This window comes from Lates calcarifer, linkage group LG16_LG22 (genome assembly GCF_001640805.2).
Source record: "Lates calcarifer isolate ASB-BC8 linkage group LG16_LG22, TLL_Latcal_v3, whole genome shotgun sequence".
Lineage (NCBI taxonomy): Eukaryota > Metazoa > Chordata > Actinopteri > Centropomidae > Lates > Lates calcarifer.
This window is the reverse complement of record NC_066848.1, coordinates 23,880,322-23,995,205: the sequence shown is the minus strand read 5'-3', so window position 1 is coordinate 23,995,205 and position 114,884 is coordinate 23,880,322. Positions and strand designations below refer to the sequence as shown.

The following is a 114,884-nucleotide window of genomic DNA, read 5'->3' as shown; positions in this document are numbered from 1 at the left end:
GGCGGATATAATACCGCTACATATACCACAAAGCGGAGAAGTGTGTGTGTGTGTGTTTGTGTGTGTGTGAACTAACTCCGTGCATGCTGTGCATTTCCGTGAGAAAAGCGCGCAAAGCTGGCCATCAGCTCACCTGGACGCCCTTGCGCGCGCGCGCGCGCGCATCTATATATGTTTGTGTCCCCAAAGCGCGTGCTCGTAAAGTATATGTTTAAGAGATACATGGAGGAAACAAAGATGCACGTGTTAAATTGTCAAGGAACGCTGCAAAGTATTCGGTGGCGGCGAACAGGAAGGACAGGTTGAACAACTAACAGAAATATAGGCACAGGCTATAACCTGGGTGGCTTCATATATGCTTTACACACACACTGTGGTCTGTACAGATAGTAATCACATCCCTGCCCCGTAAGACAAAGAGAGAATTCTACTAAATGCAACACCTGGAAATGTAATATTGCAGGTCACTTTTTCAAAAGCAATCCAAAATCAAGACAATACCCAAAATATTACATAATTATTTATATCTATGATCACTTATAATCGTATCAAAAAGCGCTAGAAATGTGTGTGCTAAGTTTACCTCAGCCGAAAAACATACTTCTTTAAAGTATCAATGAATTTATTCCAACTGAACGTAAATGTTTTTGCTTATTTTAAGAAACTAGAGGAATCTATATCTGCTCTTGACTTTTTTGTGAATAACGCGAACTCTCTGTGTACTAGTTGAGGTGTGTACAGTATGAGTGAGAGAGTGTGTATTGAGGAGGGGGGCGGGTGGCAGTTTAGATGGGGCACTATAGGGTTCAAAGCCCCCTCTCTCTGTGTCTGTGTCTGTATCTGTCTGCGTGAAATCCGAAGTGCAGACCGTGGGAGTGCGAGCGGGCCCATAAGCGCCCCGTGTTAATAACTTTCAGATGTGCCTCAGGTTCGAGCTGCATACAGTACGGGGGAGGGTGTGTTGACGGTGGTGGGGTGGGGTGGGGGGGGTGTGGAGAGGAGGAGAAGGAGGAGGAAGAAGAAGTAGAAGAGGAGGAGGAGGAGGGGGAAGAGATTGTAAATACTCTTGTAATAAAGGGGGTTTGGTAATATAAGACGCGGGGTTTAAAACGGCAACGGCGCAGCGCAGCCCGACGCGATCCGGGCTTTAGAACATAGATATCAAGTGAAGACACACGGCGCAAGACGGGAGGACGAGAGCCCACCGGTGCTGTGTGGACAAGGTGGAGGGGGGGTGGCGGGAAGGGATGATATAGGAAGAGAAGACGGAGAGATTTGCCCGAGCAGGCACCGGCAGCAGCAGCAGCAACAGTGGCGGCGGCGGCGGCGGCGGTGGTGGTGGTGGTGGTGCCGGCGGTGGCGGCTCCAGAGCGGCAGCCCGGAGAGGGAGCAGCGGCAGCGGCAGCGGCAGCGGCAGCGGCGACTCCAGTAGTGCTTCGGAGACCTGCAGCTACTCACACTGACCGAAGAGGACGCGCACTTAATACCGAGGGGGTGGGGGTGTTGTGGAGGGAGGCTAGACAGAAAAGGGAGGAGGAGGAGGAGGAGGAGGGGGTGGCGGAGTGGGAGAGAGACAGAGAGAAAGAGAAGGAGAGAGAGAGAGAGAGAGGGGAGCCGGAGGAGTGGAGAAGGAGGAGGTTCAACGTCAAGGAGGAAAAATGCATGACCAGTGAGTGAAATATTTTGCAGGTTGCAACTCGCTGCATGGCTTATGAGACGGACCCGTGTGTAGTGTGAGTGTGTTAAGGTACGCGTGTGTATGTGATTGCGCGTGCATGGCGATTATCCCGCACAGGGTGATAATCCTGTTTGTGCCCGTGTGTCAAAGTTCAGACAGGTTTAAAGCTGGCAGAGGAGACGAGTTTGATCTAATGACAATAATAATAGAAACTTATGTAAAGATCTGATGACAGAGCCGGTGACACGTTATTCATTCGTTGTATTTTTAATCATAAATCTAATTCAAAATGATCCGTGGAATGTTTCACCCAATCATTTTAAATAGTCGTCATATGTGGTAAAAGGGCCGGACATACTATTTTATTATTACCGAGCCAGAGAATTTATTTTCTTTGCACGCAGCCACAGACAAGCGAACTATCAATTCAAGGGAGGATGTAAAATAAATGTTTTAAAACCGCTTTACTGCAATATACCTGAAACCGAGGAGCACCTCAGCGTGGCTTTAAATGATCGATTTAGAGACGTGTCATATATTTTCAGTGTCAGCATCAAAAGGGCACAAACGGTGAACGTTATGTGCCAATTTAGTTTTCGCTTTTTTTCAAACTGTATTTGCCTCATATGGACACTTTTCACTATTGGAATAAGATTAACTGTGCTGATTACAAGATTTCACAAGAAAAAAACAATTCCACACAACTGCTCAAAAACTGTCAGTGATGGAGACTGTACAGTCCTTAAAAAAAAAAAAACAGTCTTGGTCATGTATCCTGAAGAGGATTAAACGCACATTAGAGATGTCTATACACACTAGACCCTGACCCACACAGAGTGTAAAAAAAAAAAAAGAAAAGCTACACTTCCTTCCTTTGAAAAAGGACGAGTCTTTTTAAGGAGCGTAATGGGGGGGGGGATAAATGGGAAGAATTTTAGCTTTCTTTCCCGGGCGTCCTGAATGGCTTGTTGCTGTCTAGATGGCAACAGGCGGCCACCGCACCCATTAAACCTGATCCAGTAACACTAGAAGCCCCTTTACAGGCTGGGTGACACGGCGGAGTGTTCAGAGGTGCACCCGGGCTTAAAAAAAAAAAAAAAAACATCCAGAAGGAAGCGGAGACTTTGTCACAGTCTTGGTATCTATGTTCAGGTTTTATGGCGGATGATCTGTTGGCAGGATGTAAAATTGGCGTCATGTGGCAAACTCCTGACACCCTTTGTCACCGGTCTCCACACCTTTACGCGCTCAGGAGCCTTTGCGCACTAGAGACTGAAGGTTTTGTGGACATAAGTGTGTTGGGAGGTGTAGAAATGACACTGCTTATATAAACAGTAACAGCAAATGAGGTGGTGGTAACGATATGTTGATTTACTTGTTTGGCAAGTCGCAAATACATTGATTCTGAGCCCATCAATAAACATTTTCACAGTTTTGTTTTCTGCCAAAATATACAATATCCACTTACAACGTTGTTAAACTTTTTTTTTTTTTTTAATAGTTCATCTGTTAAGGCGCACGCTGCTCTTCAAGCTGGAGAGAGATCGTGGTCTGGTCTTAAGAAGAAAAAGTTCACAGTGACTTCAGACAGAAGCGCTTTTGTTGCCCTAAACCACAGACGGGACTGTGGATGCAGACTCCGGTCTCTGGTGTGACAGTCGTGCGCTTTATGTTCGCTCTTAACATAATTCAGCCAGCGACAGTTTCCCCACTAAACACATTCGCTGTTGCAGTTTAGTTGGATATAAACGTGATTTCTGGAATATGAGCTCATCTGTCAGGAAAAACTTGTTCGTCTTATTTTAAGGGTGCCCGTGCCGTCACCAGTTGGTACCCACACTTAAAGGGGCCCTCGTTTTACACCCTCCACACACACACACACACACATCCGAGAGCACTAACCTTGACCTCTCCCAACACCCCGCTCCATCTGTTAACAACAAAGAATGTTTTTTTTCTCCTTTTCTCTTCTTCCCATCTCCTCCCTCCTTCCTCCTCCTCCTCCTTCTCCTCCTCCTCCTCCCACGACGTTACACACACACACACACACACCCTAACATATACACACATACTCACACACACACACACACTCCAAGTCAAGGCAGGACATTGATCAAAGCCCGTAGAGCTGCTCGGACTCGGGGAGCGCGCAGGGGGATCTCTATATGTAAATGGCAGCGCGTCGCCGGTTCCATCATAAATCAGTCAGGCTGCATGCTTAATGCCTCGGAGATACAGCAGCAGCACTCTGCATGCATGCGACAAACGGGGCCCGGGTGCATGTTTATGTGTGTGTGTGTGTGTGTGGTGTGTGTGTGTGTGTGTGTGTGTGTGTGTGGACATGTCTAATCGAGTCTCGTAGTTGATCTTTTCTTAATTATGAAAATGAGGGGAGAGGAATTAGGAGAGATCGTTAGAAATAAATTTTGGTGCCACAAGCCGCACTCAGGTGTGAAACAGTAGTAGCATATATTCGGCTCCATATGTAGGCCACACTCGGCCGTCTTTAACTTTATTCCTCCTATTCAGCACTTTTATTCGCTTGTTAAGGCGGCTACAACTTTCATCAGCCTATATACTCAGTCCTTATATGCACTGAGTGAATGGACAGCGGCGCACTTTGATAATGCTTCATAAAATGGGGGAGAATTTAGGCTTTGTAAGGAGCGTGAAAAGAGCGGAGGGACTACAGGGCATCAGACCGGCGGTGGTCACATGCGCGCCTTCCCCTGCACGCACGACAGCTCCGGGGAAATTGAGTGACTGGCGGCGCATTTCAATATATGGAAATGACCGAGGGGCTCCTGAGATAAATCAGCTCCACACACTCCCAGCCCGCACACAGTATAACACCCCTACCCCCCCTTCAACACACGCACACACACACACACACACACACACACATCTCTCCATGCTCTTCTTTAATTTTACACTCTATCTATCCAGCCGCTGCTTTGTCGTAATTCCCCCAAGCCCGCGCGCAAAAGACGTTCAGTTTAAACTGACATTATCGCCGTTATACACAACGTCAGAATTAAAATGCTACATCAAATGCGTTCAACCTGCGGTGGATGGGGCCCTAACAATCATGTTTTTGTAAATTAAAGGATCTGCTGTCCAGTCTGTAATCAACGCCAGGCAAATCATCCAGTGACTAAAATACACCCCGAAATTATTTATGCTCGGATACTTTGGCCATAGGATTCAACTCGCATCAAGTCAGGAAAAGTGTCGTTTTAAATTCTTTTAGGAGCCTTTGCGCCGTGGAACCAACCTGAGGGCAAACTTGATTTTAGTTTTATGTAATTTCAGAAATAGTCAAAGGGATTCAGCGCGGTCCCGTGTTGCCAGTAAATTTATTGTTAATTGTTCAGTCTATAAAGTCATTTGTTCTGTTACGCAGCGCCGGTTGTTACTCAAGTAGAACACTTATTTATTTATGGTTAGAATAACACAAATATAGGTAATCTTTGTCCGTTGTGGACAAATAAATCTGTTTGGTTTTTTTTTAAACAAAATATACTTTTCGATGTTTTTCATTTCCCGGTTTTTATTTCCGATGGGAATTAGCTGCAAATCACTGTTAAATCTGGTCCCCTGGCTTTTAGCAGAGGAATGTCTGGCTCAGGTAGTCCCTCCTCATTTCGCATACTGTATATATATATATATATATATACACACACACACACACACACACACACACACACTGTACACAACCACCACCACTACTATCCCTCCATCCCAAAAGCTTTAGAATAACTGGAACTGGCTGGATTTCACAACGTGCTATTATCACATCGGGGGATGTGCGCGCACGCCGTTGCGTCGGACTGGTGGTATTAGATGAAATCATGCGGGATTACACGGCTATAGACCAAATTATCAGACGAACCCCCCCCCCCCAACCAACCCCACCAAGCGCCCACCCACCCTCCTCCCTCCCGCACACCACACACACACACCACGCCCTCCGTCCCCAGTGCCAATTCCCTTTCTCTGTATGATCAGCGGCGCTGATTTGACGGGTGAGTTTCAAGTCAGCCAGAGAGCACTTCAGTCACATATGGCTACAAATACAATGAGAGCTCCATAACTTTGTGGAAGCAGATAAGCTGGGTGATCACTTTAGAACGTGGTATGAGACTTATTAATTAGTCTGCGCTGTTTGGATCTCGTTAAAACGAGAGAAAATAAACCTTTAAGTGATTGACAGAACTGTTTAAAAAAAAAAAAAAGTATTTTGCTGCACTGGGACCTGCAGTGGAGACCCATCGAAGGGCCCCTGGAGGGCCCCAGACCACAAACCTTCCGCTGCAAACAACAGCAGGATCCGGTGTCTTTATTAAAGAGTCGTGCGCCATGAACACTCCTCTCTTCAGCCCTCCACCAACACACAGTCCGCATCCATCCATCCATCTGTTTGTAAGTTAATGCACGGACATGTCTATGGTCGTTGGAGTTCAGTCGTTGTTTTTCCACTAAACGTGCTGTTCTGAAGATGAATGACAGGAGGGGAACGGTGCTCTTGGGACAGAGTCTACGTATAGCTATAGGGATCTATAAAGACAGGAGGTGTGATAGTATAGTGGTCTGGTGGGCGTATGAGCGTTGGTAATGTTGAGTTGTAGCCTCCTGCAACTCATCGTGGATTAAAGTTACTGATACTTTGATGGATTTGCCTGCCAGTGAGTTTAATTCAGAAAACTGTCGTTCTCAACATCTCTGAAAATAATCCGAAATAAATGCAAGCATAAGTGTTTTTTTTTTTTTAACGTTTGAGAAACATATTTTACCCCGAAGTGAAATGCAAAAAAAGTCAGCACTGAAAGTCAGCAACATCAAACTGACAAAGAAGACGCAAAGCTGTATGGGTGGTGATAAGATAAATGCAGGTTTTAATGATAAGGACATGTGTCATGTAGCCTGCTCCAAACAGCGAGTGATTTCACAAAAGGTTCTCTGACCTCCTGTTCTTCCTTAAGGAGACGTCAGTATCTCATCAGCAGTTTTATTTTGGAGTTAATGAATAAACTCATCTAATAGTCCTATAATCCTCCAAATAACCTTTCAAAATCGGAAGTTTGACTGGTTGTAGTTGAGGTGGCTGTCATGGCTCCACATATCCAAACACGGACTCTAGCTCCCCCTAGTGTCCAAATACACTCGGTGTGATAGCGCTGGGAGCTGGGGCCCCTGAAGCCCCGCGACCTCGGCCCAGCGGCCCCCCCCCCCCCTCGGAGCATCACACCGAGCTTTAGGCTGGAAAATAAAGGATTTGATTTTGGATTTTAAAATTTGATGAGTTCATCCAAAATAACAGCAAAGTTCATTTAAATTAACCGAATACGATGAACATCAAGTCAGAGGAGAGAGAAGAGTTCGTGTATGTTGAGAACAGGATGGATGTTAAAAGACAAATTTGAGTTAAAATGTATCACTTGACTTGAGATTTTTTTTTTTTTTTTTTTTTTTTTAGGATGGATCTGAATGGAACGTAGGATTACAACAATTTCTAAAATCAAATGGCAGGATAAATGTTGTGGGAACAGCATTTTTGCTTCGGGCAGATTTAGGTGTTTATGATTCCAAATTAAACTAAAACCCCTTGAATACTGATCATCGGATCATCGGACATCCTCCCAGTCACATGTGCTATGAATCTGGATTCTCTTTTTACTGGAATAAATGAGATGAATGAGATTATTTTAAGTGTTGTACTCAGCCTCTTCTCGCATTATTTATTATTATCCTCATAGCTTTATATAAAGACAAAATGTCTTTATGTGTGGGTACATTATTATTATTATTATTATTACTATACTCGTGACACAATGGCAATAACGAGAATATTCAGTATATAGTTGGTCTATTAGTCCGTTCTGTTAGTTTCTATAAGTCTAATATAGTGCGACTGACTGAGTCCATATGGATTATTAATCCAGCGGAATAACGCCGCAGCAGTGATGAGCGGCTCTAAAATGAAGTTGGCTCGAGTAAATCTTGTCTTAACGCCGTGTCTACCTTTGGAGGTCTGAGCGCGTCGCACCTCAGAAAGCTCAGTGATAAATTAGCCTATGTATTTTTAATGAATATCAATAGAAGACACCAACCCCTCCACACACACACACACACACACACACACACACCCGCACAAAATGTTATCTAATTAGATTAAGTGGTGGTGAGGGTCGGTGCGGGCCGGACGGGGGAATAGTGTGGTAATGACTGCAGTGAGTTTCTAATGGGCTCTGAAGCGCTGCCACACAGCCAAACCAGGGGGGCTTTCAAACCATTAACACCGAGGGGGGAACGTAACAAATCTATTCTGACATGACACCCTTCTGTTTGAGTCCGCCTGTTAAACAAGCCTCAAGTAACTGCTGAAGTCCGGCGTCTAACTCCAGCTGACTCCTAAACTTGTGTGTTCAAAGTCTGTATATCTGGAATCACCGGCTGAGGACTGACAACATGTTATCACAAGTGATCAGTTATAAACAACATCGTTACTGTCTCTTTTCAATAGTGACAGTAGCATCTTTCCTACGTACCCGGACACTAAGACACTAAAAACATGTGGCTCCTATAAAATAATCATTCTAAAATATGGAATAAGAGATTATCATGCTCATCTCTCAGTATGAAATTATTGCAGGGAAAAGTATGGAACATTTTAAGATCGGGTTTAAGACCCGAGAAAAGAACAGACCTCATTATAACCTTTACCTGCAGGCTACTCTTCAAAATAAAAGTGCAACGTGCTTTACAGATTAAGAAAGAAAGAAAGAAAGAAAGAAAGAAAGAACGTTACAGTATGCCAAAAAAACATTAAAATAAAAGAAACCATCAGGAAACTGGGCACAGACATGCAACAATAAGTTTTTGCAAATTATCATTATTATAAAGGCGGAACTGAGGTAGGGAGAAGAATTTCAGCAGGAGGATTGTTCCTGAGTTGGGCGGCCCTGGCAGTAAACGTCTCCTTTCATCTTTAATCCTCATCGGGGGAATGTTTGCAAAATCTGCTGCGGGGGCTGAGGTTGAGTGCAGGTGCGCAGTGTATGGGTCAGAACATGCAGTAAGCAAAATCTTGAAACCAAAGGTTTTTTTTTTTTTTTTTTTAATCTACTGGAGAGCAATGCAAAAGATGCTAAAATGCAGTATGTGATCTCTGTTGTGTGTTCTTGTTAAGAGTCGGTCTGCAGCACTCTGTAGAAGTTGAAGATGTCACTTGGCTTCATCACACAGTGTGTATACATACAGATATTTTAAAAAATCTGTGGGGAGACATTAGTGTACATGAAGACATAGACAGATGCTGAAACCCAAAACATGTTCAGGGACAAACATCAGTTTTGGGTGATAAAAACTCACCAAATTCTGAATTTAAGGTTCATTTGGTATTTTGTTTTGTTTAAAAAAAAATGTTCTGACATTTCAGTTTCATTAAAAATGACAAATTTTATGCAGAAAAAAGTCAACGTGTCCCCATAACTATGTTCACTGGGGACAGCAGTCATTTCTGAAACATCTCTACGGAACATTAAATCTTTCCACTGGAACTGAGAGTAATCTAATTCATTTTCATGTCAGGATTTCCAGACTGCTGTGGAAGAATCTTCATCAGAGGTGGGCAACACTGACTTTTTGATATATATTTAATTAAAAAAAAGCCTCTATGGGTATCAGTGTAAATCAATTCCTACTAGATTAGATAATAAATAAGGAATTCTGGTACAAGATACAAATCATCTCAGTCATTCTCTATTTGATCTGTAAACTGAATATGAAATCAAGAATGGAGATTCCAGTTGGTGCATTTATGCATTTCTGAAAAATCATAGTTTGGTGCAAAAAGACATAAAAGCCCTACCAATAATAATTTCAAGTGAGTGGGACTGTTAAAAGGATGGGTCCTTTTAGAGGAATATGTGTAATTATGATCATACCACTGAAAATCTCCTATGATTATCACCTGCATTCATCTCCCTGTGAAAGTTTCACGATTCCTAACTTTGACATCATTTAATACAGTCTTTGTTCAATTAGTTTTTTCCATGTTGAATCCATTGGAATTGTTGGCTCTCAGTCTATAAATATAATAATATAAGGAGTACGGTCTAGATCTGCTCTATATGAAAAGTGCCTTGAGACAACTTCTGTTGTGATTTGGTGTTATATAATTCAAATTTAATTGAATTGAACTGAATTGAAATGAATTGGTAGAACTGAGGAAAAGCCCAGTAAATACTCATTTATATCACACTGAGCTGCTTCCAGACACAGTGAAATTAAGGTAGCATACAATCTAAAAAGTCTATCAGTGATCATTTAGGTCTGATAAACCATGCTGGTAATAATTATGCTCTGAGCCCTGATTGCTTGTTGGGACTAAGCTGCCTGCTTGTATTTTGACGATTACCATAATGTGTTTATATTTTGTGTCTGGTTCGTTTTATTTTGCACATCTGGAACTTCAAAATTAATTGTCTAGTTTTTAGACTTTTGTCTGCCATTTTCATCATTCCTATAGTCATTATTTTCTCTCTAAATCATGAGTCAACTAAACAATATACTCACTTATCATGCGAATATAGTAGGACAGAATGTCATTTAAAATAATTCAGTTCACTCAACTCACCACAAGATGGCAATAAAGACCTTAACATGTTTACATTGTGTTTCTCATGGTAATGTTTAAAGCACTGATGATGGAGGCTGGATATCCAGGTTACATCTGGATTTATGTTATTCTGTCATTTGTTGGTCACAATTTATGTGATCTTATATAGTGGTTTGGAGTATGTTTTACGTTACACATAAACAATTTCCCACAAGAGATTAATAAAGGATTCTGATATATGTTTTATGTATGCTATGTTCAAGTCTGTGTGTGTTCTGTGTTTCACCCAGCTGCAGGATGATTTTCCTCTTGTGTGCATATTTTAGTATAAACATCTTATTCATTCTTAAGTCACATAAGGACAAATGTCATATATAAATATCACAGGGTATGGCACAAAACCTCGTGGCACAATCAGTTCACACCTTAAAACAAGATCTGTGATTCACTGGGTAGCTACCAACAAATCCTGGTAAGTAGGATTCATTTCTTCTGCAACGATGTGCTGTTTGCAAGTCGAATGAGGACACAATGACATTATGGAAACATTTTTTGTACATGCTGCTGTCTGCTTACAGAAGCCATTAGACCACTTGATTACATTTACATGATCTGATTTTTGGATTTGTCATTGGAAAGTTGGCCAGACATTTGCGGCAAAAAAGAAATTGAATGTCAATAAGGCTCTTAAAAGGTGCTACTTAAATTGTACTTTGTACTTATTTTTCAGGTGACTAGTTCTACTAGCAGATCACAACACCAGATAGCTTTAAATAATAATAGTGATAATTTGGAAAATACTGTTTTCAAAGTTTTCAAATCATGCTACATTTTCAGCACTTTTGAAGATTTATTAGTTTTATTTATTGCAAATTTCCTCTGACTCTGACTTGCTCATTATGCAATCAATAAGCTCCTCAACATGTTGACTAAATTTGTTATGTGTCACTTGATCAAAAGAAATCTACAGTTAGCCAGTCAAAATAAAATGTGCTTGAATTATGTTTTCCAGTTAGCCTCAAGTTCTTTTCTCTTTTGCTTCTAATAAATTTTCCATTCAAGAGCTTTAGGAGTCCTGTTATTCTGTGCAATAGGCATGTAAGTAATGCACTCTAAAGCTAATATGCATAATGCTTGCACTACATGTTTATTTGTCTGTAACATGTATCAATATCAATAAATAATGATGATTCTCTGTGATGGCTGGACATGGCTGGGGAGAGGGTATCTACACTTCAATGGGTTATACTGAATGATTGGAAATATACAGTCTGTCCGGAAAATAAAGATTTAAACATAAAAGTTAGTGTTAATTTTATTTTTTTTTTTTTGTCAAGATCAGGTTTCTTGCCTGGAAATTATGCAAAGGGAAATATACATCTGCAATACAGGTATCATAAAAATGAGTCATCCCTAATCACACCACAAGGTGGCAGTAGAAGCCAGGAATGAGGACTACAAGGATCAGTCCAAATACAAATGGGGACTAAACATGACTGAGGATGTGTGTCAGTGTTTAGGTTAATATTTTAATGAATGAAAAAGCAAGCAATACAGATTTGTGTGCCTCTATTCTATAGCTATACCATTGCTTTCTTGAGATTCCGTTGTCATAGGATTTTAACCATTTTGCCTGCACAAAACTGGTGGCTGACGACGACGACCCAGCATATTTACATGGAACTTTCTTTCATCAAGTTTGATTGGGAGGAAATGCTGCAAATATTTTCCCACTGAAGCATCTTTCTTACCTTCATTCATAACATGTGGATCCAATAAAAAGCTGGAAAATGGCAAGTTAATTTTTTATATAACTGTAAAGGGATTACTATGTATTACTATGTGCATAAGTGAAAACAATATCACAATCACAGGTTAAATGACGCTCTGAAGGCACCTGCTTCACAATAATTAGAGACCACTCTGTTTGAAAAAGCCATGATCTTCTTCCACACAGTCTTTTATTTGTAAATAATAAAAATGAACTCTTGAATATAAAACATACACATCAGTAGAGCCACATCTGTTATACAAACAAGAACTGTTGCAGTGAATACTTCGTCTTTCGTCTAGAATCGTGGTTTGGGAGTGGGGAGCCATGGGCTGTAAACAATCAGTATCCCTGGAGTAATACTGACAAAGGAAAGGGCAGTCGGCCACACCGCCAAGGGTTTCAACAGAAACATCCGCAAAATATGTCTGCAAAACCAGATTTCTCATTGGTTTTAGAAGTCCAGTCCAAACCAATAGTAATACATGGGGAAAGGGTATTCAAAGAGAAGAAAATAAACCTTGTTCTAATTGGTTCTGTTAATTTTTTCTTCAACTGGGACAAATATAAAGGCCTATTAGCGCCCCCTTGTGGCTCTGTGCCGCTCAGCAGCTCAAGCACATCAACAGGACGCATCAACTCCCCTCAACAAGACCAGGAATGTTTGTGTGTCAACGATGTTTTGTTTGTTCATAACTTAAGTTCAAACCGCTCATCCTGATTTGTATGTACAAGGTGTGCATGTGTGTGTATTGGTGACGAGTGTACAGTCAAATTTCACTCTTTTTATACTCGTATATCTATATCTTTATCATTTCTGTCAAACTCATAATGATACTTCATATACATTTAGCTGTTATACACACATTCTCTATCTCTGTCTCTAGCCCCAGCTGTCTTAAACTACAGTTTAGACACCTACATCCTCAGATACACCAGGGGCTTGAGTATGCTCAGTACTACAGAACAGCACTGTTGTTCAAAGGGTTCAAAGAAAGAGTGAAACAAAATAATTTTTTCTGGAGACTTCCTAATATGGATATTTAGACCCAGAGTGGTAGGCGTGGCCTGGGTGGAGTTGACTTGACACCCACCCACCCCCCCCTCCCCCCAATTGGTCCGCTCCTGTAAGGGGGCGGGGATGGCTTGGCTTTTCTCGGTTTGTATTCATATTCAGTACGAGCAAACTGTACAAGAACATGCAACATACAAGCTGGCCTAAAAGTATGTGGAACTAACACACATAGTCTAGTCTTTTTTTCTGTTTTTGTTTTTTGAGAGTTGTTCGTTAATTTGTCTCGTCTTCGATTTTACAAAAAAGTATAGAGAACAAAACAAAAAACGAAACAAACGGAACAAAAGAAACGTGCATGCAGCTTGGGGCCGGGGTGGGGCATCCCCGAGTCATGCTGCTCCCTCCTACAGGGGGGAGTTTGAGGGTTTAGGAAGGGAGAGAGACGGGTTGGGGGGTGAGGACTGGGTGAAGGGTGTCTGGGCGAATGTGACCTGACCTTTATCATCAGCCTTTGGCGCACCATCGCTTGAAAACCAAACACATACACAGAGGGAGTCTGCACCTTATGGTACCATTCTGAACTCTTGGCAAAATAAGGACTTAAAAAATTATTCCAAATTTTTAAAAAACTATTATTTAAGTTGGCCTCTATTTTCTTTCCTCTTTGTTTAGACAAAGAGCATTAATGTCTGTTTGTCTGAATAAACAAGTCAAGCTTTTCTTGTGCTTGCTTTTGAGTCTCACAACAAGGCTAAGAATGTGCACATGCGTGTGCAGGCTCCCTTCGCCTTAAGAGGTTACCAGACTGTGCCTAACTGCTGCCCCTCGTGTTTATCTATGACACTGTTACCATGGTAACACCAGTAGAGACGACAGCCAAACTCTACATGACAGCACAGCTGCGTGAAGCTGCGTCAATTTGCTACTTACTAACTCCCACACATTGTTTACATTATTCATCTCTGTGACCTTGCAGTAAGCTCTACTCTGACTGGCTGGGGCGTTACTGGGTGGATGACTCCACTTGGATTGAGTGCTCTGATAGAGGCTGCACAAGAAAGTAAGAACAGAAGAAAGAAAGAAACAGTAGAGAGAAATGAAAAATGCTGGACAGAAACCTCTACTGCTGCAGGTCAGAGGAGAAAACTAAGGAAGCAAAGCTTTGAAAACAAAAAGGTGTAAGGAGGAGGAAGAGGGAGGGTGTGAGACATGATTGTCAGACTCCAGCTAAGCTTTGATTGGCTAGTTCTGTCTCTCCCTCTCTCCCTTTCTCTCTCTCATTCCCTGTCTCTCCGTCTGGCTTTTCATTGGTTGAACGAGGGCTTCTTGTTGTCGTTCTTGGGGCGGGTTCTTGCCCTCTGCTCAGCTGTGGTCCAGTAGCTGTGGTCCATTATTTTGTCATTTAAGGAGTATAAGGGGTTTGTTGTTGCCATCCGGTCACTAGGACCGAATGCCTGGCGGCGGTCCTGAGCTGTCCAATGACGTCTGAGATGCCAGTCGGGTGAGTGGAGCTAATGTAGGGTCCACTAATGAGGATGGTGGAAACAGTTTGTACCAGCCAATCACCGTGCTTGAGAGGTCCAGCTCCTCCAATAGGATCTGTGCTACACCCATGAAACATTTGTGGTCCAATCGTCCGTAGTCGCCCCATACTATCACCTAGAGGAGGGAATGGTACAGATGGGTTAAGTGAGCATGGAATGAATCATCAACCTAGCTCTGGACTATCTGTACTGCTCTCAAACACCTTCAGACCAGGCAAATGGACATTCTTAAAATCAACTGGAAAAAAACTCAAAGCACCTGCCCACACATCCACAAGAACACCCACACATAGAGAATATTACCTGAAGCACCTTGCCCTGCGGACTCTCGTCAAAGAGCAGGTGCTGCTGGTAGAGAGGCTCCAGAGTCTTTCGTGCAATCTTGGTTTTCTTTTTGGCTTTACAAGTTCCATTATCCAGCAGGTACACCTTGACATAAGGAGCTGGGGGTAGAGGAGGTGAGTTAAGAGGAAGGATAGATAGAAAGTGAGAGGTCCAGAGAAGATAGGGAGAGCAGAACAAAGTAGGGAGAGAGGATAGAGGGAAATACTGTTGGGTTATGCTTGTATTTGAGTTTGATATTTCGGTCTGAGCAAAGCAAGGGAATCTCATGTCTTCAAGTTATATCAGGCTAACCTTGACTGCCACTGTTCCATCAAATGTTTTCAGATTTGTGAGTGAGAGTGTGTGTTACCTGGGAGGGATTTGGAGCCTGGTTTGGGGGTAAGGCCTCGTGCCCTGATCACCTCCACTTCCAGCTGGCCTTTCTTATCCATTAAACCAATCTGGACATCACCTATATAGGAGAAATGCATAAAAACAAATTTAAAAACATTTAGACATCAAACATTTAAATTCTACAGTAGATATGATGGAGTTGTCACCCACCCATGGCAGGTGTTGCCAGTGTTTGCCGGCCCACCAGCTGCCCAGGGCCCAAACCATCCAGGAAGTCACTGAACTGACTGTCGGCACCCAACCGCATCCCTGAGAAGATCAGACTGACACACACACACACACACACACACACACACACAGACAGACAAAAATTATTCCCTGCCTTCTCCACACTATACCTTTGCCCATCATGGCTACAACACAGCAAAATTTGTCACTGTCAAGATGCTCCTGATGATGTCATTAGAGTTACCTAGGCTTGGGCTGAGGAACTACATAGTTATAACAGAAAGTCTGTTACATACTGAGGTAAGTTTCAGCCTTTGTTCCCGACCTTGGAATATGACGAAATAATCTTATCTGATAGTATGAACTATCTGTAACAAGTTTTCAATCATAACATGTGATCCTCATCTGGAGAAGGAGGAAAGGATTCAGTGTTTTTGGAATTTGAGCTATATAGAAACTGCAAGTTAGGATAACAGGATATACAATAAAAACATCTTGTTTCCTGTCATGTGGCTCAAAAAATCATTACGTTATCAAACCTTGCTGGTGTGATTATTAAAATCATAGAGAAGACAACTGACATAACACGCATTCCGTGTTCACACACAGGTCATATGCTGTAGGTTGGCTTATTTTTAGTGTGCACATACTTCCCCTCAGAGCTGTAGCTGTTCATGCTGCCATCAGTCGACTCTCTGCTGGCTTGCCGGTTCATGGCTGACCCTCCCCGTGGATACTCCACTGCCATGCCTGTCTCCACACTCCTCTGGATGCTGCTGCTACCGGCTTTACCCACCTTCTTTCCTGCTGACGCCTCTGTGGCAAACACAGAAAAGAGGTGTTAAGCCACTAGTCTTTGTATGTAACATTTAAACCAAGGCTGTTATTAGTTACCAGGCATCTCATTTCACACTCATCCAAAATTCTAATTGAATCTGAAATGTTATACTAGGTTACATTTTTTTTCCTTTTTCAAACACACATTTTGTATAAATTCAAGGTAGCCATTTTGACAAGCCTGATAACTATGGGCTGAGATCACTAAGCAGGTCATCCCATGCAAATCAATATCCCATGGTGACCTCACCAACATATTGAAAAAATGAGTACATTTTTGAAGAAAATACATTGCTGTACACAGCAAGTATATGCACATCCTCAGGTTCTAGGATGAGGCTTTGTTGAGATGATCAAATAATTCCATGTTTTTGGATGGAAATTGGTTATTTTAGGTGGTGAGGTTACTGGAGGATGATCTAGGTAGAACTAACATGGCTTAGTCAATGTACTTGTACCTTGAATGATTAGCTGGGGTGTAAAGGTAAAACTCAGAGGAGTACAGCCAACCAACCAAGAGTTCAGCTCTTTTTAAAAGCCTGCTGTTTTTATCAGAATACATGACATCCAATCAGATTATGTTTCATTTTGTTAAAGAAATTAAAGTAGTGATAATTAAAAAGCAGATATGTTCGGTGCTGGCTGACAATCAAACTCCTGAGAAAATTATTTTGACACAGCCAGGCTTCTTCTAGAACTGAACCAACCATAGAACATAATGGTAATAGGAGAGGGTGGAGTAAGGAAGCGTGCCAGAGACAGAGTTCGGGAGGGGCTGGAGGTGATGTAGACCTTTGTCTATCTAACAAAGCTACTCTTTAACTTTTCCTTGCACTCCTCTTTCTATGGTCTCCTGTCTGCCTGAGCTTGGTCTATTTTCTCTGCATTTGTGTCTCTTAAAACGTTTTAAAATGTGTTTATTAATTAACTTATTCTTTAACATTTCTCAATACAACTAGAAAAAATCAAATAATTTACATCTCACCTTGTAAATGTTTTTCCTTATATACATTAGCATGCTCTGTTTACGATTATTATGCACCTATTCTCAATGTGTCTCACAGTGTCTGACCTTTCAAACTATCTGTCTGTCTGTCTAGCTACTGCTTTACCTTTCTGTCTGTCCACCGCCTTACCCGCCGCTTCTGAAATAACACACACAACAACAAAGCCCATAAACAACAACAACATCAGAAACAAGCACAGCACTGGATACATTGGTAAACCTATATAAATGTGTTACAGTGTTAGTGACCTAATAGTTCTTGTCGATCTGCACTTAAGTCTCCATACTTTAAAGTGTGTGTGTGTGCACGTGTGTGTGTGTGTGTGTGAGAGAGAGAGAGAGAGAGAAAATTGATTGGACAGGAAATTCTTGAGATGTCTGATATTAAAATATTATGTTATCAGTTCTGTCAGAAAAATATTACTTATTTATTTCTATTCATATTTCCGCAGTAATTGTGATTTCATTGCATGCACCTGCAGTTCAACTCTTTGAGTAATTATGCAGAAAATGTGAAGTTATTAACTCTTGTATTATTTCTGTAATTCACAACTACAAGTCAGCTGTCTGAGAAAGTGGTCCACAGCAGTGATGGCATCGTCACACTGTCAAAATGGCGAGGAAAGAGGTAGCAGTCTGAAGGTGCCAAATCAGGTGAACAGGGCGGGTGTTGGACGAGTTCAAATCCACATTTTGTGTGAACGCAGTTCACAACAGACGACAGACAGAAACAGGAAGATGCACACATCGAAACTGTGGGGCTACATTTAAATCAGTGACCTTTCTGTCTAGATCACTAGACTATTGGGACGAGACAGCTGACAGTGACAGCAAACGACACTAAACAGAAACTGATCTCTACATACAATCAGGAAAGCAGTGCACTGAAGTCAAGAGAGAGAATAACCTAATGATATGTAAAACTTCTGAATTATGGTGCTGGTGATCAGTACATTATGGTGAGTATAGAAACCCAGTGGAAGTCAAGGGATAGAATATCATTTGAACAAAGACTTTAGGAGTTTCAACAGTTAGTGCTGTATTGCTAAACTGTTGATGACTAACTTATAAACCCCGCATATTCTGATCAATCAACACCAAATTTCACATGTTATAACCCTGGATCATGATTTTTCAGTGCGCCCCTAGAGGGCAAACAACCAAAGACTGAGGAGCTAACATACATCGGAGCATGTCCACCAAATTTGAATACAATAGCATAAACCAAATTTGATATTTGAGTGATGTGAAACTGACCTTAACGACACAAGTTAAAATAAAGCTCCAATGAGGAACAGAGGATCAAAATAAAAAGTGATAATTTTTGTGTGGCTCAGTCCAGACTTTTCATATGTGAAAAGTTTGAACAAAGCTCAAAGTGGTGCAAAATCATGCCATCACAGAGGGTGGGTCCCCAAAAGTAAAAAATGTTGTTTCTAGCTCATGTAGTTTGGAAGTTATCTGCAAAAATGTAAAAGATCTTAATTATAGTGAGGTCAGTTGATATGTCTAATAATTCTTATAATTCCAAGAGGGTTCCAGCACCTGCTTTCAACCAGAGAGGGTACTGAAACTCTTAAAAGCGACTACCTATAGAAATGGAAACTGTCCAACTGTGGTGTCCCCCTGTGGTGGCATTAAAAAAGCCACAGTTGCTGACAGCCGCTACTAGCCCCTGTAATTGTCTCATCTCTCTACGAACAAAAACATATGCCATTAGAATGATTTGAAGATACTGTAATCATATAAAATTTCTACTCTGGGGCTTTAATAAAAAGTTTTGTAAGATCACCTTTCCTGTAAAACCCACTGCTTTAGCTATGCCAAAAATGATTGAATGAAGCATTTTATATATTAGACTTCTCACATTGTCCATCATCTGCCAAAGGCAAAGACTCTGGAAGGCTTACAACACAATATAAAACAGACTAGATGCTGTTGGAGGCTGCTTTTCTCCCTGGCAGCACTATTATTTATTTACAGTAATTACGCTAATGTCTTCAAATCATTATGATAGTGATTCTTAGATGAAATTATATGTACAACTTTAACTGAATGTCTGTGCTTGGTTGTGCCATGTAGTTCAGGCTAGGCAGGATATGAAGGTATTTTACTTCTATGTGCTAACTTATTCATTTCCATGTGATTTATTTTTCTACATTGCTGTATGTTACATTTTCTTGTTTTGTATGTGATAGTTCAGTGACTGGAAAAACGAGTCAGATTTCAGGGTGTGTACTGAAGATGCACATCAACCTTTTTGACAGTTGACATGGAGAGTGATAATACAAGATCAGAGATATGAAAGGTAGAACTTCATCCAGGATGTTTCTGTGTCTACTTGCTTATTTTTGCTTGTGTTTCATTATTTCTAAATGTGCGTTTGAATGATGATTTCTCAGTTAGTCAGTCTGTTCACTGACCTGTCTGGCTGAGTTGCGAGGTACTGCGGCTGCGTCTGGATGGTAGGATGGCAACAACACGTTGGCTGAGGCTTGAACGCCGCTTCTTGATCCCACTTCCCAGGCTCCCCAGTGCTGTGTCTGATTGGCTGCCATCAGCATGCTCCATGCCGTAGATCTCACCACTCACACTGGTGCTCTTCATCATGTGGCGGCCCGTTGCACGCATGGCCCGACTGATCATAATCATTTATAAGATCGATCACATGATGTCATTCAAAACTGAGTTTATTACCTTTACTGAAATGTAGACATGTGTATCACGTGTGTGTGTGTGTACCTGAAGCGTCCCCGGGGTCTCTCTGACTGGATGGACATGTAGCTGGTGCTACTGATGCGAGAGGCACTGCTGGTTCGAGAGATGGCTGACACGTCGCTGACACTGTCACTGTCTGAGGACTTATGGGAAACATTTTCACTGCTCCTCCTCTGATCCTTGTAGAGCTACAGGAAACACATATTTAATCATCAAACCCGCAGTAAGGGTGTTAAAATAACATCAAGTAGCTATATGTTTTAAAGCTGCACTAAGCAATATGTTAACACACACCAGCAAAAGATGAAATGTCAAGTGAAAAGAGTCGTTTGAAGTGACAAACTCACAGGAAATTAGGACCTAATGCTGGAGTTCTCCTCAGCTATGCTGAGCATTTTACCGTCTCTTTGCGCTTTGTTTTGGTTTTACAGCTGCAATTTTACTGTTTCACTGCTCTCAGTAACCTTGTTTCCTGGAGCAGCTGTCAATGGTTTTTTGCAGCAAAGATTTCTGATAAACCCACTATACACTACCTGCCCAGCACCAAACAGCAGGTGAACAAAGGTACTGACTAGCAGCTAGAGCAAAGTCTGTTTGTCTGCCGTCTGGTGAATACAGTGGACATTTAGCTAAATCAATTGAATGTCCATTGAGCCTTAATGATAACTCTGTTTTGGGAGTGAATGATTGATATGGACTAAAATCTTTGGAATAGTGTATCCAGCAACCACAAACAGCTGCTGCGATATAATCCAATGGGCAATTGTTCATGCCAAATTATGTATACTAAATTGCTTTTTTTGGCACTGACAGTCTTAGATTGTTATCATAAGTGTTTGACAACATTATGGATAGGATTCCTACAAAGAAGAATTCATTAGATTTGATTTGAGTAAGAAACCAGAAACACTGCTATATATCATCGCTACCAGACTTCATTTTACCTTGCAGAACATGAGACTTGCTGGAATACTGTTGCCTCAATGTGTTAGCTTGTTGGTGTAATTGTACGACTTAGTGGTGGGGGAAGTATTCAGATCTTGTCCATAAATAAAAGTAACATTCAATAAAACAAATAAACTAACTGATGGTGGCAGCAAGCCCTGTGTCCTGTTTAGTAAAATTACTGTAAAAAAAAATAACAATTTAGCCTCATGTTTTTTTCATGCTAAGTAGTTCCGTAAGGCTTAAAGGGCCAGCATGCTCACGCAGGTGTTTTCCCTGAAGTCTCAAATAATCAATTTAAAAAACTAATTTAATTCTTGTTTTAGAAGTGATCACAGGGTTCTCTTTTTCCAACATGTAGCTTGACTTTTGGTTGTAGGTGTGTATCAGAACTGATCCTTGTTAAGATAATACAGCCAATCATACAAGGGGGAAAGAGGAATGCAGAGGGTGATGCAGATCCTTGTCTTTGTGGGTTAATTTTTCATAGATCTGCCTCTGGGCTGCAGTAGGGGATATTGTATTCCTCTGCCTCACCCTCATCCTCCATTCAGCCTTGACACAACCACACAGCAAAAACACCTGTGTGGTTGTGTCAAGGCTGTACAAGGCCTTAAATATTTGTCTCAGTATGATAAGATTAGAATATGTGAAGATGGTATATGATGTTAATCTGATCTTGTCCAGTCCATACTATAGATTTCTATGTCAAGCAACATCATACAAATTGTTAAACTAGTAATTGTAATCCTGGTGCAGTGGTCCTCTATAGGACTCCTATAACTATAACTGATTCTACTGAGAAACTTTGATCAGTTATAGCGCATTATTAATATTATTATGATTAGTTTTAAAGGAGAGTTACCTTCATCCAATGACCACAAGTGTTTCAGATACATTTTCATCTTAAAATATTTTAACAAACTTAGTATTAGTTTAATATAAAAAGGCATTAATATAAAAAGGCATTAAAAGCATTAAAAGTTTACATTTAACAAACCCCATATATTACACAGACTTCAAGATTTTGTAATCAAAACATGCGATCTATTATCTAATCTCAAAATAATCAGGCCTTGATCACCTCCAATCATTAATTGTGTCTTGTAGCCTGTTAGCACTTTGTATGCATTTTTATCCATATCATGGCATTAGCTGCAACTTTTGGATGTTTTAGTCAGTTTGTGCTGATGATCTATACCCACAGATTTGAATCATTTCTTATTCAGTCAGATGGGGGACAGTGTAATGCATCACAAAGACAGCCTTGCCTCGACGCATATAAAGAAGCCTTGCTAATGGCATGTAGACATGTGTGAAAGTCAGGATGTCATTAAACTGTCAAGTTTCTGTAAGTTAGGGATAGGAAAACCAGCCAGTATGGATTATACACTTCTGTAGTCGAGGTGTTAGGTGCATTCTTGAGTGACTGCCCAGTTGGAACCCATTCATTTTCCTGAGTGGTCTTCACCATTATTGTAACATAATTTATTACATCCTTAGACAGTGCATGCAATACACTGTGATGCACTTCAGCAGCATTACGGCTCATTCTTTCTGGCCTGGGACCCTCTATTCTCCTGATGAGTTTGTATTAAAGCAAACTGTCAGGCTAAATGACGGCAAGCAGCAAAAAAAAAAAGAAAAGAAAAAAGGCCCACCTCGCGTTTGTTCTTGAGGGCTCTGTCCAGGTCCTGTTGGCTGGAGGTGGTGGCAGCTGACACTCGGTTGGAATGAACCCTCATCTGGAGCTGACGAACACGCTCCTCTGCTACCAGGGCTACACACACACACACACACAAACACAATTTACCCCGAAATTAAACAATGAATTAACATTCTTTCATTAGCTTGAAAAATACACAGCTATAACAGAAGCTAATAGCTGGACACACTAACAAAGGCTGCACTTTTCCCCACAGATTAAGCATCAGACAAAGTTTTACGTGATTTCTCCTTTTAGGATTTTTAGGCGATGAGGCATTTCCTGAACTGAAGTAGAAGTGAGTAAACCCTTTATACATTTATACAACCCTTTAGCCTTTAAGGCTACGCAATATAAAGAGCAGACACTTGATCATTATCACTGTACTAATGAGGATATTTTCTGATACTGATTATGATACAGAGAATAGATCACATACATTTGTGGTAATTACAATACAATTCTGTTGTAGACTGACTGAAATGGCAGGAGAATGGTCTGACTTTAATCCACACAGCCGTGCCTTCCAGAGTACCCTTGAGGATAAATAAGCCCTTATTAAGGCTTTACATTCCCCTGTGGATAATGTATAAAGTTTGACAATTCAGATTTAAAGGTAGTCCCATGGCATCCACTTATGACATGGTCTGCCCTGAGAGGTCATCCTCCTGCTTCTCTCACCACAACTGTAAACATTAAGAGAATGATGCAGAAAATGACTACTAACTTTCATCTGTCCTTTTTGGACCCCAGATATTGTACATATTTTTATGCTAAAGCATCTGTAGTCCAAAGATGTGGACATTGGAGTTTGACATAGTGAAGAGGATGCACTAAAAATGAAATGGCACTGCATCAGTCCAGGTAAATCAGAAAACATTCGGACTTCTGATGTCTTTATGGATGCCGAGTATCTTTGCCTCAAGACACACACACAAACACACACAATCGTCAACATATACCGTACCTTGCTCTACAGTGCTGCTTTTGGGGGGAAGCTGTGGGAGTTGCCTCACTCTGCGGGCTGAGGAGGACGTCACTGAGGAGGAAAGAGACGCACCACCTTGGAGGTGGCCCCTAGCACAAAGTAACATGAAAGTGAAGCAGACAAAGAAGAACACAACCAGTGGGAGGGAGAAACGGTGAGAGGGTTGAAGAAGAAAGTGGAAAGAAGAGGAAAAATGAACAAAAAATAAAGATGAAAAGAATGGGAATAAAATGGAGAGAAAATGACAAAGTCAATATGTTTGTGCTCCAGGGTGTAAGCTACAGCACCGGTCACTTCCTGGTCAGCTTTTACATTTGTTGAGTTCATCCTATTGATACAATACTATTTTGACATTACGAGTGGTTGAAATTCATCTGAAGGTACGCAAAAAGTGAGCAGTCAAACAGCTACTGACCAGTAGAACCTGCTGTCATTTTGTATTTCTTGCCTTAAGGTGAGCAAAAGCGTGAAAAAATAAGTGACAGAAGGTGGCTTGTAGGAAAAGCATCAGTCATGGAAATCAAAGAATAGCAACAATATTTCAGAGGAAAAATCTGTGGCAACAACATATTCACAAGTGAAGCATAGTGAAGCTTGTTTAGGTTTTTTTCAAAGTCAGAGATCCTGTAGACAAAAACAGCAGCAAATCAACATTTAAACAGTGAAAGGACACATAGAGAAGGTGACCAATCAAACCATTTCTTCAGACATTCACTCGATCTAATCCATCCTCACAAAAGACATAGGAACAGGAGTCAATCCATAGAACCTCTATTTCTATTTCCCTGTGAATGAACTTAGATGGAATATAACATAAAACTATTGCTATTTTCTTTGAATTGAATTTGTTAAATTGTTTAAAATGTTTAAAATGTGAATGATGTTTGAATATTTTTTTTTCATAATTATATCACCAGTTCTACTGTAAAAAAAAAACTTCCATTCAAAAGTGCCATTTTACTAGTCATCAACTTACTTTGCCATTATACTCAGAATAGGGCAAGAAAATTAAATGACTGGTGCCAAATCTATTAATCATGTAGTAATTAATAATCCCTTGTGTTTTACAAATTACCCCATTTAAAATGAATCAGATATTGATTGCAGAATGCTGAGACAGACCAATATATGCAAATCAGGCATTTAACACCAAAAATCTTAACACTCACACATCCAATCAGAAATTACAAATGCACTGATAAACACTGACCTCTGAATGTCTACACATGTCCACACAACACATACACTGTACAGTAAATACACAAACACAGAATAGCAGCAGCATCTGAAGGCCGTGTTGTGGCAAAGACAGGTCACAGAAACATACCCATACACAGACAAAAGTAGAAGTGAGAGAGCAGACCTGCTGTGTTCCACAGTATCTATGGTAAATGAAAGGAGAACTGCCTCTGTGTCTGTGGGTTAGAAAGGGGCACTCATTCAAAAGGAATGCCCTTACCAAGGGGCAGAAGTGAGGCCTTCTTTCCTCTGGAGCCCCTTAATATGGAGGTGGGCTTGATTCTGGTACTATATACACAAATGCACAGTCACATGAGTTCCATACAAACCCACAGCGAAGCAACAAAGTGTGTAAGCAGCAGCATGCAAAAACAAGAAAGGGAAGAAAGATGGGGTCGAGGAAAAATGGAGGAGGGAAAAAAGCAGCAGAAAATAAAATACACAAATAAAGATAATCCAAAAAGTATAAATGAAACATTAGTAGAAGAAAAAATTGCTTCGAGGCGGTGTTAGTCTGAATTTTTATAATTTTGACCATAAAGGCCGTGTAAAGAGAGTTAAAATGGCTTGAGCTACTTTTAGAAGATTATTAAAGAATCAGTATATGGACATCCTACCTTGTCTCCCTATTATGGGAGAAAAAGTTTACACGTTGTTTTAAGTATCAAACAGAATCATTTTTATGCTTAAAAGGGCTAAAAGGAACCCTTAAAAACCACACCGGGCTATGTGCTCCATATCCATGTCTTTTTTTTTTTTTCCTAATGTACTACAATGTAATGGGAGGTCAGTGGATGGTAGTTTCAGCATGCAATCAGCACACCTCCACACAAATTAATGTAGGGACAGAGGTTATATCTAAAATTGTCATGGAGCTCACCAACATTAATGAGCATAATTTGAATGATTTTATCTAGCTAAGCACTAAACCTATTAAACCTATTAAAAATCTGCACCAACTGCCAGTCACTACCATTTAATATAGTTTATGTTTACCTCGCAACTCATACATACATACTATCATACAAGGTCCATGGCTTGTTGTGCCTATGTAAAAGGCCATAGGAGGAAAATGTTGAGAATCTCTACTTTAATCTAACACCAAATCAAAAAAGAGAAGGCTTCTGAAAAGTAGATTTGAGAAGTTTCAAGTGATGGACAATTTAAAAAAAATAAATATTTATGCTGGTTGTGTAATTTCAAACTCTTCCTGTCAATGACCTGATATGATATCATTTGACATGTGCTGAGCCTACAGTACATGCCTTACCTGCCACTGTCAGAGAGCTCCCTGCCAAGAGTATGACATTCAGGTGTTTCCAGGGTCCGAGGCTGTCTGGAGAATGGTTGATGGGCAAAGGGCGCAATACAGAACAGAAAAAAAAGATGGATGTATGGATGAGAGGATGGAAGAGAACATGATGGAGGATAAATCATTTAGACTTAGAAGAATCTGACTTTGTCAGGGTGGCTGTCATTGGCCTTATAAGTTTATGATCTGGAAAACAGGAATTGGAGGCATGCTGTGATGCATGGTATGATGGTGATATGAATAAGGGCTGTCACATAATCATGCTTCATCTGTAAGTGTGCCTGTGTGTGTGTGTGTGTGTGTGTGTGTGTGTGTGCACATAAATGTGTGTGTACCTCTTTGTACTGAGGTGAATTAAAGTCTCTTGAGAGGGAAGTAGCATCCATATTCTCCATTCATGGACATGAAGATGACAAAGATGATACATGTATCACCACACACACGCATACACACACAGACACACACACACACACACAGACACAGACACACGACACACACACACGCACTTATGAAATGAAATTCTTAGTCTTATTCTGCTGAGTACTAAGCCTTGAAAAAAGAGAGACTTATCAAACACTGAGAGGAGAAGGTGAGCACATAGAAGCTGCAGATGCAAATTCCCTGAACAAACACTTGGAAAAACTGCAGGAAGCAAACTCGTCAATGCAGGATTTCACACCATAACTAGTACAAACCTCCATGAGTTCACAAGAGCACAAACTGGGCACTAAAAACCACGAAGGAAGGAGGAAGAAAAGCAACAGGACAAAACTACAACAACAACCACAACCAAAGCCTGTCACTAAAACTCTTGGCATCAAACCATAAAAACACCACCCACAAACTAAAAGCCATACAAGCAACTCTTTACACAATGTGAGTGACAAATTATGAAACAAAGTAGAACTCGTCTATGTCTGAGGGACTTTGTGATTTTTATTATGACAAGTTCTACATTGTATACTACATTCACTCTCACTGTGTCCAGCTCAATTTATTACCACACAGTTAGCAACAGGGAACTAAACTGCAGAAAATGCCATGAATAGCTTATGATTCTATCTTGTACGCATTAAAATGAAGTGAAACCCTGCAGTTGCAAATGGAACTACTAATGGTTTCAATACATTTGCAATTTCAGTTATAAGTTTAAAACAAAAGTTGAACATTTTGGGAAGTACACTTGCATGTTTTTTTTTGTTTTTTTTTTTGCTGAAAGTTAGATAAGAAGGTTGATATTACTCATACCTGTCCAATAAATATGACGCTACATCCAAGAGATGTAGCAGAGCCTAGCATAAAGACTTGAAAAAAGTGACCCTCGCTATGGTTTAAATAGGGCTGGATGATGGAACAAAAATCATATCTCTGTATTTTTACACTGACTGGTGATACATCACAGTATTTTCTACAAAGTGGGCTAAATGTTCAAAGCTACACGTGAGATGTCACAAGCACTTTTTTTTTTTTTTTTTTGAAAAACTATGTAAAATAAATAGAGTATATGAAAGGTTGAGAATTTCCTTGTGGTGGTGGGTGGCACAGGGAGAGAGTGTAACCCAGGTTATTTTCTGTAACTACAATTTACAGATGTCCCCTAAACACCTTACATGCAAATTATAGATAAATGTCTCTGCAGACAGCTACACAAAAATCTGAATAAGCTGGTGTACAGATGTTCCTGTATTCACTGTATTTAATTGACAGAAATGAGAGAGGTATGGATGGTTTTCATGGCGTATTTCCCAAAATGTTGAACTGTTTACTTAATAGGCACTTGAATAGCCAGAAACTTTTCTTCTGTACTAAGTTTAGTGAAATTGAATTAAATTGTACTTGTTTTATATGATACAAGATAAAGTCACATACTTCACTTTTATCAGAGTAGAGAGAGTTGGAAAAGTTTAGGTTGCAGACACACTACCAGCCATTCACAAACATATCAGAAATCTGTAAAGAGATTAGTGTGAGCTGCAAATAGAAGGTAGAGCTTGACATCTGCCTGAACCCAATAACACCTAACTGAACTGATATGAAATCAGTCAGGGTTGAGAGAACATGTTTCCTTAAATTACATATAAAAGGAGAAAAAATAAAAAATATATATAAAATAAATAAATAAAAACTTGGGAGTTAGTGATATATTGCCTTACACAAAAAGTCTTTGTCCTTTCATGATTATTCAACGAAAAACATCAGGGTTTTACAGTGGCATCTGATTTTAAGGCACAAGTCAAGCTCTAAGAGGAAGCAGTTGGGGGTCCACAAAAGGGTACCTGTCATCTTCAGGGGACGCATGTTGGATAAGAATCCTGGGACTTGCCGGACGTCTCCGGGGCAGGGAATGTGACAAAGATTTTCTATGTGTACACATACAAAATATATAACCCATATGTCCAAATCTGCAAACCATTACAAAATCAGAAAGCCACGATACTCCGTAATTAGGCATGCGCATAGTGAAAAGCTGTCTAAGTCCCCTTGTTGCATGCCGTGGCTACAAGTATCTTTTGACCACTTGAGGACAGTGAAACAAGCTGTTAACACAACAGTGACATATTATCACTTTATAAAGTTCATGTGGCGAAACTTGTTAGCAAACAGTTGTATATTGCCACATCAAGCAGACACAAAGCAACATTAGCTTAATTTTGGACTCCAACACTCAATCTGCTTTTAGTTCTGTTTTGGTGTGCACCAACTCCTGAGGGAAATATTTGGCTATCTAGCAATTTTCCAAAGATGTGAACTTCCATTTGTGGTTTCTTGTTTAGCCAGAAAAACTTAATAATGTCCTGGCAGTCATGTAATTGCAGATTTGTTGCCAGATCGAAACACTGACAGCAAACCCACATGTGACTTCCAGAAGAAGATACCCACTGTGGATTGTGATCCATCCTTTACAGTGTGCTCACACCATGATGACTTCACAGCTAGTCTGGACAGGATGAATGATTACAGCAACCCACAGCTCATTCAACATAAGGTACAGTAGCAAGAAAAAGTATGTCAAACCCTTTGGAATGACCTGGTTTACTTTGATTTACTTTGATATTAACTGTCATTGTCTTGCTCATTCACCCAACTCCTACTGGGCTTCAGTTGATGAAATGCTACCTTGACATTACACTGTAAGATACATTGATAAATTTTATTTAAATCCATTTTCTCCTTGATGATGACAAGAAGTCCAGGCCCAGAAACAGCATAGCAGTCATGACCTAACCTTTGGGATGATGTGTCATGTTGGTTTGCAGTTCTTTTTTTTACACCATATATAGTGCTGCATGTTCTTTCTTGACAACTTCAACCTTAGTTTCATCAGCCCACAAAACACTTTGCCTTTTGGCACATTTCTGGGAGACAGTGAGATTTATTTCGGAGTACAGCAGCTTTCTCTGTGGTGTCTTGCCATGGACTCACCAGCTCCCTGCTCTTTTTTGTATAGTTCACATCCACAGATGCGTATTTTGAATAGCAATCTCAAAAATGGTTGAGAGTTTGTTTTTTTTTTCCTTCTTCTTTTTTTTTTTTTTTTTAACGAGTGGAAGTAACCCTAACTCAAACCTCCAATGTTGTTTCACTGATTGGACTCCTGACACCAAATGACTTTAGCCACTGGGTTCACATACTTTTTCCAGCTTTCACTGACAATGTTTGAATGATGCATTCAATATTGACAAGAACAATGCAATGATTTCTGTTTCTGTTAAGAAAAATCATATAAGATAAATTCATAGATAAATGCAGGTAACTCCTAGGAGCTTACTTTTTCTTGCCACTGCTATGTGAGAATTGTATTAACACTGAAAATCTGAGCCTACCCTTCAAGGAATTTTAATAACACTGTGGATAAAGGTTGACCAAGAAAGTAGGAATGGTACCACAAGTCTCTTTGGCTTTGGATGTAGGACAGCTGATCTCATACTCTCTCAATAAACAGATTTTGGTAACACTGGAAATGGTTATGTTGATATTACTAAGAACTGAAGCTGATTAATGATAGGTTTGAAAAGTAGTTCATAGTATTCAGTGCTAAGGACTGGATTGTGTGAAGCTAAGCTGGTTAAGGATGTTGGTGATGAAGTGTTTCATCTTCAGCAATTCATCATTCTGGTCCTCATACCTTTAAAGGATCAGTAAAGGTGTCTAATGGGCATGTGCTAGTATCAAATTTTCATGTGATTTGGTTATTTTAGCCAAAACTATCACAGTAAATGATATTATCATGATAATCATCAAATAGCTACAGTTACTCTACCACTCTACTACTACTACTATAGATGTCTGTAGTCATAGGTGCCTTCTGAAAATGGCAATAATCCTGGTACTGTCATGTTTCAGAAAGGTATATAATAAAATAGTATATTAGCACATCTCTAGTTTCTAAAATTTCACATTGAATATGACACTTGCATACTCAACATGTCATTACATTTTGTAGTCTCGAAAAATTGCACTTTCATATACAGCTTGAGGATAGTGGCAAAGCACAGGAACTGCTAGGTGGAACTGCAGATTGGAAGAGCAGTGTACAGCAGGGGTGTGAGTAGAGTGAGGAGGGGAGAAGCTTAATCATCAGCTTGTGTAGGAACATTCAGAGGGGAAAAAGAACTACAAAGACCAGGAAAGGTTGAGAACAAGAAACTACAGGAGGACTACAGGAGGGGTGGTTGGTACAGAGGCTGGTACCTTTCAGTCTCTGGTGAGGGGGCATGATTGTCTGGAGTCAGACAGTTGGCGCTAGCACTCCTAACCCTGTCCAGAGAAGGCTGAAGATCACTAGAGGCACCATAGCACAATATGCCATCCAATGGAGGAAGAGGAGGACGGAAGGAAGAGGAGACAGGAAGAAAGGACAGAAACAAACACAAAGAGAAAAACAATGGACAGACAGAAAAAACATTTTAAAATAAAGTCTGGTTAGATTCCCAAATTCATAGCACTTTCTGAGAATTAAACCATGGCATAAGAATGGGAGTGTCTATAAGTTGTTATGTGATGGAGTGTAATAGAAAATGTGTTTTTTGATTGTAATGGCGTGATCTCTGCACTTTTCTCCCAACCTGGAGGGCTTATACTCATACTGTGTGATTAATCATTAATAATAATCTGTGTGTTTGTGTGTGCGTGTCTTACCTAACTGTCACCTCACCTGTGAACATTACGCGGTGTGTGATGGAATGGCACGTTGTCATGACTATTTGTGATCCCCTGACACATTCGACATGCAGGAAGCTTGGAACTAGTCACAAGATTGAAAATTTAAAAACAGCATGCATTTGCAAATTAAACAAAATAAAGGAAAGAAAGCTGAGATCAAAACTAATCTACAAAGCTCCTGTTACTGTGGAAAATACTCACTTAAAGACAAGACCACAGGTCTCGGAGGACTGCGAGGCTGTGTGACTCGATATATACTATAAATACATGCAGCTTTGCAGATATCCTAACACTAATATTGACACAATTTAACAACCAAAAAACGATTAACTTCTTTTCTATTGGTTGAGGAAAATCATACTGGCACCACAAAATTTCTAAAGGCCTCAGTATGCTTCAAACAGAGAGCTTGTTGAATTGTTGAACTGCATCTGAAATGCCCTTTTCCATAGGCATCTGCATTACTTTCTGAACCAGACAATCTGACAACCATGCCCAGATTACACAGCAATTGGTTGGGTGTGCGGAGGTTAGACAGTAGTAAGAACTTTTCTCTCAAGCATTCTTTCTTCTATCATTTCTTGTTCATTTTATTTATGACCCTTTGACTGGAATCGCTTCGTTTAGTATGTGAACATCAATGGAGTTTGTTGAAGCCTGGTAATAACATAAGTACTTAATAAATGATAAGAGGTTGTTTTTCAAAGAACTTCTGTAGTTATCTAAACACATGTAGTGAGCCACACATCATAAAAGTGATAAAGGCCCCTTGTACAGTGAAAGTGGTCAAATACAGAATAGGAAAACACTTCCAGATATAAACACTTCATTCATTTGAGGCATACTGAATCCTTATCTGTAGACTTACCTGTTTGCTTGTTTGTGGATACCATTGAACAAAAGTGGCATCTTAGGTGGCAGTGTGTTATTGTGCCTAGTAGATCTCCTGATGTTAGCATGCATGCAGCAAAAAGAGGTAGGGAAAGTAGGAAAAGGTGGAAGAGCAGAAAACAAGTGTGTGTTTGGACAACAGACAACGCTCCATAGGGCAAAAGAAGTGCCACTTAACCAGTGATTTTATATATTATGTAGCATGTTGATTAGCTTATTCGAAAATACTGTAGGATAAGCTTGTTCAAGGAGATCAAATTAGTATTGATTTTTTGAGACATTAATTGTACTATCAAAGCTAGGTAGGTTTCATGTTTCAGTTATTTCTTCGAAACAGACATGCTGTCATCTAACAGCAAAAAATCACTGGCTAAGATTCTGTGTTTTTGCAGTGTAAGCAAGTAGAACTACAGCACAGCATGACAGGCATACAAGCATCAAAAGTCACCTCATCTCAACTGACACACTTAAAAACACTGTCCTCCCTCAAACACATCTGTGTGTATACAAAGTAGAAATAGAAAGTGTAACCAGTTTATTATGTTTCTATCAGAGAGGTGTGGTTATATACAAAGAACGATTATTTGCCTTTAATGAAACATACAGATGTGCTCTCAAGAGTGTAATTTACCTCTGGTTGTGTGCTTAAATAGCAATCTAATACCCAAACAGAAATGACTACAGTATATGTGATAAACAAATGTTAGCTGGGATGATATGTCAAACTGTATCAGGATATGGGAATGGAGTGCAGCAGACAAGACCTTTCAATCATTTTAATCAAGTGGCAAAGACAAAATTGGCAGATAATCACTAATCTGATTTCATCTCCAGTGATGAGAATGAATGTTTATGAATCTTTTCATGACACAGTTGCTGACAGTAGCAGGACAAGTGTTTTGTCTTGCTTCTATCTCGCCCCAACAAGCTATATTCTTGGCCTAGTTGTAGAATAGCAGCCTGCTGAGAGTCTCAGCTTGAATGCATGCACGATTCTGTACTGTCCTCTCATGGATCTGCACTGTCCTCTTGTGGATCTGAGGAAGTAGTACAACTGAACAAACAAGATTTTCACAAATCTTTTGGCTTCTTTTTCTCAAGATGATCTGCTGGTTGACATGTTTTATCTAATATTATTTACATTATTCAGAAAGTAGAAAGTTATTATTTCTGTTTCCTGATTCCCCATTTTACCTGAAATTATTGCTAGAGCTAACTAACCTTTTCAGCTGAAACAAAAGGGCTTGGGGGTAGGGAGGTGGAAAGTACTGAGAGTCATTATAATTTACTTTCATCCATTTCTAAACAGTAATTTTAGTGACAGAACTTCTTAAAAGAAATTTTCAAAGAGAGACAATCATGATAAAAGCACATAAACCTACAACTGAACCACAACCCAAATCGTAGAACCAAAATGTCAAACAAAATGTCATGATTGGCTAGTTTACCTGGTGTGAAGGCACTCAGCACTTTTGCCTCGCATTGACTGGTGGATCATGATGATCTCACTGTTGTTACCATGGGGATGGATGACACATGAGGAAATTAACAACAGTCAAAAAACCAGAAGAGCAGAGGGAGAAGAGGGTGAATAGGAAAGAGAAGCTGTCGCTGATTGCTATACACACGACACACACACACACACACACACACACATGAAATGCCGCAGATTTTGCTGAAATGCCACAGATTTTTGCAACCAAAGCCTTTTTGTCTAAAGTCACTTTCACAATCAATGAATAGCTACTGCACCAAACTTGGATCAAAGCCTACAGAAAACTGAGTCATGAAAAAGAAAGGGCAAAAAAACAAAATCAGGGAATATTCTAAAAAAAAAAAAAAAAGGTTATGGTAAAGGGAAAAAAATACCTGATTGATAAAATAAAGTTTTAGATATGCTTATGACAAGCATTCACACTTAAATGTATAAACAAAGTCTCTCTGCAGCAGACACACAGTTTCTACTCTCGTTCCAACTGCATACACAAATAAGCGCATTATAGCAAAAAAAAAAAAAAACAGTCAGAATAACAATTTTCTGACAATCACTGGAAACAGTTGACATTTATTCTAAATAGATGTATCAAAAGTGGCGACACACACCTGTCGTCTAGGAACTCCTCCTCCTGGTGGCGACCTCTGGCAGCGTCGTGGTATCGGGTTGGAGAACGAGAACGACGAGCGTGAGGAAGCTCATCATCCAAACTCCTGAAAAAGAGAAAGAAAAGAGGAAAGAAAGACTTATGTCAGGTTAGTGGTTAGGCGATATTTCAGTCGACTCTTGGCAACGCTCATTTGGCTCAGCCAGTAAATGCAGAGCTGGCAGGACTGTGTGTTCTACATCAGACAGACATTTCATTAGTAGATGGACTGTTTGCTGCCTTCCAACAAACTCTCTCATTCCTCCTCTCTCTATGTGCCACAATGCCTTACCTCTTACAAGTGACCAGTGTCTTTTTTCCAGGCTGATATTGGTCCTTAATTAGTCTTAGAGATGGGTGGTGTTGCCTGATGATGATTACTTCCATCTAAATCCTTGCACATAACTATATCACAGAAGTGAGCAAAAAGTCTGAACCACTGCATTAACTCATATTTTGGCTAATATATGACCATGACAGGCAAAAATACAAATGTTTTACAGCCAATTTTTCAAGTTTATTTGGGGTGATGATTGAGTGTATCACTTTAAATATCCTCAAATTAATTAATGTCTCATGTTGACCCTTTGAAATAAAATCCTCTCCAAAGTCCAACCAACCCTCACCTTTGGGTGGGAACGTTGGGCGGCCGCGACCGGATGCGCCCCTGTTCCTCGCGGTGTGGGGAGACCGAGCGGGATCGTATGTGATGGGTGGGTGTCCTCTGCTGCTCTGGCACCTCCAGAGTAGACGTGGGCTCTCGCTGCCTCTCTCTGCCACGCCCATCTGCTGCTGGGTGGGAACCACCATGCATAATCACAAACACATAGATAAACAGTCTCATAAGTGCACAGACATGTTAACATTAAACGTGTGAAATGTGGAAAAAACAATTCGCAGAATCTATTTGTTTAATCATGGCAAATGAAAGAGACTTTAGCAGTGTGTAGAACTATAGACTGACACCCTAAACTGTGAGTCTGGGAGCCAGATAATGGAAACTTTAATACAAGAGTATGAATTATCTTCAGCCAGACACTCAAGCTACAAAAGAAGCACAGTAGATAATGCTGTACTGTATGTGCAGTGTGCTAAATATCTGAATGTCTCCTCCTGCCTTTTACACTTGCACACACACGGTACACACACACTACTGTGACATAATGGCATACACATAAAACTGACTGACCCTTACGAAAGGGTTTAATCTTCTAATCTTTTATTCTTATCATTATTCTTCTATTTCATTATATATTTTTTTTATCTTTAGGTAAATACTTTTTAAAAAAATCATTTATACTACACCACTTTGTACTTCAGACCTTTATAATTACTATTTAAACACTGAGACCAAAAATGTAATTACTGGTAATGATGTTTGTATTGTTATCAAGTATATGACAATAAAATTGAAGGTGGACACTTCAATCTAGTTTATATTGAGTCAAGTGGCATCAAAATGATCCATGAGCCCCCAATTACTGTAATCTAAACTGAGAAGATGTGTGAGCCTTTAACAGTAATAAAACCTTGTTAATGGCTTCATTAATAAGGCCCGGTGCAATTGAACATGGCTAATGTAGCTAGGAAGGGAAAAATGCTGGGAAAAATGTATATTTGCAGTATTTATTTACTCATCACCCACCGCATTCACTGTCCAAAGTATACATTATCTACAATTTGGCTAAATGTCCACAACTCACTGTTATAATGGTTTCAAGTTATGCTAGTAGCCTCCTATCTCACTACATGTAAGCCTAGCATGCTAAAATGTTAGCACTGAGTTTACTACCCTTTACTACCCTGAGCATATTGTATGGCAACTACAACAGAACAATCAGTCTCAAGGATACAGACTATTAAATGATTATCCTAATAATAGAACTGCAGCCAGCTATTTTTCATTCCTGGATGCTGTATTTTTAAATTTTAGTTTCTTTGCTGATGTGTAAGAGTTATCTCTGAAGATAAAAATATAAGCAGAGAGACTGATCAGCCTTGAAGGGATCTGTGTGACTGCATTGGTCTTTGTTGTGATTCCAAGGTCACTGGCTTTATTTCCTCAGAGAATTGCACCTCAATGCTCAGATTGGGCCATTAGCTTTACTTTAGAAAGTGCTACCAAGTTTTTCATTTACTCCCAGCATAAATGAAAATTAAAACAAAGTTGGTCAAAGTGATGTGATGTACTTTTCCATCCCGTTCAGGCTCTCATTTTAACCTTAGCACTCATTAACAATGAACACAGATAAACCATATGATTTGTCTGACACAGCTGATTGATATATGAGCTGATATATTTGTGTTTGACCAATTAAATGTCATAAAAGAATTCTATGCACAAAAGAGACAATTTAAATGTACACACATTCTACACTGAAATCCAGTAATCCAGTATCTGTCGTAGCTGACATATTAGAGACAAACAACCACCACACTCTGTTACACACTGAGAAAACAGACATTTATATTGACATATATGCTATACTTTGTTCACTGACAGTAAACCATACACAACCTTTTCTCTCTCTACACTGATGCGTGCATGTGCACTCACACACAGAGGATATGAAAGAGCTTATACATGAATATACACAAGTAAGTGGATTCACAGACACATATATGCGCTCAGACTTACGCTGCAGCTTCTTGCCAGGGGTGTCTGTGTGTGCGTGTCGTCGGGGCAGGTACGGGGAAGGTCGGGGCAGTGGTATGGATGAGACATCATGGGTTTGGAGTGGATACCAGTGAGGCTTGTCATCCAGTAAGGCCGTCTCCAGCTCTATGAGGATCTGTTAAAGTCATAATACATGTAGTAAAATAATCATGACTGTCAATTCAACAAGCAGCAGAGGCTGCATATGAAAATATATCAGGAAAGCTTTTACATGTACCATTCTATATATCCACCGTCTGGTATTTTAGTGCAAAAATGTTCTGGTCACAGACTGTACATTCACTGAGCACTTTATTAAGAACAGCTGTACTCCTACTTTCTCGTGAAATTATCCAGTCCACAGCAGTTTAATAAATAAAATCACGTAGATACAGGTCAGGAGCTTAAATTAAAGTTCACATCCAACATCCATAGGAGGAGGGGTGTGGGGGGGGGGGTGTTGGGGGTGGGTGGTTTGAGTATTTCCGAAACTGCTGACCTCCTGGGATTCTGTTGCACACCAGTCTCTAGAGTTTACTCAGACTGGTGCGAAAAAAAGAAACATTCAGATTCAGAGCTGACAGAAAAGCTATGGTAACTCAGATAAACACTCTTTACAACTGTGGTGAGCAGGCCACACTGGGTTCTAGTGTCAGCCAAGAACAGAAATGTGAGGCTTCAGTGGGCACAGGCTCACCAAAACTGGTTAAAGACTGGAAAAACATAGCCTGGTCTGATGAATGAGGATTTTTGCTGAGGCTCAGACAGTAGGGTCAGAATTTGACATCAACAGCACAAAACTTTTTGTCTACAGTTCGGGCAGAAATGGGGAATGTTTTCTTGGCACACTTTGGGCCCCATAATACTAATCAATCATGATTTGAATGCCATAGCCTGTCACATCTGGTCACCATGGTTATCCCTATGGTCACAATCTACCCATCTTCTTCCAACATGATAATAGATAATGATAATAACAGTCACCAGATCTGAATCCAATGAAAAACCTTTGGGACGTGGTAGAGTAAAGATTGGCAGCATGAAATAGCAGCTGACAAATCTGCAGAAATTATGTGAATCAATCTATGGCTCTGGTACAGAAGGAGTGATGTATTTTATGTGTAATGTCAAAGTAACACTTCTTTAAAGACAAGTTAAATGACAAGTTAAAGCTGCGTTTAGTGATTCTGTAGGGTGGCAGAACAAGAACGATATATAGCCGTGTTATAAAGTCAATATGGCAAATATATGTGATGTCTAGTTTAAATGCTGCTGCTCTGTCATCGTGTATATGCTTTAACTGTGATATGCCAAGGGATTGCAGATGAACATTAGCTTTAAGCTAATTCAATACAGCAAGTCACCAGTGTGATCAAGACTCACAATCACCAGCAACATGGCATCTCAAGAAAACATGCAATAGACTATAATTCAGAAAGGAGAGGAACATTGATTGCATGTGTGTGGTACCTCTCCCATAAAGATGCTGTCTTCCTCTGGTGACCTGGGTTGGTCCCATAAAGTCAGCTCCAGCATGTGGTTTCGGAAATCCCTGCGATGGACGTGAGTGTAGACGAACGTCTGGTTCCACTTAGGCTCGCAGGTCTTCTTCACTGCTTTTGTCCTTCGTTTACTCTTGTCACTGTGTTAAACAACACAGATATCCAGTGGTTAAAATAAATGACCAAAATTACTTTGAAGCTAAATCACAACCCTTCAGGTGCCTCATTCATCTACATGTACCCCACTTCGATGACGTATGCAAACTGGAATGGATTTACAAGTTATATATTTGTACCCAAGCACCAATGAAGATGCTGCAGTTCCTCAAACGACCACAAGAGTTGACTCTAATTAAACTCTGAAGGAACCTTTCCTTCTACAGCATGGTATTGCAGTGGTCAGCACTGTCCTTTCACAGTTAGCCCAGGTTTCTGTGTGGAGTTTGCATGTTCTCCCTCTGTCTGTGTGGATTTCCATTCGCTGCTCTGGCTTCCTCCCACAGTCCAAAGACATGCACGTTAATTAGTGACCCATAGTTGCCCATAGCATGAACATGAGAGTGTATGGTTGTTTGTCTCTATATGTCAGCCCTGTGATAGACTGGTGATCTGTCCAGGCTGTACCCTGCTTCTTGCCCAATGTCAGCTAGGGTTGGCAACAGCCAAGGTGGGGGGGGCTTAGAATGTCAATCAGTGTTTTAGACAAAATGTTGGGGACTCCATTGTTAAATTTTTGTGTTTTTCTTTTCAAAGTATCATTTTATCAAGTAGAAATATTGCTTAAGAAGGACTGTAAATGTATCACAGCTGTGATTGCTGCTTGATTGTCTTAACCTGGCTTCTTGCCCTTTGCTCAGATTTTATGGCTCCAATCAATTGAAAAATATGGCATTAAGCATTAAATCCAGGCTTCAGAAACCTGGTGGCCATGTGACAGATATTGCGTTTGAGTAGTTTTTATACTATGCAGACTAGAAATGTGATGAATCTGCACTTTCTTTTATTGTGTGGTTCTCATTCATCTAAACTCTTCTGTTCCCAATGTGACCACCATTCCATTTTAAAGTAATTTGAAAATGCAGTCTATTGTTATTCATGTTAATCTATTTTCATCTGTAGGACTCCCTGTGAAAGGGTGGTTGGAGTACCTGCGGTCAGGGAGAAAGTACATTTTGACGTATGGGCTCCTGGGCCGTCCGTCAGGCCGAAGCGGAAGTTCTACAGCCTGAAGCACGTTGACTATTAGCTGATGACCCACTTTGTCATACCACAGCTTCACCTGAATTGGAAACACATACAAACAAATCTAATGCTGTATCTTTTTGTAACACATCAACAGCCTAACGCACTCAAAGTGCACACACTCACCGAGAGTTGCCCTGGCATCAACTGTGGAGCATCTTGGAGCATCCCGGGACTGGAGGGAGATAGGACATTTAAGGATGGTCTCTCCGTCTTCTGTGACTCAAAAGAACTGGAACCTGCTATGAAGACAAAAAAAAAAAAAAAAAAAAAAGCTGTTTTTGAAACCCCAAGAAGAAAATGTCAGTTCTATTTCAGAAAAGTCAGGTCTACAAGAGTCAGGGAAAAAATGTGAAAAGATGAGTGAGGTTTGTAGTGAGATTGGAAAAGAGTGGAAAGATAATCTGGTGCAACTCTAAAATGAAAAGTGGGTTCATATTTATGTAATATCCATTAAGTGTTCCTTTACTAAGATAATGTCACATAAAAAGAGCACAGACTATTCCATTGCTAACCTGTCAGGATGACAAATTACCAAGCTTCTGCCCCACTTTGAGTCTAGTAAGCTTTTATTTAGAAGTACTGGGGCTACATATACCTTATAAAAAGGTTGTATGATCACATATTACCTAACCTGAGCCTAACCTTAAGCCATTAGTAATGACTTATGCAGAAACACATTTTCTCACTTTTGACATCCATCACAGACACAAGACATAAATTAATCTCATCCTAAATTATGTCAGGCTACTAAACTAAACTAACATTTTTCACTGGTATCTCACTAAAGTTAAAATTAAAGTTATGAAAAATTAATAACCAAATTCAATCACTTTCCAACCAAAAACAGGATGAGACATAATAAGTCTTAAACTGTGCGCCATCTGTAAAAGTAACTATGAAATGTTACTGTAATATCTGAAGACACTGTTACTCTCAAATTCAGATGGGAATAATAACACATTGGGCCTCATGCAAGAACCAGCTGCACAAACAGATTTGTTGTAAAGTGGCATGTGCAAGTGATTTAAGATACGTTGTGGCATTCAGTTAAAATATGTAGCTCCCCTTAAACCATAAATATGTGAATTATCTTAAGATTAAGTGTAAATACTGATGCAATTTTAGCTGTAGTGGATAACAATCCACACAAAGAAATTATTAAAATTATTAATTATTAAATTATTAAAGAAGTTATTTTTCCCAAAATGGTTAATATCAGAGAAAATATGTATAAGACACATCAGCAATCAGCAGAACTGATAAACATAGACAGAAGCACAAATACAGAGATGTTCCAACATCCCATGGGAGATACCTACTAGATTCTAATGGAGGGTGGGACGTGTCGGGGATTCTTGGGATATCACTGAAAGAGAAGCAGCAAAGACACAAATCAGTCACTCTTTTACTAACATCTGACTGGACAAAATAAAGTTAGTAATGTTCTTGATGCACAGGCATACATGCATAATAATGTAGTAGCAGTTTACTGAAAGAAAGTGGCATAGTAATTAAAGTTATTTGAGACTAAAATGTTATGTAGTCAAACAACATGGAGAAGCGAAGGGAAGATGTGAGTAGAGCCAAGCTCTTCTGACTGCAGTGTTTCCCACACTCATTCAGGTATTTTTGCCAATCATCACCTGAGATAATAATGAATGAGAACCAATAGGCTTCTGCCCACACTGTAGCTCAATCAAGGATCCCATGGGAAACACCAGAATCCATTGTAACACCTTCATATAACATATAGAAAGCATGGTATCTATGTAACTCTTATCAGTGTATTTTGTTGACTGAAATTCAAAATTTAAAAAGTGGATATGTTTAGTATTTTAACTCTGCATCCTCACCTCAGAGATTTGGAGGGTTTTTGTTAAGAGAAAGAGGCTGTGCAGAATTTGACATTCACAAAATGTATTTACAATAATAGTTCAACATTTTTCAATTTAGACTTTTTCACTTTCTTTCTGAGAGTTAGATGTTTTAAGTACAAAGCAGCAGTCGGGAGGTGGTTAGCCTAGCTTGGCATTAATACTGTAGGCAGCTAGGCTAATAGCTTCCCAGCTTAATGTACTTAATGTAAAAATCAGTTTTATCATTGCACTTGCAGAAAGAGAGCAAAATGTTGAACAATTTCAAATTTTTATATTTCCATTTCTGATTTTAAATTCAAACATTAAACTGATAAGTGTTTCATGGACCCTAAACATGTCAATGAAATAAAATAAATATTGCTTGCTTTATGGATCCTAGTGTCCCAACTTTCAAACCAAGGGATTAAGAGCAGAAAGGAGCATTTTTATTTAACGCTTCTAGATTTGACTTTGGGATCCTCAGACTTCCAGAAGTCAAAAAGAGGAACCCCACACACTGCACAAACAGCTTAAAAAGCTTGCAAAAGCAATGCTACGTTGATGGACATTTCCCATTGGCCATTTTGCATCCATTCAAGTCAACTTTAAGTCTTTCAGTCATTTAATTGGAGATGACAAATTCCAGCTATTTTCACAAAGCCAATATTTGCATCAATCGGCATCTCTACTAAACAGGATTCAGTTCAGTCCATTTAGAGATGCAAAATGGCACCAGCAAAAATAAAATTGATTCCAAATGCGTGAGAAGATTAAGGGGTCCTAATAAAATGGGCAGATTACTTACTGATATTTTCTACACACCCTTCGCGAGTGTTTGGAGAGAAATTAATACATTCAACTTTTTTTTTTCATCAAAGAGCAAATGAGGTTAAATCTTAAGAAAAGCTAACAGTGAGCAGTTTTAGTGTAAAATGTTCTATGTCGAATATCAGCTCATTAGAATGAGTTAATCTTACTCATAACAATGTACATTGTACATTTGGTACTCCAGGTGGGAGACTGAAAATATCTTGAGCAATAACATCATTTATTTGACATTATCCAATTCTGCACAGAAAGTAAAGAGCAGTTTGACAGGGCACTTAATCTCTAATTGGCAGAAAATTAGAAACATGTGAATGTGACCTCAGATTTTACATCTGATCCTAGAACACTGTCCTGTGACATGTGAGTCAGATGTGTAAAACGAGATATAATGGTATAATAGTTTTCTAGTGGCTAATAGTTTTTTGTGGTCTATTAGCACTTTTTCATATTAATTGCTTGAAAAACCTTTAGTTACTGCAAAGCAAGTATGCTGAAAATGTGAAATTCTTCTCAATCAATCAATTCAACATATAGACAATAAAGTCAGTAAGCACTTCATAATGAATAAATTATTACTTGGTTTTAAATGGAGCAGTTCTTTCAAGAATATCTTTATTTTCCATATTACTACCAGATGATATTATTCTTTCAGGGAGACTAGAGATAATATCTGGAAATTACAGACTTAATACTAATACTAACAATACTAACCTAACTGACTAAAACAACAACAACAAAAAAAAAAAAAAAAAAAAAAAGTGAGATAAGTTGAATGGATCTCAGAATTTGAATGTACAAACACGGAATTAGCTAGCTGAACCTACTTGCATAAATGAAAAATATGTAAACAAATGATCCTAATTACAAATCAGATAAAGAAAGAATCATCAATAAAGCAATAAAAATGAGGCTCTATCCACGTAAATAGATGTTTTCTATTTCCACAGGAATGATAAATACTTCAACAGCCTACTCTACCATGCACTTAATTAATATGTCTACTTTATTCAAATTGAAGCAGCTTAATAAACTAATAAGGCCATATTCATGGCGTTTCTCAATCATTAATCAATATATTGTGATAGTGAATTTTCCTTCATAAACCAGAATAATTGTAGAGAACAAAATAAGCAGTGTCTGGCTTAGATGGATAAAAACATTTATGATTTAAGAGTAGTCCATCAGCCCTCATACATCTGACACTTTGAAACAAGACATCTATTCTGCACACAAATGTGGTCATGACCAGCTCAGTTGAGTTTTTACAAGGCATTAACCAAAAATACCTGATGCAGCCACTGTCCTGTCTCTTACTGAGTTTACAGCTGATTTTATTTGATCAATAATAATTCACCTTATACCATCCTACAAATAAATGCAAGTGCTTTTTTAAAGGGGACATATGAAATCTCCTGTTCCAAAACCTGGCAGGCCTCAGCGGCAGGTAATAGCAGGGTGTTTTAATATTTTGAATGCAGCCTCACAGTCGCAGTCAGAATACAAATAAATGTCCCTGTCTTCCGTCTTATCTGAGGTCAGCCAACTCTGAGTCAGAACCTCAGTCAACACACTGCCTGTTTAAGTAATGCAACATGCAGACTGGTGACTGACTCGTAAAACTAAACGGTTGCATTTTTCACAAATATTAATATATGGAACCAATAGTTTATTGGGTGTGTTTCATTCCTGACTTACCCAATAGGCCTTGATACCACCAGCTCCACTTGAGGTTCAGCTTGAGACTCTAGGATGATGTTGTAAACTTCCTTCATGGTGGCTCCTGGTAAGAGCTTCCCATTCCACTGCAAAACCTCATCCCCTGAAATCAGACATGTATTTGCATGGGCTACTGTTTGTGCTTATGCCTTTACCTGTGCAGTTTGTAGAACTTTACTCTACAAATGTGGTGATGTGGTGAGTACTTCTAGCAGCATAACAGTTTATGTTGAACTGAGTCAAAATAAACAACAACTTGTGTGATCATGATAATGAAGGTGTGGCTCATCTCACTGATGTGTTTTTAATTTTTCAATTTTTATGTAAGATCACTATTAAGACAAAACAGTTCAATTAGGTTAAAACTAAAAGAGGCTAAGTTTGGATATGAAACCAAACAACCGCTGGCAAAAAAAAAAGCCATCTCTTTTAAGAGATATGAAGTTCATTTTTGTTTTATTAAAACAGCAGCAGTAGGATAGCCCTACCCCACTTAATCTAAAGTTAAATCATTATGGCTTTTCCTCTCTTTGCAAGCACCTGCAAATGGTGTGACTGGTGTAATGTTTTAGTCTACCTGCTCTAAGATGTCCCACCACATCAGCCAGACTGCCCTTCTTGACTTTAGTGATGAAGGCACCTAATCTCCCTGACTCTGTAACTCTGCCTCCCACCACCTAAAAAGAGAGAGGGAGAGGGAGAAATTAGTGTCATATCAGGGGTAGACAACAGTGTCTGAACACTGTTTGCTCAGCCCCACTCTGACCTTTAACCCCAGCAGAGCTCCAGCTTCTTTAGGCATTGCAGCGCTTCTCTTGCTGAGGGTGATTCGTCCAATCAGATGATCTCCCTCCTTAGATGGCTGCCAGGTTACAGGATGCTACAACAGGAGACAACAAGGGATTCATACTGACACTCGGAAGACTTCCCTCATTTTGCAAACATGCAAAATCAATCAAAGGAAAACAAAAACCAGCTCCTGGTGAAGACATATTAACGCTGTACTGTATCATAATTTTATTATTATTTTGATATGATTATTTTGAAAGAGTGTAAAGTGTTTCCCATCTGCCTGAATATTGACTGTGACATTAAGTTGATATCTGTGTTGTGTGTCTAGATTGTATGAGTGTCCTTGTTGTGGATCAGCATGTAAAAGTTTATCTTTGGAATAGTTGTTAAATATGCATAGAGATCAATGCTGCACAGCAGTTCTTAATAATGTGGCTAAATGCATGTATGATTTCAAGAGGCAGTGTGGATGAGTGGCAACTTAATGCATCATGGCTGCAGTTACATCTGAGTTCAATCTCATTAAAACAGAATCACACAGGATCCAAGGTGCAGCAATTAGCATAACTATACTTGGAATACTAAAGTTTTGCTACCATCTATCTGATGCATTTTCCTTTCATCTGATTACAGCTGGATCACACAGCATCAAAGGCTGCAACAGTCTGCAGCATTTTCCTTGGAATAAACGAGCTAAAGTTTGCAAACCGCTATCATCGATTGATTTAACACAACAGTCACTTTACATTAATTTTGTAAAAGCCTTTGAGCTTGCTGGTGTAAACACCCAGGGTTTGGTAAGTATTTCCTGGGAAAAGTTGTGTGGCACATAAGAAGTCATGTGTTTTACAGTAATGGATTCTTTAGAATATATTTAAAAAAAAAAAAAAAACAGTGGAAAAGATAAGCTCATCAATGAAAGATGCAAGAAAAGTAGCCTACAGGACGCACTGATTGAAAAGTGATCACCACAGCAATTAGGACCCAACAGCACCAAAGAGTCATATAAACATATTTTACATGCACACAGATGCTGACAAACTTGCAATAAAAAACATTACATAGTGACTTACATGCCATACAGTGGGGTCGTGTGGGTAACACTCCCAGTCACCTGCAAGAGAAAAGAGATCGGCTCAGACGCTGTGGATGTGGTGACTTCCTTCGTATCCCCTTTGTCTATTCAAAAAGCGCACACGCACGCGCACGTGCACACACACTCATACAACGGAAACTGTGTACACAGAACATACCAGCCTGAGTCCTCTTATACACAGCTCAGGCCAAATTTGGGGGCTCTAGAGAAGGTATTTGTTTACAGTGGAGAGGGTTAAGTTTATTGAATATTCAGGCCTGGGCTAGAATTAGAAATTTATCACTACAGTGGAAGGACTCATGCTCAAAGTAGTCCACTGAGACAGAGATGATACCAAAGGACAGCTAAGCCTTTTAAAATGCTTTAAATCCCTCCCAAATATTATACAGATCAGATGTTGTGGAATTACTCCAGGGGTAATGCAGTGATATGAGGATAAATAAAAAACTTTGGTAAATGATGACCTCATGCTGATGATCGTTGTGCATGAACATAACCAAAATCTTTTAGAGATGCAGAAAGCAGAATGGTGCATATTTTCTTTATTCTTTATTTATCACTATTACTCACTACTACACCTTGTTATACTTAATGCATACTAATGCATTTAAATCATGCATTATAACACAATCTGTCATTCAGTTATTACTATCTACTTATTTTGTCTTCAAACAAGTAATCAATAATTGCCTTTTGAAATGGATTCAGTCTTTTCATTTCATTTATTGTAAAAATCGAAATATTTTAAATGATTAAGATTGAAACTTAGTGTTGGTGTTTGTTTACATTTTGTTATCATATTTACTGATGGTCTGCCTATCATCCATCCATCTCACAGATACTATGTCACTAAATCCTGCACACTATCTTTAAATAAACATGAAAGTTCATTCTTAACCGTAGGAATAGTTTGAGAAAAACAATACATCTCTTGATCACACCTGGTAAGGTGGATATTAAGTGAGAATTGTTCTGCAAATTCTTTCTTCAAAGTTCCTATAATCTGATAACTACAGTAAACTGCATGTATACAAACATGATGAGAATTTTCTTCACTGGTTTCTTTCAGTATCAGCTGCCTTCCAGGAAGCTCTCAACAGGTGCATTTTCCGCATGTCCTGCAGGATATTTTAGGCAAATAAACATTAAATATTATCAATGGTTCAGACCTATCTCCTGCTTTAGTCCAAAAACACAGCCTCCTCTGTTCAAATGGGCCGGGGGGGGCGGTGTTGAAATGTGCGCGGGACTTCAACGACACTGTTATGACACAGAGTAAAACAGAGCCAAGCGTTCCTAGGAGCCAGGAGCCAGGAGGCAATGAGGTTAATGAGTTGTGACAACTTATAGTGACATTATGTAATCTTAAAGCAAACGTTCTGACGATAGACAACTGAGTTCTCAGTTTCATAACTCAAGCGTGAACATAATTTTGTGTAGTGGATGGGACACATGGGTGAGTGTGTTCTTGTGTTTCTACACTTACAAGGACCCAAAAAAAAAAAAAAAAAAAAAAAAGCTATTAAAGTCACTATGGGACCAGGACACCATGTGCGGTCACTTGTTGTGCAGCTAGGGTTTTAGGAGATTCAAAAATTTGACATACTGATCTTATATAAATGGAATATCTGCACCTAGAAAGAGTTTGGAGTGTGGCGTCTTTTTTAAAAGTTAAGTTAGTTTGTGTTGAATTGTTTATGATAAGTTTTTGTGTGAAAGCTAGTCCCAGAAGCTTCCTTCACAATACTGTGGTGGTGCAAACACACACATTGGCCTCTCACAGACCTCTACTGGAGCCTGGTAGAGTGAGTACAAACCACCAAACTCCAGACCTGATACAGAAGAGGAAAAGAATGGTGTGAGAGGAGCCAGAAACCCCCCATACTGGGAAACATATCAATAGTATGTCAATATACTGTATGTTATCAATAGTATCTGTCAGTCATGTTGATGGTGCCAGGTGCATCAGACTTGATAACTGCAGAGGATATCAAACAAACTAATGTGATGCATCAACTGTATTTATTTAAACATCAGACATGCATTGATCTAGTCCTCTGGTGGGATGAGCTGATGGCATCACATCACATCACTCTGGATTGAGCCGTAAAAGAGGCTGGTGTCATGAAACCTTGCACATGCATAGTATAACGTATGGCGAAAAATTGACACTTCATTTCAGTCACCAAACTTTTTATGATCAGATTTGACTGATGGTTCTATGCATGCAGTTTTTATATCCTGGCGACCATTTACTGTGAAGTTATGGTTTTCTCCCCATTCATTTAGATAGGAGCCTGATCTTGTTAGCTACATGGTGAGACTTTTTGCTATAGGGACTAAACTGCTGTTAAGTTGACATGCAGTTCATCACCGTCCAGCAAGTGGAGTGTTTATATATCAACAAAGAATGGTGCACAAATGATGCGGTTGTGTCCAAAACTTGTTCACTGCTGAAGAAACTGCAGCAGAGCAGTTTGCTGTACAGCTGCATCGCAATCAACAAACATCACATCCCCGATGGATTTTTCATCACTGCCAGTAACTTCAATCATGCATAGTTAAAGACTGTTATGCCAAAATTCCACCAGCATGTCAAGTTTAAACCAAGAGGAGAAAATATCCTGAAAGCATTCCCCCACTCCACCTAGGCAATGAAACGTGACACAAAGGCATTCAGATACAAGCCTGACCTCACACACACTCATCAACCTCAGGAAAACACATGCTAACCCACAAAGCTCCTTGGAATGCAGATCACAGAAAACCTCTCCTGGACCTCAAACATGACAGCACTCTCTGAGAAAGCACAGCAGCATCTCCACTTCCTGTGTCAACTGAAGAGAGTGAGCCTCCCTCCACCCGTCTTCACTACATTCTACAGAGCCACCACTGAGAACATCCGGACCGCCTGCATCACTGTCTGGTATGGGAGATGCTAGGTCTCTGACCGTAAGATCTTACAGTGAACAGTAAGCAGCCACAGTCGCCTCGCCCTCTTACCATCTGGCTGGAAGTACCAGAATATCAAGACCTCCTCAGGCAGGCTGTACAAAGCTTCTTCCCACGAGCTGTGAGGATACTCAACAGCTTCAGGGCCAAATACCTCATTACAAATAACAATAAAAGCTTAGACCTTGAGCTTGAACTCATCAGAGTTAAAGCTATGCTGTGTTTACCAACCACAGTAGTCTTTCAGATGTTTCCATACCACACTTATAACTCTAGAACTAACTAGCTCTACACTACAATCTAACAGCGATGTCGTCATCTGAGGATGAGGATGCTTGCTTACGTCTGTGCAGAATCAAAAACCACCCTTCAAAAATTATCACAAATTCTGTATCATTGTAAGAGTATATGTGCATAATAACAGTAACTATAAGGGAAGGGTGAAGGGTCAATTCTTGGCCTCCAAGATGAAATATAAGCTGTGTATCTTGTGGATTCATGTGGATCTGTTGGTTCTCTCTGTAAAATTGAAATCTGTGGTGAAAAACAATTTAGATAGTTGTAGGATGGAAAAAGTCAAAGTTGTGAATCAAAGTACATGTGTGTACTATTTTTTCCTTACTGCCTTCCCATCAGAGGATGAGTTTGTAGTGTGTGTTTGTGTGTAGGAGGATATTTGCACAGATCATAATAGGATCTACTGTACTGTGACTGAATGCATATTTGAGTATGTGCGTGTGTGCGTGTGTGTGTGTGTTTTCCTGTGCTGATCTTACAATGATTTACATGCCTGGACGCTTCTCAGCTGCCAGCAACCACATCTTGGAGCTGACCCGGTCTCATTCTCAAGCTAAAAAAGGAAGCAGCGTCTTGCTGCCACAACGGTGTGTTTAAAACCTGGCCTGACAGCACACTCATACTAAACCTCTACTTGATCGATGTTGCAGTGTCTGGTCTGGGTCCAGGCTGGTGCTGCATGCACCCTCTTTTCCATTCCAACACACCGCGCTTTACCTATGTCAGCTTCCAGTGACAGTGAAGCCATAATGTAGCATAAGCATGCTTACAGTTAGATGCATTGTGTTTATTAAATACTGTCGAGGTTATTAGGTATTAACTGTAAAATGACATGAAGTGTCGTGTAGTGGTAAATAAAAAGAAGATAGAACTATGAACCTGAATCAATGGACTATAAAAATTATTTATCCTCATTTTAGTATGGATTTATTTTGATTTACTTAAGTTCACTACCATAACATATCATCAAAGGTCAAGTCATCTCAAAAGTTTTAAGTTGGTGGTATAGTCAGTTTCCTATATAAAGACGGGAGCAAACTGCGTTTAGGCAGATTTGTTCTGCACATTTTAGAATGTGTTTAAAACAGCACATTCTTCACCTTTCTCCATTATACTATTGAATCATTTGGTGTGCAAAACAATAGTTGAGATAGTATAGTCTGGATCAAAGAGGCAGACCGACCGTCTGGCTAACAATCCCCCACAGCAACTAGAGGACCTATTCCAGGTGACAAAGTTTGACATCTGGGATATTTGGGACAAAATTCCATTGCAAATTATAAACTTTTACAAGGCAGGTCTTTTTAAGGACACGAAGGGAAACCATTCACTCAACTCAACATAGTAAAAAAAAAATTGCGGAAAAAGTTGTATCAGTTTTTCATTATCATCTTGTTACCAGCAAAGGAAAACATTTAAGCTCTATTACAATATTACAATGACTAAAGTTGCAGTAACATTGTCCACCTCCTGCCATGAGGTCTTTTTGGTGTAACTGTAAAATATTTTAGTGGGTAGCATAACAGCAAACCTACAACAGGACTGGACCAGTGGTTACGAGCTGCTACTTGAACACGTCAGTGAACCTGAGTGCCTTGGAACTGCTAATAGAGAACTAGTGACTTAACGCAGCTTGGATATGACAAGATTAGAGTGTAAACAGTGGTGTGTTCTCAGGCTTGGGGACATAGTTGGCTATGTAAGGCCAAACAAGGTCAACAGTGGGATCAGCCGGGGTCAAACTGCCCCATCACAGACACACTAACACACATGTATGCACAGTGTGGGACTGTCAACCTCGGGGGGCCAAGCTGAAAACAATACAATATGACACAAAGGCAAACATTCAGATACATACACAGGCTCACACACACTCGTTAACATGCACACTGGTATACTGCGTAGCTGCTCACTTTGACATTCACACTGCTGGCTACAGCCCACTGCGTGCCACTGTACACAAACGTTAGAAAATGTTGCAGGAGGTGTAGCGTTCCTACAAACACAGCCAGATGACAGATAGCAAATGCTGCATTTAGAAAGCTGATAACACGCTAGTGGTTCTGGAGTAGTTTATTACTACACTATAACATAGATTTTAAGAATGCATTGCAGGTTGCAAAAGTTCAAACGTAGTAATTTCCAGAATCAGTAGGTTATATCAGAGCAGCCTTACCTGTTCTGATCACAGTGAATTTCAGAGACACCTCTCAGAGTCTGAATGAAGACAGCAGACTGAGACTAAAACACTCTCTTCACTTCTTACATTCACATCCCATGACACAGTGTGTTCAAGTGGGAGTGTTTAAACACACACACACACACACACACACACACCACACACACACACACACACTGAAAATGCACTGCCTTACCTCAAATAGTTCAATAATTAAATTCAAATTAATTGCATTATATCATAATTTCCTTAAATTAATGTTGTTAAATTAATGTACATAGTCCTGGTTGAAGAGGTTTGTAAATGGCTGGACTGTAAATCCTCTGTTGGTGAGAGGTGTTTTCTATTATTCCTCATCCTAATAACCTAATCAAGGTGACTTAGACAGTATACTGTAGTTGTAGGAGACACTATACATCTGGGTGCCTTGAGGATTGTAATGAAATAAAAAAAATAAAATCAAGGCTAACATGATGTTGCCCAGGGGTCTCTCTTCGAGCCATGCATTAACCTCAAGTCATTTTAATGAGAGCTATTGCATCAGTTTGACTAATTCTTTCTTTGTTGATTATATATAAGTTCTGTTATTCCTGTCCTTTTACATGTTAGCTTGTAGAATTACCATGAATATAAATAATCATAAATCATTAACAATCTACATGCATGTTAATGCTGCTTACTTTGCAGTGTTACTGCAAGATAATACTGTATCTTCTACTTGCAGGTGATCTCATAGTGAACTGAATAGCAACAGCTTCAGTTAGAATGTTTTTGTGTGTATGTGCATTAGTGGAGGTGCATGGTCCTCAAGACATGCAGAATGCTTCCACATGAAGCATCAGACTTCTCTGTAGTTCATTCACTTCCTCCTCTGTGTCTGATGTATCAATGGCAAAGTCCATTTTAGAAATGTTTATCTTTCCCAATTCCATACTAAATAATATTTCAGATATTGTGTCTTTTGTATTCACACTTGAAAAGTGAAAAAAAAGTCAGTGTGCTCTGCTGGATACTTCTGTCTCACAACACACTGCAGAAAAGAAATGAACGAGGTGCAAAAACTAAAAATAGCTACAATACATTGCAGGCAGTGGTGAGATATTATACAGACACATTTTTAAAAACAAGAGATAAGCATGTAAATCATTTTGCTTTCTCTTTGTTGAGTTGAATTGATATTGTAAAATCACCAATTTACCTATTTCTGGTCAGCGCTAACAGTAAGGTATGCTGTTTGCAAACTAACTGCAAATCTAGAGTACAATTTCAAGTAGTACATATACAGTAGAACATACTGTATACAATCAGTGCCTAGTATAAACTGAGTACAGAGCTGATCTATAGGCATGATACTAATGGAAGGACTACAAGAGAGATACAAGGTAGGATATACATGAGCACTCATCAAATGAAGCTGTTTGTTTGTTTGCTTATTTCTAGACAAGAATCACTAAAATGATGGTTTATAATGTACATTAATTCAGCACTTCACACGAAGAAAAACTAGTTTACAAACAGTCAAACAGGTTTTAGAGTATGATGTTCATAGACATTTAGAGCAGTGGAAGAACATGTGCATCAAATGTGATGTGAACATGTGATGAGAGAATTAAGATTTTTAGGGCTGACCTGTATTTTAAATCTTCTTGCCCTAAGCAGTATAAGACACTGCCAGAAAGCAAAACCTTTCCTTCAGATTTTCTCAAAATCAAATTGCCTCAGATATCTCAGGTGATGGATGAATAAGCAAATGAACTGGACAGATGTCAATACTTTCCATACTCCCTCTGAAATCACAACCTCCCTGAAATCAACAACAGTTTTTTCATGAAAGAAAAGTGATGATTGATATTGTCTCTGACCTCTCTCGCTGACGCTTTCAATCTCAGCATCCTCGCAGCTGCTGTACTCAGGCGTGGTCCCCCCTTCCTCCTCTGAACTGCTGACACTGGTTTGTCTCTTCCCTCCGGCTCCGAGCCCTCGTTTCGACTTGTAGGGCCTTGGCGGAGGTGGACGCAGAGATTCTGATTGGTCAGAGCTGAGTGAATCGTTGCGCAGCATGCTCTCGGCCTTCTCCCGTTTGGTCCGCCTCCCTACTGGTCCCTGGCCGGGGGCTGAGCCAGGTCCTGAACCAGGAGGCTCTCTGAGTTCAGGGGGAGGGGCTTGCTGAGCAAGGGTGTGTTCATGCGGCCCACCAACCCCACCCACCGTCCTCTGACCAGGCCTAACGCCATCGCCAACCTCCCCCACTACGCCCATGCCACGACCCTGCATGGGCACAGGGTGTCCTCGGCCTCCAGGAGGGACCAGCCCTGCTTGGCAAGGGGCAGAACCGTTGTGGTCCATGTGGTGGTAACCCCCCTCCTCCTGTCCGTCTTACTCCACCACCTCCTCCAACAGGATCATGCTCCAAAGAGCGTCCCTTTGTCAGTCGCCTGCTTTCCCTGCGCTCCCTCGACTCCCCGCGGAGGTCCCGGTCCATAGAGACCTGGGTCTGCAGCCTGGGCTGGCCTGGCCGCCGCTCTCCCCGACCGGCTCCTCCACCTCCCCGTCCATTTCTCCTGAAGAATAATCGATATGGGGACAGAGAGGGAAAGAAAGGAGTAGGTGAGAGTTGTTGAAAAACAAGGTGTTGTATTTCAGACACACAGATCATTGGATACTGTATTTACATGCTTGGAGAACTGAGGTGTAATATTAAGCTCACTGGATAAGCTCCCAAAAGCCAGGTGAGAGTCCTTTTATGTTATTTTAGTTTTTATTTGCCATGAAAACAGACGTGCAAATCCTTCAGTGTGTGTTTGGGTCATAGTAGCAAGTGTTACTACTGAAATCACCATCCTGCATTTTGAAAAAGCTAATGCTAAGTAAAAGTTGAATTTACAATCTGTGTTGTTAGCTCCTCTACAGTGTACTGATTATGTTCCCTATAATGTAATGTACAGAATTTAAAAAATGTTTTTAGTATAAAAGGATCAGAAAATAGTGAATGAGACATTTCTCTCAAAACCACATACTCTGCTGGCTGGATTTAACCTCTGGGGACCATGAACGTCATTTCATGGCAAACACTCCCACAGTCACAATTGAAAACACATTCTACTATCCAGTGTTTTGGAACTGAGTGCATTCTTCCATTACACTCAGAATAGCATAGGAAACAACACAGACTGGTTTCCTAAGAGCGAGAATCCACCACTGTATAAAAAAAGCAAATGATGGATGCAGGAATTAATGCTTAATAGAACAAATATTAACATATTTCACAAGAGCTGCCTTCTGTCTGGTAACTGAGAGAACAGTTTAAAGGAACAGTCCACCAATTTCAAGACCGCTTCACTTGTCATGGTTAGTCCTACACAGTTTTGTCGCTCTGGGGGAGTGTTCTATTTACCAGACAGGGATGGTATCACAAAATAAACTTTCATTCTGGAATTTGTAGGATGGAGTTATAGTATGGACTTAAAAAAAAACACACAATGTCTTGGCCTGCTTTGATTTTGACCATTCTTTTTTTAATCTGTATCTCATGGCTCCCCAGTTTTACGGAAGGGGAATGCTGAATTGCTGGGGTATCCCTTTAAGACCAGTAATGTTAGCCATAATGTAGCCTTGTGCAGAAATCACTTAAATCCATTTTTTGCTCATCATTCTACACTCATCACACAAATTTTTGTAAATGTATTGAAAAAGGAGTAAGCAGTATGTTTTAAAGCTACTTTTCTAATGGGCAGTATTACTGGATGGCAAGACTCTCAACAAGAAGTTAGTGGTCAAAAGGTATTCTTAAGTTTTGCTTAAAGCCATAAAATTTGACATTTCTGTGCAACAGCAGCCTCTGCAGTCACAAGCGGAAAATAATTCTGTTGGGCTCCAAGTCTGAGTAGTTAAGTGTTTTTTGTTTTCACAAATCAACTGCTTGACTGCACAGTCCCACTCACTGAACTAAAACAGAAACTGATTTTTAATGACTTCCAAGTCTTCCTTTAACTGATCTACACTTCAGAATTATCTTACTGGACCTGAAAGAATGTCCACTTAAGTATTTGTTTTTGCCACTCACAGGCTCAGATTATTATTACTTCCAGAATCCACAGATAAAAGCAGTGATTCTACCTCACAGAACACTGGATTAGCTAATCTAGTGCTCCCTTGATGAGGTAGTTTGTTTGTGTTATTGTGGGACTTCCAGTGATGGGAAGTGTTCACGTCCTTTACCACAAAACAACACAGACAAACTAAGTGATTAAGGCAGCAGTAGATTAGCAACTCCGGTGTTCTGCAAGGTAAAATTACTGTTTGTGTCACATAAGTCTGGTGGCTTTGAACAGAGCAATAACATGGCTGTTTCTGGTTTAACAAAAAGGATCTTATTCAGACACCTTCACTTTGCAAACTTTATGGTGTTACAAATTTCATTTTTAATTGATATATTGCCATTTTGCCCATCAATCTACACTCAATAAATCACAAAAGAGACTTTAGAAATTTTTGCAAAATCTCTCATTCACAAAAAATTCCGACCTTTTGCTGTGGCTCTTCAAGTTGTGGTCAGGTGCATCAAGTTTGCTTTAATTATCCTTGAGACTTATCTAAAACTTGTTTAAATTAAATGCATGAACTATGATAAACGTATGACTTAATTATCATCTGTTATGCAAAATGAAAATAAAATCATGTTAATACACCAGAAAAGTGTGAATGAGCCAAATTCAAATTGTTGAATTGTTGAGATTCTCCAGGTGAGTTCGGTTAACAAAATGATTTTTTCTTAGTGTTTGGTGTAGTCATTTCATAAAAGTCATTGCATCAATTGAGACCCCCAACTCACTGCACTTTTTTTTAGCTGCCCCACAGTACACAGAGCAATGCTGAAGTAACAACATTAAGATTACAAACCCAGTCTTGTTTTAAAACGACCAACCCACAAAACTAAGAGTGACAGAAGTGGAGACAAGTGATGGACACGCCAGACAGCATGGGGCAGGGCAGCACAATTCATTTCTGCTGGCTGCTCCAGTGTCAGCGCTGTCAGGAGAAACACTGCCCATGCAGGATTTCATAACTGAGCTATGACCAAGACACCGACATTTACTTTCTTTGACAGTGTGGATATTTGTTGTTTTCACAGCCTAGATGATGAGCAAAGACATTAAAAGGTGAGTTACTGGGTAAATCATGAGAGAAAGTCATGGTGCTGAATGACACTACATGTGCAAGGAGTGAATTGTTTACTGTATTTCTCTATTTGTAGATAAGGTGCAACGGATAAGGACATCAGTGATAATGTTAGTATGGATAAAAATAAAAATACAACAGAAAGCATGAACCAACAAACCACAATCTTGACCTGTTAATATACTGAGGACGACAACACACCAGCCCCCTAACTTAGGGGCAGCCCTAATTTTTTTGCAGCTATAAGCAGATTGTTCATTTCCTTTCTGCATTGTCTTGTGGGACAAAAGCACACTCAGAACACAAGCAGTTTTAGTCTACATACTGACTTTTTGAGTTCACTTAGGGTTTTCACTTTTCCAGTGTGATTACACAAAGGACACAAAACCTGTCTAGGAATATTATTTAGTAAGGATTTGGGACAGATAAACATTTATAGAACGGACAAGAACAGTGACAGGGAGTATGTGAACTATAAAGAAATCTGTTCGCTTCATGAGAAAGCATTCTGCTTGTGCTGATCAGTCTCACTATAGGTAACTTGTAAGATGGAAAAAAGGAAAAAGATGTCAGAAAAAGTAGGCAGCCATCAACATGCAAGTTGTTTATTACCTATTTTGTATTATTATCATGCATTGGTTAGAAGTGCTATTTCTGAATTAACTCTGAAAATCCTGCAGCAAAACGTCCTTGAACAACTACAAAAGTGATGGGACCAGCACTCTATCTATATATTCAACTTCCATATATGGCAACTGCATGAATGAATATACAGTAAAACTATTCCCATACAGCATGTGAGCAAGTGGGAATTAAACTATACTTCCATCTTTTTTTTCCTATGCTTGCTGCACACATAAGGTGGCACAATTATCAATCTAAAAATTGATGCATTTATCAAAGCATTCAGTCTGAGATGAGGGAGTGAATGTCCCTCACATTCACTTACTTACTTAAAATAAGTTTTAAAAGCTATCACTGATGCAGTGAGGAAACAGAAAATACTATTCTTCTTTTGTATCCTTACTTTAAACTCATCCCACTCCCTATCACATACCAGAGCGCAACCATTGTAGCTCTTTCCGGAAATGTGCTTTTATGACTGAACAGATACTTATGTAACAGACACCTACACGTACGTCTGAATGACAAAAAATCATTACTTTAGCAAATAAATTAAGACAACAAAGTTATGTATCCCATGTTTGAAAAGGGCTTTATACAGCACTCTCTCCAAATGCATTTCAAATGTTGCTAAATAAATTTAAGATGCAATATGGTTTCTGTACCACAAAACAAATTTGGCACAACTTAGACAGTATCGCTTCATCTTACGTGTCTCGTGGTGGTTCGCTACGTGACCGTGCATCTGTGCCAGGTGTGGTCCCAGGTGCACCGGGTCGGTTGGGGTCTTGGATTACGGTGGTGGAGCCCGGGGGTGCTTGAGAGCGAGATCGGAGCTTCTTATCCCCGGGTGTTTGGCACACAGACGGCTCGCTGACAGCTGATCCGAGGCCAGCCGGCTTTCCAGATGGACCAGTGAACCACTCGCCTGGCTTGGTGAGGATCTCCTGCTGCTTCCGGCAGTTATTACACACCCAGATCACCTAGGAAAGAATGAGTATAGGTAGAGATTACAATCAGAGCCTTATAACACATCTAGATTTTCAATATTACAGCTTCATCTGCTGATTTGCCAAGAGGCTGTCACCATAAAGTTCTGTACAAACAGATCAGATAATATATGACATACATTTACATAACTTTGCAGAGGAATTTAATGCAGCTGACATACGCAGTATCACAATAATGTGTCTAACAGGGAAAAACTATTCTTTACTGCAGCCAGTGAAAACCACTTGGCCAACTACTTTGCCAGCCACTGATCTGAGGCCCAGCTTCAGTCATAGTGATTGTCAAACAGGAAATGGAACAATGCACTTCCTAAAGAGCTGCACTGCTGCCAATGAGTTGTCCAGAAAAAGGCTTTTATGGAAGCTTTTTAAGATCAACATCACGGCGGTTATACCAAGGAGCAGCTTGGCTTCCACCAGCGGGCTGCTTTTCGCCTCCAAATGGAGAACCCAAAGCCAACTGAATAATGAAAGGATATTCAACTCACTGCCAAAATTATATCTCTCATCTTTTTTTTTTTTCCCTTTCTGTTTGCCCCATCACACATATGCACACCGACTATACATTGGCTGTGCTCACATGCCACAGCTGAGGGTGTACGCATTCAGATTTTCTCCTCGCACATGACACCACTTCAGATTTTGCTTTCTCATCAGTGCGTATGCAATACGATGCACACAGTCACATAAATCACAGAACCTCAACTCCGGATGACAACATATTAAACCAACAGGTTTCACACTCTGTATGTGCCTTCTTGAAACATAGAGTCTCAGTTGAATTTGTTTGGTTTTAATTTTCAGGATGGTACAAAAATGCTGACATGACACATTACAATTATTATTACTACCTAAAAGATACAGCATCAACTGTAAAGCCTACTGGTGAGATTTTGTGTGTGTGTGTTCCTGGATTATTTTGTTCATGACATTATTGATACTGTCCAAAGCCACACTGTTTCTATGGTCAAAAAAAGGCACTGACAGAATCAAGAACATCTGAATAATTGAATATACAGTGTGATGATTTAAATATCTGTTACAAGATTGAATTAATTTATATTATTTTCCCAATTTTGGGGTGTAAATGATTGAAAGCAACAAAAATCTTTGTGCAGTATTGAACAATAACAGTATACAGAGCAACTGTGAACAACTGCTGCAATGTAACCCAATGGGCATTGACTAAAGGGCTTGTTTTTGCCACTGACAGACTCAGATTGCTATCATAAGTATCTGACAACATTATGGATGCAACACTGGAAAAGAAGCCAAACACCCAACTACAACAGACTGGTATTTCTGAAGATGTACATTATTGGCTGAATCAAATTTTGACAGCTTCAAAAGCACAATACCTGAGATGCAATAAAAAAGTGACGTCTTCAGAGACCGTTCTTGTGCATGTCTCATCAACAACACTGTCAGCTCATATCGATAAGGGATGTGGGTTACATCCTAGAATAGATATGAAGATTCATCCAGAAAGACAGAGCAGAGCATGAATGCCTGCAGTGTGAACACAGCCATAGCCATAGTCCTGTGTTGTGATCACAGTCAGAAGGAGGAAGAGGGGATGACAGAGGAAATGAGGTTGGGCAGGAAATAGAGACAGAGAGAGGATGGAGGAGGAGAGCGAGGGGAGGTTAGAGTTGGTCCCTCTCCTTCAGCCACCAGGGTTCTCATTACTCCTGAACACTCCCCAATGACTCTTTAAAGAGTGCTAAAATAAAACACTCTGGCATTGGCCATCTCTCTCTCCCCCCCTCTCTTCCTCGTACCATCTCCCTCTCTCGTCTTCCTCCTCCTGCTCTCACTCTCTCTCACCCCCCTTTTCCCTTCCATTTATCCCTCCTCCAGATTGCTTTTGATTAAAGCTACAAAAGCTGAAGAGAAAACAGCTTTACACCAACGCAGCTATATTTATCCTGCCAAACACCCCAGCACCACCAGGGAGAGAGGGAAAGTGTGTGCTCAAACAACACACACACACACACACATACACAGCGCAGAAAGCAAAACACTGCCTCATGTGGGACATTATAGCTTTGGTGAGAACATCCACCAATCTGTGATTTTCTGCAGCCAGACCAACGAGGTGGACGGCTGCCAGATCGACACTGCAGTGCTAGTCTACTTTTACATACATGGATAGACATTATGCTGTAATGACCAGGTGCTCTGGAGTCACATATGGATTTCAATGCATCCTCAAGGAATATTGATGCTGTGTTAAAAAGCTGGTATCATTGGAAAGTTGTGTCTCAAAATCAATGCTTTTTAACAGTTCTAACAGAGAAAAAGAGTAAATGCTATCAAAAATTGCAGCACATATTCAGTGAAAACTAAAATGCTGGTGATGAAACAAACAAAAAAATTATGTTCTTTCTTAATTAATATAACATTAGTTTATAAAATGGTGGCAAATTTCCATCACAAGCTTCCAAAGTGAGATCTGAGTGTAGGGAAAACACAGGTGTAAATAATAAAATTAGTGATGTCTGATGATGTCATTTGTTGCTTGAGTTTCAGGGTCCTAGAATTGTAGATGCTAGCTCACTGTCGCAGTCATGGCTTATTGGGACACTTGAACAGCACACAGGCATTGTTAATGTTATTAGTAACCACCTGTGTTTTGCCAGTTATGACAAGTCAAAATATCAGCTATGAAAAAAAGTCTACTGAATAATTTAAATGTTAAAACATATAAACAAAACATATAACAAACTGTTACAGCCTTATGTTGTTAAATTTTTCCCTCATCAATCTACACTCAATGCCCAATAAAGATGGTATAAAAACAGCATTGCAGATTTTTTTTTGCAAATTCAATAAAAAGGGAAAAACTAAAATATTACATTGACATAAGTATTCAGACCCTTTACAATGATCCTTAAAATTTAGCTCAGGTTCCTCCCATTTCTCCTCCTCATCATCGAGATGTTTCTACACTCTGTTTGGAGTCCACCTGTGGTAAATTCAACTGATTGGACGATGATTTGGAAAGTCCCACACCTGTCTATATAAGGTCTCACAGCTGACAATGCATATCAGAGCAAAAACCAAGTCATGAGGTTGAAGGAACTGCCTGCAGAGCCCAGAGACAGGATTGTGCACAGATCTGGGAAAGGCTACAAACATTTTCTGCTGCATTGAAGGATCCCAAGAGCATCTTACATGTAAGTGTGTAATATAGGCATGGGACGATATGAAAATTTCATGTCATGATTATCCTGGCCAAAATAATTGCGATTAACAACATTATCACATTAGTCATGAAAATATGCAATAAGCTACGTCAAATGAGAAGATAGATTTTGTGTCAAATTAAATAAATTCTAATTGATTTGAACTGTTCCTTATGAGCTGTGGCCAAAATAATGTTATGGTTAACGTTTAAGGCAAAACTGTAGTAAATTGCACTCAATTTGCTGGAGACCGCGGCTCTGCTCTGGTCTGACAAACCTAAGCGGGCAGAGTTGTTTAGCTACATAGCTAATGTTATCTAGCTAACGTTAGCTTGATACACAGGTGACCAAAACAGTATCAACGTAACAAAACATTTCGATAAACGTCAACATTAGTGTGACTAAACCAACACTTACTACGTTAAGTAACTGACAGCAATGTTAGTTAATTTTACCAGGAGTCTTTGTTTTGGAATCCATCGTATTTCCACACATCCCATTCAACTTTCTTCGGTGGATACGATGGACAAACTGAGCCTTCAGCCATGGTGACAGGGTTAGCATTATGGAATGATGCATGGAAAGATGCAGCGCCCCCTTGTGGCAGTTCAGTGTAAATCAATACAGGACTGTATGATGGCAAGCTAGACAGTTTTCTATAAATCACTCCTGAGGATATTAACGATTATCCCAATGTTGGAAATTCACCACGATCAACTTATTATTATACTTATACTATATTATACTTTTATTGCGAAGGGGGATAACATCGTATATCGTCCCATCTCTGTAAAGACTAAGACTCCTAACTGGAAACTGGTCAACTGGCCAGATGATGGGAGGGGCTTGATAACAGATGTAGCCTAGAACTTGATGGTCACTCTGGCTGAGCTCCAGAGATCCTGTGTGGAGATGGGCCAGGTTACCTTATAAGCACCATGGTCCCCTCTCCCCACTCTAGATGCATAATGTGTCCAAGTTCACCTGAACTGTGCCCTAGCCCACGTCTTCAAGGTACAGAGAGATGACAACAGTCGAAGGAACTGGTCTTTTGGAGGTTAAACATGCTTTGGCACAGTAATGGACTGCATTTACGGTACAGATCGCCTACTGTGAGTACACCATAAGAACAGTATTTTACTGTCCTTTTAGCTCCAAAAATCCTCAGGGTAAAATGCTAAATCCTGAGGGTAAAATCAGGCTCTTTAGCTGCTAAATGTTCCGCTATGTTCACCAGCTAGTCTCTTACTTTGTCTGTCATTTAGTGTTGGGTGGGTAGTGCACACCGTGTTTATCAGAGCTTTTTTGCTGAAAACATCTGCCAGCTGTGCCAGAGGCTGTTGATAGCAGTGAGAGCCAACACCACTGTTAAATCTTCATGTCTAATAAGTATGTAGGTTTTCTTGATCCGGTCGAATGTGCAATACAACAAAAACTTTGACAACTCATCTCCTTTGTTTTTTTTTTTTTTGTTTGCATTGTTGTCATATTTGGATCGAACAGATTGCATTAAAAAGTAGCCTCTTCGTTGTGTCATCTGGCCTTTTTGCAGCCATGGCATGTCTCTGCATCTTTTCAACTGTTAATCTGCTGTATGTCTGTACTGTAGGATCGCATACCAAGATTATAGTCCACACTGAAATCAATTAAACACTCCATTCATAGCTCTCATTCTTCAAAGTGTGCTGTAGTTTTTCTGGAATTAACAAAAACCTAATTATTTCTTGATATTCAATTACAGGTCACTAAAACGCAAATATTCAGAGAACCAATTTTTTTGCTGCAATTTAGGGTGAACAATAATGCCTAAATGACATTTCTTAGCTTTAAAATGTATTGCTCAAAATTAATACAAACCAAACAACATTTAATTATTCTGGCTGTAAATTAGATTAGTTTAGGTGTCGAATACTGATCCTGGCAAGTTAAATTTCCTGGTTGGACTACATCATGTAGGCAAGAGTATCTCCCTTTTTTGTTGGTGTACTCATTTCTAGACACTTTTCACTCCCTGCTGGTGCAGTTACTGCGTTTTGCCTTTGTGAAACATTGTTAGAGTTTGTTGATAGCACAGAACAAATGGCCAGTGTTGTGGAGTTCTGGAGCGGTGAGCTGTTATTTTATGAGAGACTCACTTAATCCCATAGTAATCCCTGTATTAGATCACACTCTGATGGTGAAACAAGTGCCGAAGAGGAGGAACTGTAGGCAGGCAGAGAGCAGCCTGACAGCTAGCTGACACACACACACACACACACACACACACACACACACATACATAATGGATGGACACACTGTTACATATACGCAGCCTCTGCATACTCAGAAAAACATTTATATGAGCAGCGATGCACACATGCAGATTCAAACGCCTGCTCTTATCCATATATACGCACACATGCACACAAACTGCAACAGCAGCAGCAGTGTGTCACATGACCACTGTAAGGCACCCCCCTTCACACACACACACACACACTCTCGAGATGAGTTTGTGAGTGAAGGAGAGAGCCAGATAGAGAGAATAGCTTCTCCACAGATGGAAACTAGGACACCAAACCCCTGTGTGTGTTTGTTTTGCGTCCTACTGCATCTGCGTGTGTCCATCTGTGTGTGTGTGTGTGTGTGTGTGTCTATTTGTGTCTGTCGAGGAGCAGGAGTCTCTATCCGCATGTGTGCATCATTGCTCATGTGTAGATGGTGCGTTTGGGTGCTTGGGGGTGCAATACAGTGTAACAATGCATAATCCAGTGGTGAAATCTTGGAGTCAGTGTTGTGAGGTGTGTGTGTGTGTGTGTGTGTCTTTAAGTAATGTAGGTGAACTGATCCTACTAACTAGGAGGAGAGAGGTCTGTGATGTATTTGAGGAACAGAATATTTCACCTCCATTAAGAACCACCAAGTCCCAAAACACAATAATACAACACTACTTAATGTAGATTAACCAAAAATATGCATAGCAGATAATATCTTCTTATTAGCTGAATGTATGATTTAGCCTCTATGTCTTGGTTGTCTGTCATTATGTCTAGTTTTATTTATGGCAGTATGAACAGTCCTGGATTAGGAGGCATCAGCTATTCAGAAACATAAAGTCCTTCTTAAATTCTTGCTAAGCACTATTTAGTTTCAAACTAGTGATTTACTTAATGAGGTTGTACCATTAGAATTTAAGAATAATCTAATCAGGAAAAATGTACTAAATAAGAAGATATATGTCTACATACATTTAGAAACGTGTTTCAGAGTTAGAAAAGTTCACACAGTTTAGAATGATAAGGAAATATCTGATTCTGCTAATATAAACTAACGTTGATATTTGCACCATGTCTCATTTCGGATACTTCAGTTAAGAAAGCGTCCGTGTGCTATGCTGTGTACACTATATATTTACATAGTGTGTGAATTTCAACAGGGTAGTGCTATCTCAAATCGAAGATGGCTGTTTGGCCGATCACCGCTTGCCAAAATGCATGCTGGGTTTTTTGACTTGACTTCAAAATGAGCATTCTCCTTTCTTGTGTGTGCCCACTATTTCACACAGCATGGAAATTATGCCGACGATGACGTGTCCTCCACCTCCTCCTTCCGCAATTTTCGCAAGTTTGAAAATAGGTTGGTGGTCCCTTCCCCTCCTCTACGTAGCCATGATGGCAACCATTGAAGATGAGAAGTGTCCAGTGTTTCACAGTCAACTTTTTGATCATCATGAGTGCATCAAGAGTACTCACAGTGCACTGCATGTTGCCATAATTATTCTTTAAACTAAATGGGTCATTTATCATGCTTTGTCAGTTGGCTCAGTTAGCTACACAACAGTTACACCTGGGAGCTAGTTGGTGTTAATAATTACTAACCACTTATCTCTATGGAAGAATTAGTTTGTATGGTGCAGCCCATTTTAATTTAGTCATGTGTTGGGTTTGAAGGACTTGCATAGTCAGTTGTTTCAATTTTCACATCTAGAAAGCTGTTCCTTTTTAAAAGGAAGTGATTGCCAGATGAAGAGAAATTTATTATGTGAGGGATAACCTACAAGTTGCACATTCACTCACACACTCTAGCAACTAGGTTCGTGGTGTAATCACTATTCATCAACAACCTGGTTAGGTCAACCTATAGCAAGTTCATTCAAGTTCAAAATCAAGCCACCAAAATCATCAAATGTCATTTATTTTCCTATATTTACTCCAGGAGGGGGGCAGTGGGAGAAGGGGTGGGACCAGGAAGTAGCATCAGCCAATGACAGGTTGACGTATGGGACCAGCAGCATACGAGGCGGGCGCCTTAACCAAGGGCGTCTATAAATCCCACACTAAGGATGAAAGACTGCCACAAAGGAGATTAGTGTCCACAGCAGCTAATGAGGTACTATATCAGCACAGCACAGCACCCAAAGCAAAATACACACACACACACACACACACACACACATAAGTAAGCATACATCCATATACAGTACACAAATGCACATGCACAGAAAGCTCATACACAAATAAGTGGATTTGCAGGCACCCAGGTGCATTGCATTTGCACAGTGACACATGGAACACTGGTCTTACAAACAAGCACTATGCATGATGGCCTACACACGCTTTCCATTACCCACTACATACACAGAGGTCATATCTAGAGTTAAACAGTTGATCAATATTGTAAATAATTTACTTTGTCTCAACATAGAAAGGCCAGGTGAGGGCCTGTCCCGAGGCCAGATATAACATCCATTTCCCTGACATAAACACACACATGAATCATCATCAGGTCAATGGGAGGACAAGTTCAGCTGAATCTATTACCTCTGTCTCTCTATCACACAGAAATACTGTCCTTTCTCAAAATTAAGACGAAACACAATGAAGAGTGGGTCTGAGCTAAGGTAGATATTGAAACACTCCCACAGCAGGAAAGTGTCAATATTTCATTACGTTTTGGAATTGCATGTGACCCAATCACCAGCATACAAACACACACTTCCACTATCCCTATGGGGACATTCAGTGACATAATGCATTCCCTAGCCCTTAATTCTAACAATCACAACTACATCATTAACCTAACCCTAATCATAACCTAACTGTAACCTGAACCCTGAAATCAAGTCTTAACCCTCAAAAAGCAGTCTCTACCAGTGCAGACCTCAAGCTTTGCCCCCACAGTGACACGAGTCCCCACGGGTTGGCGTGAATGCGAGTTATGCTCTTCTGTCCCCACTGGGACATATGAGAAGGAACACACACTCACACACTCATACACACACACAGTTGTAGTAGTGCAGTTGAGGGGAGTCATGATGCTGCACTTCCCTTTTTCACCACTAAATGTCTCTAGTTAGCAAACATAACACCTGTGAATGTAAAGGTCTGCCTGAGTGAGTGGCAACTTGAGGTGTTTGTGTGTGTTTGAGTGAATGTGTGTGTGTGTGTGTAAGTGGAGGTTATTGTTGTGTTTATTGTGTAAAGGTCTTTACAGTAACTGAGCCATAAAACTGAAGTGAGCTCATATAAATATCTGGTGAAAACACACATCATACACAGTTTTATTTTACAGGGTTTATAAGGATCGTCACATGATTCTTCAACTGAAGTTGACCCCTTCAACCCTGCCAGAGCAGATGTTACATTGCTCCGTAATAAACAGTTTATTATGATGCAGCATTACACATCAAGTGTACATAGATTATTTGGAGTAGAAACCCTGAAGAAGTCATCAGGGTTACACTGGCTTGCATCTGATGATTTCAAATTTATAACAGAAAGCCTGCCTCACAAACTTTTTGGGGGTTTACTAGACAGTGTGGGTTTGAACACACACACTAGAGTTGCATAATGGGAAGTGTAGCCTCTTTGAAGCTTGATCCACACTAACACAATGTACACACAGCCCACATAGTGAAAGCAGCATGTTACATGAGCAGCTGCAGCTTCAGTCTTAATTCAGTTCCATCAGTGTGGGTAATGAGTGTAGGTCACCTGTGTTTTAGCTCAGAGACCAACTCACAACCACTATAGTTACATACATGAAATGGAAGAAAATAGACTTGAAGCATAAAAATATGCTTCTGGTCACTATCACACACACACATAGCACAAGTAAAATATGAGCTGTTATGCAGCCTGTGTAGACTATTGTTTTAAAATTAAAGCATACCTGCTCCATCAGATACACCTAAGACAAATGGCTGAAAAACACACCTGAAACGCCTCCTGTGTAGACATGATGTAATGACTAAAAGTCAGTCCCTTTAAATGATGATTAAGTTTCCAAAGATGCCAAATTCTGCTTGTCAGGTTCAACTATTTTTTTATACAATGATGCACATGACAAATAGACATCTGGACTGTTCATTCTGCAACAGTGCAGTCAATAAAAAAGAACATAAGTGTGCATATTGTTATCTTGTTTGGGTTTAAGAAAATTTATTAACAGCAATTTGAGAGTTTGTGGTGACTGTGTATTGATGCACACAGACTATTATCCATCTTTCTGCAATTCAGAAACTTTCAGTTGCTAGACTTACATTAGTAACTACTTACTTTTGAACCTATAGCAACCTGTTGTGAATTCCAGAAAAAATCTTCAGTTTACTGGTGGAAGATACTGTATATACACTTACAGCAAGACGGAACACTGTCTCACCATATTCATGTTGATCCATGTACGTACAAAATGTACTTACAGGAGCACAGGAACACAGTTTGTGGCTGTGACAGCCATGCGCATACCGGTGTGTGTGTGTGTGTGCGCGCACACTGCAGTCTGCTTGTATGTGCAGACAAACAGCATATAGTGAGAATGTATTTGTGTGTGTATTGTGTGTGAGCTTGCCTTCATAAGGGAGTGTGCAGCAACAACTAGGAGAGAGATGGCCCCCTTAAGACCAGTCAATGAGAGATGGACGTGGAGAGGGACGCAGCTAGCGAAACTGGTGATCAATAGTAATCATGAGGCGCTGTGGCGTTAACAGCAGATGACACATCGCTGAGGCTTTTCTACTGCGCTGCACCCCGACACAAAGCGACACAAAGCCATAATTCCTTGTAGGCTTAGATCAATACATACACATTTGCACAAGTATCAGGCACATAGTAATATTATTTTTAGGTATTTTTGCCTTTATTTGATAGCTCATTTCTCTTAAAGTGCAAGACTACCTTTTTCAGTCAAAGCTATGGGCTTAATGTGTTTCTAGAAACTGAATGTGAACAATCTATATGTGAATTTGAATAATTGGATGAAAGTCTGGAACTGAATTCTACAAAACTTGTAACTGAATATAATATTATGATATTAAATTCATTTGCTCTGAAACTGTATTCGATCCTCATATATTCAAGTCTCACAAATCCAATTTAGTTCTTGCAACTCAGTATTAGTTTACAGAAACAGACGTCTGGTCGTTGAGGAAGAATAATCAAGTGCAGATTCACAGAGCTCCTTTTCACGTTTCTGAAATACCCTTTAGTTCTGTGGACATGATACTCAGAGCTGAACGCTGTCAGTTTTCAGCATGTCAAAGCATGACCGTGGGCTCGATTTACAGCTTTGTTTAAATATGTAATATATAAAAGTAGAAGCTTTATGTATACAAGTGATAGCCTTTGCTGCTGTTAGATGTGGTTAATATGGCACAGCTTACCTACTTAAAGGCAAGACTGGAGTAAGAATGAAGAGAGATTTACAAAGAATTGCATGGAAATTCCATAATGCATAGTTAGCTAGCAATATAAATTGTAGTTTATCGCCTTTTAATTCAAGTGCATCACATGTGGCTTTCTAGCATTTTATTTAAATAAATAAATAAATTGCTGATGTACTGTATCACTCACTCTTTGTAAATCTTTCTTCAGTCTTTCCTCACTCTTTCATTTAAGCACTTAACTCATGTAGATGTAAATAAAGAGTTGAATTTTCAGTGAGGATCAAATACACTTTCAGAGCAAATGAATTCATTTTTTTAATGTTACATTCCATGTCCAGACCAATAAATTCAATTTTATATTATCCTACTCAGATTTAGGTTTTCAATGGAATTCAAGTTAATTCAAGTTAAGTTATGATTCAATCAGATTTTTAATGCTATTGTTGTTGAGCAATTCAAATAAATTATGCAAATTCAGTTTCTATATACACATATTTATGTCATCACAAAGCATTTAGCAAAGGGAGTTGTATCATCTTACACAATGGATTTTCCCTCCCTCAAATTTTGTGTTAGAAGCATATTGACCCACAGAAAAGTAAATGAGTGTTGTACTGTGGCTCTGTAATGCCTGATACAAATCTACACCACCGGGACACAGACTTGTCTTTGAGTTCATAAACACCTCCCCCAGGGCAAAGCTTGTGATGCACAACTACAACATTGACATGATAACAAGATGGATGAACACATATATGATGAATGAACATGCCCACCAGCAAATTCCTAAAGGTAATAAAAGAGGAGGCTGTGAGGGAATAAAAATCCAGTGATGCCAAAGAGAGTGCTATAGTAGGCAACGTATAGTAGGTGTACTCTAGGAGTAAACACCCAATCTGATTACACAGACTGCCTCATTACTGACAGTAGGTCATGGTTGCATATGATTGGCAGGTATATGAAACAGGCAGCAAGCAAGAGTTCAACATTCTGGGAAATATGCTTATGGAGTTTCCTCTCAAAAGTGAGCTGAAAAACTCTCAGCTACATAACACTTAGAAAACTACTGTAATACTCCGCCACTATTAGTACTGGAAGCACCATAATCCAGCTTCATGAACCTTCTCCTGCTTGTAAAAAAAAAAAAAAAGTCTAAGTCTATGAAAATGAGTCAAGCAACTGGTCCAGAAGTTTCCAAACTTATTCTGTCATGCACTCCTTTGGAAGCTATAACTATAACTATTAAAGTATATGTGACAATTTTCTTTTTCTGCAAAGATCCTGACTGTGAGTCAGATCCTGATAGCCATGCTAGCATCATAGCACTCTTGTTTCTCTGTCATATGAAACAATCTTATTGTTATGGCTGTGTTTTTCTGTGTTGTGTGTTTTTTTTGGTTTTTTTTTGTTTGTTTGTTTTTTTTTCCCTGTGTCTTCCTCCAGGTGTCATTCTTGTAATGGTTCTATAGCAATTGAGCATGAAATTGATAATGACATTATTATTAGGTGAAGTCCTCATTAAGTTACAAAACATCTGAATCCTCTCCATCCAGGCATAGAACTCCTGACAACATTTCAGACAATTACCAGTATCCTCTCTGTTTCATCCTCTACAGGAAATGATTCTCTCTAAAATAGAGTGTATTTATAAAACCAACATTACGTCTCTGGTTAACAGCATCGGTGGGTTGAAAACACCAGTGGATGAAGCAGCCATGCCAGTAATTCTGAATCAGAATTGGTCTAAAAACAGCAATCTACCAGTGGCGAGCAGTCTGAGTTATAGCCACATAAAAGCGCAGATCCGCCACAGAAATACAGCTCTGGACATTACAATTAGAGAGGAGAGGTGTTAGTGAGCATGTGTGTGAGAGCGTGTGAGAAAGTAACACACAACACTCTTCTCTAGTCTCCCATGTGAGAAGGAATCAAGACTTCAAAAATGGCCCTTTCTGTGAGAAACACTTGGCGCCAGTACAACAACACACACTCATCTCTCCACTAGAGCCATCGCTGCAGATAATGAGCAGTGAATATCATTAGCACAACACACCAGCCTGCATGCACCACACACTGTGTATCGTTATGCCTATTAAAACTTTATCTATATCTCTAACAATCTACTTTCAAAAATGTTCTTTGGAAAGCATGATAGCACACTCATCACAGTTCATTAAGTATACAATGAACACACTGGACATTCATTATCCATTAGGCTTTTTGGATGAACACTGAATAATGGTGGAAATGCAAATCCTACAAACTAGAAAAGTCACAAACACAGTAATTAGCATGAGAAGCAGTACCCACCATGGCTAAAGCTTTATGTGAGCACTGCACTACAATACCATGGTATTTCTTATTCTTGTTTGGTTATTTTTTATTTAAATGTTTTATTTAAATTTTAAAAAATGCCAAAATTTTGTGTTCAGCAAGTTCCTTTTTTTCGCTTAACTGAAGAAAGAAAGAAACACAACCAGGTGATACAGAAGTAACAGTAAAGATTTTGATAAAAGCCAAGAGACTCAGAGAACTTGTATTTTTATTTTTGCATCTCATTAAAAAACAAGAAAACAAAAATATGAGCCAAATTCTCTTCATCTTGTTAATGGTATAAAACCAAAACATAAATGACAGAAATGACCAAAAACATCATCATTGATAACACTATTATATATAATATTATCACTATATATCACACTAACTAGCTAACTTTAGAATAATCTGAGGCTATAGGCAACCAGTTCATTCCTCACGTGCCTTGTTGTCCTGACAGTGACGTTCTCACACATTTCACTTTTATTTTGATGGTTTCATTTTATTTTTAGTTCACCCTCCATAGATTTCAGTGACCTGTGTTCTTCAATTCCCGAGAGAAAAGTAAAAAATTACACCAAACCCAACATCCAGCCCTTTTTTCCACTCAATTTTCAATATTCATGGATTCTGGAAAGATGTAATACGGGCCTGTGTTCTTATTTTTTGTTTTTAACTGGAAAATGGATTACACTTTAGTACACACTGTCACATATTTTTCCACTGTGTCTTCAAATCCATGTACCTTCATCTCAATTTTTTTTAAAAAAAACAAAAAATCTGAAAATGGAAAAAAAGAAGGCTTTTTAAAAAAATATCTGTTTTTGTAACAGTGTTTTAAAAATGGAAACTGAGACCAGAAGAATTTTACTTGCATCTCGTCAAAGAAAGAAAAAAAAAACTTGTTTTCTTGTTTCAGCCAATTTTGGATTTAATCCAATAAAGAAACTCAAAAAGGACCCAACCTGTGGTAACTTCTAGGAAGTGAAATAAAGCTACATATTTCCAGGAAGTGACCTCAAAGAAGAAGGTCCAGTTCAAAAAGCACTTAATCGAAAGCAGAAAAACTGATCTAGACTATACAACACACTGATGAGATACATATCTTTTAAGCCCTGAATTACCCATGCCAACACTTTCACTTTAACTTTGAGCGTTTAGTTTGAGTGGAGTGTAAAAAGCAGGCAGAGTAACTTTGCACTTTTGGACCACTGTGCCAGGCAAGATTAATCATTCCCCGAGTAATTAAATGAATCCATGTCAAACAGTAATTCAAACCCTGTCTGCTGTCCAGCTATACAGTCAATGGTACATAAGGGCACCATTGTGCCAAAACTTTTTTCTTTAGAGCTAGTGATTGTTGTATCGAGCTTTAGCAAGGGAGTGAGACTGCTATGTACAGCACACCAAAGCACTCTTGGACAGCCGTGACGTTCAAGCCCAGCCAAGTATCATCAAAGTGCCGGTTTGGCAGCTGCCTTTAGGGAAGACAGCCAAGGCCAAGGTTCTAAACCTGACACAACTACACAAGCAGAGGAAGGTGTTAAAGGCATGTCCACCGAGAGCGCACTTCTCCAGCAGTATCATATCAGATGATTCTGCTTAACTCTTGCTTTAACCGGACTGCATCATGATAAGGAAGTCTTCTTTACACAATGGAGCAGGCCAATACCCAAACCCAAAAAAATGCACCAGAGAGGGCAGCCATTCAGGCTCTCCACCATTCCATTTCCTTCTGCCTATTGTGCACACCATGGCAAGCCAAGCTATTCTTGTCCCACTGTGGCAGAGATGGTTATATCTATGGCTGTGGTGACCTGGGTTGGATGGGTCTAAGCACAAATAATTAAATGATAGCTGCACTTTCTTAAGTGGAAAAATGAAAGTATGCGCCAACTGGCTGTTGATTTCATCAAAGCTGATGACAAAAGCATTTAGCAAAATTTTGCAAAGTAAAGCTGAACTAATTAAAATAATTTTTACAGCTTCATTGCCATAGCATGTAGTAAAACCTGGAACTATAGCTCAAGAAGCAGCTTAACCAATTATAAAATAAAGTTAGTGGTCTTTGAAAGATGACCTCCAATGTGTGCATTAAAAATGTTGACAGAAAGTTCTATGGGTTATCCTGAGTAAGAGGACATTGTTTGCAAAATGTTTGTTTTTGGGAGGGTAACCTGATAGCTGAATGATACCATGTGGGTGCAAAAGCCCTGAGCAGCCAGTCCCTGGTTTGAGTCTTGGCCTGCCAAACGATTTGCTGCATGTCACTCCCCTACTCTTTCTCCCTGTTTGTCTCCACTTTCACTATCAATAATATATCATTTAAAAAGTTTGCTATTGACTGTTTCTTCTATTTACTTTTCCAAAACTTTGAATACAACCAACAAATTTACATTCAACTCCACTGTGGTGGAGAGGAGGTATGAGTCTCAGTGACAGAGCACATATATTCTGGTTATGTGTGCCCATATAAATGCTAAAAAATCTTATCCCCGTCTTGAGAAACCTGGATATGCTATCTTCAGTATTCCAGTACTATAAACCATGATACTGTGGCATGTAAACATCTGGCTGCAATGTATACAAATGTACATAGACACTTGAATAGTTTTATGATTATGTATACAGGGATATATAAATTTTCTCAATGTTCCATGTAAATCCTAAATACGACCAAAACAAGGAAATTACTCAAAACTGGAATACTAATGTGGAATTTGGGCTGAAGTTACCCTTTAATCTGCTACACTATCTGGTGACCATCAAAGACAATGAGTGCAATGATCAAGGGTAAATGAAGAAATGAACACTGAGAGCAAGCTGGGTCTGTGAGAAACTCATAGGGAGTCACGTTAAGGAGGAGGACTGGCATTTTAGGTGACTTTGCTAAGGTGTTCACTTTTTTACCTACCCCACTCCGAAAGAAAAGTGAACTACGTTGATTAAGTTTTTTAAATGTTCTCAGTATATTGTGCATGTTCCTAATCTGGGGCTTGTCTATATGGAGTTTACACATTCTCCCCATGTTCACATAGGCTTGTTAGCAAGATTTCACTTGCTAAATCTAAAATAGTTTTTGTCTGTCTCCATAATATCCCTTTGAGGTCCAGGATGCTTCCTAGCATGTAATGCATGCTGTATGAGGCCACAGAAATATCAGTCAGCATTGAAAAACAGAGGGTGAAAAGATTTTGTTTTAATCCAGCTGTGAGATGATATAGTTTAGTCCAGAAGATCATCATATATGTTGGCAATTAAAGGATCTTTTAAAATGATAATAAATGTCATGTGACATTTTAAACCAGTAGTATCATTGAGGCTACTAACTACTGCTGCAACCCGTACCAATTGTAACAGACACATGGACAGACAGAAAGACTGATACATACATGGTATATGGTACAGGTACATTCACACGTACATACACACATATATACTGTCTGAACACATTAAGATGGATTGTCTTAAAGGTTGCAGGCAGAACTGTGTAGTTCAGAAAAGAAAAAAAAAGCACAGCACTCACCACTTTGTCTTGCTGCAGCCCAGTCAGCCATCCATGTATAATGAAAAGAAAGACAGAGAGAATTTGAGCAAAGATGATATCTGAAAGCGTGGAAATGATCCTACAGCCCTACCAGCAACAAACACTGAAATACACATATATGTACATATGTATATTCAATCCAATAACATTACAGTTACTGAACAGAAAAGAATACGCTGCCACTCTTCAGATGTCAGATTTAATTTGAAATGTTCCAACAAGTCCATATACTTACGAAACAAAATAGAATATCTGTCAGTTTATGACTAGTTTAGTAAAGAAAAGAACATGCTTAAGGTATATGGTTATATGGTGGAAGACAGAATGCAAATCATGCTGCAGTGGAAACAGGTCCAGATGTTGATCGCATGACATAAGGCAGAATTCTGACTTAGCAAAGTTATCGCTCATACCTGCCGCATGCACAATACCATGCCATGCTCCATTCAGTCTGTTTTCAGGCAAGCGCACTACCCTTGCTGTCGCAGTTTGATGACATGAGGTGGTGCCAGAATCTAACACTTAGAACTATTTCTTTCTACATCCACCCAGAGCTGGGTGACTTTTTGGCTGATTGTTGTTGTTAGCCTACAATAAGCATCAGCATGAAATTCCCCCTACAACCACAAAAAAACACAAACAGGTTTTTTTTTTTTTTTTTTTTTTTTTTTTTTACATTTCTGTTTTTGTACAAACGAAACAACTAACAACACCTCTTGCCTCCAGCTACATTCATACTAGATGGACACAAGACTAGTATCAATCCTCTCGTCTAATATTTGGAAAGAAAGTAAGTGAGCATTTTTCATGAAAGGTTAAACTATTCCTTTAACTGCCGAGCTATACAACCAGTGTTGTCATTTTCACAGCAAAAACTATGTCAGATGTCCAGACCTTGAATAATTTTTCTCTTCACTAGTTATCACAATCTCTCTAATATAATGGAAGACATACTGTTACATGTGAAGGTTTCGTTCAAAATATCACTTCTGTGTGTGTGTGTGTGTGTGTGTGTGTGTGTGTGTGCGTGCTAAATCCACGTATCAAAGACCTTCTCCCACTGAATGCAGCTGCCGCCCACCCTAGCACACAACACAGGACCCCACAGCTGAACTCTCCCCATGTCAGCCACTAACTAATTAGGATGTACTTTTGAGTGTGTGTGTGTGTGTGTGTGTGTGTGTATATGTGTGTTTGTGCATTTGTGAGGTCATTAAATGCCACACCAGTGATGTAGGGGAGGGGAAGGGGTGGGAGAAGAGACGTCACTTCTTTCAGAGGGAGACTTGCCTCCCGACACCAACACACACAGACACTTACACCCTGCTGCGTGTGTATAGGGCACCTCCGGACCCCTGGGAGACTGAGACAGAGTGGGAGACCACCCCCTCTGTCGACAGCTCAGTCTAATGCCCAATTAACCTTTACCAGCTCCTGCCTGGGTCACACACATACACAAATGCAGGCATAGATCACATTCACACACATGGGTGGACCCATAAACACACACAGTAACACACACAAACCCAGAATACAGCTCATATAAACCAAACCCAGAGCATACTATATAAACATATAATCACACACACGTGTGCCATGGCTCATCACATACACCTGAGTTCCAACACCTGAGGCCTGATAAGACACACAATACCTATGCTTCTGTGAACAACTGCGTGAAGGTGTTTGTATGTGTTGTGCCTTTGAGTGACAATGTGGGTTCCAGCATGGATATGAAACATGTTTTCATAATGGGTATAAGACTGCTGGAAACAGAACTTAACCTGTCCATTACAAGCAATAAATGTGTGTATTATTAAATAAAATACAAATGTATTTATGCTGATTTAAAAAAAGAACTTTATGATATATGTTCATTTAATAAAACCAATATCATTATACAGAAACAGAAAATATAGGGTTTATGACATTGTGTCATGTTGTCATTTATCTGTATATTATCATATATTTATTTCAGTTATTCTATACTTACATTTATTTATTCATTTCTGTATATTGATGAGGTGGGCAGTACTAACCTCAGTGTAAAGCAGTGATCGATTCAGCTCTGGTACTTTTCCCTGGCTGGTAGTATGACCCACTAACTGCTTGTGCTTTACAAGGAGGTTAATACCACCTACCTAATATATAATAAGTAATAAAAAGTTCACTGAATAAATTAAGAAATAAATAAATACAATTAAATAAAAGCATTTGTTTCTCTATTCATTTCAGTTTTTCTGTACATATTTATTATTCTATATATTAACTACTACTTGTATTTATGTATTCATACTTCTATAAAAGTCATTTTTGTCCCCCCCATATGTTCAAATATCAAATGGGTGGATTTATTTTGAAAAAATGGTATTCAATCCTCAATCAGAATTCCAGAGACTTGGAATATGTAGCATCATGAAGGATTAAAGAAGCTCTTACTAAGACACTTAATGTGGGTTTTTCCTCTAATTTGTCTCCCTCAGTGTTTATATATAATTATTTATGTTGAAATCCTTGATATTTATTTCTGTAAGGTAGCATACAATATAACTGTGAAAATGAACTTGTCTTCACTCTGAATTCAGCTGCTAGTTTATTGTTCCACTAATACACTCAGTGCTATACTGCCAACCCTACACTGAATCTGACCTTCATGAAGGTTATAATGTTTCAATTCAACTTTATTGGAGTTTTGGAGGCTGTAGTTTTCTGTTGAGTTATTTTGTGTGTGTGTTAGAAATGTATTACATTGTTATTAAATTATTATACACTGCATTTGAGAAATATGAAATTTGCATCCTTATTATGAAAAATATAACCTTCAATCATCATAATGATTTTCATAGCATATTTAAAAATCAGAGAAAATGACCATAAGATAATGTTGCCTTACCGTGTTGGATCGCAGAGACACTCTCCCTCCACAGCGGGCGCAGAACTTGGTCTGGCAGTACGAGCACAGGTTCCCACAGCCATCTGCAAACTTGGTCTTGTGGCAGATGCCGCAGGTTGGCGCGTCGTCCCGGTGAACGGCCGAACCCGCAGCCGCTGAGGCCTGCCGGATTACCGTCTCCCTGTAACTGGACAACTGCTGCTGGATGCCTCTGGAAAAGATCAAAAAGGATAGAACCGTGAAGACTTTTGTCATCAGTTATGAATTTGAGTGTAATGATGAAAATATGCAGTGTAGACATGCACAAATGTTAAACAAACTGCTTGTTGAATGGTGGAACAGAACTGAATCCCACTCCTCCAACTTTCAGAACCAGACAGTGACAAACAATTTTTGGAACTGACAAACACAGGTGTGTTGAGGTGAGAGATTTTCACAAATTTCATCAATTATTTTCATCATTTTGAAGTCTTGCCCTTTTCTCCAACAGCATCCAATGTGTAGCGTGTCAACAGTAGCACTAAATGCAAAGTAAAACTGGAGCTGGTGAGACTGTCATTTGGTCATAAACCAAAGTATTGGACAAACTGAAATTTTGATACATTGTGTGGGAACTATGAAAGTCTGTACCACAGTTTGTTCAGATACATCATGTAGATACTGAGCCTGGAACAAAGTGGTGGAGCAAATGACAAAACACTGACCTACTGGTGGCACCAGATGAAGTCAGGTGATCAAGAAAGTCATTACAGTTCATCCTCTGGGGATCTTCTTTAACAAATTCCATGCAATCAGCAGTAGTTGTCAAGACACCTCACTCTACAGTATGTGCTACTGTAGGAAAAGTCAAGGGATCACCAAAGGTTTCATCCTATGCCAACCATGAATGTTTGGACACAATGTCATGGTATTCCATCCAGTTACTGTTGAGATATTCAGTCTGGACCAAAGTGGTGGGCCAGCTGACGAGCTTAATTCCTAATTCCCTAATTAAAAGAAAATGCCACCAAAAACAGTAAAAGAGGTAAGTCGACTGTGTGAATACACAATCCAAAATCCTCATCAAAACATATCATACATTGCTAGCTTAGACGTTGTTCATAGCAGATTTTGAAAACAGTAACAGGCAGGAAGAGGAACGGAGGAGAATGCTGCCTGAAATAGGCATCCACTGGCAGGCTTATCCCCACAGTCTACATCCAGTGAGTCTGACTACACACTGGAAAAAAAATTGTAAAATTTTTTTATTGGAAAATTATAAATAAATAAAGGGGAGGAGAATTGAACTGAAACCAGAAAGTAAAGGAGACCATCGTTGCATTAAGTTCCAGTCAATATCACTGTTCTCTGCACTGTTTGTGTGTTTTGGGTGCAATCAACTTTTTTGTGTCTGCTGTTGTTTCAGGCTGCTCTGCCGACACAAGAAACTCTTCAGATCGATATGAGTAATAAAGGGGAAGAGTATTGGTTTTATCTAAGGCGTTATAGTATGTTGATTAATTGGATTTCACAATGTTGAGATTGAGCAGAGAGCAAAAAGAGGGAAAGCAGAACAAAGTGAGGATGAACTTATGGGCTGAGAATCACAATTTTATTTTATCAACTCTCCCTATCCTGTCATCCTCAGGAGATGGGGGGACATGTTTATATTATGTTATATTATAATATATATGTTAAATAACAATAACTATATAATACAGAAGAATACAGAAGAAAGAAAGACTAGATGGGAAGAATAAAGAAGTGACCCTCACTTACATCACAAGAGCCAAGAGGAAATAAAGCAGTGACTTAACAGCATCCATTATTTCAGTAAGAAGCATCAAGGCATCAAAGTAGTAGTGTAAAGCAAGTATAGACAATCAGAAAGATAACTACCTGACTTAGTGGACTGAAATGACCATAACACAGCACAGACTTAATTTGGCTCTATTTAACCATGAAACATACCTAAACACTAGCCCCATATCTCCCCAGTATAAGCTGATAAAAAGATGAAGAAAACACTGGTGATGTACAGACTCGTACAGACCTAACCACTGAAACAGACAAACCTGGCAACCAAGAGAAGACAGGATGTCCAGAAATCCTCCACAAATGAAATTAAACATCCTTACATCTTGGGAGAAAGCAACTCACTTGGATCCTAAATATGTATCTGTTCACACCTCTGTCATTCTACTTTGTTGAATTATATTGTGTTACTGTATATCTGCTCTGAGGGACTTCTGGTGAAAGCACTTGCTATCTTAAGATTATATATTTTGTTTTCTTTAACAATACAATAATTCAATAATATGCTATATGTATCTTTGGAGGAGAGGTGCAAGGGAACCAGGAGGAGAAGAGAGGGGAGAAAAAGAGAGAGAGGATAAGAATAAAGGGGAGGTTATATAAAAAGAGGGAATGGAGAAAATAAATGTGTGGAGGTTGCGGTCATTATTAATTATTACACGCTGCTACGTGCTCACCACATCCATCTTCACTTCGTCACTTTGATCTCAACTGCACACCTGTAAAGTTTCATGACTGTATGTTGAACTGTATCTGACCACAGACAACTAAACAGTGTAAAAGTATTTAAAACCACCTACAGTAGGTGTGTCCACCACATCTTACCATGATGACACACACTCAGGCTCACAAGATTCAAACAACGACAGCCCCGCGGTCACAGCTGGTAAAACCAAAGATGGTAAAATGAAAACATTATTCATATAACTATCAACTTAGACACAGTATATCACTCTTCCCAGGATGCATTTGGCAACATGTCTGTCATAATGCATGAGTATATAAATAGATTAACAACATAACGGACACACAAACAAATGAAATACTGCTGATTTCCACATCTTAAATACTAAACAGAAGAAAACACGTTTAACCTGACATGATATTTACAGCACTGAATATAATTTGCTTGCTGCCACTTCAGAACAGTACTTACAGACTGGGAGTTAGCGACGAAGCCTCCTCCCCCATCAGCTCAGCTCTTAAAACTACAAACCCCAGCAGTGGAGGCCAGAGAAAAGGAAGTCCAAGTCATTTGATAGAGATTTCAGCATTGCTCCTTTGCTCCTTTGGGTGTAACAGGACAAACTGTTCCTCTAAATACACCTTGAAGAAAACCCTTCAGAGGCTCAGAGGACCCAGTGGGTGAAACACAACCTGCAGCCGGAAATGTTAACACCTGCCCATGCACACACACATAAACACACACACACACACACACACACACACCTAACCCCGTCTCTTCTGTTGTAATCTCTACACAAAAAATTGCATTAACACATTTGCAAAATAACACACACACATACAAACCCACAATTGGTGATGTTAACTACACACACACACACCACACACACACACACACACACACACCACACACACTTCCTGGGAGCAATAGCCAAAGGTCACAAAGAGGTCACCTGCTGCTGCCACACCGCAGGATTTACTTCCTGATCCATGACTCTCACTGTGTTTGTCCCAACCCCTGGCTCTGTTCACAGCCTAATAGAGTTAGACCAGTATAAGGAATGGGACTGATATATGGAACCTGTATGATTGATTATATTTTTATTGTAGAGTTGATCAATACTACACTGGTTGATCGGAAGCGTTTCCTCAGAACTGAATCTGGTGATTTTGGTCAGATTCAATGTGAAAATGTTTGGTTTTTATTCTGATTATTTGCGTCTTATTTGTTATTTCCGAGGCATTATTGCTGATGATAGCTGGATTTAATCCAAAATAGCTTCTATTGGTATTAGGCTTAATAAATCCATGTCAGCTGGATGTAACGACTCAATATTAAATGCATAGAGGGGCTCAGTGCATTCACTCTGTCCTTAATGTCATTTTATTATTGGGTTCATCGAGTTCTTTGATTATTTCCAAAATCCTTCCTTATCCCGTCCAGCTTCTTCCTGATTTTGTTTTTTCTGGTTTATTTATCCAATTTTATTCCCTTTGTCACTATTCAACCTTTTCCCCACTCTCTTTTTCTCACTCTCTCTGCAACTTTATCTTGCAACACACTGCACTGAGCAATCAGATATGCATGTTCTCGTACTAAGCATAATAGCTGGTAGCATCTACCTTTTAGCTCTGTGCTACATTACCTCACAAGTATCTATAAAAAGTTTCCAGAGGTGATATAAACCAGCGTGTCTGGTGATCAGCCTCATGAATGCATGAAGTCCAGCCACCAGTAAAGGCCTGATAAAAGACACTGAGAGGTGGTGAAACTGATATGGGAAACAGTATTATCATCGAGCCTCACATCCCTTAAGTTAGTGTTATAGCCTACTTTCCACATCCACAAGTACGCAAAGGCCAACTTCTGTGTGCATGATGCAAATTTTGTCATCAAAGGGTGTGTGTGTGAGATTCTGTCTGGACATCCACTAGAAACAAGTATAATAAGGCTGACCCAAATGCTTTGAAGCATTGAAGCTTTGCCTATTGCCATGGTAATGGACGTCCAAATCAGTGTTTGGCTGCTTCAGGTTTGTTTGTTTTTTATTATATACATTACAACAAAAAATCCCCCACAATCCCAAACAGCCCGTGAAATAAGAAATAGTGATTCAACATTATTCATCATGCATCAATATTAATTATTATTAGATATTCCAAACATTTAATCATGGTGATAATTTTGTGTGTGACATCATACAGTCACATTATCAGCACTGACACTGGGACAGTGACATGTGACCACAAGACAGGCTTAAAAGTTACAGTTACACTAGTTGTGGGAAAAAGTCAAACATCTGGAGTGCCAAATATGTTGAAGCTGAGCTGAACAGTTCCTCATCCATGGTGTCCCCAGCATGTCCATGTCCACGTCCACGCATGGACATTGAGGCGTTGACATTTTCACTCCACATAGTGCAACAGTTAGTGTGGCACCTCCTACTCCTCCATCCTTAACTGTTAGTATTTAGTAACACACAACAATAACACAATAACTTTATGTGTCATTATTCCTTTAACACACGCTGAATTATTAGCTTGAAGTCTGAGACCCTAAGTTAGTATTGTGTTGGGTTAGGGTTAGGGTCAACACAGCATATTCTAAACAGTTAGCATATCACCCATTTCCATTCAGCTGCCAAGAGTGAGAATGAGATCATTCCCGTGTTTGGATCCTCTCTCTTCATGATACATCTACAGTCTATGTATAAAAAGCTTTTGAAATAGAGGCAGATTCCAACCTGCTCTCATGGCAGTTTGTGAAATAGTCACAAAATGTAATCTATTGAGTTGGGTCTAAGTTCAGTGTTGTATATTAAACCAGACCACAATCTTTCAGTAACCTTAACCACATGCTGTGTGTACCTTAATGTAACCATAAGTAAGTGTAACTACAAGATTTTGTGTGTGTGTTTTGCAATGAATCTGGCAAAGTAGGACATACTGGAGAAGCAAACAATGGGACCAGGAGCAGAAAATATATCAAAGAGATCAGAGAGAAATGTACAGTGTGACAGAGAAAGAGATAGCGAGCTCATTAAGGAAATGCCACAAAATATCCATATTCAAATGTGGTAAGACACAAGGTTAAACCAAAGTGAGAATAAAAGCTTCACTGTCTTATGCCAACACACACTTCCTCCACTTTTCCACCAAGACATTCAATGCCTTTACTCTGAAACAACTTAAAAATAAACCCTTAGTGTATATGTGTATCTATGTGGGTACATATATTCAAACAAATGGTACACGACTCACAGCAAGAAACAGCATTAATATAAAGAGTCTCATAATTAAGCTGAGTAGAACTAACAAGCTCTGCACTCTGACTCCACACACAGAGAAACTGAAGCTTTCATGAGAATGGAAATTAAAATGGATTACATACACAAAGTACACACTGAAAAAAGGGCCCCTCATTTTTACATCACTGAGATGTAATATTAATATTTTTCTTACAGTAATGGGAGTAAATGAATGAGTTTCGATCATTTCACTTGTTTCCAGAGTAAATCAACCTGTTTTGAGATTTCACTGAATAAAGTTGTCATTGTTTTTATGAGCATATGATGATCTGTCCTTTGCTGACATTCTACAGGAAAAAAATAGTTTCCTAAACTCACAATGAGATTCAATTATGAGAATTTTTTCCAGTGAAGAGCAAAGAGAGAGAAACTTAAGCATTGTCATTATGAATATGCAAACTCAAACACATCAGGGAACTGCAAAATATCCATCTTAACAAATTATAACTCTACCATGCAGTGTAACTTCCCTTAATGAAAGTGAACATCAGTCAGTGGAGTGAAATAACTTTTTTTAATAGAAACTAGTGCACTTAGTTTTACTTGTTGTTAATGCTGGTGGTGTGAAGTGTTTGTGTTTCTAGATGCTGACAAAGGAAAATTCCTGGAACAAGTGAATTTATTATTTTATTATTACTGCGAGATTTTGTGATTTCATTAAAAGTTGAATGTTTTTTTGTCATTGCTACATAGCCAACATTAGCAGCTGTTTACTTACTGAGAGCTTCAGTCATCACTGCATTTGTATAAGACAAGAGGTTAGAATGCACCGTTTGCACAACACTACGCCTTCATCCGCTCATGTTGGCCTAAGGGCAGACTGGACACTACAGTGACTCACTGTGGCGGAGTGGTCAAGGCAGGGCTAGCTGGTTAGCATGGTAACTTAAGTGAAATAAATAATAGAAATAGAAGAAAAACAAGAATCAACAAGAATTATGGTGCTGCTATTGGCCAGTAAATGAATAAAGTTTACAACATTTCTTCTAAACTGGTAAATAAACAGTTGTTTATGCTAACGTTGACTATGTAGTGATAGCAGAAACCTACATATAGCACCTTTAAGGACAAGTCTGGAATTATTCTATATTTTTTCTAACTACAAAATTCCAAGGAAAGACTAACAGCAGCATCCATTGGTTCTTACTGAAGGTGTAAAATCTTATCAACTCACAAATATGTAATTAAATTTAAAAATCATTTTTATATAACAATGGAGCTCTAGGGCACAGAGGACTATGATGCATCATTCTTTGGCTATACGGGCAATACAAAAACAGTCTGGAGAGCAAGTAAGGTGGATGAATAAAAGGTGGGGAAGGATGGAGGAAGGGGGGAGGAGAGGCAGGGAGGAGCTTCAGGACTAACTTTATAGCGGTGTGACAGATGCTACGATGCACCGTAACTCTAAGCTGGGAAGTGCACGGACATTTACCTGGCAAGGACAAACAGTGAGGACACACACAGTCACACACACACACTTAAATATTTATCTTGCAGGGATATCCCTTGTTGGCATTTTACCCCTGAAGAGCTTAACTTTGAATTTTGAATATGCTGTACGGTCAAACATAGTCTACATTTTGCTTTATACAAATAAAATCCTACATGAAAATGCTTGTTCTTCTAGCACATAAATTCTTATTTATGTTTCATTTATGATCACAGTTTGATGGAGGTTTGAAAATGCTGTCACTGACCTTTTCCCCTGCGCACTAGATGGGCTCAGTGGAACACTATGTGTGTGTATGGTGTTGTAGGAACTGAAGTTAGCCTTTTAATCAACCTTTGTGCCTCCTCTCACCCCTCATCCATGCACCAAGCTGGTTATAGGTAACAGCTTTCAAACTGTGTGCAGTGTATACACCAATCCTTTCCTTGTTGATGGGTTAGGTTTAGGGGGAAAAGCACTTGGTTAGGGTAAGGGAAAGATAACAGCGCTAAAACCCCTGACATGACAATCAAATTGTCTGATACGAATGTCCAGATGTGGCAGTAAAAATGTCAGTTTACTGGTCTCAAACAGTACTCTCCTGCTGTGACTTCAGTTTTTGATAACAAAGTCTCTACCCATCCAGGAAACGCCTTCCTGCTTCTGATAAGGCAAAAATCACCTCAAAAAATAAAAAGTTACATGCTATCTGAAAGTGTCATGTAGACATGGGAAGGATTGTTGTATCACTATCATTTTGAAAATGTATAAGTTGTGTCATTTGTACAGATTGACAGGCATTTTTTAATGCATGTTATTGGAGTTTTCCTGTGATGCAAAAGCCTGCGACTGTATATCTCCCTCCTCTGTGCCCCAGAGCTCCATTGTTGTCCAAAACTATTAAAAACACATCAGTGAGCCACATCAACGCACTGTGTGACATGTTCCTTCATTGCCATGAACACAGGCATTGTAATTAACTGTGTCTTAATTCCACATACACTGTCCTGCTGCCAGAAATACTCACAAGCTAGGGCCAGACTAGCCCGCTGCTGGGCCCCAGAGCAAAAGTGAGCTTTCTCCCTCTCTATGTGTATTGAGCATGAATCCTGCTTCATTTAAGAAAACCATCAGATCAGCTGAAATACTATCTGCCCCTGGGGTGCTGCGTGTCAGTTAGTTTGTGGGATTTTGTTTAAATACAAATTTATTTTAAGAATACCTGAAAACACAAGGAATTACTTCAGACTTATTTTTAAAGATTAATGTCCAAAGTACAAACTAATGGACCTGAGGCTCAATGAGACAGACATAGGATGGAAGGCTTTCCATAAACATATGGAGTAGTCCAGGTCCAGAGGAATCCCCATTTTAACAAGTCTGCCTACCTGATTGTAAACATGTAGTCAATTATTGTGACGGAGCTTCTTGTGCATTTTAGCCCACAGAGTTGGTAAAACCACACCTACTCCTGACTGATCAGACCTTATGTTATTAACAATTATTACACTTTTTTTTTTTAACCTATTTAAAGACAAGACATGCCACAATGATGTTTGATGTATTATTTTACTCAAAAAATAAATGCTCTCTTATTCAACGAAAATAAGGAACATTATTTTACTGTTTTTAATCCTTTGTCTTATCTAACCTGTATTGGTACTATGACAGCATTACCTGGTTTAGAGTGCGTTTGTAATGTAAGATGGCTCCGCTGTAAAAAGTGTGATGTAAGTAAAGATAAGTCATCCATCTCTTCCTTCATTAAGCCCATAAACACCTGTGTGGCCTATATGGAAATGCAATGCTTTCAGTGAACTCTAATTCTTAGTACTGCGCAAAAACAAACAAGTTCCTGTCACCAGAGTATTCTGTCTAATGAGGGTGTCTGTGCAGTCCATACAATCAATGTATTCTGTCATCAGTTAGTTTGCTAACATTCGTAAAACACATATAGAGCATGTGGGGGGAAGGAGTGATACAGACAGACATCATTGTTGAGGCTAGTGGTCGTAAAATGTACACACATAGTATATCACAACTTGTTAATCAAAGCTATTACATAAGAATCAAAAATTAATATGATAAAGTGGCCAAAGGGACTTAAGTGAATAGTTGGCCCTGATTGTATTTGTCAACAAAATATAGAATGATTCTATAGTTTCCTTTAAACAAATCATATGAACAGCTTCACGGTATCTAAATAAGTAAAGATGCTCCAGTCTAGTCATTTAAAAAGGTATACCCTATAATAAAGATTATCAAGACTGAACAAAATTATCATTGTGTGTCCACTCATTCTCACCTCTTGCTAATTACCTCCCGGTTATTTTTTGCAGGCAAAGCTTCCTTTCAATTTCCAAAATTACTTCCCAAAACGGTTTTGGACCTCTTTCTCCTTAAGCCTTGATCCTCAATCAAAGCTCTTAAGTTTCATTTAAACAACTCCAATGAGTTAAAGACCTCCTGCTTGACATACTGTAGATGTGTCCAAAAATAAGGCAGATAAAATAGCTGAGTCCTTCAGTCCTTAAGCATCATTACTGCTGCTAAGCCAAACGTTGGCACTGCCCTCTCTACTCCTGGGCTTTCATAAAGCAGAGTGGCATCAGGTTGGAATTGGGAGCCAGCTTCAACTCTTCCTGTAGTGACTCAGGCCTCTATGGCCGAGTATGAGTCACTCCTCCAGTTCCTGGATCGATATTCAAAAAGCAGGCAGACATGAATCAAATAACAATGAGTCAGTGTCAGAGAAAATCACCTCGCAGCCATTTAGAAATTAAGCACTCCAACTCTCTCCGTCCTATTCTCATTTGCTCTCCAACGCTTATTTTTAAAGTAACTTCAGTCCCTTGTCAGTTAGTGAAAACATTCAGAAGTCTTCATTCTGTCCAACTCTTTCTTAAACTTGTCTGCCTCTCAACATTCTCTTTTCCTCCCCACTGCTCTCTCTCCCTCCTGTCTTTATTCTAGTCCCCACACATACGCATGCACACACAGACACACACACATACACTCTTACTGTAGAGGAGTCATCTACAAGATTGATTGGAACTCATTTGGTATCCTATAATAGACGAGTATTAAAAAGTTTCCTCCTCCTCATGCTATTTGTGAAATTGAATGGAAGGTAAAATGCATGCCAGAATTAGAAATGGGCTTCCGGTTTGCAGCAGCTGCGTGTGTGTGTGTGTGTGTGTGTGTGTGTGCGTGTGTCTGTGTGTGTTTGCATGCAAAATAGATCCTCCTACACTCTTCATCTTAACACCTTATTACTTGCAGAAAATAGTTTATGTATAGGCTGATAGAAATCTGGAGATTATGAAACTGGAAACTATACATTGTGTTAGATCCTCATTCTGTGAAACAATGCATCACAAAATTCAGCTGAAGCTTCTATGAGACTTCAGCAGCTCAAGTTGGCCAAAATCAGGAGGGTATCTATCTAAGCTATGGTGCTTGACATTTCCTCTTCATGTGTGTTGTTTTGTGTCTCAGTGTGTTCCTCTGCTAAACTCTGGGGGTACATGTTTTACTCAGTACCAACAGTTTAACCCAATAGAGGCCCCGAGAGCAAAAAATGTGCAATGCCATTATAAATGAAATTTCAGATTGGATTCTGTGTTTTTTAGGGCTTCTCAAGACCTATAACCGAAGTCTTGCTAACTTAAATAAATATAATTCTGTTTGGTAAAAAGCACTATGAAAATACAACAAAGGCCATAAAATGAAAGATGAAGCCTCAAGATTAGAAATAACACAGGGGTTCTTTCAAGCCCCCTATCATTTCTGTTTATAACATGATTTCAGTTTTAAGAATATATATTTTATGAACTAAAAGTAGTGATACAATGCAAAGAAAAACAAATCGAAAAAATGAGCAGTATAACTCAGTGCAAATGTTTCTTCTGTTTGAATTAGAAAGCCATATTTCTCGTAAAACATGACTTGTTATGATTGTTATCGGTAATAATGAGCCTTCCTCTGTGCTTCCCTCTCCGTTGGTGCATATATGTACTGTGGCTTGGCTGCTCACCATATGGCAGCAGGGACATGGAGAATCTCTCACTCTCTGGTTTGCTCTATCTGTGCCAAACTCTGTTGTTCCTCCTCCATCCCTTCCCCTCCTTCACTTCCGTCAGAGAACTCGCCATGCTGCGCTGCTCGGATGTACTCTCACTTTCCCTCTCACTCCCTCCATCCCTCCTTCCATCCTTTTCTTACAACACTCTCTCTCTTACTCCCTTCCAGTTTTGAGACTATGTACGACTGATTGGAGAAGAGAGGAAAAGTAATATTAATAAAGTCAGCCTGCTCTAATGCGTATTAGCATTGGGATTGAAAGTTTTGCTCATAAAACAAAAAAAAGAACAGATTAGGGTTCAGGAAAAACCAGCAGAGGAAAAAGAGACGATTCACGCCAAAACTGACAGTTGTGATTTAATACACAACAGCACGAGTGTATGTGATGCTTCTTAGCTCATCAAACCAACTCTCTCTTGTACTTCTCTTTCCTCCTTATTTTCACCTCTACTCACTTCCCTCCTCCCTCCTTCTCTCAGTATACTTCACAGACAGCCTTTACACCCACTCACTCACTTTGTGAGTGCTTATCTTTCTATCAGGAAAAGTGTCTCTCTAAATATAATTTATTGTGATTCTCATAACTAATAACACCACTGCCTTGTCTCTGCCTCTAGAAGTAACATACAGCACCATAAACCAAGGGGCAATCAAGAGAAGGGTTATGCTATGTTGAAAGCCTGTAGGTACTGTATTCTCACACTGAACAATTGTTGCTCAGTGTAAGGTGTGGGCAAAACTACAAGGCACAAACTTAAAAAAAAATTGATTGGTGCATATATTAAAGGTGCTGTATGTAAGTTTTTTTTACCTACCAGTCTAGCATCAAACTTCATTCCTTTACTCACCAAGGGCTGTCTCCAGCAGTGGAAAGCAACAGCAATGCTGACTCTGTTTCTATCGCTTTTTCTTTTATACTTAAGTTAGCATGCTAACCAGTTAGCCCTGCCCCATCTCATGGTCCCATTTTGCCACAGCGAGTCACTGTAGCATCCAGTCTGCCCTCAGTCCAACATGAGAGGATGAAGAAGTAGTGCTGCCCAGAGCGTGTATTCTGAACTCTTGCCTTTTTAACGTAATGATGGCGTTAGCTCTTGGCAAGCAACCATTATCATCACCACCACCCAGACCCAGAAAGAAATCACATTCAGCAGCAAATAAAATAAGTGAAAGAAATAGACACAAAACGAGAGCCAACATTGGCGATGCTTTCCACCACTGGAGACAGCAGTTTGATGTTGAACTCACAACATTTCTGGTAGACTGATAAGTAAAAGTTATTTAATGTTTTGTAGAACACATGTGTGCATTACACTGATGCTATGCTAGGTTTACAGCATAAAGCTGCTTCACTTGAGCTACAGTCAAATGCTACTATAAGGCTGGTGCATCTTACCTTTATCTTTTACAAGTTTTCAAACTACAGAGTCAAACTGTGTCATGATTATCCATTCAGCATTCTCTATTTTGAGTTACCAAAGAGAACAACATAGGCAACAGGTTATGCAGGCTGGGTGACGACAGGACAATCTAACAGACTATGGATAGGTTATATGATTCCACTTAATAAACATACAGAGACAAAAGGAACTGAAACTCACAGTCAGAGCGCACTTTGCTAGATATCTTGGTACATTAGCAGTTTGAGAACAATAACTATGGTCAGCAACAACATCAACAGTCACATGTTTGCAGGTGTACTGTGATTAGAAACAACACCAGTCATCTCTAACTTCCTAATGGCAACATTCAGTCACTTGTTCACAGTTTTGTAGTATTCATACAGTAGCTTATATCAGACTTCTCACAACATTGCTTTTCTTCTGCAGTTTTTTAATTTCTTTGTTATGTTTATATCTTACTTATATATTATATATCAATTGAATAATTCATGCATTAACTTCTCAGGACTCTTCACTGACGTGTGGACACCTGCATGTCACCTGGGATGTGAGAGAGGCTGGGGTGGAGTTGGGGGGGGGTGGCTAAAACATTTACTGTGTTGCCACAGGAAGTCAATAAGCTGACAACAGTAGACCCCCCACCGATCATTTCATTGATTATTGGCTCCAGAATGAAAAGGCTCCAACATGGCCTTTGGATAAGTGGATCCACAACAGTCTGGGGCCCATAGGAGGGCGGTCACAAGCTCTGTGGTGTTGGTCAAGCTCTGTACCTCATCACTACTCTCAGCTGAGCAGATGTTGAAAAGCACAGTGGCTGTGAGATGATAGCATTTAGCACAAAATAGAAAGAAACTATGGTGAGAAGAAGAGTGCTGTGAAAAAACACTTAGCTCTGTCCCACACACCTTATCACTTAAGTGCACACGCTAACATACAAACACACACACTTGTAATTAAACAAATACCTAAGGAGGATTATTTTTAGATTCCATCTAAGACAAAATAAAGCAGTGTGTACAAGACTGAATGAGGGGTCAGAAACAAAATAGAGACCACGACTAAAAAAAAAAATAAATGACTGAACAAAAGATAAAGGAAAAAAGAGAGAGAGAGGTTGGATGAAGGGAGCAATGACAGAGAGAGAGAGAGAGAGGAGGGACAGATGGAGAGAGCACCAGAGCCAACAGCAGAGCTAAGTGGGTAGTGTGCTCCCCAGACAGCGCTCCATATGGCCTGGCAACGCCATACACAGCCAGACTGCACATACACACATATACACAGCATGTATACACACAGACACACAGCATGTATACGCACACAGATACACAAACACTCCTCCACATAAACAATCAAATTCACACACGTAGTGCATATTCACATACTGCCATGTACCCACACATATACAAAGCACAATCTGAGGGTGGATATAAGGGGATGCCACCCCCCGTTCTTTATAAAAGTGACAAAACCATCTCATTTGTTGTATTATTTTTTTTTTACCTCCTATGGTCAGCAACAACATCATGTATTTAGGATGGCAATTCACATCATTTAATTCAATTTACTGTAAAAACTATGGAAATGTTGTTTTACATTTGTAATTTGTAGTGGCAGGTGGTCGATGTGGTAGAGACTCACTGGTCTGAACACAAATTTTCTTCTATGTGAGGCTTTGAAGAGGAGCACTTAATTTGTCCTTTGTACAAATTTGGTACAAATTGTTGTCACTGATTTATCATAATGTGCACAAATTCTCTGTATGTATGATTTGGGATGAAGACATGTCTAGTTGTTGAGGGACTGCTACTCACTGACATGTTTGTCCAACACTGCAGATATCCAGATGGTACTTTTTATGGTAGAAACAAGGTCACATTTGTTTGGTATCTGTCTATAGATGACCTCCAAAGAAAAAATAAAAAATAAAAAAAATAAAAAAATATATATATATATATATATCTCCTTTACCTTTGGTTATGATAACGTTGTACACACCAAAGCATAGCTGAGATCTAGAAAAACCACAATAATGCTGCAGCGAAGTCCAGTGGGGCATGGGGGTCGGACAAGCCAAAGTTTCAGATTAGGTACAACACCTTTATTGAGCAGACCTGAAATATTGGTAATAATCTCTCACTGCACAGGTCTGTACAAATGTATTGTTCTTTGTGTCTAAAACCCACCGTCTAATAGCAGAATTAGGGGGCTCGGACAATTTTTGCAACAATCAAACCAACTTTCCAAACCGACTATCTTCTCTCTCAAGCTTTCACTTTTCACTCTTAATAAAACTGGTTCCACCACCTTTCATGTCTACAACCAAGTGCTAGACCGTAAATACTTTTGAGGAGAGACTGCCTGGAAAGTGGATATGTTTCTTCACTCAGATCAGGGAAGGCACTTTCACTAAATAAGTTCTAATAAAGTGGAACTGCACTTTGAGAGTTTGGGTGTTTAAACAGACATAGTATAACACTGAGTCAAGGAATATACATGGGTAGAACTGACAAGGTGATGGACCTTAGAGTCTATGTCAATGTCATAATATCAAGTCAGTTATTTTCTTTTGACTGCTGTGGGAAAATCCAATCATAAACAATTGGAAATATATGAGGCCTGGAATGTGCCTTATTGACTAAAGATGGAACTCAGACATAAAGAAATGTAACCAAGAGTGTGTCGAGTCCCTTCCCGGTCTCAGAGACTCACGGGAAGACCAGGATAACAGCCAATCCCTAAAGGAAGTGAGGAAATGACTCCTCGCCAATCTCAGGGCCCACGGAGGTTACTATGGGGCTGCTGGGCCATCGCCATGGTACCCTGCTATCAGGGGACACCTGGCCAATCACATTCAGTGATGAGAAGTGTAAACATCTTACACTGCAGTACATCCATATTGCCTTTACACAAGCATGGAGTTCACTGTGCAGATATGGCTGGTTGGAGGGAGGCGCCAGGGTGATGCTCCATATCCAAATAATATAAGATAACATAATATAATAATATATATATGATAATAATATATATAATTTTATAATATATATAATATATATAATTTTACCAGACCAAAACTGAAGACACAAAATATAATTTAATAATAAATTAATAAACTCCATGAAACACTGCTAATCAAAAATACTGCACTATTAATAACTTTCAGTGTGGGGCCTTCAAGAGATCATGCCAAATGTAATTAAGTAAGTGACTAATAAACATGGGGTATTAAATTGACTTAAATATAAAATAACATGAAAAAAATGCTAATATTTTTAGTAATCGAAGGTCATTAATAACCATATGCAAGGCTTTCAAATGATAATATCACTATGTCACAATGTGTATTAGAGGGTAAGCTACAGCTGAAGGATTATATGTTCCCCCACAGACTAAGAAACATCTCCAAGTCCTGGGCTTATTAAAAGTTTAAAATCCCCATGAGGTTAACTCAGAAGTAAACAGTGGTCAAGTTTAAAACAAGCCATTTTCCCATACGGTGCTTTCAGATTGTCAGCAGCTCACCAGAAGTCTGTTTTGTCTCTGCTGAGCCAATCAACCTGACAAATGTTTGGCAGGAGCTGACCATCAGCAGCCAGGTTTCCCTGCCCACTTTATTTCCTACAAATGTTACAATGATTCTGTAAATAAACATTATGTCTTCATACACAATGAGCAGCTGGTGTCTACCATCAAGAGACTCCCTGAGATATAAATATAGATATGTATATGTTGTTTTTTTTTACTAGCTGAAATGAGCACACGAGTGACCAGTGTTCTCCATTATGAGATGATCCATGTATTGATACTATGAAATGTTGATTAGGTTGCACTTTCAGCTAACAGAGTAAACCTCACCTGGTCAGGAGATGACCTTTAACAACAAACAAGTTCAAATTTCACAAGCACTACACTAGATTCATCATTCTAGTTCTTTTAGTTCATTGTGCCAAAAACACAACACCGATCAAAATGTGATCCTTCCATCACCGTACTCTGCTACGTTTTGTCCACCTCAGCCTGATAATGTTACAGCTCCTCTCCTTTAAGATAGCCAGGCTCTATAATGCAGCTTCCCGCTGTGTAAGCCAGTAAAAATTAGCGTGTGTGATTAAGAAATATTATTTGGGCGCAGGAGTGAATAACACTGAGTTCAAACACTAAGGCTGCAGATTCACTAAACTTCAAACTGTTAGCAAACCAGTGAAGGGAATAGTATGCTAGCAGTGCATCAGACATCTAATTGACATAAATATAACGTTGTGTACATCTTACGAGCAGTAATACAATAGACAGCCACTCGAATTCAGAGTTCCTACTTGTGAACTGGGGACAAATCCATCTACCTCAACCTCATGGACAGGCAGTTATCTACATCACACAATAATGGCAGCACCCATTTTAAGATACATTTCTGAGTATAAGAGTGCCGTAAAATCAAATTCTAAATGGCACTTGTTACCTCATTCATCATTTTCCTTCCCTGTTTCATTTATGTATACAACTGTCAACTCAATCAATAGCCAATAAACACCAGCCACAGTTTTTGTTTACGTTTGGTGTTGTGAACCTGGAACACTTTGAGGTCAAACATCTGGAATTTCAGCTGAGAAATGTCAACCTCCTACCTTGAATGGAATGCCATACTAAAGGAGTTGGATTTAGATAGATGCCAAAAAAACATGATCAGTGTATCTTTAATCCTGCTAGTTAGCATTAGTGACAAAACCATTAACTCTGTGCTGAAAGGGTGTTTTTTAAGTTATGTTAGCTATGCTACTTCTACAAAGTTTACCCATGTATCAAAACAAAACAAAGTCAAAGTATATAAGCCAATAAATTACAAAAAAGTAAATAGGATAACTCTACTTTGTTATTTTAACTCCCTTACTTTATTTATAGTGCATGCTTATGTGTGGCAAACAGAGAGGGAGACTGAAAGATCTAATAGAGATAACACTGAAAGGCTATGCCAAGGCCATGTTCAGACAGACATTAGTACTGTGCGAGCATTGTGTTCACAAAGCGAGGGTACTGACACAGAGGGCTCTGCCATATTGAATCTGGCTAGTGCTTGCACCGGCCCCCACAGAGCCCTTTGCATTTTTTTCAACACAGGACTGTTTCTGATCGAAACATTAACTTTATTTACATGTAGATCCCAATGGTCCTCCTGGTTTGGTGCGGTTCTCTGTCCAAGTTCAGCAGCCTCTGCAGAAGGCATGCTGACTGTAATGGCTGGTGAATAATGTGGGGAATGCTGACCGGAAAGGCACAGATTGTATAATGTTATAAATGGGGGCCATATTGTGGAATTCCTCAGAGAATCAGATGTGCTCCAGCTGACTTACTCTGTAATTACACCTCACTCTCTGATCCAACTTACACTCCAACACACACATACAGTGCACACAGAGAGAACATAAACAAGCTTTATCCTTTGATCACTGTGTGGCAGAAAAAAAATACATTACAGGCTATAGAAGTCACTGTGAAACAGAGATGCATGGAAACTCACATTACGAAGTGCAAATAAGCCAGCAGGATGGAGATGCTCATATAACATCAAAGAGTGAAAACGATAAGAGTATGTTTCAAGTAATGTTGGCAATTCAAGTCTGCATTAACAACCGCTGATCAAATAACCAGATTTTACACAAACACACACAGCAGCGAAGGAAAGATGATCACTGAGCTGAGCCATTATAAAGAATCGCTCTGGACAAACCCATCAAGCATCCAATCCCCACTAATTGGAGAAGAGATGGGAAGTACTACTCCGGTTAAAGCTAACCTCTAACCATCTGCACTCTCAATATGATGTTAGTTAGCAAGCTTGCATTTCACGATTGACAGGTTTAGAGGACTACAGAAGTATGGATGTTGGCATTGCCAATGTAAATTTGCTTAGGTTTACCTTTAATAATAACCTCAATGTCAGTCAAAGCAGAACTGAGGAGTTCTGTAGCATTGTCTTATGGTAAAGAAAAGCTCCAACGCCTTGTCTCCTAACACTTCCTGTTCAAAAAATGTATACAAAGGGCTGCAACTAACAATTATTTTAATTGCTGATTACTTTATAAATCAGCTGATTCATTGATTAGTGTACAACAGTGTGACAACTGAAAGTAGCTGTAGCTTATCCTCAGATTTGAGAAGCTGGAATCAGTTCACTTGTCTTGCTTGTAAAATAAAATGGAGGATTAATCAATAACCAAACTTTTGCCAATTATTTTTCTGTCTGACAAACTTTTTTGTGGGTGTGCTATGAAAACACTAAGTTAGCTTTTAAGGTGTTCTATGCCTGAGTCCACTACTATACACTATCTTCTATTGAGGACTGTTTAGCTTGATGTTGCAAAAAAAAAAACAGAGAGATGAATGAAGGCTTGGTCACACCAGATTTTAAAACAACACTTGACTTTTTGTATCAAGTTCAGCTTTGTTGAATTTGTGCTATTGACCAATTGTAACCCATCCTGACCATGCTGCTCTGCAAGGGAAAGGAGAGCCAAGGTACAAACCACAGAAAGCTATTATAGCTTATTAGCACCATCCATATTTATATAACCCTTCCAGTGTATAAGGCATGGTTTGTTATGGTACAAATAGCTACTTCTCTTGAATAAACTTTATTGGAGAACAGTTACATTTGACTTCCACCAGCATGGCCTGGCTAGTGTCTAGTTAGCTCTATAGCCACTGTAGTTTGTTCCCAGCATCACCTATTTCACAGGACTCTGCTGATGAGCCTCGCTGTGCATGACTACATCTGGACCTTACAATTAACTGCTGGAGGTAAAAGTTATGAATAACTTATTACAAACTCAAATGATAGATAACATTTTTCCAGACACATTTAACTGAAAATGACTTACTGTATATAACATAAGCTACATTCTTCTGGAAATAAAACTGGTTACTTACTTAGTTTGTGGACCTATGTCTGTGAGATACACAGAGCTTCTAAATCCAGCCTTCAGAGAAGAACTACAACATCAGCTGGTCTCTACTGACTCAGTAGGATCTGGACTGGACTTATCAGACTGATCGTGTCCATCTTTACAGCAGAAGCTAGTATTTGTACACAGATGAATGACAGCACAGACACTGGCCTTCACGTGTGTGTGTGTTTAACAGGATTCACAGTCACTCAGAAGGCAAAGAAGAGGCTTGCTAAATTATATTTTCTGTGATACCAAATGAGGCATATTTCCTAAATATAAATCTGAAGGTCTAAATGAGGTGTCTGCCCAGTGCCATTCCACTTAGAGTATCACACAAATTGCATAATAATGGCTTGAGTCACACTTGCAAAACCAGTCACCAGAACGGGAGTTTATGTTTTATACTGTTGACTCATCCAAGGTGTAAAATAGATTTCACAACAAAATATGAATGTGAGGTAAAACAACAGACTGCCAGCTCTTGGAGGTGGCCCATAACAACCAGCTATTTTAACGTCACATTAACGCGAAGTGACGTGAAATTGTCGCAATGGCAAATATTAGCACCCACTTTAACTCATTTTAGGGCAAATTCCACACTGTAGGTGACATTGAGTTGGTGGCCGAATACCAAGTGTTGCCACTCACCGGACATCGTTTTGCTGCGGAGGTTTCTTCTGCCCAACCAGGTTCACCGTTCTTGCTTGGATAGGCTTCTCTTCTCTGAAACACACAAACGTAGAAAACGATGGTTAGCACACCTTTACTCAAACTTTCGTTTGGCTTCAGTTAACTTTATTGTATTTTTGCATTTGGTTCGTTTATCTACTTTCAAACTCCTCATCCACAATGAACGGTTAGCTAACACAGTCAACCAAAGACACATAAGTTCTGTTGATTCCATGTCAGTAACTCCTTTATGTCAGTATTAACCTAACCCTCATGTTTTGAGGTGATTCCTGTGTTCTAACTCAGAACTAAGAATTCAGTTTGAAAAGCACAGAGGCTTTAATCTATCCTGTCTTGTCAAATGATATTGCACTCACTTAGCAAAACCAAAACAAATCAGTGTTTGAAATACCAACTAAACTAATAGGAATGTTAATTTAGACTCTCATGGCAACATTCAGGATTCCTTTAGGCACTGGTAACAAGCCATAGGCAACAATGGCATGCTTTCAATATGTCCACTGACACATTGACAGTTTGATTCAAAACCATCTCATCTCAACATGAACAGTGGGCTCTGATCAGTCTGATCACAGAGGGAACTCAAGAGAGAAATCCCCGCCAACACCCACGCTGTCTAAAACAGAACATGTCTTTTTATCGTCAATACTGTGGATACCCCTCTCATTCTGAGACACACAAGAATGGTGATATCTATTTGTTCCTCAAGTATACTAACCATCTTCTGTTGTACTGACTGTATAAATGATTATACAGTCAGTACAGTTTTGGCTTAACTAAAAGTCATGTATGCTTTACATATTGCTCACAATATTCAAATGCATGCTGCCCATTTTTTAGATATCTGGATGTGTTCTCACATTTCAGGTGTCCACTGGATTCCATTCACCTTCTATATGGTGTGAAAATGAATTAGCAGACTTTTCAAGTTGATTAGAAAAGTCTGTCCTGTGTGCTTATAATGATAATGTTACTCATATCAAAATAAATGCAGACTTCACTGTGATAAATTACATAATTCAAGCAATTCTAATGGGATTGCTAATAGACTTTCACATGTTATATTACTTACAGGGAGAGGGGCTATTCTTTATGTAACTGGAGATTTGGACATGTTACAGTGGTGTACAGGTCTGTAGAGGAGACCAACTTATTTTTTTTTCTGTAAATGAAATTAATTCTTAATGATAATTACTGACAAGACATTATTGTCGATCTACATTTTATTTAACATTACATCATTATTGCTATGACAATATACCCCCAGGGAGGTATGCAGATATATACTGTAATCCTCTATACTGTAACGGCAAGAAAACTGATGGGGAGTGTATGTTAAACCGCTGTATTGCCTCTCTACATTACAACCCACACTACCCTACTGCTAGTACACTCACCATGCATCTATTAGTCAACCAGTGCAGCTTTTCAGTGCAGACCCAATCGTAAAGACACACACACACACACAGCTTTGCTATAGCAATCGCCATCCAAACAGTGACGAGAGGAAGCAGTGCTGAGGCCAATATAGGTTAAGATATGTATGCGCTGACAGCCTGCCTTAGTCGAAGCCCTTACAGTATGACATGACTGAATCCACAGCTTCTAATACATTACTGAAAATAATGCGTAGCCACTTAAGAGCTGGAGTTATATATTGGACATTTCCTTCTTTAGATGCAATGAATCGATCTTCCATTCCAGTCCGCACAGAGGGGCTTAAAATAGAACAGGGACGTAAAGCTTGAGGAGTGCCTTGCTTAGGTGGGTCGCTCTATCTTTCCAGTTGCCAATCTATGCATGCAGCTCCATGCAGACCAGGCAACAAAAAAAAAAAAAAAAAAAAAAAAAAACGTGAGAAAGGCATCATTTCAACTTCATGCATTTTCTGGTCCTGGAGGAAAGGGGGTGGATGTGGGCTGGTTTCTGCACTGATCGCGGTGACAATTAAATCTGGAGGAGACTTTTCTCCATGCATCTATGGTTGTGATATGGAGGAGGCAGAGCTGGATGCACACAGCGAATATAAGTCGCTCCTCATTCAAAATGACATTACACAGGCACCTTTTCCTCCCCTGTTATAGGCCTACTGGTTCTGTAACAGCCTGTGTGATGTCTGTTGCAAGAGCACTGGCCTACATACAGTGCATAAGGCTGGGAAAGGCTCAACCGCACCCCAGAGCTGAGAACAGCAGCTGTTGAGATGGATGCTGCACAGATAAAAGCCAACAGGGAGGGTTTTACTTTTACTACTCTCAATGCCAGGCTTCAGTGAGCCTTCTGCAATTTCCAGCTGCATCTATCAATGAAATGTTTCAGGTAAAGTCCAATCGCTCTCCACCTGACTCAGGCACTGGAGTGAATGGACGTGGTGATAACAGGAAGACAAGCACAGAAGGGAAATGAGTTGATATTTTTCATCTGCGTGCGAGAGTGATGCTGTTGATAACAGGGTATGGTGATACACCTTCATCCTCCCACAATCCTCCTCTTCCACCCTCCTGAGCAAGTTAATCCTTCTGACCCACCATGCACTGACTGGGTCTCACTTAGGAGCAGAGAGAATCTGTAAAACTTAGTCTAAACTGGCCGGTGCATGTTTTCTCTTGCACAGAGCTGTACCCTTTATGGGCTTGTGCGTGAGTGTGAGTGAGTCCTGTGTGGAGGGACCTGCAGGATGTACACACACACACACACACACACACACACACACATGCACTGTCAGATACAGTGGAGTGGAGAAGAAGTCCTGATGCTGAAACATTTCATCCACAAGAGAGAACGGAGGTGGATGGACTTCAGAACGGAAATAGCCCAGGCCCAGTCTCTCTCTCACACACTCATACATACATACACACACACACACACACACACACACACTATCTTTTTCTTCTTTTCTCTCTTTCTCTCTCTCTCTCTTACTTTAACATGGCCTCCTCCTTCGCCTCCTCCTCCCGTTGCCGAGCCAGCACAGCCATGATGATCTTCCTCTCTTCCTCCGTCAGATGGCTCAGGTCCGGCTCCGGGATGGTCGGGGCGACGGGTGGGCGCGGGCCGCCCCGAGGGCCCACCGAGGCGAACATCTTCCCCACCACCTTCCCTTCCTCCCTCCAACCCCTTCCTCTTCCTCCTCCTCCTCCTCCTCCTCCTCCTCTTCCTCGCCTCGGTCGGGATCACGGATAGAAAACCCGCTGGCGGAGCCCACGGATCACGACATGGCCCACGGACGAAGCGGCGGCTGGAGCGACTGATGCGGAGTTCCCATGGCGGTGGCGGGGGGCACCCAGGGCGGCGGTGGCGGCGGCGGCGGCGGCGACGGCAGCAGCAGCAGCAGCAGTGTCGGTGCTAGCTGTGGTAGTAGTGGCGGTGATGGTGGTCCCGGTTGCCGTTTTCAGCCTCTGCTTCTCCCTCTTGCTGCTCCGCTATCTTCTCCCCCCACCCCCCTCCCACCGCCCGCCCGCCCGCCTCTCCCCTCCACCACCTCCGTTTTACGGGGAGCCCATATCACCGGCGGTCGGTCGGGATGATGGCACACGGGAGGGGGATCTGGCTTCCTCTCTTCAGACCGAGCAGAGAGAGAGAGGTGGGGGTGGGAGGGGGGGGGGTCCCTGAAGGCGGCTGAGGTGTCCGCTCGGTCCGGTGGGCTACTCTGTGTGGCTGCGGGGCGAGGCGGCGACTTCTTGTTTTCCAGCGCCGCCGCTGATGCTGATGCTGATGCTGCTGTCAGGGAGACGGAACCGTCAATGGGACCGCAGCCCCTCAAGCGCGCTCACTTCTCTTGCGGCGGGAGCGCGCAGCCCTCATTTGAGAATGGGGGGCTCCACTCAACGTCAAGACGCGCGCTCACGCAAGCCTATAGCACACGCAGGAAATAAAAGGTTTCTCAAGGGTGCATTGTGGGTTTTGTAGGACCATAGCTTTATAAGTCACAGATGTTTGAAATCACTGTAAAAACAGAATCCATTCATGGCTATTAATTTTTTAAATTTACCCTCGAAAAAGTTCACTTAATCTCCCTTAACTGTATCGATTATTTTGCAAAGGAAAAAAACGTCCCCTCTTTTAATGTATGGGTAAATTAATGGATTATAGTAGGATATAGCATATAAAGGTGCTGTAATGGATTATTTGCACTGTTTAAGGTTTTAAGAGCAAGTGCCCTTAAAATATGCTAACATTACCTGTAGCCAGGTTTACATATATATATATACAGTAAGGGGTTTTAATGGATGAATGGATCAAGGAATTAAATTAATAAAAAAAAACATATAAAATTAACAACATAACATGAAAACTATTACTTATGTGTTACAACTGAATTATTATTTATCTGTAAATGTATGAAATTGTAAGATATGAAATTAGGGGATTCTGTTTTATATTGTTCAGGGATCCAAGATCTGCCGCTGATTTCAGGTAACTGAATTGGGTCTGTGAAATAAATCGAGCAGAGACAAAAATCGTCTAGACTCTTTACTCAGCCATTATTTCAGTGTTAAATAACAATACAGCAAAAGTAAAGCAAAAGGTTGAACAACATTTTTACAGTAAACTAATAACTAGTAAATGTGTAGTGTACAACAGCATAAAATGTTACAATACAGACATATGAAAGAAATATAATCCTGGAAAATCATACATGAAGTGAGTCCAAATAAAACCATATTGGCAATGTATAGGAAATAACAAACACGATTCTAAAGAACCATTTTCTAGTATTGTGTGCAACCCTTAACAGTAAGAGTGTATGCACTCTCCTCCTCCTCCTCCTCCCCTCCCTCCCACCAATCATTGCGTGTTAGAATGACGCGCATCCTCCTTTTTTTGTCCTTCCTCCCTCTCTCTCCCTCCATCGCTTCCTTCTGTCCTTCCTCCTTATCCATCCAACAATTCTCAGCTCTCATCACACACACACACACACACACACACACACACACACACACACACTCAGCTTCTTCATGCTGAAAAACAAAAAACAGTCTGCAATCTGAAGGGAGCCTGGTGTTTCCCACATACCCATGCATATGTATGGCTATAGGCTGACATTTTCAGCATGTTAGTGTACACCATTTTAACTATAGGCTGTGTGGTCATGAGAGAGATTCCCAAACATCACTGTTCAAATTCAGGAGGATGAGCAACAGTGGGAAAGTATAAATCACACATACAGTAGGCTACTGCAAAAAATTTATTGAGTCTAAATTTGGAAACAAATTTACTTTCTTAGAGTATTCTTAACCACAGACCTACTTTTGGCAAAACCTGATTTCTTAGCTGTCTAATGACTGTAAGCTATGACATCTCATATTATTCATTTAGATATTGACAAGCTTTCATACAGCTAATGGGAGCACATAAAACCAGACTATCACACCATCAACCCTGTATACCAGCTCACATCACGTTGCATAGTCTGGCTGTAAGTTAATGGTGGAATGACAAATCAGCTCCTGAATCTCACTGTGTGTTTCAGCACTATGGTCAGCTCACTCACTGAGCAGCAGGTCTACTTACATCCACTGAGGGAAACATGTACTGAGAGGAGCAGTAGCTGCAAGTCTGTAACATGCAGTGAACAGGCATCGAGAAAAAAAAAACAACAACCTTGGCTTAGCCCAAATGCTTCATCGTGTCCTCATCAAGCCAGAAAATAATTACCTGAACATTACTGTTAGAATGCAACAACATGTACTTTCTTAACTTCTTCAGCAACTCTGACTCAGTTTAAGGGAGGCTCTCATTTAGGGCAACAGTGCTGAGGCAATACTTTACACATCCAATGAACTTTCACAGATGTAATTCCCTCCCTTAAAATGAGTTGTTTTGGCACTGACATTGGTTCAATGAAGAGAGACTCAAAATGAAAACACAAATGAGGCAATTCTGAATAAGTCAGTGTAGTAACAGTGTACACTACCACTACAATTACTACTACTTTGACTATATGATCTTGTCAATATCATTTTATTTGGACTCACTTCATGTACCCTAGGAATATATTTAGATTCTATTTCTTTCTTATGGTTTAATTATGAAACTTTTTAATTCATTTGTCTTTGTCATAACATTTTATGTTTACTAGTTATTCGTTTATTGTAAACATGTTGTTGTATTACTCACACTGAAATAATGGTCGAGTAAGGACTCTAGACTATTTCTGTCTCTGCTTGGTTTTATAAAGTCGTATTTTATTTTGAAAGTCGTCCATTCCGGAAGTGTGGTTGCTTTTCTGCGGTGTAGTTAATGACCGCGCGGTGATATTGTGGTAAGGTAAAAACATCTCTATCATTTTCCTTCTTATATTCATTGTATGTTTGCTATCATTTGTGCGCATGCTGTCTCATTGTCTATTACGCTCTCCGTATCCTCATGGCCAGAGAAAAGCGTCTAATATTTGCGTCCCGTTCTGCTGCATGCAAATAGGTCAGTCCTCGCGGTAGGTATGGTTCACTGAGAATATAAATAAGCGGCCAGTTTAATAAAATTGTTTCGTTTTTTTTTAAATCAGGGACCGGTGGCAGAATTAACCTGCTCACCTGTGGAAGCCTTGACACACACAAAACACCGCTATGTCCACTCGAATTGTCTGCTTGTTGGCTAGTACCTGAGCCCAACGAGCTTAACGGACAACTTTATTACACCCCATGGTGGCACGCGCGAGACTACGGGAAGTTTATCGTTTATAGCTGTGTTGGCTCAAGCAAAACCAATCTTGTATCCACCAGGCTGTACAGTCTAGAGAATAAAAAGAAAAGTTATTACAGAGCTTTTTAAAAATGGAGACGGAGAACTATTAATAACAGGATTATTTATTTGGATACTACACTCATTGAAAACGTTTTCAACCTGGATTTAAAGGTGGTCAAATAGTAATTTGCCTCTCAGTGTTTAATGTAAGCTCAGAGAACAGTTAGCAGATGACCTGAGAGAGCTCATATTTTAAAAGACATTCAGAAATGTTGACATTTTTATCCTGAACTGTTGTGTCTGATTACCTGCTCTTCAGCATCGTCCATTCAAGACCAGCAAAACCTAGATGCTTCATCTTTTCGACCAATCAATGAAACAGAAATGAACACTTGATTTTATATATTTACAGACCGTTTTATCCATTAAAAGATTTACTAGACTTTAATTATGTTTATTAACGCTAGAAATGTCCTTCATATAAAAAAAAAAAAGCATAACATCTTGTTTTACATTGTATCCCTTCTCAGTTCCTTCTCGGGTGATTGACATGTTGCCAGTCGTGGTGGTACATGGAGGGGCAGGTCATATCCCAAAGGAGCGGTCAGAAAAGTCCACTTCAGGGGTGTGCTCAGCAGCCCGAGCAGGGTACACCATCCTCCAGGGAGGGGGCAGCAGTATGGATGCAGTGGTAGAGGCGGTGTCTGAGCTGGAGAATAATCCCTCCTTCAATGCAGGTAATGTAAAAACACAACACTTAACAATTAACTATACACAGGATAATGTCACTTGTCTTACATGTGCTGTAATAACCATGGGATAAATGTGGAGTGGTTCTGTTGTTGAATAGATCTTTTCCACAGCAGACATTTTGATCTGATTAAATGCCACTAATAGCAATGTTAACTGCTGAACTGCAATAATTACAGGTTCCTCCTGTGCTGCTGCTATGACAGGCCAAAATGTCTGCTGTGGAAAAAAGTCTGGGAATCTATATATTTTCGAGCAATAAACAAACAAGAGTGTGTTGATACTAGCAAAGCTAACAAGATCAGTGTCATTTGTGGCTAAGCTGTTATCATGTCCATATAGAAAGAAAGAACAACTAAGAACAACATAACAGCAGGCAGGTGTTGTTTGTCGTTTTGAGAAGTATTACTTCTCATTTATATATAACTATATTCTCAAAATTTACCAATGAATTGAAAAGTCTGTTCCCTGAAAGCCTGTTCCTAAAAAAAAAAAAACTATTCTTACCCATAAAAACTCATTTTAAACTATGGGTAGTTGGGTTGTAAACTCTGGTTGAATGCATGTTGATTCATGTTATCTAACTTTGTTAGACAGTCATTAACGTGCCTCGTGTTTGATGTGCTGCTTGCTGTAATCATAGATTGGATGATAGTGCATGTGTCATATCTGGTTTTGTCCATGGAGGAATCTTTGCACACAGAACATAGATGCACCACCAAAATATAAATGTTGTTAGTGCAACTAAATGTAAAACAAAAAAAGTGTAGCAGACACAGCGTACTGTAAAAAAAAAGTTTAAAGTTCCATTAAAATATGCACACATATTAGCTGTCCCTCAAAGTGTTGAGTGGCACCATCTTCAGGCCAAACTTTGCATCTATTCACAAAAAATATCTAAAACCTACAGATAGTTGTGAACTGTATGAATCACATGCATACTCCCTAAAAGAACGAGCTCCGCTCTTTGACCAAATGTGACCTCTGTACACAAAGATTCTTTGTTCCCAGAGGCAAGACCTTATCAAATCATTTCTCAAATTATATGTCAGGGTGTGGGTCAGTGCTGAATGTCAAAGGAGAGGTGGAGATGGATGCCATTGTGATGGATGGGAAAACACTTGGAAGCGGTGCAGTGTCTGCTGTACGCAACATAGCCAACCCTGTTCAGCTAGCAAGACTGGTTATGGACAAGGTGCGTACACATACTGTATATAAGGGATGGATAAGACAGAAAATTGTGCACCCATGAAAGATAATTATACTCTATGTACAATAACACAAGTCCATTTGTATCCTCCAGTGTGAGCATAGTTGACAGCACACTTAAAGCAACATTATGCAACTATTTAACCTTAAAATACCAGAATAATTTTGATGTTACACTGACTTGTAATCGGGAGATTCCCACTCCTTGCTCAGAACGCCTGCTCTTGCACTATGTAGGCCTAACTATTTTGGTGAGTGGGCACGATCTCCTGCGAGAAGGTGATAGTCAGTGGTTTAAACGGCAGAATCAGGCCCAGCAAGTTCAAGAGTAATGCCAAACTGTAGATCAGTTAAAAAAGATGCAGCAGGAATTTAAAAAATGGCATTCATCTCTGATATCCAGCCAGGAAAGTTTTAAAATATCAAAACTTATAAACAGAGTTTGGCATGTTAACAGCGAAGCCAGGGATCATGAGGAATATATACTGTTCAGCCATATTCCAGTTCAGTGAGTAGGAATAAGCGGTCGGACCTCTGGTCAAGCGATTGATAGGCTTTGTTTTTAAAACCTCTCAGTCCAACAGAATTAGTCGCCCCTTGTGGCTGCAGAGCCAGCTTAGCTCACTTGCTGTTGCTCAGCAAAAGTTATACAGTTTTGCTTTAACTGTCGTGCATAAGCATTATTATGTTTACAAACTTTCAATGGATTCCTACATTCTGCATTTACTGGAGGCATAATGCCATATCCACATATCCACACTGCAGCAGATGGTCTGCCTGGGAGTCGAACCGAGGACTTACCGCTCAGGGCATTTCTGCAGGTTTCAGAGCAAACATAAGGAATTTTGTCCCAGCAATGAAAATAATATATAATCTGAAGAAACACAGGAGGAGCTATAGTTATGGCTGCAGTCTAGTTTGCACAGTGACCTCAAAACACATTCTGGTTTTCAAGTATAAATAGTAATTTTTTGTAATAGTTTATAAGTGCGTTTTACAGCTGTGAACTTTGATCTGTATTTTTTATTATTTCAGACCAGTCATGCATGTCTGACGGCAGAGGGTGCCAGTCTCTTCGCCCAGGCCATGGGTGTCCCTCAGGTCTCCCAAGAGTCCCTCATCACTGACTACTCCCGTATGCGCTGGAAGAAGAACTTGGCACCCGATGCCAACCCTGTGGCGTGCCAAATGTGAGACATAACATTATTTTAAGATGGGTTAGGGGTTAGAGCTAGGAGCCACCAGCAGCACCTGAAGTTAAGTAGGTAAAGCTGATGGATGGATGCTTTCCATTTGGCTAATGTGGCTCCTTGCCTCCCTCAGTCATACATTTCAGGCTTTTCCTAGTGGGTACAGAATGAGGCACAGAAATCCTTTCTGTCACCGTCTCATCAGATCAGCTGACCAATAACTAAACAGTTCCCACTGAAGGGGCATGGTTATCTGGTAAAAAAAAACATGCTGGATCTTTCAACAAAGTCAAAGTGGATTATGCAGCAGGAGTATTTTGAGAGGCATCTATGGATGTTTTGACAGGTTTTTTTCTGTGACTCTGGGTCATCATTGGAATTCATTTTCACCACTGTGAGTCCCAGCTGTCTACAGCTGCACCCTCTGAAAAAGAGAAAGATACAAACTTTTCATAGACACTATAGACAGTGAGGACCTGACACTGAGATTTCTGATGTTCCTTTAACCTGGGCTAAGCTAGCTGTAACCAGGTTACTGTATAAAACTATAAAAATACCTTCCTGTTCTTTAGAATAACATTAAGTAATTCAAATGTCTGCTGTTCTTTTGATTTGTTGTGCAGGGGGAAGATGGGCACAGTGGGAGCTGTGGCAGTTGATAGTGAGGGCAATATAGCCTGTGCAACCTCCACTGGTGGAATGCTGAACAAGATGGAGGGACGGGTTGGCGACACACCTTGCATAGGTCAGTCTTTGCACATATAGTTTAGAATTTTATGCATTTTAATGAAAGGTGTTGTCTGAGAGAGCGAGACCAGTCAGCTTTATAGTCTTAACAGAAGAAGTTGAAAGTCTCTTTAAGATTGACTCATTGGTCCCCATCTTTGCCAATCTGTTGGCCTGTGTTTGACATGTGTGGTTAGTCAGTGAACAAAGTACACTTGGTTAATAATTGACCATGACTTTTGTCTTTTATAACAACAAACTGTACACTGTGTTGACACATATTGCATGAGGCATTTTTAAGTGCACTTGTCTGTTAAACCATGTAAAACTGAACGATTCATATTCATAATGTCAGAACCACAACACTGACTGGCTTTTACTAATAACCTAATGTTACCGAATATCTCAGAACCTAAAGTGTAACTTGAGAGGATAAGGATATATTGGTCTGACAGGGTCTAAATTATCTTAGAGTTGTTTTACACTGAAGTTTGGTAAACAGCAGCAAGTGGATTTTAGTCATGTCAGCCCTGTCTAATCTGTTACTATCAGTAAATGAGTGATTAGACTGTCACGAGTCAGTGGAAGGCTCTTTGGTAAAAGGTTAGCAAAACCATACAAAAACAAGTTTAAAACTTTGATATGGAATTGACTGGAATCTCTACAGATAATAAAATCTTTGTATGATTCATCATTTCCTTAAAATCTAGTTGAAATTTGCTACAGACAAAATTTAAATACAACTGAGATTAGGGCCATAAAGTGCCACTGTTGTTTGCTTAATTTTATCAATGCCTACTATAGTTTGTTTCTACAAAATATTAGCTAAAGCATTATTCTTCCATCTAGTGAAGAGGATATGTAATGACATTCTCAAACAAGTGCTGCTCTAATCCTGCTAACAAAAAGATGCTAACAGATCAAACAGTTGAAAATGTGGCTTTTTGTTGGCAAACATTTTACATTTACATGGCCATGCCCACCATATTGTGTTCAAAACTATCTACTGTTCTATCTAATGTTTTTTATTATTATAAAACAGGTCTAGGTGCTGTACAAATAGTGTAAAAGTATCAAAATGTTCAATCCACAGAGAAATGCATTTAGGGTGTATTCAGAAACTGTGCCGTCAGGACTTTGTGATGTCACAATGAAACAGTTTCCGTCCTCAGACGTGCCCCCACCAGGACACATCGTCCAACCTTGTAGTATTTGGTCTCTCAGAGCTTTTACCTTAAATCTACTATATTTATATTCATGTTTTGCTTTTTGATCAATCTTAATTAAGAACTCTTATTAGTGTGTTGTTTATCCTCTCCAATGATCTTTTCAGCTGTAACCTTTTCAACACTATTTTTCCATCGATTGTTGGATTACTTTATCGTGCACTTTCCTGTTTTATCAGTCGCTGTTGTTCTGACAAAAAAGGATACGCTTCGTGATGGTGTTGTCTCTGTAGCTGCTGCCCAAACAAAGCATATTTAGCAAGACTTCCACTCTCGCTGTCCCAACGGCCTGATCACCCACCTCCCTGATGTCCCTCGACGATCTCGGATTCTGCAGCCGTGCATGCTCCCCTGACTGGCCTTTGACACACGCTGGCCCTGCACCAGGGAGAGTGACCTGTAGGCAGGAAGAGCAGGCTCCACCACTCCTGCATTGGACTGATCACGAACGATCCAGGGTTTTCACCAGAACCAGGCCCAAGGCTCAGATCACTGTAGTCCTGAATTTGATGGTCTGTTTGGCTCATTTCAGCATTGACTGAGCATTTGCAGTTATTGGTGAGATTTACCAGTAGTAGCCTGGCCGTGCATCACTCAGAAAAGAGTCAGCCATTGAGAAGAGAGGCTCTGAGCTGTCTGATGCAAAATAAAACATTGGAAAAGTGTAAACTTTCAGACTGTTATGAACCAGATACATTTTCCTGGAACTGGTGGAAACCAAGCCAGAACTAAAGAAGGAGTGAATATTGGACTTGCGTTCATCATGTGGCCAGAAAACATGACTTCAAATGAATTCTAATGTTGTGTGCTGTATAGATAGCCAGCAGATTGCCAGCATCTTAACTTTATAAAAAGGTAAACAGTGTTTTAATAGCTTGTGTGGGTGCCTGGTTAATATGATGATTTGTGTGTGTTAGGGTGTGGAGGTTATGCTGACAACAAGCTGGGAGCAGTGTCAACCACAGGTCATGGAGAAGCCATCATGAAAGTTACTCTGGCAAGACTCATCCTTTTCCACATGGAGCAAGGTAATGCACACACATGCACAAACACTTTTTTTTCACAGTCACCTCTCTCCTCCACAGTGTATACTAATAATGCCTATAGGTTAAGCAGGCAGAAATGATTTAGATGTGACAATAAGAAAGAAGCACAGCCATGAACATGATTTGAGGCCTTGTTGGGATTTTCACACCCTAATTCAATCCATTATGAATTCAAAAGTTGGTCCGACCATACTTCAGTGCACCAAACAGAGTTCACAGTACATGTCCTGATGTTGCTGTTGCTCACAGGCTGACTGACTCAGTTGACCACTGACATCTTGGTGAATATTTCATCCTGATTCACAACCTTCCTTTGTCTCTCCTGTGTTCTCAGGTCAGTCAGTAGAGGCAGCCAGTGATTTGGGCTTGGCCTATATGAAGTCCAGAGTCGGTGGGCTGGGTGGAGTGGTGACGGTGGACCCTCAGGGCCACTGGGCAGCTCGCTTCTCCAGTCTGCAAATGGCCTGGGCTGCAGTCCAGAAAGACACCCTGCACTATGGCCTGTACGCTGGCGAACACTTCACGCAGGACAATAATCCACACTGATAGAAAATACAGCCTCATGGTTTTTAGATTTTTCTAATGTTGTGCTAATGGCTAAAATATATCACAGAAATTGAGCGTATTAATATTACTAAATACTAATGCAGATAATATCAGTATTTGATTACATACCCCAGGGGAGGATACATGTAAGAAGAGTGGTGAGAACACACTGTTCATATTAGTATTATTTTTAATGACTCTCTTTTGTTAGAAAACAAATCAGACTTTTAGCCTAGTTATCCTTTATATCAAAGGCAGTATTGACCTGATCTTAATCATTAAGAATTAAGATGACAGAGAGTTATTCTTGTTTATCAACGTATCTTAAAAATTTTACATTTTTGGTTAAAGGTAGAATTTTGTTCAAATTTCATAATATGATTGAATGGAAGCTTTGATTTTGATTATACTATATGTGTGTGTGTGTGTGTGTGTATATATATATATATATAATTACATAGAATGTAATTATAAAATGTAAATAAAAATATCAATAAATATTTGGTGCGAGAGAAATAATGCAATGGTGAGCCATGTGTGTTCTCAGTTGATCATATTTCAAATTAATGACCAGTTTTACTTGTGTTTTTTGTTTGTTTTATCATAAACTAACAGCATTTTATCTTGTGCAGTGAAACCTCTGTATTGTTAGAGAGAGTCCATATGATTTTTCTGTAGTAGTCGTGTTGTACTGCGAGGTGAAAGACTACTATCATCTTTACACTGTTTGAACCTGAGCCAGTATTTATGAAGTGCTGCTGATCCGGTGATGATTGTTAATGCTGAAGCTTTGTTTTGGGAAAACACTGATGATGACAATAAACGCCTTTAATCCCTGAGCACTATGTGTTTCATGCTTCATTTAGCCATGAAGTCTGTGTGTAGAAGTGCACTGACGTGTGAGGCTCTGACTGTACTTGTTACCCTTTTGCATCCACTAGATGGTGCTGTTTCATTACAAGTCAAGTTGAAACACCCAAACCACAGCAACAGTACCTGCTGTCGTGATTGGATTTCAACTGTTGTTAGGTCTGAGATTACACTTGTCCATTTCAGACAGGTGAGACAGGTCCAAATACAGCTCAGTCACCATGATGTGTCTGCATTTGTCATTTGACGTTAGTGAACTGTGCATCCAGATACAGGCCATAAATCATACGCTGTTTATATTTTGTGCCAACAGAGTCTTCAGTAGGACTATATTGTTGGGAGACTTCAGGTTGCTTCTGGTATATAGAGCTTTAGGATGAAGAGGTTCAGCTGAAGGTTTTCACTGGTTTGAGAAACTGAGATAAACAGGATCATTCTACAGATATAAATCCAATTCACCCTGTTTGTTTGCTTTAGTTTTTGATGATGAAGCTTATAGCTTAATTGGAACAACTTTGCCAAAAGACAGAACATAAGACATTTCTGGGTATCTGGATCAAGGAGGTATGATTTGCAGAAGCAGATGATGATTATTGGTGAGTGTAAAGAGAGTGACTGAGACAGTATTAGAAGCTACAGACCTAATGTGTGCAGAGAGAACTTCTGATTGATGTTTCTGGCTGATAAGTGAGTGTTTTTGTATTTTGTGTTTCATTTGTGTTCTGATTCTAACCACAGGGCCACTGGGATACTCACTTCTCTACCTTACAGAAGGCCTGGACTTGGGCTGCAGCTCAGGAGGGTAGTATGGTGATCTATGACCTGAATCCTAAGGAACACACAACACAGAGTAGGTGAGCTACCTGGTTGTTTCGACAAGCAGATACCACTAAAATAACTCAGCGTCCAGAGCCCAGTACTCAGACAAGTCAATAGAAATTTGTGTTTCCTCAATAGATCAGTGAAATTTGACCTACAGCCTCCTCCATTGTCTTTCCTCTGTTGTGTTCTTGTTTTCACATATACAACTCATAGTTTCACTTACACATCTAAACACTACTTCTCTGGACTCCCATTGATTCTTCAGTAATATATAAAATATTATTTTCAAAAAATTTCAAAAGTGTATTACACAAAAACTTTTTTTCCCTCATCATCTCTACCGAGATTGAATTGTTTTCACTCTCTGATTCTACCACCAGAAAAGGCTGATAATGTCTTTTCATTCCTCTGCTGCTGATCAGATGCTGATTCCTAATGCAAAGACTTTATCTGTGAAAGGCAATAAATGCTTCTATCCCTCACCATTGTGTATTTCATGCCTCATTTGTCCATGAAATCTTTGTGTTGCACTGCACTGATGTGTGTCTAAGCCTTGACTGTATGTATTAACTTTATAGACTGGCTAGAGGGCACTGTTCCAGTAAATATTAACGACAATACACAAAATGCAGACTTTTTTGACTGATTTTCTTTCTCTCTCAAACTTGAGGCCATTTTGCTAATCTTCTTAGAGCAGAACAAAGAAATGTACAAATATGTGATTTTTATTTGGATATTATTTAATGTGATAAACAGTGAAAAGTCAGCGAATTGCTGTGGTACGGTGCACCCTAACATGCTGATGTGTTTGTGTGGAAACATCTATTTCACAGTTTTTGACAGAACACCCAGTGTGGTAAAACTACAATTTTACAGCTGCACTAATCAATATTTTTATATGAACAATGGCTCAGTTGAGTGTCTATAATGTGAAACATGTCACTTGTACTGATCAACCCATAGATAATCATCACCTAACTCTGCTGTTACCCTCAGTTCACCTGAGCGTTAAGGCTGCAACTTTATGACTTTTTGGTTTACTCTCACTGGTTTGCATGTTTGTCATCTAAAGAGTGATATATGTTCTTCAAGATTTGCTGGAGACCAAAACAGAGCTAAAGGATAGTAAATATTTGACTTACATCATCAGATGTTCAGAAACATGACTCACAATGAATGGAAATATTGCTCTATAAATCCTACCTTCATTAAGGTTCTAATGTTTATAGTGTTGGAACTCGTTTAAAGAGTGTTGATTCAACTGTATAATCATTTTGATCATTTTGGAGGATGTAGTTTTTGGTGCTGTTGAATTTTAATTCATTATGCAGTGACTAGCTTCTGTTATTCAGCCCACACTAATTGATATAAATATTTTGGACAAAATAATAGAAACAACTGTCAGCATGTCAGCAACAGATTGAGAAGCACCTGCTTCAGGCAGCTCCTGAACCTGATTTCCATAAACTAGTCCCACT

The 114,884-nt window shown here is 39.7% G+C and overlaps 2 protein-coding genes across 3 annotated transcripts; one reads left to right on the top strand and one right to left on the bottom strand.

Moving 5' to 3' along the window:
- Positions 1 to 12,240: 12,240 nt before the first annotated feature.
- On the bottom strand, positions 12,241 to 101,501 carry LOC108895746 (regulating synaptic membrane exocytosis protein 1-like). Its single transcript, XM_051076664.1, is given in 29 exon segments — positions 12,241 to 14,743; positions 14,932 to 15,071; positions 15,323 to 15,424; positions 15,517 to 15,629; positions 16,185 to 16,350; positions 17,484 to 17,516; positions 19,801 to 20,015; positions 20,120 to 20,283; positions 22,702 to 22,820; positions 23,713 to 23,822; positions 34,442 to 34,546; positions 35,106 to 35,271; positions 37,118 to 37,271; positions 38,606 to 38,777; positions 39,786 to 39,916; positions 40,006 to 40,121; positions 41,202 to 41,248; positions 42,544 to 42,561; positions 44,262 to 44,385; positions 44,860 to 44,959; positions 45,049 to 45,162; positions 46,148 to 46,188; positions 53,461 to 53,965; positions 53,967 to 54,159; positions 58,112 to 58,383; positions 75,083 to 75,094; positions 77,997 to 78,207; positions 98,293 to 98,367; positions 101,257 to 101,501. Coding segments are annotated over 29 exon segments (4,098 nt in total). The 5' UTR covers positions 101,418 to 101,501; the 3' UTR covers positions 12,241 to 14,524.
- A 3,012-nt stretch (positions 101,502 to 104,513) lies between these two features.
- asrgl1 (asparaginase and isoaspartyl peptidase 1) lies at positions 104,514 to 112,226 on the top strand. Of its 2 annotated transcripts, none has more exons than XM_018694660.2 (7): positions 104,514 to 104,599; positions 105,552 to 105,758; positions 106,824 to 106,966; positions 108,016 to 108,170; positions 108,794 to 108,915; positions 111,040 to 111,150; positions 111,503 to 112,226. In XM_018694660.2, the coding sequence occupies exons 2-7, from the start codon at positions 105,572 to 105,574 to the stop codon at positions 111,712 to 111,714; spliced, it is 930 nt and encodes a 309-aa protein (XP_018550176.1). In that variant the 5' UTR covers positions 104,514 to 104,599; positions 105,552 to 105,571; the 3' UTR covers positions 111,715 to 112,226. The 2 variants fall into 2 exon arrangements, with proteins under 2 accessions (XP_018550176.1, XP_018550175.1); XM_018694659.2 differs by having other exon boundaries at positions 104,514 to 104,604.
- The last annotated feature ends 2,658 nt before the right edge of the window (positions 112,227 to 114,884 follow it).

What these genes read in the sequence shown, in the direction of transcription:
- asrgl1 (XM_018694660.2), top strand. Translation starts at nt 105,572, where the DNA reads ATGTTGCCAGTCGTGGTGGTACATGGAGGGGCAGGTCATATCCCAAAG. An exon ending in CAAGACTGGTTATGGACAAG is followed by an intron (nt 106,967 to 108,015) that starts GTGCGTACACAT and finishes TTATTATTTCAG; the next exon opens with ACCAGTCATGCATGTCTGAC. An exon ending in TGGCGACACACCTTGCATAG is followed by an intron (nt 108,916 to 111,039) that starts GTCAGTCTTTGC and finishes TGTGTGTGTTAG; the next exon opens with GGTGTGGAGGTTATGCTGAC.